This window comes from Vigna unguiculata, chromosome 5, assembly GCF_004118075.2.
Source record: "Vigna unguiculata cultivar IT97K-499-35 chromosome 5, ASM411807v1, whole genome shotgun sequence".
NCBI lineage: Eukaryota > Viridiplantae > Streptophyta > Magnoliopsida > Fabales > Fabaceae > Vigna > Vigna unguiculata.
Window position 1 is genome coordinate 39,127,187 of NC_040283.1, and position 143,063 is coordinate 39,270,249.

A 143,063-nucleotide genomic window follows, 5' to 3' on the forward strand; every position below is an offset into this window, starting at 1 on the left:
TCATAATTCTATTTCAAATTGGCAACCACAAAAGATACTGCACTTGAGAAGAAAAAAAAAAAGATTTCTGGACCCATTTCTTTGAAAAGGTACATGCGAAAGAGTGAAGATAAAAAAGTGAGTGACAAAGACGATTGCATGAAAAATATTAGTATGAAAAATTGTCTCTTTCAGCATAACATAAGGAAATTGTCCAACTTTTTGCCTCTTATAAAATTCAATTTCCTTTATTACAATATTTTTTTCAGATGAACTTATATTTTTTTGGCTTATATTTTTAATCTTTTAAATTAAACTTGATCACGTGATTAAAAACTAATTGTTTAAATTATTAAATCAAGCTTTGTTTCCAAATTTATAAACTTTGTTTAAATTTTTCCAAAAATAATAATATTCCCGGACACGCTCAACTGCACTAATTAATCTCTTTCCTACCCTTTTTATCACTTTTAAAGTAATCTCTCGTAGAAAAATATATATTTTAAAAATGAAATATGGTAACTTAGGTTTCGTAAAAAAAATGCAATTATTCCAAAAGTATTCAAATTCTTTCTACTCGTGAATACAAAAATATCGACTTATTTTATTTGATTTCAATTATATATTTAACATGTTCAGTACTAAAAGTATCTAGATTGGAACGATTTATATGTTTGAAAAATTATTACTAATATTACTCTTAAATAATATTTTGTTACGATAAAATAGGATAAATTATGAAAATACAAATTACAACAATTTGATTCTCTCTCTTTTATCTGCGAAAATAAATAAGATATTCATGCAATGAAACCATTCACAAAATGTACAAACTTGCTATGCATAGGCGATAAATGCTATTAAAATACATAATAAAAACTATTGTTTATTAAAGATATTTAAGAGAACAAAAAAAAAAAATTAAAAATTAACGATATATAAACAGATTTTTTCTTTTGTGTCCACATTTTATTTTTCCAGTTTTATCCATAACTATTATATTAAAAATTAATTATTTTATAAACAGTTTATCCTTAACTGTTATTTTAAAAATTATTTTATTTGACAATTATTTTAAAAATTAATTATATATGTCAAAAGTAAATATTATTGATCTTAACTCAAATCTATGTGAAAATTAAAAACTGTGAACACGCAAGTGCTATCCCCAATTTTTCTTCTTGTACCTCCAAGTTTGAGTGTGAAGACCATTTTGTCCTTCAAAAAACTATAAATTATAAAACTGAATATGTTTGTAGCCGACACCCCAAGAATGAAAGTCGGTAACACCGGATTCTGAAAGTCCGTAACACCAGATTTTGAAAGCCGGTAATACCAGATTCTGAAAATCGGTAATACCGGATTCTGAAAACCGGTAACACCAGTTTCTGAAAGTCGGTGACACCAGATTCTGAAAGCGAGTAACATTGAAGTTTAATAAAACAAACTTTCATGACATACTACAACCACGACGAAATATTATAATTTAAAAATATAAAGATTGGAGATGGGTATGACATAGTGAAACTCGTCTTGCCCCGCTCATTGTCATCCCTAATAAAGATCAACATCGACCACAAACATTTTGATCTCCTCAACTGCTCTCCGCACGTTCTTCACAACCATCATCTGTACAATGCTCGCAATGCGTCTTAGTGCATCTTGCAAGGGTAACAAGTAAAAACATATGAATGTTATCTAATGAAAATGTTATAATGATTCTGTAAATAAAGTTACTCACTCGTAAGTTGTCTGATGACTTTTTTCTTCTCGGTACATGTACATTATTTGGGATGTCATGGCAACGTTGGGTACATGTGAACCAATGCAACGACTCAGCATGCATATCCACCACATGTCATAAGATCACTTAACAACAATAGGTATGAGACACTAACGTATATTCCACTCTTGTCCGAAAAAATTTAAATTATACACTCAATAAGATCCAACACGTAAGCTCGTGTGGAATACCCCTAACAACCAAATTAGTGGTGCCATAGATAGGACAAAATTTTCCCATTATAGGTAGATGAGGAAGCATGAACATATGATCTTAATAACTACTAAGTAAGGAGGTATCATATGGACCTCGAGGATATTCAAGTCATTCTTGGTACTCCTATTTCACTTTTCTAACAACTTATGGATTGTCAACAAGGGCTTGAGGGTCGCCAACTAATAACACAACAAAGTACAAAAAAAATTAAAATTGTCCAAATAGAATTTCGCAAACCGATACATCCGCATCCTAAAAATCAATCGGGTTCCAAAAATCGGTAGCATCGGCTTCTGAAAGTTTGTAACACCAGATTCTGAAAGTCGAAAACACTGATTTATGAATGCCAGTAACACCGGTTTCTGAAAACGGGTAACTATTAAAAAGTTGGAGGTGTAGGAAGTAAAATTAAGGGTGCAGGAATAAAAACCCCTTCGTAGACCCATTATTTTTGTGAAAAAATTGGGTTTCCGTTTGCTTTTCTGATGGGCTTCTTCATCCACCCCAAGAATTTTTTCAATACTTCCAAATTCTTTAAAAACTTTTAAATAATTTTTTGATTTTTATTATTTTTATAATACTTGCCAACCGCATCCCTCAAACAATTTTAAAAAAAGAAATCATAGTTGGAACGTTACAGTATTTCGACGTTTAAAAACATTATCAGATTTTTAAATAGTTAAAAAATTTATTGAATTTCAAAATTCAGTTAAAAATATTATCGAATTTTAAAATTCAATACAAACAGTTACCAAATTTCGAAATATATATATATATATATATATATATATATATATATATATATATATATATATATCGAACTCTTATTTTTATATAACGTATTACGAAAAACAATTAAAATTAAAAATAGAACTTTAAATAAAATAAAAAAAAAAACAAAACTAAGAATAAAAAACACAATTTAAAAATATATATTATTTTATTTTATTTTTAAAATTTAATTTATATATAATGTATTGAAAAAATAAATAAAATTAAAAAGTAATAAAACTGAAATTAACATTAATAAAAAAAATAAAGAAGAATATATATATATATATATATATATATATATATATTATTTTTCTTTTCTTTTTGTGTTTTGTTTTTTGTTCTTTGTTTTTTAAATTTTTTTACAAAGAATATGTTATTTAAAAAAAATTAAAATAATATATATATATATATATATATATATATATAATAAAATCTAACCTAATATAAAGTGAAATGATTTTACATAATTTTTTCTGAAAAATAAAAGTTACAAAATTATTGATTCAAAAAGTTTTTCTTTTTAATTACATATTTAGGTAAGATGCAAACTTAAATGAGTGTGAGTTATTTGTTTATTAGTACTGTTATTATTTAATGTATTATAAACATAAATAAAATTAAAAATGAATAAATTTAAAAAATATTAACCTTTAAACAAAAAAAAACTAAATTAATATATATATATATATATATATATATATATATATATATTGCTTTATTTTTTTAATTTAATTTATATATAATGTATTAAGAAAAATAAATAATATATATGTATAAATTTTAAATTATTTTTTTATTTTTCTTAATTTTAATTTTTTAAACTTTAAACTCAAAGCCTTAAATATTAATGTAAAATTATATATATTAAAATTTGTTAAGTTTTTTGATCTAATTTCAAAATTCGATAGTTTTTTTAATGGATAAAATTTTGAAATTCAATACTATATTTAACCTGAATTTCAAAATTCGATACGTATTTGAGAGGTGTTAGTCAAAAAATAAAAGATCATTTAAGAGATTTTGGGGTGCAAAAGAAAAGTTTACGGTGTAGAGAGAAACCCCTTTTATGTTGAAGTAGTTTTTTTAGCCCAGCAGCTGAAAAATAATAAGCAATTATAACCCATTGTAGTTTTGTGAAACCCAGTCAAAATAAAATCTTGCAACAGCTCGAAGATTTTGTAAAAACTTTTAGTTTATATGTTATGATTTTACTAATAAACTACTTGTCCTTTTTTTTTTTCAGAAAACAAAAATCAAAGAAGATTATTGTGTATGGTTGAATAACAAACCTAAATATTATGAAATATTTGACTTTTATGTATATTTTGAATGTTAAAATATTATAGTATTGGATTGTAATATTGCATTTCATTTCGTGTATTAGCATGAATTAAAAAAGGTGGTAATTATTAATGAAAAAGACAAATAAAAACTTTAAATAAGCACAAGTGATGAAAATACAAGTACGTGTATTTAAGAGATAACTAGGTTTTGTTATTATATAACCTACAAAAGAAGACTATATATTTTGGTGTTCCTCTTAAACATATGATTCATGCAGATGGAAATAGAACAATAGCACATGTGTAAGCATGTGCAGATCACATGCCTTATAGATCCAAACCAAGCATCAAACATGAAAAAAAAAAAAAAAAAAAACTACACTCATGTTTGCTTTAAGTTCAACCAAATGTGTTGGAATCTTTGCCTTCAATTCATGGGTGCCTACGAATACAACCATGAAACATGATCCTTAATAAACAAAGAAATGGGGTATGATTGTCTGCATGCTTCATCTTGTTTGAGCATTTTCTGACAGGTAGCTTAGGTAACCAAAAAGTTCTGATCACAATCATCTCAAACCATAACATAACATGGCATCATCATTAATTGATTAATTAAAGTAATAAGAGATTAAAGTACTCATTCCTGTCTTTGATGAACTACTTGAAGATGAATCTAATGCATGAAATAAACTTAAAAAAACCTTCAAGGCTTTTGCTTTTTTAATTATTATGAGACCCCACAACCACTCTTGTTTACTGTTCTAACAAAGTATATCTTCTAATCCTTTGTGTCATTTCTCTTGACCAATCTTGCAATAATTGATTGATTCAACTCTTCATTTTCTTCATTCTATGTATGGAAGAGTAGGTGAAGTGAAAAAGCATAAGCTAATATATATATATATATATATATATATATATATATATATATATATATATATATATAACGATCTTATATTATGAGTTATATATTCTCGATAATAAATAAAAGGTTAAATATCAATACAAGAAAATTTTTAATTAAAAATTAATTTTAAAAATCAAAATAGTTACTCAACCGATTTACAAAATTAAAAATTATTTGTTACTAAAATAGTTACAATTATAAATAAAAGGTTATAATTAGTCATTAATTAATTAAAAATTAATTTAGAAACTAAGTCATTTTAATAATCAAAACTTAGATAGCTAATTTTTAGTAACTAATTTTCTTTGGTAATCAAAACCATGGTATCTAATTTTAAAGATCAATTTGCTGACCAACTATCATTTTTTACTAATAATAGTGAGTATTTTAGTAACCAATAAGTTAGTTTTGTAAATTAATATCTAAATTTATTATTATCGTTACTAATCATTATTGGTCACTATTTAAAAGTTTTCTTGTGGTGTATGTTTTAATCCTTAAACTTTGATGTGAAATTGACATTTAAGTCTCAAACTTTGATACAGTTTGTTTTCAAACTTTGATATAGTTTGGTCTCAAAATTTAAAAATAAATAAATATAATTTTCTTAAATCAACTTAGTTAAAATTTTATGAGCTACTTACATTATTTGATACGTTTCAACTTTAACACGTTTCAACTTGAATGTAAGCTTGAAACACAGTTTAATACATAAAAAAATGTTGTTAAATTAAAAAGATTATATTTATTCAATTTTAAATTTACAATAAAAATATATAAAAGTTTAGGACATGAAAAATTCAATTTTACGTCCAAATTGAAGAACTACAAATATATTTAACAGAAAAATAAATTTTATTTACATAAAAATTAAATATTAAAATTATGTTTAATTTTAATTATCTAAAAGGTATAAATACACATTTGGTACCCAAACTTTTTCGGAAAGTTCAATGTGGTACCCGAACTTTAGGAATGTTCAATTTGGTACCCCAATTTTCTAAAGAGGTTCAATTTGGTCCTCTCCGTTAAGTTGAACTTTAGTAAATAAGTTTAATTACAACTTATATATAAACTCCAACTTAACGGAGATGACCAAATTGAACCTCTTTAGAAAATTGGGGTACCAAATTGAACATTCCTAAAGTTCGGGTACCACATTGAACTTTCCGAAAAAATTTGAGTACCAAATGTGTATTTATACCTATCTAAAATTATTAATGAAGATTACGACTTAGGCACTCTCATACTTTTAAAAATAATCACTATCGTATCTTCCTTTAACCCTTAGTCTAGTCCACACAAATCTAATTATAATATGTTGTTTGTTCTTTTATAAAAAAGCACTTGGAGATTCTCGTCCTAATTGTATAATTAAATATACTATTTAACATTGACGGTCCCATTTCATTAGTGTTTTGTAAAAAGGTAGAAGACAAATTATGAGGGAAAAGTAGATTGCTTCTGCTTTTACAAGCAAAAGGAGGAATTTGGTTTCAGAAAATTGGCTACTTTAGTCTCATTAATTAACAATGTAATATTAATTGTTATATCTATTTCATTTTTATATAATATTGTCCAATGAAACGTGCGCAGCACCAAATGATTTTGCAACATTCCATCTACTAGTTGTTGGTGTGTGACTAAAATATATACATGTTTTGGGGCCCAAAGATGAAAATTTTTTTCTTCCTCTATAGCGAAAGATACTAATTACTCTTTGGTTCAATGGTGCTCTTTCACGGTTGTGAAATGGCCAACCAAACACTATTTATTATTTACGATCAAAATTTCAGCACTTGGACCAACCAAAATTTAAAATGAAAGTTCAGTCGGCGTTAGTTCCGGGATATATATATATATATATATATATATATATATATATATATATATATATATATATATATATATATATATATATATATATATATATATAATTACACTTGAAAAATTTGCCTATGACTATGATATATTTTGGAAAAGATAAAAGTTAATCTGAAGTTTTAATAAGTTAATTTTCTAAATTTAATATAATCAAGTATAATTATGCTTAAACATTGTTATTACACAAATTGAGAAAAGAACGTCCAATTTTAAATAGTTCAGTTCTTGTATTTTTATTTTTTTTTGTTTTTAGTGATTTTAAATGGAAGAATGATATTTTGACCAACTTTTTTTGATCCATTTTTAACTCATCACTCTCATCACCCTTTATTTATCTATTTTGATTTTATTTTTAGTGGTGTGACATGATAATCTAAGGGTGATTAGAATGGTAGGTTAAAAATGAGTCAAAATATCATTATCCTTTTAAATGATTGTCATTTTTTACCAGATTAAGATTGTGTTTGGATTAAGGGATAGATGGTGTGATTTGAACAGATTTAAGATGAAAGTTTATGTATGATGTGATGGGTATGATAAATTAAAAAAATGTTTTAATAGATAAATTTAGATGATTACCATTTTACCCTTAAAGATAAAGATAATATCAATTTAAATATAAATAATAAAAATGAAATTAAAATTTTTATTTAAAACTATAACAATATAATTTATAATAATAATAATTATTATTATTATTATTATTACAACTTTTTGTTTTTATGAGAATTAAAGAAACATATTAGTTTTTGAAATGTACAATATTGAAAATATTTCATGTCTATGATTTATTCCAAAAAGTTCTTTCCTCGCTGCCGCATGCAACTATTAGAGGGTATGTTAGTCAAATATTAAAAATGAACAATACATTCACTCATTTCTCTTTAAAACTTCAAGATGAATCCTTACCTCCATCCCTTTATGCCCACTCTCATGTATATTGTTCTAAATCACCAGAAACAAACATTCTTAATGAATGGATATCCATCCTCATCAATAGTTTAAGCCCCTAAAACAAACACTACCTAGAAGGTGGATATCACACAATTGAGTAAATATATGTTATATAAAAAAGATTTTTGTTTTTATGTATATATTTTGTTTTCATTTTTGTGGGTCACATTTTTTAAATTAAATTAATTATTTTATCAATTTTATTTTTTAAATAGCATTTTTAAATTTAAATAATAATTTATAATAAAATATTTATCTACATATAAACATATACAATTATTTATAGTTATTTTTATAATTATAATAGTAATTTTGTTAACTTTTGTTACCATAATAAGAAAAGTTGAACACTTATATATGTGTGGTCATGTGTTTTCCATGCTGAGTAATAAATGTTAATAAAATGTATTTGTAAAACTTTCTAATATGTCAACCGATTTATAGTACTGTATTAAATCTTCTGTGTATAAAAGCATTAGCGTGGTTGTCTAATAAATAATTATTGCTTAATTTATTTAGTTAAATATGTAGAATTAGTACGTAATCTAAGTTATTCAAATCTCAGTTCAATTATGTAAATCCGAGTTCATCTAAACTTTAAATTATTACAAACATAATTATGTTTTTTTGAAAGTTGGATTTGATAAAAAATATTTTAAGAAAATCTTTGAAAGATATTAGATTTGTACAATGCAACAAATCATGGAGACTCCTTCCAACTGCAAACTTTTAAAAACCTAACAATTGCGTCTCAAAAGAAATAGATTGACTCGTTTGTTTCATTATCTTATTCCATAAAAAGAATACATAGAAGCTTGTGTAGATTTTCTAATTGTAGAAGCAAAGTATGCACAATAAAGAAAAGGAGACAAGTTTCATGGCATATGGGTTTGATTTAAACACCAAGTAGCTTAATTAAAAAGATAATCACAAGATAATGAGAGTGAAGTGAAGAAATGAAGTGATCATTTTCATAAAATGTCAGAAGTGGGTTTCACTTTGTTTTCATCCCAAAAGTGAAGTATTGCTTGGATTCATCACTTTCCTTTTGTTTGATGCCACTTAGGTCATTTAGGTGTGTTAGGTTCAAAGTCCATCACTTCCATTCTCATTTTTTCACACCTATTATCACCCAAACAACCAACTTCTCTTTCTCCATCAATTTTTTTTTTTCTTTTTAAAAGAAATAGACAAATTATCAGAATGTTTAATGATAATGCAATTTTCTTACAAACTTTATGACATATATTAGTCTAAATATTTTTAATTAATGGACCACTTTCTCATCAGAATAATTTAATTCAAACGAATATGACAGATCAAAATAAAAACTTCAGACTTTGTCTGCTGCAAGTAACCGTACAATGTTACTTCTCTGTATTATATATGATTATAATATAAAGTGTGAATATTATTAATTTTATTATTGTTTATTTGATTCACATTATAAATATGTGCATGTGTTTAGGTTGAACCTATTTACTCTTCTTTCCAACCAGGGAGGAGGGCAATCAAGTGGTTATTAAATAATCATAAGTCTGACTGTACGGTCAATGATGGACCACGTGTCCAGCTTAATATGGGGCCTGCCACATTTGACCCTTCCAACCAAACTTCCTAATTCCAAACACTTTCTTCAATGATCATAAATACATGTTTTTTAAACCTCCGTAATTAGATACATCTGTGTTCAAACTAGATAATATAATAAATGTTGCATTTTTTAAATATTTTTTTTTATATAACTGAATGTTCAGAATTTAAATTCAAAACAGCTTATTAAAATTAAAATATATGCACAAAAGCAGGTAAGGAAAGTAAAGAGAAGAAAAGAAAAGAAAAGCTTTTTTTTTTTCAGGTCAAAGGAAGAAAAATTGCAAACAATTAGTAATTTATTTAATGTGCTGTTCATCATTTGGCGCTTTTTTTAGTGCAAATTCTATTGATATTAAAATTATTTTTAGTGCAAATTCTATTGATATTAAAATTATTTTTAGCGGCGACTTCGCCGTTTTTCTCTTTCTCCCTCTGTCTGTTTGTTTCTGCACTTTTTATTTTTGCTGTTCAGAAACCGTGTTTGCGACTCTTTTACACATAACACATTCTTTTCTCTTGTTTTTGTTTTTGGAATCTGGTTCAGGATCTTGTACCCTCTTTGATTCCTTCTCACTTCTGGGTTTCTCTTTTTGTCTTCAGCAACGCTCCCACCCAAAACGTAACTAAGTGTCATCGCTTCAGTTCAGTTTTTTTTTTTTTTTCTAGTGTGTGAATTGGTGAGTGGAGGCGTCATATTTTCCCAGAACATGTTCCCGTTTTCTTTTCTGGCTACTTTTTGCTGTCAGTGTTTTGATCTGTCATCTTATGTTTCTTCAAAGTGTGTTTTTGTGTCTGATAGTGGCTGCTTAACTGGGTATATGTATGCATGTTTTTTCATTTTTTTTAATTTGCGTTATTCTGTTGCTGCTAAAGAGAGGAAAAAAAAAGAGGCTTTGTGGGGTGAATGAAAGAAGAGTAAAAATGAAAAGGGTGCCATGCTTATGTGAATCTGGGTTGAGATTTCAATGGTGGTTTGGAACTTGTTGCGTGATTTTGATTTTGTTCTCATTTTCCTGATTTCTGTTCCTTGTTAGATTTGATTGATAGAAAAAAGTGGATAAAGTTTCAGGATTTATGCATTTCAGATTGGTATAGAGGAGAAGATTAGGATTAGAATTAGGATTAGGATTGTCGCTGATTTCTTTCTATTTGGGACTTTGATGCATTTCTTGTTCCGTGTGCTAGTGGTTTTGGTAAATTCTAGTTTTGAACAGACGTGATGGGTGGTAACTGGTGAAGTTGTTGATGATAAGTTATGCTTGATCGATTGTTTCAACATTATGGTGATGTCATTGTCCAACTTCCAGCATTGATTATTCATCCCGAGATTTTTATTTTCTTCTTCTGAGTGTTATACACTTCCGAAGACTTTTTGACAATGACTTTGAAAATTAAGAGTAAAAGCCTTCAATTGACTGGTTCAAGTTCAATGTTGTAAACCAGACACCAAGAAAATCTGTATATTAGTCTATTACTGGTGGCATATAATTGACCATGTTTTGTTGCTTGCTATGGCAGGTATATCAATGGATTGGATGATCAATAATAGGAAAGTGTAGAGCAGAAAAGGGGAGAGATGAAAGAGGAGTCAACTGGGCTTATCATAGGGATTTCCATAGGTGTGGTGATTGGAATTGCTTTGGCAATTTCTGCGTTGTTCTGTTTCAGATATCATCGGAAACGATCACAGATAGGTAATAGCAGTTCCCGGAGAGCAGCTGCCATACCCATCCGCCAAAATGGTTTTGATTCTTGCACTATTCTATCAGACTCAACCTTGGGTCCAGATTCACCTGTGAGGTCTGCACGAAATGGCACATCTTTCTGGCTTGAGGGCTTCAAGAAGAGTAGCAACATGGTGTCAGCATCTGGAATACCAGAATATTCATACAAGTATGTTTATGTTTCTTGTCTTGTCTTATAGTGAGTTAACTGCATGTGTCATTCTTCCTGTTCTAAGATGATCCTTGGATGACTTTAAACTACAATAAGTGCTTCATTGTTGTCTCTTATTCCATTCTCATGTCTGAAAGTTTGCAAGTTTAGTGACTAGTGAAATCAAGTTACCAATGGTTTGAACAAAGAACAATTTCTTTCATGTCATATATTATCTTTCTGTTGAAGTCTTTTTTTCATCTATGCTTCAGGGATTTGCAAAAGGCTACATATAATTTTACAACACTAATAGGACAAGGTGCCTTTGGTCCTGTTTATAAAGCTCAGATGTCTACTGGGGAGACTGTTGCGGTTAAAGTTCTCGCAACTAATTCTAAGCAAGGGGAGAAAGAATTTCATACAGAGGTGATTTTTTGTTATATGTAATACTTTTGTACATTTTTCTTTTCTAAACTTGATATGAATAATTGTCAACTTGGCATGTTTTCATTTTAGATAACTTAATTCCAATTGGGAGTAACAGTTGTGTTGTAACAAGTGTGATTAATTTTTCTGCTTCAGTACGGACCAGCGTAATTTACCAATGTTTATCTTCTATGTTCTTTCAATTTTTCTCAGGTTATGCTGTTGGGAAGGTTACATCATAGGAATCTGGTCAATTTGGTCGGTTATTGTGCGGAAAAGGGTCAACATATGCTTATTTATGTGTACATGAGTAAAGGCTGCTTGGCTTCCCACTTGTACAGTAAGTTAGCTATCTATGTTTTTTTTTTGTTAACAAACTTTTATGCCACTCATGGCACTTGCTCAATGGATTAGATCAATTAATTTTGATTAGCAACTGTTAAAGTAACTGAATTGGGATTGGTTTTTGGTTTGAATTCAGTGATTAAAGTAGTGAGGCTTAGGCTTTGGCTTAACATTATCCAATTCAATAGGACTGACTCCATCAATTTGAGGAATGATGCTATTCTTTTCATGTTCAACTTCCATCTGCAATAATAACTGAAGCATATATACTTGTCTCTATATTAAGGTGAAGAGAATGGTGCTCTGGGTTGGGAATTGAGAGTTCATATAGCTTTAGACGTAGCAAGAGGAATAGAGTATCTTCATGATGGAGTAAGTTCTGCACTAAGAGAATTCTGCATTTTTTATATAGTATTGTATTGTAATCATATTATTTGTAATGATTTCAGGCAGTTCCTCCTGTAATCCATCGAGATATAAAATCTTCCAATATTCTCTTGGACCAGTCCATGCGAGCCAGGGTATGCGATTGCTATTTCTTTCACACTAAGTGTTTGTTGAAATGCTTCTTATGCTGTTGATGTTGAATCAAACAGGTTGCTGATTTTGGACTCTCTCGAGAAGAGGTGGTGGATAAACAAGCTGCAATTCGGGGTACCTTTGGGTATCTTGATCCTGAGTATATATCTTCAGGAACATTCACCAAAAAAAGTGATGTATACAGTTTTGGGGTTTTGCTTTTTGAACTTATAGCAGGCAGAAATCCTCAGCAAGGTCTAATGGAATATGTTGAGCTAGTAAGATCTCTCTCTATGCCTCCTTCTGTACCTGACATGAAACTGTTCCATCATTCCATCAACATCACTATGCATTTTTTTGTTGTTGTTGAACTCTGATCAGGCAGCAATGAACAGTGAGGGGAAAGTTGGTTGGGAGGAGATAGTTGATTCTAGGCTTGAAGGAAAATGTGAGTTTGAAGAGGTGAATGAAGTGGCAGCCCTTGCCTACAAATGCATCAACCGTGTCCCAAAGAAACGCCCTTCAATGAGGGACATTGTGCAAGTTTTGACACGAATTCTCAAGTCCAGGCACCAAAGGAATCATCATCACGAGAAGTCACTCTCAGCCACAGGTGATGAAGTTTCCATTGATGTTGATCAGCTAGAAACCAAGACTTCTCTCACTCACCACCACACAAGAGAAGAATCTATAGATAGCAGCACAGCTGACATGTATGATTTGTAGAAGATGCTTTTGCATTTAGCTCAGTTTTTTCATTACATTGAATTTTTTGTATTTGCCTTTGGGTGTGATTTGGCCATAACTTTATACCAGGCACCAGTGATTTGATGATGCCAGACATCATCTTCTGTAATTGTCATAACATTTTCTTTTTTGATTCTGTTTCTCATTTTTTTCTCCTACCCTAGTTCTGTTGTCTCACAGAAATGACACTCAAAATTTGTATATTAACTAACACTTCGAAGAATGAATTTGAAGAACAAAAAAAAGAAGGTTACCTGTCTTGCCCTAAATCTATTTTTATACTCTTTGATGTTAACATCCATGTTATAATTACTTCATGTTGCAACAAACAGATTAATTTTCAATAGTATTAATGTAATAAAAATATATTGTATTATTTGATGAATAAATATGTGTCCACTTTCACATAGGGGTGATAAATAAATATATTTATGCTAATGTTATTGGAATTTATCCAAATTTTGTTGTGAAATCTTTACATTGTCGGGAACATGGATGATGAGTAATGTATGATGTTTTTTAAAAAAAAAATAGTATATATACATATTTATTCCGTATTATCTACTCTTATATTAGTATCCGTACTTTTCATATTTTATCAGATAACTTAAGAAAATTATTTTCAATGATCTCTTTTGTCCTTAATCTCATTTAGTTTAACAAACTATTACTTATTTCTTGTCATATTATTTTTTCATTATCTCTTAGTTGTTCTTTGATTTGTTCAATAATTCTAAAGTCCACTCAAACATATTTAATTATTATTTTTTTAAAATATGTGTTTTATTTTAGTTTTGAAAATTTGATGATGTAAATTTTATTGTCCGGATAACTCCGCGATTTTATTTTTTTATTTTAAAAAAATAAATAAGAGAGTGAAAAGAGAAAAAATATTTAAACTACCTTAAATTTTGATTCCGGGACTATTGAACACAATAAGAACAATATTATATTTTATTTGGTGTAACTTTTTCTTTTGTAAAATATTTATTTCATTCTCATTTATTGAATAAGAGGATGATGATAGAATTTTACTTATGAAATACTCATACTGCTCCTCTTCACCGTTTCTACTTTCGTTTACTTTTTAGATAATTACTTCTGTTCAACGACAACAGATTAAAATCTAATTTGAAGATAGAAAAATGAAAGGAGAAGTAACTCCAAATGGGCCAAAATTTGGGCTCAGGAAGGCCGATATGAAACCCACCGTCCATCTTGAAACCAATCGATACGTCACCGTTTCGTTTGCCCATTTTAGCCTCTCACCACTGCTCTATTCTTCTCACTCTGGCATCCTTTTATCCAAAACCATTATTATCAGAAGCAGAAATAACAAGAGGTTGCAGCAACAATGGCAGCCATGGCTGCTCTTCAGAGCTCAATGACCGGTCTTTCCCTCTCCTCCAACTCTTTCTTAGGCCAGCGCTTTTCCCCCATCACGTTCCCCTCTCTTCTTCCGGTATGCACTTTTCTCTCCACTCATTACTCTTTTCCCAATTTCTTTTTTCAATTCAAGTTTCAATTTTGCCCACTTCGCGTGCTTTCTTTCCCCCAATAACCAAATGGGTCTTCCTCTTTTTAACAATTCATGAAAATTCCTTTTTAGTTTTGCATTGTAAATATGACGATATCATTATTTGTAAGAGCCTGTTCATTCACTGAAATGACTACGTATTTTGACTTTAAGCTGCCTTTGGAACATAGTTGGTAGGTACCACTGGGAACAAATGCAAACTAAGCCCTTGTGGGTGTACATTTTCTTATTGAAGCTATTTAATTGGACTTCCTGTGTTATGTTGTATTCAAAAGTTTTGCTTCGTAGGCTTCAAAGTATCGGTGCTTGAAAATTTGAGATGGGAATTCAAAACTGGTTTTCTCTATTCACTAATCACCTATCTCATACCATATTCCGACCCCTTATAGTGGAAACCCAATAATTCCAACTCTACTTGGTTCATTTGCTCGGTTCTTGTCTATGTGGCACTTTCGAAATTAGGAATTGGCTCAGCAAACTTTTCAGTTGAAGTTGTTTCCCTGTTAGGCTGAAGAAACATATCCTTCAGATGTGGATAATGTAACAAAACTTTAAATTTGTTGTAGCTATTTTTAACTTTGGATTAGTTGTTTTACAATGAGGATCGTTATGAACACACTTTACTACTGATTTAAATTTATTGAAACTACACCATCAGTGGAATGAAAAGTGAGACCTGTCAAAATTTGTGTTTTCGAAAAATTGTAGTCTATAATAGATTGTTCAAAAAAGTATGTTAGAGAATATGTTGTTAGCATTTCTCTTTAGTCTTTACAACTTTGTTAACTTTACTTCTCCACTATACTAGCTTTCACACTTTGGCCCTAATGAAAAAAATTGCTTATCATCTTTTAATGAATTTTTTGTCAGACAAATGAATTGATGGTTATTAACGATAAAATATATCAAGTTTGTAACTGAATTTCATGATTCCATCAAGAGTTTTGTAAACTTGATAATTGTTTATCTTTGTGATATGTAGGGTAAGTCAACAGAGAAGCAATGTCCCATTGTAATGAAGGTTAGTATCAGATTCTTGGTTTATGCATGGCCAATGCGTATTCTTTGCAAAGTTGTTAAGCTCAATCAAAATAGACTAAGAACAGTGCATGTGCAGTCATTTGCAGTTCATTATTTGTTGATACAAGGTGGTAATCAGTTTGATTAAAAATAGTGTGCTTTTATCAAAGCACAATGTAACATGATCCAGGCTCCAGTCAATTCTTGTCAAACAATTTTGGTCTACACTTAATACAAAGATTCTACACAAAAATTTAGCCATATTTTGCTCTGTTAAAAAACAATGTTAAAAACAAATTTAGTACGTAGCTAGCTTCATCACAGATATGCAATTTTGTCACATATATTCATAGTAGGTAGAACTTACAACTAACACTGCATCTTACATTAAGGAAATTGAAGCTAAGCAAATCATAAAGTTTTATTGGTATTATATAGTGTAGCTAGCCTCAATAATCATACTCTTGTGTTGTATTTTTTTCTGCTTCTGCTCTGGCAGCTTAAACGATGGGAACGAAAGAAGTGTAAACCAAACAGTCTTCCTATCTTGCACAAAATGCATGTTAAACTTGGAGATACGGTGCAAATCATAACTGGAAGTGAAAGGGGTAAAGTTGGGGAGATCACTAGAATCTTCAAGCATAACAGCACAATAATAGTGAAAGATTTAAATTTGAAGACAAAGCATGTCAAGAGTAGAGAAGAGGGGGAACCGGGCCAAATTATTAAGGTTGTCCTCATTTCCCATGCTTCACTTTACAAATTCTTTTCCATTTCTGAAACTTCTTCAAGAAATGGAAGTAACTTTTGTTTTTCACATATAAAGTATGCATAATTGGACATACTATTGGTTTTACATCTCAAAATTGCTTATGACAGTTTCTCTACTATAAATGTAGAGATTTTTTCAACTGAAAAGCTATCAAAAGCATATAAAAAATGTTCAAGGATGTGTACATTCAAGGACTAATACTTTTGAGAAACTTGTTTTTCTTTTTTGTTATTCTAATTCCAGATTGAAGGTCCTATCCACAGTTCAAATGTGATGTTGTACTCCAAAGATCAGAAGGTGGCAAGCCGTGTGGGGCACAAAGTCCTTGATAATGGTAAAAAAGTTCGGTACCTTATAAAGACTGGAGAAATAATTGACAGTGCAGAGAATTGGAAGAAACTGAAGGAGGACACTACTAAGAAACCTGAAGAAGCTGCTGCTGCTGCTGCATAATTTTTCTTGTGTGCTTCATTCATTCTCTGGTAATGTAACTCTAGCTGTACTTGTTGTGCTCACTTTTTTTTTTTCATTTTATCATCTGATGTATATTTTGGTCTCTCTGTTGATCTCCATATACAAAAACCAGGGTGATTAAACTTGTCTATTGGTTCTTCACTTTGAGCAAAGTGAATCTTTTTGGAAAGAAATTGTTCATGAAAGTGAGAATGGTTGTTTTTTCTGAGTAACTCTGCTTAATTCAACCAGGTATTTTGGTAATCCAATGGATGCTGATATGAATGAAAGGACAAACTTTTCTTAAAATTAAGTTTTATCAAGAAAAAAAAAACAATTTTTGTCATTATCTACCTTATGGGGTGATTTGTATTAAAAAGAATCTGCGCATGCTCTTGTTAGTGTGTAGTGTTCATCTTTATAATACAATATGGTTTGATTCTAAGTTAGCTTTGACAGAAATGGATTTTTCTATTCTGTTTTTATTCGATAGATCTTAATCACTCCTTGACTCGTGTCGCTTATATATTATTTTTGTTAACGACATCTGCTCCTTTGGTCATTGCTCTTATAGTATAAGTATTTGTTGTGTTCTAATTAATTAAAATCTTGGAATTCTTCTTGATTAAACTTTGTTATGAACTAAAATCTTAATAATTATAAAGGACTAATTATAGATTGGGTTAATATCTAATAATTAAAAATGACTAAAATAGATTACATTAAGATATAAATTTTAGTTAATAAAATGACTAAAAATGTCTTCTCCATTATAAATTTTACAGAACTTTTTCTTTTTTCAACTCCATTAAAGTTTGTTAATAAAATACAACAAAATTTGATTATGCTCTGTACTACAAAATAAATTGGGAACTTTCGCCATACACAGAATATAAACTAGCGATGATGAGTAGTACTTACCACTACTTGTCTCGTTAAAAAAATCTGTTCATTTGATCCTCATATATATATGTAAGAAAATATTTGCAACTTTTTTTGTACCTTTAGATATTTAATATTTTTTAAAATTTTAAATTAAATTGTTTAAAAATAAATCTTTATAATATAAATTCAGGTTAAAAAATTAATTTAAAAATACAATTCAAACAAAATTAAATATATTAATGCAAATATATGTAATTTTTCTAAGAAATTGTACTTACTAAAATATAAACTTTAAAAAAACTATTTTTTAAAATAATATCTATTTCAAGTATAGATTAAAAATAAAAGTATATAAAATTAAATTTTAAATTATTTTTCAATCATTAAAATTTTTCACAAGAATAATTTTATTTTTATCAATTGATTTTTTAGATAAATACACAAATAAATTTCACTGAAAATTACTAGATATCAAATATCAATTGGTTGGATATCATAATAAGTGAACTTCTCTCGTCAACAAACAAATCATTAAAATAACTAAATTCATTATCAATATAATATTGTTATGGATTCAAGTATGCAAATTTTTTTTACCATCCCTATTATAAAATTCATAAATTTTTTAAACAATTACATAACATAATAGAAGCTTGAATGTTTGGATCAAATTAAGATTCGTACTTCATGATACTTAAAAAAAATTGAGGTACCCTTACGCTTTTAAAAAAAATTAAAGATGGAAATACATATTTAAAAGTAAAGTAAGATTAAATATGTTTTTAGTCCCTTAACATTAAGTAAAAATTGGAATTAGTCCATTTTTAAATTTTAGATCAATTTAGTCTTTCATTCTTATAAATACATGAATTTAGTCCTTTTAATCTAATATATATTAGAGATTTACTATTCACAATTGTCTTTTAAAATTTCTCAACCGTTTTATTTCTATAATTATAATAATTTTTTAAACATTTATTCATTGTTATCGACTAATACATGTAATTTGTTAACAATTTTATCTTGGCAAATGCATATAATTTATTTGATAATCTTATGGTCAAAAAAATTATTGTTGGATACATATTTGAAAGATAGATAAATTTGACTATTGCATATTTACAATAACTCAACTTATATATATTGACTTATTGAGTTAAAAATAAGTTAGTTTAACTTTTTTTTTATATAAGTTAAAAATTTTGTTATCTTTTTATAAATTGATGAATAAGACGGGTTGATTCATTTAAAAATATTTTGCTATTGTAATTTATTTTATATTACATTACCATCGTTAGAGTGGGTTAACTTAATTTTTTTTATAGTAGTACAATAAAAGTACTTACATATTTCATCCAATATTATTATAAAAATAATAATTAAAATTACATTGTCAATCTATATAATTTTACAAACAAATAATTAAACATTTAAATTATTTAAATATTATTAATCAAACACTTTAAATAAATATTATTAAATTAAATAATTAAAAATAATAAAAAAATAAAAAAATAAAAAAATAATTTTATTTAAATATTATTAATCAAACACTTTAAAAAAATATTATTAAATTAAATAATTATAAATAATAAAAATTATAATAAAAAATGATAAAAAAATAAAAAAATAATCGATGGATCTCGTATCAACTCACTTTCATTTCAACATGCACGTTAAATGAGATGAGTTCAGTTTCATCCAAATATGAAAAAAAAAAAAAAATCCTTTTTCAACCTAAGTTAAGACTCATGGATTTAAAATCATTTTAATATTTCTATGTGTAGAGTGTGGTGATTCTTTACTCTAGATAAAGGGTAACCAATCTTCATTATTTGTTCATCACCAAATACTTTCATTTATATGATTTGAATTACAAATAAAACACATTTATTGAATGTGGTTTCGAGGTTTATTTTTTCAATCAAATATCAATTCAATTTGGGGAAAGTGTCTTACTAACACAATTTCCTCTTCAATCCTACAACAAAGAATACCTTATAGAATTTTGTATGAATCCAAACTTGATTATCAGTTATTAAAAATTTGTGCATATTTAATTTATACAATAAATTTACCCTTATTCAAAATTTAAATACATGCTTATGATATCTAATTATATTGTATTTTAATAGTACAAAGTTAACTTTCAATTTTTCCATTCTTCATATCCTAAATTAACTAATACAAACTTATGAATGATTTTTTTCTTATTTCTAAAAAATTCCTATCGGGGATATAAAATATACTAATTAAGCCTTCATAAATTGTCAAAACGAATTAAACAATATATTTAAAGTTTTCAAAAAATAATCCATCCCTATGGTACTCTCGAGATTAGAATTGGATGATGACACGAATTTCGTACATGCATGTAATTATGTTATGGGGCGTGGACACATGTACCATATACATGACATTTGGCAACCATGCACGCCAACTCATAAAGTGATAATACTATTCAATATTTAATATTTATATAGTACCATAGTGTGTTTATTACTTTTGTAATAACTTTCTAACTGATGGTGTGAAAAATATATTAAAGTTATACTCTGCTTTAATAATAAAAATTCATACACAATTTTTTTTAGGTTCTCTATATTTACAAAATTGACCCTATATTTTATCTTTTTTTAGTAGTTAGAGATGAAGGGGAGATTTTTTAAATATAAGTTAAATACAAAGATCGGTAAAACTTAAGTGAAAGATTGAGGTCAGTGCTGTATTTGAAATCGATAGAGAAAATATTAATTGTAAATAATTTTATTAAATAAACTATTCCAGGTGAAAATATGTTTTGACAAAATAATATACTTTAAAAAAGTCCTAATTGGATTTTATTACAAAAGTTTCAACAATATATGTCACAGAATTAACAATAAATAATTTCATAAGAAAAAGAAAGGCACTATTAAAAGTATACATACATCTAAAGTTCAAGTGAGTGTTATCCTTAATCTATAAAATAAATTATATTCTTCATTTGCTGAGTAGAAACGTTTCAGAATCTGTCACGGCATCACAGAACCCTAGAACAATTTATTGCATGCCAACTACTATAATAATATAATACATATATCGTACACATATATTCACAATGTCAATAAATAGTAACATAATTAATTAAAAAAAATGAAAGAACGTTAATTAATATAATGCTAACAGAGATCTTGTTATCTGTTTTATTATTACTTTATTAACAAAGCAATAATTTGTTGTAGGTGTATATGATGCAGCAATATTAGTTTAAAAGGGCATAGCCAGATGTAATTGGGAAGTGATAAAGAAAAGGTGGAAATGGAGGTGAAGAAGAAGAAGCAGAAGAAAAGTGGAGAAGAAGCAAGAAGATTCTGTGTTACTGGAGCAACTGGGTATATTGGTTCATGGCTTGTGGAGACTCTTCTTCAAAGAGGTTACACTGTTCATGCCACTGTTAGAGATCCTGGTTAGTATATATATTATAATCCACACACTGCTTTTTCACTTTCTGTTCTATCAACAAACATGAAAATGAAGATAGAATAGAGATGTTTGAGATGAAGGAAAAGATTATAACATTGTATAAATATAAATGTCTGAATTAATATCAAAATATTCGATAGATCAAAATTTGAAAAATTTAATATGTTTAAAGAGTCATTAAAAAAATTTAGATAAAATCTTAGAGGGCGTTGATATCTCTCTAGTCTTTAAGTAAAACATGTGTGTGAGATCTTAATTAGTTTAAAATATAAATTACTAAAGCAATAATGCTTTCGATTTATTAAGAGATACTTAGGTTTATTGAATATTTTTGTTTTATTTTTTATTTTGGAAAATAATAATAATTGACCTATTAATAATGGTATTTTATAAATCTCATGGAACTCGTGGAAAAATAGATAATGAGTATATCGGATGCGTTCTATGCAAGAGTCATTCTTAAAAAAAAAATTCTCTCAAAAAGCATCTTTAATTACTGTCAAATATTTGTTTTACTCAAATTTTTATTTTCTTTAGTTGCTGTTAATTAAAATATATTCATATTTAATTTGTTACATTAATAGTACACAAGGGTTATAATGACGCTGATTAAACATCAGTAAAAACATATATATATATATATATATATATATATATAATTTATTTTTATTTGACAAAAATATAACTCTCATTAATGGATAAGTTTTAAGCTACATAATTAGCTGATTATAAAAAGTAAAAAATTTCTTTAATTTTTTCTGTCTCCGGAATTAAAAATAATTACTTATAATCCTTAATATCATATACATATAACATTAACTAATTATATATTTCTCGACCAAATGATCAAGTAATGATTTAAACCACGTTGTATCATAATATCAACATATGATATTTGAAAAAAAAAATTAAAAGAAAATTTATTTATTTATTTTATAATGAATATATGGGACTAAACATAATGATTTAAAATTTTAGTGAGAATTTTCTTTTACAGGAATTAAAACTAAAACTCAAATTTTGAATTAAAAAATAATAATTTAAAACTTAATAAAATAAGAAAGAAAGATTGTTTTTTTTTTTTATGTTTTGTTCTGTTAAAATGTGAATACATTGAATGAATTGATATTTGATACCTCATTTTTGTCGTTTTACTAATTTAATGAACCAGAAAAGTCACTTCACCTGTTATCGTTATGGACAAGAGGTGACCGATTGAGGATTTTCAAGGCGGATTTGAATGAAGAAGGGAGTTTCGATGAGGCTGTAAGAGGCTGTGATGGGGTTTTTCATGTTGCAGCTTCAATGGAGTTCAATGTGGATCACAAAGAAAACATTGGTAATGTCATCATCAATCAATGCTTTCAACGAAACTTAAAGTGAAATACACAAAAAAAAAGATTACATTTTGAATGAATTGAACATGCAGAGGCCTATGTTCAAGCAAACATAATCGATCCTTCAATCAAAGGGACCTTAAACCTTCTGAAGTCCTGCATGAATTCCAGTTCTGTGAAAAGGGTTGTTCTCACTTCTTCAATAAGTACAATTACTGCCAAAGACAGCAATGGGAAGTGGAAACCTGTTGTTGATGAATCTTGCCAGATCCAAACAGAACATGTGTTAAAAATACAAGCAAGTGGATGGGTAATTAATGCTTTTCCTGGTAGCTTTCACTTTTTTGTGTACAATGTTAGAACTTAGAATAGAATCATATGCAAACTATTCTGTTTGCATATTATTATATGTTGCTTTCTTTTGAGTGTTTCTTCACTGTGGCAGGTTTATGCACTTTCAAAGCTTCTAACAGAAGAGGCAGCATTTAAGTTTGCAAAAGAGAATGGCATTGATCTTGTGTCAGTCATAACAACCACTGTTGCAGGTCCATTCTTCACTGCTACTGTACCATCAAGTGTTAAAGTGCTACTGTCACCAATTACAGGTTATCTTTTCACCAACAATTCTCTTGCCTACCAAAGTCTCCAAAAGCATTTGTTGTCGGAAGTTTCACCGAGATAAACCCAATTCACAACATATAATATATAAGTGAACTGCAAATTTCATTTTACAAGTTGGTTTTATGGGGTTGAGTTATGCTTAAAATCTACTTCTAACATGATATTATAGTCAACTTAGAGCCTATCCTAACGAGCTTTCTTAAACATTTTGTTCCACCCGATATCGAGTCCCTAACGGATCACTCACTAATTTCTAGTCTCACGTACGAAATGAATATATCTCGGCATGAGAAGTGTGTTGGAAGTTTCACGTTGACTAAAGTTAAGGTCAATTCATAATATAAGAGAGATGCAAACCTCACTTTACACGCCGGCCGATTTTGTGGGGTTGGATTAATCTTAAAGTCCACTTCTACCGGCATTGACTATGAGATAATTGTGATGTGATGTTATTTTGTGTGACCATACTGATCTTTTATGAACAGGTGAAGGTGAGTTCTTGAAGATATTATCTGCTGTGAATGCAAGAATGGGGTCAATTGGTTTAGTTCACATTGAGGATATATGCAGTGCGCATATTTTCCTAATGGAACATCGTAAAGCAGAAGGTCGATACATATGCAGCAGCCAAAGCTGTCGATTGTCTATGTTGGCTAATCTTCTTACAACAGAGTATTCTTACTCAAATAAGAAAAGGTAATGAATGTTCTTCCCTTTGAACTGCTTTTTTTTGAAGTGCTTATGTTACTCTTATTATATACACATGCAGGATAGGTGAGAAAAATTATGATAAAGTTCCTTCTGAGATTTGCTCAAAGAAATTAAGAGATCTGGGTTTTAGTTACAAGCATGGAGTTGAAGATATAATCCACCACACAATTATTTGTTGCCTAGATTATGGCTATTTACCTCCCATTAGACAATAGTCTTTCAATACTGGTGCATGCACGTGATTTTAAAACTTGTGTACAGTGACTTTCATCTTACACCTTGAGTTGCTCAAGATCACTTCCAGAGTTATTGGGTTGAGGAACTCAGTGTTACCCATGGATCTTCAGCTGTAACTTGGTCTATATGTCTCTGATGTGCAGTGCAGAGTCAGAGTGTGTTTTCATATGTAATTCTTGAACTAGTTTCTAAATTAATTTCAAGGAAGTTTAAATCTTAATGGTTGTATGAAATTGAAAATAAAAAATACTTTTGTTGCAAAACTAAATGACAGCATTGTTGGAAGTCCAGATCAATGACGATCAGTGCCACAGATAAGATATTCATAGGAAAATAATTTTTTAACTACTCAGAAAATTTTCTCTTATAATCTTAGGTGTCATATTATAATCTTAAGTGTCATATTTTAAGTAATTTCTCATATTTTTATTTTTTTATTTTTAATATTCTATAACCATTTAGAAGATATTATCTCATACTATAAGATAAATTTATCAAAATTTAATAGTTAAAATATTATTGTCTAATTTTATAATATATAAATGGGTTAAACCTTAAAAGTTAGTTTTGTAGGAATTAGTTAGACTTAAAAATTCATCTCCTAACGGTATCGTAGGGATTTTTTTTTTAAAGCACAGTCCTTTTCTACATATTTAAAATATTATTCAAGTTTTATAATTATTGAAAAAATTAAATCATGTGAATAAAAATCAAAATAATCTTATTTTATTGAAATTTAAAAGTGAAATTGGAATTAAAGTACTGAACAAATAAAATCAATAAATGTGAGAAAGTATTAAAAAAACGTATTTGCCATTGATATACTTCTGATATTTAGTCTCATAGTATAATTTTGAATGCAAGGGAGAAAGAAAACTTTGTAATGGGTTTGAATTGGGACTTATTTTTATACTAAATTCGAAATGTGCTAAGCTAAATATGTTACTTTATATTAAATTTTGAAGATATATATATATATATATATATATATATATATATATATATATATATATATATATATATATATATATGAGATTAATTAATCAGATCATCTTAAATTTTATTTACAAAACATAAGAATTTAAAAAATATATATATATTTTCTTTCTCAAAGTTTTATTTTTTCGCATTCTCTCTTTGAATTAGTTTCTTTTAAGATATTGTTAAGTTAATTTTGATTAGGATGTGAACTCAGTCTAGGTTGTATGTAATTAGTTTAACACCATTTGTTCAACTAATATGATAAGGATTATTGATTTTTTATTACTTTTAGTCTATTTTGTTAAAACTGGTTTTTGTGAAGATTAAGTGAGGTTTTTTAATTAACATTATTGATGTTCTGTTGACTAATGTTAGATATGACATTTACGTTTGACATTAGATTATTTTGTTTATGTATTTTGACATTGTTTTTCGACCAAAATTGATCAAGATATTATTTAAAATTATTTTTTTACTAATATTAATTAAAATTTTGTTGACCAACATTAATAAGACTGTTTTTCAGTTAATGTCAACAAATGTTTTATGAACGCACTAAAACTATTTTGTAATGGACGTTGGTGAAAAAATTAAAAAATATTGATAGAAGTTATTTTGTGGTTGAAGTTATTAAAGTCACTTTTATTCATGTAATTAAATCTATTTTTTATTGATTTTGTAAAAGTTGTCTTGATCTATTATGATAAATAATAAATGTAAGTCAGAATTTAAACTGAAGTCAAAATTTTTTTGTCAATATATCTTAATGATGATTTCTGTATTTAACATTTTTATAATTATTTAAATACTTTATAGAAAATAAAAACTAAAATTAAATAAAATATTTCAAAGTTTTATAAATTTAAAATATGAAAAATTAAATTATTTGTAAACATACAAGGTTATTATTTTTTCACTCTTATAATTAAGTTTTTTGAAGATATTTTGTTCTTATTTTCCTTCGATTCGTGTTTCACATATTACTTCCTAAATTAGTTAGGAAATTGTGCCTCATTCATCTCAAATTATTATTTTTCATCATTATTTGTGTCCTTAAAATTTCAACCATTTATATTTTGACCTATTAACTATATTTAATTTTGTAAGGTTCTATCACGCATTTTATATAACAAAAATCAGCATCCCAATCAAACACTTTATAAATCAATCTATCATTAAACATCAGACACAAAAATAACCTACAAGACTCTAGGTCTGGAGATATATACATAAGGTGTAATGTCATGAAATTTCTCTACAATCGAGAAAAATAAAGAATTATGATTCCTCTTGACACATATCTGCCACAGGGTCAGGTCATTATAACATCACCAAAATGATGCTATTTTGTAGCCATTCCCGCTGTAGAATCTTCATTCAACTTTCATCACAAAAATCATATTCTCTATATGACTTTGTAAGTTTAGTAGGTTTAGGATAATTTCACTCAAAAAATCATACACCAGTGTACACATTACACTATATAGTATGACACTTCTTCTAATAAATGACCATATTCATACAAGTCACACAATTTTATCATTAAATCACATTTCCCAAATAGACTTTTTGACATAAAATTTCAATCTTTATTCAACCTAACAATATGTCGGATAGTATTATGAAGCTTGATTTAATTCCACATCGTTGAGTATTGTGAGATGTGGTTTTATATTTTGTTATGCAAGCAACTTATGTAAAGTTTGATATCATCACAAAAATCAAATACTTCTTACTGTAGTTGTGGACGTAGGCTTATACATTACATTGTATGTTGAACTATATTAAATTCTTGTGTCATTTATTTTTCTCTCATTTATTATTTTCTTTGTTGTCTTGTTCCTAACAATTGATATCGAATTAGATAGGTTTTTATTTGTAAAAAATATATGAAGTATATATTATATAGAAGGAAATTAAATTAGATAGGTTTTTATTTGTAAAAAAAAATATATGGAGTATATATTATATAGAAAGAAATTAAATTAGATGGGTTTTTATTTGTAAAATATAATATTTCATGTTAATAAATAATAAAATATAAAATTAAATATAATAAAGAATAACAAAAATTATTGAGATATATATATTTTTATCTTTTATTATCTTTTAAGTTTCTTATAATATATTCATTTTCCACTCTTGCATGTCTTCATTTATTCGTGGAAAAAAAAAGTTAGACATAAATTCATTCTTACTACTCTTATTTCTGATCAATTCTCTTCTTAAGATAAAAAAATACAACTCTCTCTTGTCTCTTAATAGTAAAATATTAGTTTAATATTTAATATTTTTTTCATCTCATGAGTTTGTTGTATATTTATTTTTTGTATCAATATAGAAGGAAAATTTATGTACATGTTTCTTCATAACTATTTTTTAATTGATTTTCTCTTAGTAATTATGTCTCTCAATTTTATATTAGATTTTGATAAATTATTTTTTAGTCTTAAATCTTCTTTTAAAAATAGGTATATTGAGGAAGAATAAAATAATATATTTATTTTTTGTTAAAGTGATATAAGGAAAGATAGTCATAAATGTTAAAAACAGTTCTGTCTAATACTCTTAATCACAAAGGGATCTGAATTGATTAATGAGTTTTTCACTTACTTAATGTGAATCTTGAAGGAGTCTTTAAGGTTTAAAACTCAATTAATCAATTTCGCAGTTCTGGGTTAATGGACTGTTTAAATCAATCAAGAAAGATTATGAGAGGGAAGAAAGAAACAAGACACACAATTTATACTGGTTCGATTCAAAAAGAATCTACATCCAATCTTCTCCTAAGTAACACACTTAGGAGGATTCCACTAAACAGAAAGGTTCCAAGAATTACAAGCACACCTATGTAATTCTAACCCCCAAAACCCAAGAACTTGATTCAACAATCAAGAACTCCCCCTAGGAGCAATGCATCCACACAATTGCACCTAGGTCCACACTTCAAACACTGAAGCTACTGTAATCAGAAATACAGAAAACAAAACAAGAAACGAAAACACCTAAGTTGTGCAGATTTGACTTGATGCTCCTTGAATCAAGCAAGATCCATCATGGTAGAATCAACCATCAACTCTTCTTGGATCTGTACTTGAGTTATTGCAGAATCTTCTGAAGCTTTTGTGTCTCTCAGATGGCTCTATCTCAGATGAAGACTGCGTGATCTTTCTAAAATTCTCCCAGCCAAAACAGATTCCAAAACAGCTTTTATACAAAGGTTTTTGTTGTCACTAATTTGATTAGCAAATTACCTAATCGATTATCGTGAGTACATTTTTACTCACTTTGTGCCAAACTTCACAGCTAATCCATTAGTTCAGAAACTAATCATGTGCAGGATTACACAGCAGGCCTGAAATACATTTGATAAAGAGAAACTATTTGCCTAATGCATATCCTAACTGGACCAAGCTATGTTTTATCCCAGATCAGACATCATCAAAATTGTTCTTCATTTATGGATGAAAGGCTCCCCCTTCCAACAATAAAGATGAAAACAATACTTATTTATTTTTTCACATATTTTCAAGCATGATATTAAGTATCTAATTGTTGAATTAGATGAACCCTTTCTTAAGAGTCAAAAAGTTACATGTGGAAAATTTCATATTAATTATTTAGAACTTATTTCAGGAAAACGTTTTCAAATATGAGAATATTCAATGAATGAAGAGATAAAATTAGAGAAGTTCATTTAAAGTGAGTTTCATATTAAATACAAATTTAAAACTATCATTTTCCTAAGGAGAAACATATAAAATTATAAAATATTTAAGTACATTATTTTGGCCCCTTCAATTTTTTTTGTCAAAGATTCGTCACTACAATTATATCACTACAAAAAAAAAAAGAAAAAGAAATAGCAATCAATTTTAAAAGATAATATGTCACTAATTAATTTAGACACTAATTCATCTGCTAACCAAAATTTGGTAGCTAATGTTAGTGAATGATTTAAAGATTAATTGGTCACTAGTTATAATTTTTTAGTCATAATAGTGATTATTTTAGAGACTAATAATTTTTAGTTTATAAATTAGTCACTATAGTGACCAATTATTTGTTGTGTTTAAAATTTGTTGTTATTTAATGATTTTTTATGGTATATAGAGAGATTCCTCATACACCTTTTTCAAATTAGTTCTTTTTTAAATAATCAATTACTAATTTACTCTTTAAACGACTGTTATTATAAATTTAACTGTTTTTTAGTTTATTCTTATCTGTAAAAATGTAATATTTTTTAAACTAAAATAATTATTTACAATAAGATATAAGATATTATGTACAAAATAAATAAAAATTATATATGATAAATTTATAAAAAATATTTATATTTAATTTTATAATTATAATTTTTTATTTTTTGATATTATATTAAAAAAACATACTTGCCCTAAGCATATATTTTTACTATTAATACATAATAAAGATGTTTTTTAAGGATAAAGTGACTCTGGGCTCTAAGAATATCTAAGATTAACTTTACTCTCTTCATTTATATAAAAGTGCAACTCGAATAAAGTAATTAGAAAGTCACAATTAAAAATCTAAGATTTGCTATCAAGCTATGATACACATATATCATAAGATTATTGGATAGGACACCTATCTGATACGTCAATAACGTTAATAGGACACAACACGTAATATAAACATATTAAACAATATAATGTTTTTTAAAATATGAAAAATATATGATTATTTTTGTGTGAATTCAAATTAAAATTAAATGTATTACAAATTTTGAATATAAAAATTTATAAATTATCGTCATCATAAAAGTATTATTGATTTATATACATTAGATATTTCACTAATAAGTATCAGTAAAGTCTTCTAAGATATCATATATGAATTTGTGTCAGACATGGATACGTGACACAAATAAAAATATTGATACATCATAGCTATCAAGATTCTAAGAGATTGTTCGAAATCATTTACAAATCCATCTTTATGCAATTTGTATGTGATGAACGTTGTTGAGAACTTTTTTAACAAAATTTTAGAAAAACATAAAAAAAAATACTATTATAAAAATTGCACTCAATCCATCATAAAAATTACATTCAGAATATATATATATATATATATATATATATATATATATATATATATATATATATATATATATTATGTATTATAAAAAAATATAAATAAATACATGGAATTAAAACATTACATCATTTATATTATTCTTTATCAATCAAAATTAAACTAATTCACTTATTTGTAAAATGATTGTTTTCAAGTACTAAATAAATAATTATACATTTTCAGTTATTATAGTTTAATTATTAGGAGTAAAGTCAATAAATAATTAATGTTTACTGATTTTGCATCAAATAATAATTGTAGGTGAATTATTCACTTTATCTTCTTAAATAACTTTATAATCAATCATATGATATTTAAGTAAAAGCTGCATAAGATTTTTCAATATTTTAAGGGTTAAGGGTGTGTCTCTTTGCGGTATAGATTTGGAGGAGAATGTGAAGATAGATTTATGTGAATTTGAGTAGATAAATTTGTATGTTTTTTTGAGTGGATTTAGAGGGTAGAGTGAGTGGATTTGGAGATAAGTTTTATGAAAAATAGTGAAAGATTTGATTGATGTAATAGATAAAATAAATTGTAAAAATATATAGAATTAAAAAATTACCAAAATACCCTTGATGAAAAAAGAGAAAGATTTTGTAATGTGATGTTATAAAAATAATTATAAATAATTAATATGAATTAAAAAAATATTAAAATTATATGAAATTATAAAATAAATAAATTATAATTTTTATGAATGTAAAAAAAAAATTGTACAATTAAATTTAAACAAAAATTATACAAAAAAAGTTAAAAAAAAAGACCAACACACACTCACTATTTTTTTAAACCAATATCACTTCTAAAATTACCTTTTTTAAGATTTATTTTTTGATTTTATGTAAATATTATTACGATGTTAATATATCGTTGTATATATCGCAAACACAGGTAAATATATAAACTAAGACCAGATTGTAATATTCTTTTTTTTAATTTATGAAAATTTAACTTTTTAACTTTTTATATTATTATAAATTTTATGGGAAAAAACCGCAATTAGTTGAGTTAACATGGTGCATTGTGGCATTTCGTTGGTTAAATGGATTTATGGATCCTACGTTGGTCAACCTTCGTGCATTCTGATAAAATCTTAGTGTTAAGATTACTTACGGTTACGTTCAGACATACGAGATACACATACGAAATTAATGTGGTCCAGTAAATAATAGAATTGGATAGAACAATATAAATCTTGTGTTCACCGACTATATAATAATAATAATTTGCCTATTTATAAAAATGTGTCTACTACATCTCAATTTTTTAAAAAGTATCTCGAATAGATTTTTTCAGACAAAAAATATTAACATCTTTAATTATGTGTCACGTGTTAGTCTTTTTTTTTTGCCATATGTTTTGTCTTATGTGTAACATGTGACACTATCAGTGTCACTTGGTGAGGTTCTACCTTGTTATTACTATCCCGTGTTATTATCTTGATTTCAATTTAGTTTTTACATATGTCTATTTATTTCAATTTAATCCCCACATATATCTATTTATTTCAATTTAGTCTCAATTTTTTTAAAATAAAGAAATATTGTCTCTTCTTTAAAATCAAATTTATTATTTATATAAATGTTATACTGATATTTGTCATTAAAAATAACTTACAAAATTAATTAATAATATTTATATTAAAATTTAATAATAAAAGTCATTAATAACAAAACATAGATTAAAAATTAAAAAAAAATGTAATATATTACAAAATCATTTTAATAAAAAAATATGAGTATTATTATTTCATTTATTTGCAGTATAACTTTAAATGATTGTATCTTAATTTAATTTTTAGTTTTATTATTTTAGTATACATTTACGAGCTATTATATTTTTTTCTTTATGTTATTATAACTTTTTCTTCATATTAATTACATTAAAGATATAATTAAAGATATAATTAAAGATGTTATTTTAAAATTGCTAAATTAAAAACCACTTCTTCAACTCGAAAATAACTGAAAAAAGCTGTTAACCAATGACATTGACTCAATATCTTATAAATGTTTTTCTTTTTTCTCCTTCAGAAGAGTTGTAGTAGACACTAAAATTTAATTTAATTAATAATGTTATTCATCTTTCAATAAAAAATTTAATTAATAATTTTAAGAAACTGAAAGTTAACTTCGTAAAATTAGTCATACTTTTTTGTTGATTTACATTTTCTACAAACGAAAATAGGTTAGATGTAAAGGGTTTTGTAACGTTCCAAATAAGTGATCTTATGTATTATTGTGTGAATTTTGACATTTTGACTAAATTGATACTCTTAAGTCTTTTTGATTATATTTTATTGTATAAAAATTTATTAAAAAAATGAAATAAAAGAATAAAAATATGGGATCACACCAATTTTTTTTATGAAAATTAAACTTCACATAAATAAACTATACATAGTATGAAACTTTTTTTATTTTTAAATAAATATATAAAAGTAAAACACTAAATAACTTATATTATTATCTGTGGAATAAAATGTCACCAGTGCAGTAAGGACTTTCTGTCCCGGTTATTTTTCACATTTTGCCTCGGGTCTGGAACCAAGACATATTGGGGCGAGGCCAAAAAGTACACCTTTTGGCCTCGGTTACCACCCGAAGCCATAGACCCAGTTTTATGCCTCGGTTGTTTTGAAACTGGTGCCATATACACAACTTTCTGCCTCGGGTCAGTTAGGACCGAGGCCATAGGTGATCAATATTTTTCTTTTAATTCAAATTTTTGCAGGCTTTTTGGCCTCGGTTATGGTTAGAACCGAGACCATATGTGACTTTTTTGCCTCGGTCTTGGTAAGAACCGAGGCATATTCCCCTACTTTTTTTTAAAATAAATTTTCTGTTTTATATATATATATATATATATATATATATATATATATATATATTCCCACATTCATATATTTTTCAGACCTACATATATTTTTCAGACAGCAGCACAACCATAACAGAATATTTTCTCAAACATCCATAATCCAAAAACATTTAAAGGATAATTGAAATGTACACAATCGAAATACATATATCCTAATCAATACTATTGTACATTTGAATTATGAATTTTGCACATGCTATCCTACAAAATTTTATGGACTTCACGAGAATTGGCAAAGGACTCTTGAATGTCTACAAAATAAGACATTAAGTTAGTATATAGAAAGACAACTTTAGTATACCAAACTTTACAATATTGCAAAGTAATTGTTTTAATTCAAAAATATATTACCGTGTCCCAATTAGTTGTAATACGAGCACGCACAAATAATCCAAACAATTTCAATTCCAATGAAAATCAATACTTGCAATAATCGAAATTCAAAAATAATATATACAAAATGGAAAATGGAACAAAAACGAGTTAGAAACTTACCTTGGAGGAATGACGGTACTACAATTGCCGGAAAACAAATTGAGAAGTGGTCGCAGGTGGTCGGAGGGTGTGGTGGCAGTGGGTGCAGCGGAGAGAGCGCGCGCGCGAGAGAGAGAGAGACGCGAAATGGAGGGGGCTCGCTCGCGTGGTGGTTGCACTGGCCGGAGATGGTCGACGGTGGCCGAAGGGTGTGGTGACAGTGGGTGCAGCGGAGAGAGAGAGAGAGAGAGAGAGAGAGAGAGAGAGAGAGAGAGAGAGAGAGAGAGACGCGAAATGGAGGGCGCTCGCTCGCGTGGTGGTTGCGCTGGCCGGAGGAGGTCGACGATGGCCGGAGGGTGTGGTGGCAGTGGGTGCAGCAGAGAGAGAGAGAGAGTGGAATTGCAGAGGCGCTGACGCGAGGAGGAAGAAGGGTTCACGAATTTCAAACCCTAAATAAACCCAATGGCTTCGGTTGTTAGAGGAACCGAAGCCATTGACCCCCTTTTGGCATCGGGTCTCCTTGGACCGAGGCCTATACCCTGACTTCCAACCACTTTTTGGCTTCAGGTCCTACTGGACCGTGGCCTATACCCCTCTTTGGCACCGGTTTTGAGCGAACCGCGGCCTATACCCCTCTTTGGCTTCGGGTATTTGGAGAACCGAGGCCTAAAACTTGGCTCTAATTGCAAAAATGCCACCGCGCTATTATATGTTTCGGTTCCTGGCCAACCGAGGCATGTAAGGCGAGGTAAAATGAGAATTCTGCACTAGTGTGTTAAACCACATTATTTTATGCTTTAAAACTTAAATAGGTATTTAACACCATCCAATTAAGTGTAAACCATGAAAAAAAGATAAAAATAAAAAAATTTGTGACCTAATATTAATATATATATATATATATATATATATATATATATATATATATATATATATATATATATATATATATATATATATATTAAAATGTGGGTCTAACGCACTTGTCTCTCAGCTTGAATTAATATTTTATATTATTTATTGAATATGATTAAATACTTTTAGTCATCATTTATTTGTTACCATATATTTATAAATATAAATGTATAATTTATTTAATTGATTACTGTAATATGTTTTTTATAGTATGTACTGCTTGCAGTGAATAATTAATTAATAAAATATTCTTTTTAAATTGTATAGTATGTTATATGTGAGCAAAGGGTGGTACAATTGAGAATGACAAGTAGGAATAGTAAGAAGATGAAATGGAGATGAATTTCACTATTTGATACTCGTAAGAAAATCATCTTTATTCTTATGCCTAAAGTCAACGAATATGAAATTTTTGTCTAATCCTAATTTTTACCAGATAATGGATATATATTTATATTTATGTCTATACTTATATATGTTTTCTTTTTACTATTTTAATAGCAATTAATTAATTTATATAAAATAATAAAAGTCATAAAGAAAATATAATATTATCAAATATTTAATATAAAAAAGACGTATTCTCGTTTTTCAATATCAAATATTAAGAAATAAATTATAATTGTACACATATTAACTTAAAGTACCATGCCTATACTCATATATGTTTTCTTTTTACTATTTTAACAGCAATTAATAAATTTATATAAAATAATAAAAATTGTAAAGAAAATATAATATTATCAAATATTTAATATAAAAAAGACGTATTCTCGTTCTTCAATATCAATATTAAGAAATAAATTATAATTGTACACATATCAACTTAGAGTACCAAATAAAATTTCATAAGAACAAAAAATCTATTAAAATTACAAATGTTAATGAAACAAAATTGATAAAATTTAAAAATATTTTAAAAAATGCAAAAGAAAGACATAAATTCAAATTTAAAAATATTTTAAATGTCTCTTTACTCCCATTTTTTAATTTTTAATGAAATCTCCTTTTTTGCACACTAATAAAATTATAATGTATCACTTGAATAAAATCACACAAAAAGACAAAGATTAATCTAATAATATTTGAAATTAACTAAAAATTCTTTATTTTTTTAACTACAATATATGTAGGATGGTGATAACCAAGATCCATCGTGATGACATTAAAGTAGTATATTATAGTAAATGAAATTTGTGTTTACAAATGTAGTAATAGAATTTCACTTATGATATTGAGTTAGAAAATAAAAATAAGTATATAAAAAATATCAACAGTATTCTCTATGATAAAAATACAGAACAAATAAAAATGTTAAAAAAAGAAAAAATAATCAAATATTTGTCTTAAAAATAATTTTATACACTTTTGAATGAAATCGTACAAAGAAAAACAAATATATAATTAATGTACCATAAGATGAAAAATACCTTATTGGTATGAGAAAACTTTTCAAATATTAAATGATAATGATAATGAGAATTGTTTAAGCAAAACAAAAAAAGTTATTCAAATAAAACAAAAATTAAGTATAAGATAATAAATAAGATAAATTTTGTACGTTGCCTATTAAATGAAGGGTTTACACTAATTAACACTTAAATTAAGAATTAAATATTCTCATATTAAAAAAATAAACAATAAATAAAAGTATTAAAAAATGTAGAAATATTCAAATATAAAATATATAACTATGAATATTTTAGTAATTTAAAACGGGACGGAGATGAAGGCAGTGATAGGTATTTAGGCAATTATGGGGATGTGAATGAGGTGGATATGTACATACTCATACAAATATTATCCATACACAGTCAATGCGAGACTTCTCCGTCAAAAAAGGACGAGTTTGGATAATATCCATGAAGACGAGTTCACTTGTCATCTTTAATGACGAGCAGTGGTGAGGTTGTTGATATTATGTTTAAAAAATAGTGATCGTATATATGTATATATTTATTTTGTATTATATAAATCCTCTTAATTGATAAAGTTGTATATATTTTGAAACTTTAACTATGATTTTATTCTTGGACCATTTTATATAATTGTATGTTTGTTTATGGTTATTGTAAAATATATATAATTGTATAATATGAGTCCAACCGGAGCAATAATAATAATAATAATAATAATATAATTAGTAGTATGATTATGCTAATTAGGATCATTATAATAAAACAAAAAATTGTATTAATACTTTTAGATAAATTAAGTATTTATCCACTAAATTATTAATGGATAGATCGATAGATCATAAAAGGATTAAATTTTTTAAATATGTTTTTATCAATGACAATGAATTAATAAATAGTTTTTATTTCATTTTGTTATAATCAAGATTTAATTTTATCAATCCATTCATTTTGTCTTCTTGGATATATTGATTTGTATCAATCTTACTAGTTTCCTTTTAATTTATCATCATCTACCTTTTATGAATCAAATGTATTCAATTTAACATCATATATAAGTGTTGTACAAGTTCACAAATAAGAATTCTGTCTTGTTAAGTTATATACCATTCAAATCTCATTGTTTTTATTACCATCAAATTTATTCTTGTTAGATTTATGGCCTTTTAAAAAAAATATTATTAATGAAAACTACACATATTTAAGGTTAAATAAATATTTACTTATGATCAATTAGTTTTGAAGTTTAACATTATAAATACACATCTCTTTTATATTTATTCAATTTTGGTAATAAAATTAAAAAAAAAACTCATTTTAATTTCTTAATTATAAAAAATAGTTCACATTTATCATTTAGTTGACGTGATTGACTATTATAGATAAAGATTGTGATATATTAATATTTCTTTACTTGCATCAATCAGATCATTACAGCTAGATCCAACGACGCGCATAGCCGATCCGTGTCGTTCAATTTTATTGGCCAAGTTAAAGGACAACTCCATTATATATATGTAACACATCTTAGACACATTTCACATCTCCTCTTTTGTTTCTCTCTTCGTCATTGAAACTAGTTCATCTTCTTCACAATTAATGGCAAGCCGAGCCAAAACCCAAGGACCAACCATGAACAAAAAAGGCATGTCAAAGAGTACCAAAGCTGGTCTCCAATTCCCTGTTGGTCGTGTTGCTCGATACCTCAAGACGGGCAAGTATGCTGAGCGCATCGGTACCGGTGCTCCTGTGTATCTCGCATCCGTTCTTGAATATCTGGCTGCCGAAGTAATTTACCTTATTCTCTCTCAATTTTGATTTTTCGTGTTTGTGGTTGGACCTAGGTTTTCAAAATTAAGGTTTATTTTGCCAATTTAATAACAATGTAAAAAATTGAATTTTGATATGATAAATTGGACTTATTAGAAATCATATAAGAATGTTTTTGTTAAAATAAAAAAAATACCTTTTGATCAAATGTACAAATTAATACTATTTTTTTAAAGTATGTGTTTATGTCTTAAATGTTTAGAGATGAATTTTCATTAACCAATTCCCTATGAATAATTTTGTGGAAGTTGTATTTTGCATGTGGTGTTTTCAGGTATTGGAGTTGGCAGGAAATGCTGCCATAGACAACAAGAAGACTAGAATCATGCCTCGCCATATCCAATTGGCAGTTAGGAATGATGAAGAGTTGAGTATACTTCTTGGGGATGTTACCATAGCCAATGGTGGTGTCATCCCTAACATTCACAACCTCTTACTTCCAAAGAAGAGTGGCACCTCTAAGGGTTTTGATGTTGACGAGGACTAGATTTTATGTCCTTTTTTTCTCTTCATCTCAAATGTAATCCCTTTATTCTCCCTTTCTCAAAGGGTCTCTATATTACTCAATAATACATAAATTGGGATTGCTATATTATCATAATAATTATTTGCCTTCATGCATTATCAACTCTTTCGTTCACTTAATTTTATATTCATATAATCTTTATACAAATTTATACAAACTTATTTTGTTTGAATTTAAGTTGGGTAAAAAAGAAAAATCTAAAAATCAAACACCAAATTAATAATACTTTGATACAAAATCCAAAATGGAAAAAAATACCACCACACTCTTTCTACTCCTCTAATTCGCTTAATTCATATCCAGCCATCAATCCAACCACATACATCATCGGGACCGTCCGTGATCAACGAAATCCAACGGCAGTCACTGTCGATCCGCGTCGTTCATTCTCATTGGCCCAATTTCTACGCCTTGCACTATATATACCTCGCAACCGCTCAAACTATACAAATACAATTCCTTCTCGTGTTTTCACAGTCACCGGAACTCCTCGCTGTTCATTTTCCTCTTCTCTATTTTTCTCGTGTTTAGGTCACAGTTCATCAATGGCAGGGCGAGGTAAAACCCTAGGATCCAGCGCCGCCAAGAAGGCTACCTCTCGGAGCAGCAAGGCTGGGCTCCAATTTCCTGTTGGTCGTATCGCTCGTTTCCTCAAGGCTGGAAAGTACGCAGAGCGTGTCGGTGCCGGTGCCCCTGTCTATCTGGCTGCCGTTCTTGAGTATCTCGCTGCTGAGGTAATTCCTTGTCTATGTCTAATTATGTTCTTTCGATCTAATTTTCCCATCTGGATAGATCTAGGGTTTTGAATTTTGAAATTCTATTGGGTTGATTTTCCCTATTTTGTCGTGCATGTTTAATTTCCTGTTAATTGAACAGAGAAGTTGTGATTTTTCCGATTCTCTTTTTGATTGGTTGAAGGTTATTGGTTTCTGAATTTTCAGGTTCTTGAGTTGGCTGGGAACGCTGCTAGAGATAACAAGAAGACTCGAATTGTGCCTCGTCACATTCAATTGGCCGTGAGAAACGATGAAGAGTTGAGCAAGCTTCTCGGGGATGTTACCATTGCTAACGGAGGTGTTATGCCCAACATTCACAATCTTTTGCTTCCAAAGAAGGCTGGTGGCTCATCCAAGGGTGCTGGTGCTGATGATGACTCTTAAATATTGGGATCTAATTTTTGTGAACGGAGACTGGATTTAGATTTTCTATCGTTTTACTGTTTTTGTAGTTCTTTGATCTTTGTGCTCTGTAGCTGTAGTTAGTTTCTCAGTTAGTGATGATTATGTGAATAGGGGAGACTCTTACTCTTCAAGAAAGATTGTTGAAAATTTAAATCAATTTACCTTCATCTTTTAATCTCTTTAATCTCTTTCTGGTTATAAATTCCTTTTATCTTTCGATCCGAAATTTATTATTCTTGTTTTATATTGAACGAATGTCTTTGTACATTTTTGCTTTTGCATTTCTGTTCTATTCTCTTGGTGAATCATCTGAATGTATGTTTTGGTCGGATGTTCAGATGTATTTGTCTGGACAATGTTCTGGTTTTTCAATGTTATATGTATCAACATCCAGTACAACCAATTTCACTGATTTTATGAATTGTAATATCTATGGGGTTGTGGTGGCGTGAAATTCTTCTTGTTTATTCATGAGTAATCACAATTTTAGACTGGACTTAATTTTTTCAAGTCTTTAGATGTTACAGATATTGACTGTTTTATTCTCTTGATAGCATCTCTGAGGGGAGGCAAATTGAGACAATTTGTTTATGTAGAATTGTATTGTCTGAGATGATCTATTAAACATAATCAGGGAAATTATATTTACATTAATTGAAAATTTAATAAGTATAAAGAATAATTGAAAACATTTTATTTATTTAATAATATTATGTTTAGAAACATTCAATAGAGCGTTATAAAAATGAAACAGGTTATATTATCTGAACTTGAGCTTGTGGAGTCTTATTTAATATGGCATGTCATTTGGTGGGTGAGAGCTTCTAGTTTTACTAAGTTGTACTTATCTTGTGACTGTAATTTATATGATTTTCAAATTTAATCGGTTGATTAGTATAGATGTAGACGTTGTTTTATTATTTTAAATGTTAGTTTGTTTTATAAGAAATAGAAATCATAAAAACCATACTATATTATCAAATATTTAGTATGAAAAGGACACTAAAATTTAGAAAATTAAATATTTTGATGTGTAAAAAATGAGAGTATTAAATAATATATAAATAATAATGGTTAAGAAATCTTATGTTTATACTCTAAAATACAATATATTATTTGAAGGAAACTCCATACTAATTTTTTTAATTAAGGTTGTAATAAACGAAAATATATTTTCAAGATTTAGATAAATTTTATAAATATTGAATAAGTTAATATACTTTCAGGATTCAGATAAATTTGACAAATATTGAATAAGTTAATTATTAATTGATAGAGATTATAAAGTTTGTGTAATAATAGACAAAAAAAAATTGAGTTAATTTAATAAATTATTGGATGAGCGCAGAATATATATATATATATATATATATAGGATAATTTAAATTTAAAATAAAATATTAACAAAACATTTTTGTTACTTTTTTTGTATACTGTAAATAATATATATTTATATGTAAATTGATTGAGTATTTGGTTAGGGATAAAAATATAATAGATGGAAAGATATTTAATGTTGTTTTAAATTACAAGTCATCCAAATAAAAAGTTTTGAAAGGAGAGAGAGAGTGAGTGTAATAATTTAAATACAATCAACCTCAAGTCAATATTTTCAGATTAATAATAAATGTTTTAAATGGCTTTAAAATTATTCATTAATTGTAATTCATTAATTATTACAATAACTTTTATTGGTTAAATGTAATTCATTAATTATTACAATAAATGTAATTCATTAATTATTACAATAACTTTTCAGTTACTTATTGAATAATAACATATACCTTATATGAAATTACCTTTCGGAGCATATGTGGAAATCAAAAATAAATTTGTTACTGTCTGAATCTGTTTTTTTATTTATAGAAAATTTCTGTATTGATTATGTACAGAAAATCTCTAACTTTTTTAACTGGGTATGAGATGTAGATATCCGTCTTCGTTTTCATCTGTTCTATTCTCATTTTCGTTTAAATTATTAAAATATTTATAATCAAAAATATATATATATATATATATATATATATTAATATATACTTTCTATTTTGTATTTCTTCTCTTTGTTTAATTTGTTATAAAATTCATTTGCATCTCTAATATACTTTTCATCTTATCATAATTTTTGTGCAATTTCAAATGATGTATGTCAATTATGTCTCACATTTAAATGTTTCTATTTATTTGAATATTTTTATTTATTGTATATTTTCTTTTCACATAAAAATGTTTATTACTTTCAATTTAATTGTTCAATAGTATAAATATTTAATTTACTATGTAATATAACAAATTTATCTTTATTACTCTATTATTAATATTTTTTTCATTTGAAAAACTGTTTTGTTTCTAAAATAATTTTTGTTATTTCTCAACCATTGACTATGTTGATATTTGAAAATTTTTCTTAGATCTTTAAAGTATTTTTTATTTTATCATATCCTTAATTATATATTTGGTTTTCCTTTTATGATTTCATTCCAATGATCTATCAAATTGTTTCTAAGACACACATTTAATAATTTTTTAATATTTTTTTTATTTTTATAATATAAAATACTATTATGATATATTTTATTATATAATTATCTTTTATTTTTTTAACTCATTATCATACTTTGGTTTTGTTACTGTAATTGTATAAACAAATTTTACTTACTATAATATAAACTTTTAATGTAATTTTCATAAATTTCTTTTTATCACCAAAAAATTAGAATTTAAAAAGTTGAAGTAAACATGCATTTAACATATATTTTAATCTTAATATTTTTTTTCCTTTTATATATATTTTTAAAAAAAATGAAATTTTATCAACTACAATTCATTAATGTTTGCAAATTTAATAGATATTTTGGTTCTCATGAAAATTTATTTGGTATTTTAATTTTAAATGTATACAATTATAATATAATTTCTTTATAAATATTTGATAATATTATGTTTTCTTTGCCGTAATTTTTTATTATTTTATAAAAAATAATTAATTAATTAATATTGAAACAATAAGAAAACATGTATGAGTATGAGTATGTACCTATTACCCAATGAGGATAAGGATGAGGATGAGATAAAAGTTTGATAACTGTAAAATTTGGATATGAGAAGGGAATGAATTTTTTCGATAAGAATGAATAAGAACTAGCGAAACTTGTCCCGTCGTGTTGCCATCCCTATTTGTGCCTAAGAACGAAGAAAATATATTATTTACAACTACAGAAATACACAAACTCGTAAAAGTGAAAAATATTTTATTAAAACCATGAGATTGTCTCATTTTATTTAAAAATATCAATCGAATTATCACATTTTAAGTTTTAATTGATTTTTTAAATGTTTTTTAATTTAATCCTTTTTTAGTATATTACTAAAGACATTAATTGTGTGTTATGTGTTAATTTATAATTTCTTAATTTTTTTAATTTCCTTTTAAAATGAAAAAAAACCCTATAGTTAAATTAAAATTGGTTAGTGTCAACTCGTGAATTTTTAAATTTTTAAATTCTTTTAAAATGGTCACGTATCAATTTATAATTCTATCATTTGTCAATATTGATGAAAAAAAATCTTGGATTAATATCTATACTTTTTATTTTATTTCAATTTATTCTAAATTTCATTTTTTAAATTAAAACAATTTTTATCATTGATATTAGATTTAATTTTCATATAAATATTACAATGATATTTTTATTATAATAGATTTTTTAACCACTTTAAATATATTTAAATATATATTTTTTAATTTTATTTAAAATTTATTTTAAGTATTTATACATTAATAATTTATAAAAAAATGTTAAAATTGGTGTAAAAATAATAACTTTTTAAATGTGAAATTTTAAAACAATTTTATACCGATTAATGTTTGTTATAACAATTAAATATTTCCTATAGAATCTTGCAAACGAGCTCTATCCATCTTCCAGCCTCGTGCATAAACTCAAGATAGTCTTTTTCTCTGAAATCCTATTTTTAAGTCTTATTGTCTTCCAAATGAAGAAGAAAAATAACTATTAAGATAATTCTACACACATTTACAAATAATTTGTATCCAATATAGAGAAAACAAATTTTCTTTACTAAAACATTTGAATTCTACAGATAAGTGTAGGGTTTGGAAGTAAGAAAGGAGGGAAAGACTAAAAATATGAAACGGAGGATAAAAATGAAATAGAATTTTATTTTTTATAATTTTTTTCTCATAAAAAGTATTTAAAAAATTATTTAATTATAATCCGTATATAATATCTGTAAATAATATTCAACTTATTCTCGGATTATGATTAGTAGATAATATTCATGTTCATATTACCTTCATATTATAATTAATAAATAATATAATGTTTAATTTACCTACAAATAATAATAATAATTATTGAAAGATAAATTATTATTTTCTTATAGATTGATTATATCATAATCTTCTATTACAAGCAAAATTATGAAATATTACGTTTCTTTGTTACTTCTTTAAGATGTGTTAAAGAAATACTCACAAATATCTATCATATTTTTATATCATTATGTACTAATACCATTTTTTTTACGCTTTCTTCCCTGTCCCTATAATACTCATATTTTAATATTAACATAATGGATACTTTTGTAATTGACACTAAGTTGTTGATTTTTTATTTTTCAATTCTATTGCCTTTAAACTCAATTTATTTAAATTAGTGAAAACACATATTCACTTTTTAAAATTTATTATAAATATTTATTTATTTATTTTATGGATAATTTTTGTTAATAAAAGTATTAATTTGAAAGAAAATTTAATTGAATAAGACAGTTAAATCTAACAAAATTAACAAAAGGATTACTTAAAAGATAAAAATGGTAAACAATGATTTTAATTTAAAAAATAATTATTTATTAAAAGATAAAATTGAAAATAGAGATGTGAACACAAATGAAGAATTCCATTTATATATAAATTATATATAAATATAAATACTCCCAATTGTAACATTAGATAACTATAATACATATTTCTATTTTAAATAGAGGAGAACAAATACATGGTGGATACTTTTACTGTTTTAACTGGAAAATAAACATTTTAAACTTACTTAATTACAAAATAATTGTGAGTCACTTTAGACTATCCATTCAAAGATTTTTCAATTTAAATGAAAGAAAGTGAAATCAACAATAAAGTAATCTTAAGCAAAATAATAAAATTCAATTAAATAATACATTTAGAAGAAAAATATTTTATGATTATTTTTAACAAGAATCTAACTTTTGTAGATACATAAAAATATAGTTTACATATTTTAAAGAGTTTTTAAGTTTAGAACATTGATTAAGCTGATAAATGGCATTACGAAAAAGTATTTCAGAAACAAAATTTTAAACATAAATAGTGTAACTAATTGAAAATGAAATACTTTAAACTCTAACGAAAAAATAAACTGAGTACAACAGGAAAAACTCATACTTTTAAGGTTAAAATATTCCGTTAATCCTTGTTTTTTTGCAAAATCTCAATTTGATCATCGTATTTTTATTAGTCTAAATTAGGTTCTCAGTTTTGTAAATTAGTATTAATTAGGTCCTTTCTGTTAATAGAAAACTAACACCGTTAAGTTAGTGTCACGTGTCAGCTCCTCATTTTTTTGAATTTTATTTTAAATTTTTTAAATTTTATTTTAAAAATATTTATGCCACGTGTTTGTAGTGTGCCACGTGTCAATCTAATATGGTGACACGTGTCAAATTATTATATGAATCTCAATTTGGTCATCATTTTTGTTAATTTGATTTAATTTCAGTCCCAAATTTTTTTAAAATTTTTTAATTTCATGTGCTCCAAATTTAGAACAAATTTAATTTTTTTATAGATGTAATGATGATACTTTTATTACAAGTGATATTTCTATTACATATTTTTAACAATATTTAATTTATTTAAATTTATATTTTACATTAAACTTTATTTAAATTTTATTTTAAAATTATAAATATATAGATAAATAAATTTATATTTGAAATATTTGTATAAAATTCAATATCAAGAATATTTTAGAGTTGGCTTAAAAATAACAATTTGGGACTCAAATCAAATCAAATTAACAAAGAGGACCAAATTGAGATTCATACAATAATTTGACACGTGGCACACTACAAACCTGACACGTGGCATAAATATATTTTTTTTTAAAATCTAAAAAATTTAAAAAATAAAAAAAAACAAAAAAATTAAAAAAAAATTTAAAAATTAAAAAAAATGAGGAGCTGACACGTGACACCTACTTAACGGCGTTAGTTCCCTACTAATGGAAAGGACCTAAATGATACCAATTTACAAAAATGAGGACCTAATTGAGACTAATAAAAATACGAGTTTCAAATTGAGATTTTGCAACAAAAACGAAGACCAACGGAATATTTTAACCTACTTTTAATCTTAACATTTTAAGTAACCAAAGAGACAAAAAAAAAATGTAAATGTAAGAAGGGAGGTGCAAGAAAAATAATAATTCAATAAACTAATGAGAAAAAAATTCAATTAATTGAAGCATAAATATAAAGATGAGAAATCTGAATTATGAATATTTGATATAAATTAATGAATAAAGATGAGTATATATATATATATATATATATATATATATATATATATATATATATATATATATATATATATTTTTTTTTTTTCCATTTTTGAAGTTTTAAATTTATCAATGTTTTATGCTTCACCTTTTATCTAAAAATCCTTCTATTTAATTGCTATTTATAAACTAAATTCGAAGGTTATATTTTTAAATAAAGAATCACTATGTTGACATATTATATTTTTTATTTGCTAAATATACTCTTATTATTTTATACTATGCCAATATATTTTTCTATATTTCCTATCATTTATTAATAAATATAACTTTTCTTCTCAAGAGCTAACTCATTCCTCTATTTCTTATAATTCCATTTAACTCTAAGACTCATTATACTCTTACATAATTCAATATCTCATGAGCAGTGGTGAATTTAAACAATAAAAAATTATATTTAGAGGTGCTAAGTTAAATGTTACACTTGGTGCAAAAATATGACTAGCATTCATGAATAACAGAAACAAACACTAAAATTTGTTCTAGCTATGATTGATTTTTATCAAGATCAAGTAAGACACAAGCATATAAAATCATCTAATGAAAAAGAAACTTCGCTCCTCTTGCAATAGACAACAACATTCTTAGTCTCTAATACTCTTGAAGAAGACAAAAAATTATGATTTAAAGTTACAAAGAATTCAATCTCAATGATGTAACAATTGTGATACTAATATCAAATTAAGTTAATGTTAGATACTTCAAAATTTGTATATGAATGACATTTTAGTTTGAACGAGAAGCATCGATAACATGCCAGTGATGGATCTAAGTCAGTAAAAATAAATTAAGTGATGTATTTGTACACCTTTAATTATATATAGGTTTACCACAGAGTAGCATTAAACGGATTCAATTCAAATATATAATAAATTTTGTTCAGATACTTAGTAATAATTGTAACAAAATCAAGAGATGCACCTCTACACTCTTGTATATTTACATGTTCGCCACCGACTTCGATGATTATAGAAAAGATGGTGAAACTCTAATCATGCATCTCTACAAAAGGAATATTGAAAAAAAACATGAATCTACATTTAAATGATTAACAAGACAATATCTTCCCTTCAAAATTAGACAAGTATAAGCAAGTGGTGACTCTATTACAACATTAAAGCTATACAACAAGGACATGGGCAAAGAAAGGAGTTTTACAAGTACCACTTCAAACTTAAACCTAAGGACTGTCATCATCATCTGAACTAAAGTCATCTGGCCTCCTACTTGCAATTACTGGAGAAATTCTTTGACGAATTAAATCATGAGCAGGAGGAAGAGGAGGATTAGGCGTTTCTTGCTTTGCACTAGAATTAGGTGTTTCTTGCTTTGCACCAGAATTAGGTGTTTCTTGCTTTGCACTAGAATTAGGCGTTTCTTGCTTTGCAGTAGAATTATTAGGTGTTTCTTGCTTTGCACCTTTTGGTGCTGCTGGTGCTGCTGGCTTCTTTGGTGGTGCAAGTTGTATCTCCTTGCACACCTTATCCAACATTACTAAGAACTCTCGTACTATGTTAAATAATCTCAACCCTTCATCCTTCCCTGTGTCCCCATGAAAGTAATCACCAGTGCTCTTCACCAGACCCATGATTTTCTTCTCCTCTTCTAGCAAACTTTTGACATCAGCCTCAGCTCTGTCTATGAAGCTCTTCACTGTCTCAATAAACCCTTTATCACCCTTCACATTGCTCATCTCTTTGTTCACAAAGTCTCTTGTTTTTATGAGACCATGCCCTACTCTTGAAGTTGTTCCTACCAACCCATCAGCATCTAAAGCTGCTGCTTTTTTCACACTCTCAAGTTCGGTGCTTAAATATGAAATCACTTGAAGACCAAGTTCACGATAGTGCTCATCTGAATCATTTGAGACTTCGTCTAGAAGGTCTTCTGTTTTTATGCTCGAGAAACTGTGATTCTCTTTTGCCATGCGTGCTGCTCTTATGCCCTCGGTGCGCACTATCTCTTGAACAACGAAGTGCAAGAGTGTGGTCTTGCCATCTACTCCTTTTACATCAGATAGTTTCAACAGTGTGTCAAGTTTGAATGCTTGTGCACCACCACGGAATGTCCCATCATTCATACGATTCCCAGTTTTCAGAACAGCTTCAAGAAGTTTCAGGAATAATCGACTACTTCTTAGCTTTTTACAAGCAACCTAACATCATATGGAAAGTGGAAGCAAAATTAGTTGGGGGTTTGGTTTTGGTAGAGGAAAAACTGGAATTTGGAAATCATATATACCTCTAAAATTGCAAAGGAGTCTCGAGTACTAGTGACATCCTCTTGAAGAGTACCCATGTAAATTAATGCTTCCATTCGTTTAAAAGAACAAGGAATGTCAACTATGGCTTTAAGGAACCTATCTGCAGGGGTGAGTTGGGCTGGATTACCACTGAAAACTCTAAGCTTAAGTTCTTCGTCCTGCGTTGGTGCCATCTTCAACAAGGTTTGAAGGAACTCTACGGGAAGCTCATTTCCTGATCAACCAAAGAAGAATTTAGAGATATTAAACTGTTTTTGTTTTACATTTCTCTGTATTGTTGTTATCTTTGATGAATCTAACATTAATATGATAACCGGTGGAAGTAAGAAAAGAATGACCTTCAAGAAGTGCATCACAAACTTCATCTGCGGTGACATTTAATGCTTTTAATAGAATAGATAAATTCTGTGCTTTCTTTGCGTTGACGATTTGTATAAGTTGGGGAGTAGCTTGGGCAGGCTCTTTTTTCGGTGCCTTTCCTTTATCCGTACTCACAGCATTAAAGCCAAAGAGTGTCTCGATCATTTCTTCATTAAACCTACGAAACATTGAGCATTAAGAATATGAATAATAAAAATGAAATTGCAGTTTAGGAGGAAGAGATGTTGGGGATGTATGTATGTTACTCACTGGAAGGATCCTGCTTTGAGTTGATTCCATACCATTGCTTGATCGTTAGCTTGAACCTTATCCCAGAAGAAAGGCTTTAACTTAGTTTTAGGAACATACGGTTCCCCATCAAAACTGGCTTCCTCAACAACCTTTGGATTGGAAGCAGCTCTTGCATGACCTCCACCAGCACCGGGGGGTGGAGGAGGTCTAGGACCAGCACCAGGGGGACCAGGAGGACCCTTGCCTCTCATTGGAGGTGGTGGTGGAGCTCTAGGGCCATTGCCAGGAGGAGGGGGAGGTCCTCTGGGGCCACCAGGAAGTGGAGGAGGTGGAGGTCCGGCACCGCCAGGCTTCGGCGGTGCACGAGGAGGAGGAGGAGGGGGAGGACCAGAATTAGAAGTAGAAGAAGAAGGTGGAAGAGGTGGAGGCGGTGGAGGAGGTGGTGCTGGTGCTGCTGGTGCTGCTGGAGGAGGAGCAAGATCAGGTCTTCCAGGAGGAGGTTTTAGAGGAAGAATATCAGAAGGTTTATCTGGTTCAGGAGGAGGAGGAGCAAGATCAGGCCTTCCCGGAGGAGGAGGAAGAAGATCAGTTCTTCCAGGAGGAGGAGGAAGAAGATCGGTTCTTCCAGGAGGAGGAGGAAGAAGATCAGTTCTTCCAGGAGGAGGAGGAAGAAGATCAGGCCTTCCAGGAGGGGGTTTCAAAGGAGGCAATCCATTACTTGAAACTACTCTCCCAGGAGGAGGTTTCAGTTCAAATGATGGTCTCACAGAAGAACTACCAACTTCCCCTGATTCATCTTCATTATTCACCGAGATTGAGTTTCTCTTCTCATCACCTAATTCAATACTTGACGAGTCAATCCCAATTTCTCCTTCTTTCATTGAATTCTTGAATTGAATATGGTTCGAAGAAGAACCTGCAACATTCAAGTACATTTTTGTCAAGATTATAGTGCAGATACCCAACAATATATGTGAGTTTAAGAATGAAACTTTTGTATTACCAAGAGAGTCATTCATGCTCATGCTGAGAAGGGGTCTCTCATCATTCTGGCTAACTTGTCCACTCCCACAAAATAGATAACAACACAAAATGACCAATACCACAGCTACAACTGCTCCCACCAGAGGTATTGCCATGCCACCTCCAGATCCTTTTGCATCTGCTTGATCTTTAATGCTTATATGTATTTCATGTTCCTTGTTTGCTGTTTCTGATAGGTGCTGGGGAGAAACTTGACCCAGATATCTTCTAGATGAAGGTGATACCATGTATGTTGCATGCCAGATCTTAGAGGAATCCTCTTCCCCCAGAGCATGGATTGGAAAATTGTTTTTTCTAAAACACTTAAGAACATTTTCCTTTAATTGAGGATAACATGCATGAATCATTTGTTGGATGTTTTCTCTGGCTACTGACCCAATTTCTACATTAACTTCATTGCTGTTTCTGCAAGATTCCTTTGGGAGGCACAAGCTGAAATCGTCGACTTCTTTCTTTAATCGAATCAAATCTTCCCAACATATGATCCATAACACCTTTGCCTGTGGTCATGAAACTATAACCAATTTCAGAGTCCATGTACATATATATATATATATATATATATCTGTAATAATTTAGTAATGAAATGAGTCTTACCGTATCCTCAGTTAATAATCCAGATGTTGGATCAAACAATTGGCTGATCAATTCTTCTTGAGTTTTTTTCTCTTCACTGCTCACTACGACCAAAATATGAAAAACCAAAATGCTGCAAAAGATAACCTTTATGGTACCCATATATTGTTGAATAGCCATCTTCATCTTCTTCTTCGTATTACGTCAAGCTCTGAACCAACAAGTATGCAGGTTTCCATTCTTTTCCCAATCAAAATTATTTCTCATCATACACCGTTAACCCGTTATGATGATGATCACTGCCTTGTCAACACAAATTCCAACACAATTCTGATTCATACATAATGAACCAACGCAAATCCACCTCTTTCTATCTTCTCCAAAATTCCCAATTTCTTATTAAATTGGATAACCTTCAACAACTTGTTATAATAATTATAATAATAAGAAATGCAAAACATCCTACAATGGATCTTGGCACATGGCTTATTGATCAAATTCAACGCAATTACAAACGAAAAACAAAATTTAAGAAACGATCGTTTGTATTTTCTGCATGTGATAATTAAAAGAAAAAAAAAAAAAACGCGTGCTACCAGATCAATGCAAATAGACCCTGTTATTGTTGATATTAAAACATCGGAGAATATAACGATAACATTTTGTTGGTGTAATAAGAAGGAGTTATAGCATGAAATTGATGAATGAGTTTTTGTGCTTTCTGGGTTACGATGCGATGATGGAAAATTTGTTGGCGCCAGAAACCCTAGCACAAAGGGCCGTCCTATCAATTTTTCTGGATTAGGACGTTGGCGCCTACTGTCCAACACAAATTCTCCTTTTTATGTTTCTTTCTCTTTCTCTTTCTCTCTTTTTCTTTCTTAATTTCTTTTCCAATTTTTGTTCTTACCATTTTCTAATTTTGTGGAAATTACATCAAAATTTTAGAGCCATTGTAAAATCACACATTTATTCTTGATTTTACAATAATCTACATAATACATAAAACCAATAAATAGTGATTTTTAACATTATATTTCTTTAATTGGTGTACGTGCAATTCACAATACATTGAGAAATATATCTCAAAATTAAAAGGTGATGAGACAAAAATGTAAAAAACAAGAACTGAATATATACTATGAAGTGGTAGTATGTATTTAATATTTAACCACCTTACCTTAGGGTTGAAATATTTTATTTTTATTTTTAATATATGATATTGTCATCGTTAATTTTAATTTTGAACTTCTAAATTATATGAATTCTTCATTTATTTTTGTATATCAGCTATATGAATTCTTATACATATAGTCTTTTATATTATATTAATTCTTACTAATCATATAAAGGATAAATTATGTTTTGGGTTACCAGAAATATATATTTTTTATTTGCTTAATTCCTATGAAACGTAAACATATTTTTGTGTTACTTAAAAATGACCGCACTAACTAATTTTGGCGGGGGTAATAAGGAGGATGTAAAAAATAAGAGTTATTTGAACGATAAATTTTTTGTCTTATTTGTGATTTCTTAAATTACATATTTAGGTGTTTGTTTGTTGCGTACGGAATATAGCAACTGTTACAGTACCACAAATTATATTCTCAAGTAAGTGTAAATGTGTGTTTGGTTAATACAAATCACATTAAAATATTAATTAATGTAATTTCAAATAAATGATCAGATATCTAATTCCATAACGAAAAATTGATTTTTAAGTTCAGGGTTAAAACAACCTTCAATGACATTTAAGCTGAATAAATTTTTGGAAAATATTAGTTAACTATTTTTTCTTACCATTTCTCTTACCACTTAACATGGATTCAACTTTTGCATTTCAATTTTAACTTTTAATATACTTTTAAGTTGTAGAAGTGTCAGTGAAAATAAAAAAGTACATTCTGCGCGTGGGTGATCTTTTGGACAGAAAATCTCCATTCTATTAGGCTTTTTAGAAGTTGCCATTTTTGGACCCCATTTCTTCGCACCCACCAAGTTTCTTAGAAGCTTCACACAGAACCCATTTTTCCCTTCTTCTTTGAATATTGTCACCCATAAGGTAAGAAAACAAAGCCCCTTCCTTTCTAATAAGCACATTGCAACCCATAAAGCTAGCGAGCAAAGCCCCTTTTGTTGTACTCGTTACATTACAAACCATAACCCTTCTAGCCCCTTCTACCCTTCTTTTCTTTGGACTGAATTTTGCAAGCCCTAAACGAAAGGTTTTGGTCGTAATATTTGTTCGATCAATGCACAGGACATTGGGGGTTTTGCGGAGATGAATATTGTTATTGATTTACTTTGTCACCTAAGATTAGGTTGTAAAGGGGAGAATTGTGTGTTCTTATGTAATTCCAAAATCTGTCAATTTTAATTTGTGCAAAAGCTCTTTCGTGGGTTACACCTTAATTACTCTTGGGTTGCAAGATAAATTTAAAAATGTTGCAGGCTAGTTTTTCCCCAAATGAACTTACACCCAATTTTGAAGAAATGGGATGGGGTCTAGTATTTGTGTGCACAGCTCGGGTCCACCCTTTTAGTAAGAGAGAGAATTGTGTGTTCTCATGCACTTCCAGAATTTTTCAATTTTATTTTGTGCAAAAACTCCTTTGTAGGTTACACCTTAATTGCTCTTGGGTTGCAACATAAGTTTAAAAATGTTGTAGGCTAATTTTTTCCCTAAATGAACTTACACCTGGTTTAGAAGAAGTGGGATGGAGTCTGATATTGGTGTGCACAGGAGAAAATTGTGTGTTCTTATGCACTTCCAAAATATGTCAATTTTACTTTGTGCAAAAACTCCTTTGTGGGTTACACCTTAATTGCTCTTGGGTTGCAAGATAAGTTTAAAAATGTTACAAATTGATTTTTCCTTAAATGAACTTACACTTGGTTTAGAAGAAGTGGAATGGAGTCTAGTATTGGTATACACAATTGGGGTCCACCCTTTTAGTAAGGGAAAAAAATTGTGTGTTCTCATGCACTTTCAAAATCTGACAATTTTATTTTGTGCGAAAACGCATTCGGAGGTTACACCTTAATTATTCTTGGGTTGCAACATAAGTCTAAAAATATTGCAGGCTATTTTTTCTCTAAATGAACTTACACATGGTTTAGAAGAAGTGGGATGGAGTCAGGTATTGATGTGCACAACTGGTGTCCGCCCTTTTAGTAAGGGAGAAAATTATGTGTTCTCATGCACTTCCAAAATCTGTCAATTTTATTTTGTGCAAAAAATCCTTCGTGGGTTACACCTTAATTGCTTTTGGGTTATAGATAAATTTAAGAATAATGCAGACTAGTTTTTCCCGAAAGGAACTTACACTTGGTTTATAATAAATGGGATGGGGTCTGGTATTTGTGTGCATAGTTGAAGTCCACCCTTTTAGTAGGGGAGAGATTTGTGTGTTCTTATGCACTTCCAATATCTGTCAACTTTTTTTATGCAAAAACTCCTTCATGGGTTACATCATAATTGCGCTTGGATTGCAAGATAAGTTTAAAAAAGTTGCAGGTTAGTTTTTTTCCAAATGAACTTACACTTTAGAAGAAGTGAAATTAGGTTTGGTATTGGTGTGCACAACTAGGGTTCACCCTTTTTGTAAGGGAGACAATTGTGTGTTCTCATGACTTCCAAAATTTGTCAACTTTATTATGTGCAAAATCTCCTTCGTTCAAAAATAGGAGGGGCTTCATTCACTAGCTTTATGGGTTGCAGTGTGCATAATAGGAAAGGGGCTTCATTTTCTTACCTTATGGTTTGCAATGTTCATCGAAGAATGGAAAAATGAGTTCTATGAAACTTGGTGGGTGCAAAAAAATGAGGTCCCAAAAATGGCAACTTTCAGAATACTTAAGAGAATGGGGACTTTCTGCCCAAAAGATTACTCATGCGCGGAATGGACTTTTTTTATTTCCTCTGACACTTCTACAACTTAACTTAAAACTAAATTAAAAGTTAAAATTAAAATGCAAAAATTAAATTCACGTTAGGTGGTAAGAGAAGTGGTAAGAAAAAGTAGTCGACTATTATTTTCCTAAACTTTTATACCACTAACAACTTATTTTTTAGATATAGATTAATTTATGTAAAAATAAACTCTGACAAGAATGCAATTTATAAAATTCAATACACAAAGACTTCTCCAAATACACAGTAATAGAAGAAGAAAAAGTGTTTCACAAAGAGACAAATAAACCAAACCCTTTTATCCCTCACATGATCTTTTTAAAGAACAATCTTATTTGAACATATACATACATATTAAATGTCAACACCACTCCTTAAAAATGGTAATGCACCACTCTACCAAAACAATTCCCTTCTCTTATGCTGCAATTGAACATCTTTTTGGTTGATTCCCAAATGCTGAATTTTTGAGGTAGCTGGTTGAAGTTGGTTTATCCTAACTCAAAAGGTAATGAATGATAACTGATAATGTTATCAACACCGCCCTAAGGACCCCACCATCCAAAGTGCCTTCACTCTCTCATATGCTTCAAATTCTAACATCCATCAAGTAGATTCCAACACTGCCTTTGCCAAAAAAGCTACTCCCTCAGATGCCCCATGAATGATTACCGATGCCCTAAGTCAAAACTTCATAGAAATGCATCATATTTATATGTATCTATATAATTTCTGATATACACCCTCTTTTTTTTAAACTATGAATGACAGATATAGTTAGAAATTATCTTAAAATGTATATATGAGTTGTTGGTTTAAGCACTTCAACAAAGAAAAGTAGAAGAAAGGGTATGTCACCAACTGTTTGAGGAATTTGCTCTGATACACTTTTTTTTTTTTTTTTGTATAGATGCTCATATGGATTGAGGATGTGCATCAAGACAACACACATCCACTCCTAACAAGGCATGAAAAATCAAGATTCCTTCCACACAACTTTTATGTGTGGATGAAGAATCTGGAGGTAATGCCATGGATTTGGTTGATAACACAACTGAAAGGTTGGAAAGGACTTGTTTTCTTTTGAGAAGATTAAACAAGTGAATAGGAGCAGTAGAAAGTTTTATAATGACACTTGTAACAGTTTATCACTCTTGAGAAAAATTTAACTGTGATGATGAGCTACAAAAATTGCAACTGCTTCTTTATCTGCTCTTGTTAAAACATGTCACCATGGCAAAGTCCTTTGTCTTGAATTTATCATATGCATGCAATCTGCAACAAGATAGCATCAATTCTTCATGCCTGGCACGTGACAAACAGGTAATAAGCCAGTTGCAAAGTATCTTGGCTGAGAAAAAGAGCAAGAAAGTTGATGCTTGTCGGTGATCAATCTGTGAATTCGGTAATCTTCAGTTGGAGTTTACACAGGACACAAAATGTACATATACATTCATGATTCATTGAATAGAACAAAGCATGTCCCACTCTAGCTTAGTGATTGGAAAACTCTTGCCAGAGTAATAATATGGTTTTTGTAGCATAAGATAGAACATGAAAGTTGAATCCCTTACATTCATGTAACAAGCAGAAAGAGGTTGAAGATATTGCATGTTTGGGAACTACTTTTTCTTAAAAAGTTGAAAAAGATAAAAAAATGAGTGAGGTTGCATAAACATTATTTATTATAATGAACTTAATTAAGCCAAAAATCATTCCTACAGATTCTGCTAGAGCATCTATCAGTTGTCAGAGGACTTTGACTTGATTGGTATCCCTTTCCATTTTTCACATCTTGTGTTAGACAACCAAAATGCATAGGGATACCACATATCCTTTAGCTATACGCAATATGCCTGACATGGTTTCTCTTTTGATGGAAGAAAAATTTAGAAAAGAAAATATTCCTTCCTTGCTTTACAGCCCCCAAATATGCCAAAGGAATTTGTTCTGTGTTTCATTAGATGGCTTCTCTCACACTATAAGAGAAAGGCAACAAAACTCTCTCTTCACCATAGCCTCACAATTATTCAGTTTTCCCAGCATAGATGACTAGTTCTAACAAGAGGCTTGAGGTTCAAACAGAAGATCAAACTCCACATAAATGGTGTGTTTCACTGGGAGAAGAGCCTTTCAAAAGATTCTTCAGCCAGACTAATCCAACACTGCACAAGGTTTTTGGTGATGGATCACTTTTCAGTCCACTGTTGTTTGGCAAGTTCTTTGATCCTTCTGATGCCTTCCCTCTATGGGAGTTTGAGTCAGATGTATTGTTATCTCATTTAAGGAGCTCCAGCCAAAGCACTGTGGATTGGTGTCAGACAGGTGAAGGCTACATATTAAAAGCAGAAATACCAGGTAAGAAAAAGAGCTTTTCAATTACCCTTATTTGGTAAACTGAATATATGTCAAACAAATTATGCTGCAATGAAACTGCCCCATCATTTTATAGATCTGAAACACAAAATAGGATCTCAGAACTGGAGGAACCATACAAAATTTGCATGAACCTAAGGAGAGAGAGCCTTTACCCTGCATCAAGAATTTTCTTAACTTGTACAAATGGGTAGTAAGTAACCTATGAATGAATAATATAGGCTCTAATAGTGTAACACTGCCACCTAACTATATCTAATCACAAACTATCATGTATGATAATCACTTTGTAAATCATACTAGGAATAATTTCTGATTAATAATGGATTCCTATTAGTTGATAGTGCAAACTGATGTATCTTCATAAGGTTTTAAGTTGAAGCATAAGGTTATAAGGTTTTAAGTTGAAGACAGTGTCAATTTCTTATATAGGTTGAGCTCAGGTTTCATTAGTATTTTCTTCCCGTAAATATCCCTTCAAAAGATCCATCACAAACTTACATCAACTTATATATGTAAGTTTATTAAACTCAACAAATAACCAAATAAATGAACTTGAGCCGATTGGAGTTGTGGGGCCAAGTTTCCATAGATTGAATTAAGAAAAGTGGTTAACTAGACAAAATTTCTGTGACACCAGTGGTTTGTCAAAACAGGAACTGGGAAAAATAACATTCAAGTCGTTGTTGATAAGGGGAAGGTTGTGGAAATTAGTGGAGCGTGGAAGCAGCAAAGAGACTCAAAGGCACATGACTGGAGGTGTGGCCATTGGTGGGAACATGGATATGTGAGAAGGCTTGAGATGCCAGAGGATGCAGATTGGAAGAATATAGAAGCATACATACATAATGACATATACTTAGAAATACGTATTCCAAAGAGCCAACAGGGTCGTGATCTTCCTCAGGGAAAAGATGTGGCTTGAACATGCAGAAGCACTGTAAATTTAACAAATAACAGGTGGAGAACAACCAGAGTTTCTCACAATCTTGTAGCCAGCTTCTATGCAAATTAATACCGCAAAATTTAACAAAGTTATAAAACTCTCAAATCTCAAACTAATGTCAGCCAGCATGAGAAGGCCTTCTGATTATGTATAACACACATATATATATGCCAGGAGAAGGGAATAAAAAGAAATTGTGGTGTATAAAACGCAATGATTGTTTTTTGTTTAATTTATTAATGATTATTTGATTGACAGTGATAATTGAAAGACGAACAGAGGAATTTATTATTGCAGTAAAGTTGTGAGGAATATGAGGAATAGCCAATGCAATATCATGATCCCCGTCAGCATAAAGAGTTTCAAGTTTTCTGATAAAAAATACATAGAAAATAGCAGAAAATGTTCATTCTACATGAAAGAATGCTGTTTCATTTGGTTGGTCTAAAAATTCATGAATTTGTAAGAAATTAGTCTGTCTAGAAACACAAACTGGTAAGAATCATCTAAAAACAAAGTTACAAATTCATAACTATAATTTTCACTTGCTGATGTAAAAATTGGTCACAAGTTGTGGCTAGTATCAGATGAGTGTAGAAGATGTACTAAAAGAAGCAATTCTCATTCTTAAGTCCATGAACATATATATTAATCATTACAACTCCATTGTTCATGCATACTTCAAAAGACATTCACGTTTGAGTAAAGGGGTTGGTTGTAAAAATTTATTGTTGGTTGAAGACATTTAAAGGCATTAGAATCCGACAGCTGTTTCACTGGGAAAATTCAACAAGATTTGGCACCAAAAGTTACGTATGTTTTCTACTCCTAACAATCTCTTGCATTTCTTCAGGGGCACCTAGTTTTATACTTATCCACTTGCAACTCAAAGGAAACATTATTTTGTTAGTAAAAACTGACATGATATGACAGACAAAGAAATGTTGTTGTTCAATGTTGTATGAATAATACAATTCTAAGTATCTTGAACAGTGTCATGCAATTTTTTCAATGCCATTCTCCATCTCATTTAACAGGGGTCAATAATTCATTATGATGGTCAATTAAGCATTGAAAATTGTGCCCTCAAAGCATGATGCAAAAACGGAAACCAGATACAAAAACACCATGACAAGCACTACTCGTCCAAACTTACCTCATTCACAAATTGCATGATAATGACGACTTTGATTAAGGATTGGAGTAAATCGACATGAAAATTGAAAGAATAATCAGACTTAATGAAAGCCAGAAAACATCACGACAAAATATAACATTCCCAACTTCAAATATTTATATGAAAAGCACATTGCATATGTGAAAATTTACTTAAAACCTTGTTAAAAGAGAAACTTGTTAAGGTTTGTAGAATCTGTGATGTTATAAATTGTTTGATAGTTCAAGATCTTGAGTAGTTCGTCTGTCTTTTCATTAACATTTTTGTTTAAGTGAGAATAATGAGTGGTGTTTTTTCTTTCTTTCGATAGAGTTTATTAGAAAGAGATTATACACATATGACTTCAGTCCAATTTATTTAAGGATTGAATCACTTTTAATTCAAAATATCAAGACATAGTACATTTAAGTGAGAATAATGAGTGGTGTTTAACTTTATTATTTCTATCGAATACAATACTTAGACTTGAATTATTCTCTACAATACCCTCTTCAAAGTAAACTCCTCAAAAAGAAACTTATCAATGACTTATTAACCCGGGTTAGAGAGTTGACATAAAAGAATCTGCATAATCTTAACACTACAATTAAATAACTAATGATAATCTTTTGTGTGTGTTTTCCTTAATTCTTCCTTATTAATTATCCATCTATTTTTGTGGTTTTTTTTTCTATCATTGTTCTATTTGTTTTTGCTATAGCCGGTATGAGTAAATTTGTTTAAAGTATTTATATAAGAACATTGATGAAGCATACATAATCTTAATTGTGGTGAGTAACGAAAAGGGGTAGTTACTTACTTGGACATATGGACCCTAAAAAGAGGAGGTTAATTAAAACCTCACACTAACACACCCCACAAAAATGTTAAAATTGCATCTCTTACTTACATGGGCACTTGTTAAAAGAAATAGAAGGCAAAAATAGCAATAACATAGCATAATGAGGTGAAAACTTTTGATGAGACGTGTCCCATGCTTCCAACCTCATGAATGAAGAAGAGGGTTGCGTATGATTTGTGAAATATAACTGTCCCAGAACCAATCTTTTCCCGAACATGTAAATGCCATTAATTGGACACAGTTTCGTGTAAGCCTTAAAACTTTGTAACACACAATTAACGGATTTTCAAATGACTCTGACACAGACAACTCAACGGTTTCGTGTAAAATAATCAAAAGCTAGAATTTTCATTGCAAAAGCAACGTTACTGTTCTCATTTTCAGCAAAATAAACCAAATATTCAAAAAACATCAAAAAAGTTGGTAAATGGAGATGCGGGGTATCGATCCCCGTACCTCTCGCATGCTAAGCGAGCGCTCTACCATCTGAGCTACATCCCCATATTATTTACGTTTAAAATTATTATCATATTGTTTTAAAAGATATATAATATGTTACTTCTGTTATATGCTCGTGGATAATGGAATAAGAATATGTAAGATTAATTAGCGAATGATAACATAAATTTCCGTGCAAATGTCATCGATTTTGAATTTAATATTTGAAGTTTGAAATGTTAAATCAGCGATGAAGACAAATTTGGAGTTTCTTTCTACATTTATTTTCATGGTTTTCAGTGTTTTTGAATGCTGAATGAACTTGTTTGTTTATGATTATGTTTGCAAACTTGTTTTATTTGACTCTTTTAACACATTTCTCTTTCTGTCTAAATTTAGTTTATTATGAATAGTGAAAACGAGTGTTTGTGTATTTTAAAATTTTAAAAATATAATTCAAATCATTATTAAACATTGCAACTAATAATTTATAAGAAAAAACTTTAATGTGTCTTTTCTATTTATATGACATACAAAATATTGGAAAAGGAAAGTTAAATGGGGTAATTATAGGAAATTTAATATATAGCAATAATGTATGAAATGATAAGATTTTGTTTTTAACTTTTAGAAAATGAAATGAATTTATGAACTGAGGCAACTAGAGTCATAAATGATTGAGCAAGACAATCATGACACTAAGTCTCTCTGTTTAATGCTCTTCATTTCCTTATGGTTAGTCTTTTACAATTTTCTTAACATACTAAATTACAAATTAAGAGAAAACTTAAGATTAAGCCGAAAATTAAAGAGGTGAAATATCTTTTCTGTGATAAGCTTTAATCTTGAAGAAGGTAGAATTAAGGTATAAAGAGTTACAAAGAAGATATTTCAAATTTTATTTTTATGTTGTGTTATTGAAGTGAGTCCAAAATTTTATTGATTTTTGGTACTATCATCTTTTAAAATATTTTGAGATTGATATATTACAAAAGTTTTAATATTTTAAAATATTAAATTTATAATCATTAATATATTTTAAAGATATGATGCAATAAAAAGACTATCAAAATAATCGATAGAGAATTTAAATTCGATCATCTTTCATATTTCTAAAACATAACAAATTTTGATTTTTTGTTGGATTTTTAATTGCTGTTCGTCTCTTTTATCTTTAGAAAGACATTAATGTACTTGATTTTGATGTTTTAAAATAAATTAAAAGAAATTTTAATATATCAAGATAAATATATTTTTAATGTTTAACATAGTACAATACCAAAGAATCGAACGAAAAATTTGGCCTTGAACCAAATGAAACAGACCAAAATATTCATTGTAAATTGCTAGCTATGTTTCAGGATAATCTTCAATTCATGACACTTAGAAAAGCCACTGTGCAGATTACTGCAGGCCAAGAAGTGCAACTAAAAACCTCTACTTGAGTTGATGTAAGTTTTAATTAGTCCACTAATTTGTCCCTCACTACCTTGGAATTGTTAAACTAACATTAACCCCAAAAGCTAATACTAAATAATCAAACTCAGTTTACTCAATCATGTGAGAGTCAAAGGGCCACACATAAAAAAAAATGATGCCATGTCCTTTATAAACCAAAACATTTCAACGTAAATATACACTTTGTAATATGTAGTAACTTGTTTGTGACCAAGAGCTTTGTATAATACACCCAAATGATAATTACAATGTCAATAATTATTGGTAGATCAATGAGTCCATGGAGCAATAAATATTCAATACTTACTAAACAATCATGCAGTTATTACTCATCACACCTAACTCATATTCCATGCTGCTTTCAAACAAAGACTTGGTAATCAGCTTTCAGAAATTAACCTTTCCACAGACTTAAGAATCAAGCACGAAATTGCTTAACAATCTAGCAAAGGAAAATTGCTCATTCTTATTCTCATATTTAGCTAAAAGTAAGATTTTTAAATTGTGGTTGAAATAGTCTTTTGTGAATTCATTACAACACACACACACACTGTGATTAGTGGTAACACAGAGCAATACTTTATAAGAATTTATGCAAAGCAAGAGCAAGCAAAATGGTGTGTGATTTATCTATTATTCCCTTGTAATTTTGCCGACAATGTGAAAGGGCAAGATCCGAACATCTAGAGTGAGATTGTGACACAAAGAATTTTGAGCTTTATTCTACTTAACATGGACAATGATGTCCACTATATTATTATTGTAGCAATGCAATGCAATCAACACGCTTAGGACAAAACTTTTTTTTGGTGCATAGAGAGAGGAGGATAAGTCAATTCAAGAGGCATAGTTGAAGAAGAAGCCTCAAAGAAAAGAGGGGTCATAGGAAAAGGACAAAGAATGCAGCTTAGTACCAAGAACTGAATGGAAACACCAACAAACAACTACTTGTGTTGAATCATCTTCACTGTTTTCCTTTTTCATAACTTGGCACTTGGCAGATTTTGCAGGCTAATCAACCCCTTTTGGCAAATCAAAGTGAAAATTCTTAACTCTCTTCTGACGCAACTCAAATGTTTGTTTAGTGGTCTGAGAAGAAGGTTGCAAAAATTAGACTTAATTAATTGGGATTTGGATGAAGTTCTGTTGGATCCTGCTACAGCAGTGGAATGAACTAATAATGGTAATTAATCTATTCATTTTTTTTATTTGTTTAAAGACTGTTGAAATGGATTTTATTCATTTATTGGTGTCACTAGTCTACTAGGTCTGTTGCTCCTGCAGTTTGGGAATAAAATTAGTTCTGGGGTCTCTTTGATTTTACTGTCAAGAAAATGTTTCTCTCTCCCAAATCATTTTATGGTTGGTAACTGTGCTGGAAAAAAACAACTTACAAGTAACTGTTTATGCTTTTTAAGTTTAGTTAAAATGCTGAGAAAAAAAATTATAGGTACAGAAATTAAAATAACAAGAGGGTTTAGATGGTTTAGCTATTTGTTTTGTAAAAGACTGTATATGAATTTAAGGTAAATGGAGGCATTTCGTATTCCTAAAGGTAACTAAAGTGCTACCAAACCATCACTTTCATGCAAATATTACACATCCTTTTCAATTTGTTGAAGTCTTCATCAACAGGTATTTAATAATTTTCAGTCTAACCCTCATTATAACAATACAAATACGTGTGGTTTGTATAAGATTCTTACAATTTAACAGATAATATGCAGTTGTGTTAAACATTAAACTTAAAACGGTTGGAGTGGTATGGTACAAAGAAATAACTTACTTAAAACTATGTAAAACTTTAGTAAATATTTAAATTTAAATTTCTTGGAGTAATTAATGAGTTGCATGGAGAAACGAATCTTACACGTGATGGGCAGGAGGTGATTTAAAAAGTTGAAAATGGGAGGCAGTAAAAATCTAAACTAAGTCCTGGCTGACAAACAGTACCAAACACAACACAACACAGATCTACAATCTATTGGAAGTTCACTTACCAACACAACAAGAACAATAATCCATTAACACTTTTTCACCTCTTTTCTTCTTTTTAAGGATCCACCCCCATTTCTCTGTCTCCTCTCTCTTTATGCTCTTTTCTGTTTGTGTGTGTGTGGATTATCACCTATCTCTTCTTGCAAAAGCAACTTCCTTTCATCTCTTGTTAGCTTTCAACACAATCCATGACATGACCCCACAACACTAGTTATCTCTCTCTGTCTTTTTACTGCAGTTTGTGGAGTGGTGAGCTTCAAAATGGAGACAATGAACTAGAACTGGTGTAAACCATCATTCACAGTCACTCCTTCAACCTCTTCAAGGTTCAAAGGTACCTTCTTTTCTCATGCCCATGATTTGTTTTTCCCTTTTTCACCACCGTTTCAGTCACGGGTTTGTTTGTTTGTTTCGCTTAACATTTCCTCAGTGCAAGTGAAATGTCACGGTTAAAAAAGTTATCTTTTTGTTGTGTTTTTTCCAGTGTGTGGGTGATGAGCTCCTCCTAGACAAGAGCTGGGGACAGAGAAAAGAGATGGTGGGAACTCCTATTAACGGAAGAACAAGGCCAGCTTTTGGTGTTGTAAATGGTGGCCATGATCTTGGCCCCAGTAGTGCTCCACCAAGCAATGCTGGTTCAGATTATGGCGTTATAGAGTTCACCAGGGAGGATGTGGAGGCCCTGCTGAATGAAAAGGCCAAAAGGAAAGACAGATTTAATTATAAGGTTAGTTGAAGTCTGTGGCTTCATGGTCATTGATTTTGTGGGATATCTGTTTTATTTCTTGGTTGCTTGTTTTGGCTATTTATGTTTGAGATCCAAGGGGTGTCAAGGTTCTGGTCCTTCATTAGTGTATACTTCTTTGTAGTAGTGCTACTTGAATTACTGCTTGGTTAGCTATCATTATCTTATGTTAACATCAGGTTTTGTGCTCTTAGGAAAGATGTGAAAATATGATGGATTACATAAAAAGGCTGAAGGTTTGCATCAGGTGGTTCCAAGACCTTGAGATTAGCTACTCACTGGAGCAAGAAAAATTGAAGAGTTCATTGGAATTAGCCCAGCAGAAATGCATGGAGATAGGTTAAGATTGTTTCTCCTTTCTTTGTTTGGAAAACCATTATCAAGTTCCTGAACTAATGCAGTTAGATTCATTTAATTGCAGAGTTGTTACTCAAAATCAAGGAAGATGAACTAAATTCAATTATTGTTGAAATGAGACGAAATTGCACTTCTTTACAGGAGAAATTAGTGAAGGAAGAAACAGAGAAAACAGTAAGTCAGATTTTCAAGTCAAGTCAGTGGAATTTCATGGGTGAATCTTTGGAGCAAAATGGTAGGGAAAGGTTATATTTGATAATAATTTATACTTATTATCTTTGAAAACACTAGGCAGCAGCAGAATCTCTTGTTAAGGAGAGAGAGGCCAGGCTTAACTTTGAGAGGTCACAGAATACACTACAGGAAGATCTTGGAAGAGCACAACGGGATCTCCAAAGTGCAAATCAGAAGGTAAAACCATATCAGTCTCAATTCAATATTTTTTATGCTTCTTATCTGATGCTGTTAGTTTTGTCAGGAATTATTCATATATCTAAATGTCTACAACAATGATTTCTACAGATATCATCACTCAATGACATGTATAAGCGGTTGCAAGATTACATAACGAGCTTGCAGCAGTATAATGGAAAACTTCATTCAGAGCTTTCTACAGTTGAAACTGAACTTAAGCGTGTGGAGAAAGAGAAAGCTGCTGTAGTGGAGAACCTTACTCTGCTAAAGGGCCAGCTTACTTTGTCTATGGTGAGTCTGCTGCTCTGAAGTGTGAACTGTTTCAATTCAAATTCAAGTAGCCATGCATGGGTAAGAGTGCAATAGAGTTGATACCTACAAGTCTGCAACTCTCTTAATGATCATTGGAATGTGTTAAGTGCATTTTTTGTTGGTAGATGGTTGGGAAGAATCCTATAACTAATTTATTCTTGATCTTTTGCTAATGGGCATGCTTAGATGAAAATGACACTTCTAGGATGCATTGAATGCCATAGATTTTTAAGAAAACTTGTTTTTAATGACTTGACTACATGTCTTCCAGACCCTACTTTTTCTTTCCTTTTTGATGTGACTATTTCACAAGTGTTGATCTTATTTAATTTAGTTACTGGGTTTACTTCGAATGATGCTTGTAGAGTTCTTGAGCTCTTCACATCAGAATAGGATGTATTTTGATTTGTTTTAGAATGAATGTTTGTAGTTTAACTAAACTCTCTAGTAAAATGTTTACTGTCAAACAAATACCATAGCTCTTTCAATGATAATATGGCTTCAGTGGTAGATGTGTCGTGGGGAATTTCTTCCCACTAAAACATTAACACGTTACTACATTGCTAGAGTCTTTTCAAGTAAAAGAACATTAACACATGTTCTTATTTATAACCATAAGTAAATGCCGATATGTTATTACCATCCTTCCTTGGAATTCCAGAAACTTTTTTTGCTTAACATGCAACTAGTATCTTAAATAGTTTCATTGGTTGGTTTACTAGTCTTCTCAAGAAGAGGCCACAAAACAGAAGGATGCCTTGGCCAGTGAAGTTGGATCACTTCGTGTTGAGCTGCAACAAGTGAGGGATGAACGGGACCGCCAACTATCTCAAGTGCAAACTTTGACTACTGAATTAGAGAGGTCGAAAGATTCTACGGAGAAGTCCTGCTCTGAACTGAACAACTTGACCATAAGAACAAATGAATTGGAGGTTGGTTTAATCTTGTTCTTTTTGGTAAATGTCACATCCTATTGTGTTTATTGTAGAAATGTGATGATTTTTCTGCACAGGCAAAATGTGCTTTGCAAGATGAGCGGATAAAGATGCTGCAAGAGAAGCTCACCACTGCAGAGGAGAAACTGCAGGTAATGAAGGAGGCATAAAGTTAAAAGAAAAGGAAGTTCATTTGGACATGTTATATGATACATTGGATTTTGTTCCTTGTTAGGTTTCTGACATATCTGCAAGTGAGACAAGAACAGAATTTGAAGGGCAACAAAAGCTTGTACATGAGTTGCAAAGACGTTTGGAAGATGCAGAGTATAAAGTTATAGTAGGGGAGAAACTGAGGAAAGAATTGCACAATACGATTTTGGTAATTCCCTGAGCCAAATTTCATTGGTGATGGAAAAAAAATTAAACAATATGCACACCATACTAATCTCTGTTTTTACAGGAACTGAAAGGGAACATCCGTGTGTTCTGTAGAGTGCGGCCTTTGTTACCTGATGAGGCTTGTAGTACAGAAGGAAAGCTTATATCTTATCCCTCATCGATGGAAGCTTCTGGACGGGGCATCGAATTGACACAAAGTGGTAAGTCTCATCTCATGATACTGAACTTGAAGTTGGTCTTTTTTCTAATTGATGTATGTTCATTTTATTATTTAAGAATGTTGTAACTTATACTACTATTTCTGTTTTAGGCCAAAAACATTCATTCACATTTGATAAAGTTTTTGCACCTGATGCGTTACAAGAAGAAGTTTTTATTGAAATTTCACAGCTTGTGCAAAGTGCTCTTGATGGTTATAAGGTAATATATTAAAGTTTTCTCTTATTCCTACTATATTATTTCAAACAATATTATATGCATTGCATAACTGCTAACAATTGAGTAATTGCTAGTCAGATTAACTGCTAAAAATGCATAACTTCCTTTTTGATTATTTTTGTTCTATAATGAAAAAGGCTTTTTGGTTTTGATTGATGTATAATGGACATTTTCTTTTCCAGGTTTGTATTTTTGCCTATGGTCAGACAGGATCAGGGAAAACTTACACAATGATGGGCAGGCCTGGACATCCAGAAGAGAAGGGCTTGATCCCTCGTTCTCTAGAACAGATATTTCAAGCAAAACAGTCTCAGAAACCCCAAGGCTGGAAATATGAAATGCAGGTGATATAGAGTAAAGTTTTTAGTTATTCATGTTATGGATCATAAATTGCAATGCTAAGGTCTAAGAGGGTTTTTTCTTCTTAAAAATTAACAGGTGTCTATGTTGGAAATATACAATGAAACCGTTCGTGATTTGTTATCTACAAATAAGTCATCATCTGATGGAACACCAACACGTGTGGAAAATGGTACTCCTGGGAAGCAATACTCCATCAAACATGATGCCAATGGAAATACACATGTTTCTGATCTAACGGTAGTGGATGTTCAGAGTGTAAAAGAGGTTGCATTTCTTTTAAGTCAAGCTGCTAATAGCAGGTGATTACTTCATAAGCTTCCTTTATAGGTTTCTAGTGCTCTTTTTCAATGTAGCTATTGTGGCCATGTTATATTGCATATCCCAGTTATTCATAGTATAAGATCAAGAGAAATGAGCTACTAATTTTGGAAAAAATAACATGACATAGTTCTAGTGTAACCGAATACTTCGATACATTTACTTCTGGAAGTTAAATTCCTTTGCCTTTGGATGCTGAATTTAACTGTATTGGTTTTTCTTTTAGATCTGTGGGCAAAACTCAGATGAATGAACAATCTTCTAGAAGTCATTTTGTATTCACTCTTCGAATCTATGGTGTGAATGAGGTATGGTTGTTTCTCCTCTGATAAAAATTGAACCATTTCATAAACTCCGTAACGTCTTACACGTTTTCAAATTTCAACCTGTGGTTCTGCTAGAGCACTGATCAACAAGTACAAGGCATTCTAAATCTCATTGATCTTGCTGGAAGTGAGCGTCTTTCAAGGAGTGGGTCAACCGGGGACCGATTGAAAGAAACTCAAGTAAGTAAACTCATAATGTTTTCTATTTCAAATAGCTCTACTTATTTTCTTTCTATTAATCTAAATTTTCTGTCTTGCAATAGGCAATAAATAAAAGTCTGTCATCATTAAGTGATGTCATATTTGCCTTGGCCAAGAAGGAGGATCATATCCCATTCAGGAACTCAAAGCTTACATACCTACTTCAGGTGATTATTCTTTGCTCATACTTCAAAATAATCTGTAGTACATAGTTGTTTACTGTACATTAAATTCAACATAATCTCATGATTTTCTCACCTGTTGAAACATATATATGAATGCACGAGGGACTTCCATGATATACATTGTTAGCATCCCTTTATTGTAATTTCTATGTAAGAAACTATTTCATAACTAAAATATATTTCAACTATAGGAAACCAAAGAAATCATGTCATGTAGCTGGATTGTTAAACAAAATTTGCATGCAGCAGTTTTGACAATTTTACTGCATTGATTGCTTCTTTATTGTTGTCTTGTAATCATTTGAGGTGATCTGATTTGTTGTGTGGGATACAAATGTTGAACAGCCTTGTCTAGGTGGAGACTCAAAAACATTGATGTTTGTCAACATCTCTCCAGACCAAGCTTCAGCAGGAGAGTCACTATGCTCACTCCGGTTTGCATCAAGAGTTAATGCATGTGAAATTGGAACACCACGCCGTCACACCAATGGACAACGCCCTATAGAATCTCGCTTGACCTATTTCTAATCTTTACATACATCAATGAATGAATGAATATATTGTTTAACATATTTGTGTAATCGCTACTACAGCCAAAATAACTCCAATTCTAACATCAGACTCTATAGATTGTAATGTATAGTAAAGAAGTAACTGAGTATTCATTTAGCTAAAAAGAGATTTCTCATTACTATAGTTCTTTTTGCAGTTCAGCTTGATCTTATATTCACCATTTCATGTTACGCTTCTTTCTTATCATGAAACATGTCAGTCATGGACATTTTTGGTGTATTTAATTCTGTCAAATGTGTAAAAATCAATGGTATCTCGAGAATGTTTCATACATAAGACATACTAAATTCAATCTCCATATTGTTTAACATTCTCTACTGTGGAGATAGTCACGTGCTTCTGTACTTTTTCTGTTTTTAAAAGAATTGTTGGATTGGTTTTCACTCAAACATTTGGCTGTAAGGTAGCATTAGCATGTTTCTAACGTGGAATACATACATCATATAATCGATAGGGTGTTGATACATATCCATCAATGATTGAAATCACTATAATAGTTGACACCATCATACATTTGTAATTCTTCTGACATAACATCTTCCCATGTTCTTGATAAGCACCCCTTTTCTTGGAATCAGTATTGTACATCAAACACGTATAATTGATTTTTGACAAGAGAAATAGTAACAGATTGATTAAATTGTTTCGTACAATACATCCATCCGGTCCATGACATCTTTAAGCAAAACTTCAGTTTCCTGATAGCATGATTGTGTTTCAGGTAGACTTTTCTTCCTCGAAGCTTCTTCAAGCTGTCATTGAATCACAAATTCAATTTCACAATTAGTCCAACCACTGTAATAGCATAATAACTGACAAAACACGTAATTTTTAAGGAGGAGAAAGAGAAAGAGAAAGGGTATTACCCTTTCAAAATTATCAAACAGTTTGTTAGCCATATCAGTTAGTTGCTGCTTTTCATCATCCACTGGAGTGGCAGAGATAAGCTTGTCAAAATCATAGTATATGATGGTAGACTTGAGTCTAAGGTACTTCCTCACATAGTTGAGTGTGTCTGCATGAACCAAATCTGCCATCGCTAGAAGATCAAAGGAATACCTCTTAATCCTTTGCACACTCCCTTTCAGTCCAATATCTGGCATGAACAATCCCCTTTTAAGAAAAGAACGTGTCCCCGTTTTCTCATTTGCAATATCTAACCAAGTAACAAACATTCACATCAGAAGATATCAAATACCCTATTAGGCTCGTCAAAACTTGCAGTACAACAATTTTTACACTGTTAACTATAAAAAAAAACTGTATTAGAAATCATTTTTAAGACACTCATTGTAAAATGAACAAAATGAGCCAAATTTGAACTCATTTTATTTGGCATGTATGTGAACTATGTGTGTAAACTAGTTACAAAGAGAGCTTACTGTTAGTGACAGTTAATCGAGGAAGAGGGTGATCTTCAACCCAGAAACCATTATCTTTGGCTGATGAAATCTTGTCATTGAATGGCCATGTGAGGACTAGAGTGGTAAGCCCTATAGCTGCTGCTCTTCTTGTGGTCTGAACTGAGCATTCTGATGCTTCTTCTTCTTCTTCTTCTTCTTGAGTTTTGCTTCCAAGAAATCCAACTACTTGTGCTCTTTTTATGGTGTTGTGTGCATTTGGAAGACATGTGAGGGGAATTAAGGTTTTGGAGACTCCATGCAAGTTTGTGAGAGGAGGCATGATGATTAAGGAACTCAAATGAGTGAAGTGTGAAACAGAGAGATTGTTCATCAAAGCTTGGAAAAACAAAGTTTATGTTACATCACTCATATCCGTTGCCAAGTGATATATATCCAATGTGTGCCAATAAAATTGTTATCCTCGTGAAGGATTGTATAGTAATTTCTTCTTATCTTATGTACGTATGGGCTTTCTTGGCCTGTGGTATTACTCTTTTCCAGGGTATTGTTTTTCAACCTTTTCTTGCTGCACCCCAAAATTACTAACTGCACTCCATGATAATAATGAGGGTGCAGTTAGTAATAATAGAGAAAAAAAATCTTTTTATATCAATTTAAATATTAATACATTTTAATTACTCGGAATTTATTATGACTTAAGAGGACCTGTTATTGTGCTTCTAGTACCAATCTCATGAAAATGTAAAATGATTTTTGTGTGTGTGCTAAACTACTAATATTAAAAAAGATGTTGAGGAATTTTAGTTCTAATTGTTAAATTTTTGTGCAAAACAATAAAATTTGTTGACATTCTTTTAATTTAATAGTATTATTTTAACAAAGTCTTCACATGTGTCCATCCATTTTTGGTAAAGTTTGGATTAAAAAATAATATTTTGTAAGAAAATCATTTATAAAGGTTATATAAAGAACTTTTTTCAAAATAAATTAACTAAAACACATACTAAATTGTATATTTGTTAAGTGTTTTTAATTTTTATTTTATAGTTTTTCTTCAAATTGGTATATGTAATTAATAATTATAAATTAAAAAAATAAGTAGATACTATAGTATAGTGATCAATTTTTTTACAAGGTAATAGTAATTTCCTGATTATATTTTATATTATTCTATACATATCAAGGAAAAGAAAGAAAAATGTTAGAGATTCGTTAACATTAAATTGATTCAACTTTTGAATTTAAAAGTTTGAAGTAAAATCCTATATTTGATTTTACTAAATAAAAGTATGGTAGAAAAAATATTTCAGTAAAAATAATTAAAAAATATTTCACTATACATCAATTATAAAGAAAATTAGTAATGTAGTCATTCAGACACCTAAATTGGAAATAACAAACTATAATAACATCTCACCAATATTCTTCCTTCTTAATTATTTCATTCTTAACTTATTTGGATTTTGGACTATAACCTTTTTTTAATGTACTAAAACATTATATTTCAAGGAAAAGTAAAGCGTAGTAAATAAAATTGTCTCTATTTCCAAACTATTTTAATCTTTTATCTTAAATTTTAATTATTTGAAATTATAATTAATTAAATTAATTTATTTGAGTGAATAAATTTTTCTCAGTCTCCATTTTTTAATTCATACAAAACTTTATTATAAGCTTACCGATAGAGATGACAATGGGACATGACAGAGATATGTTTCGCTATCTCATACCCATTTCCTTAGAAAAAATTCATCTTCATTCCCATATCCAAATTCAACACGTATCAAACTTTTGTCTCATCTCCATCTCCACCAGGTAACGGGTATAATCTCGTATCCATACACGTACCCATTTTCTTACTACTTCAATTAATTTTAATTATTTTTTATAAAATAAGAAAAATTATGGTAAATGAAACATAATATTATCAAATATTCAATATTAGGAGGATGATTGTTTCTTCGATATCAAATACTTTGAAATAAAATATAATTGTTTACATTTTAGATTAGAATACCAAATAAAATTTCATGAGAACCAAAATATTTATTAAATTTGCAAACATTAATGAAACCTAGTTGATAAAATTTAAAAATATTTTTTAAAAAAATTAAAGGAAAACAAATATCCAAATTAAAATATATTTTAAATGTTTGTTTACTTTAATTTTTAAAATTGTAATGAATATCTTTTTTATACACTAATGAAAGTTATAATACATCACTTTATTAAAATGACGCAAAAAAAAACAAATAATAAACATAATAATAAAATTTTAACATAGATATTGTATCTTTTGAACTCCAAAATATGTTAGATGGTGATTAAAAATTTAATGACAATTACATTAATTTTTTATATTGTAGTAAATAAAAATTATTTATACAATTATGATGAAAAAATTACAGTATAATTGATAATGAGTTAGAAAATAATAAATAATTAGATAAAATATATCAAAATAATATTCTACATCATAAAAATAAACAAAAAACAAAAATATTAAAAAATTAATAAATGTGTGTCTTATAAACAATTAGAGATACTATTAAAATAATTTATACAAAAAAATATATATAATTAAGAGTATGATAAAATGAAAAATATCTTAAAAATTTAAAAAAAAAATTCAAATATATAGTCAATAAAAAATAATAAAAGTTATTTTAACGAAACTAAAAACTTTCGATAAAAGACACAATATGATAATAACTTCCCTCTCGCATGTAACTTCTCATCCCAAACAGTGTTTCCGTTCAAGCATAAACTTACCCAAACTATAAAGGCATAGAGTAAAGTATTTTTGTATACGATAAATTTCAGTATATGATAAAATAAAATTGAGATGATCATTTTTTTGAGTGACTCCACCTATTGATGACAAAATAATAAAGAAATTGAAAGAAAAGTAATAATGTATAACATAAATAAAAATTGATCAGTTTAAAAGAGATGAAGTTCAGTGGAAGAAATTTAGAAATAAGAAAGAGGAGAGATTGTAGAGAGATTTAGGGTTAGAAAACAAAAGAAAAAAAAAATAGGACGACACACTTTGGATAAAAAATTTAAAATACCCAACTTTTCATTTTAATATGTAAATGGCGTAGTCATGCATTTATGTTGTGGTAATCATGTTTAGTGCACGTGTAAACACATCGTGGAATTAAAAAACGTAATCCAACAATTGGCTCTAATTAAATAGGTTAAGTTACCTAATCACCTTCTAATGTTTAATAAGGTTGATACCCAGTAATTTTCACGAGCAAAGAGCCACAAAAAAGCTTCAAACTTTCCCTACGTAGCACAAACCCAAGTTTTTTGTTGACATATTTGGTGCCTATACAAAATGCACAACTTTTTTTCACCGAATAAGGTTAACAATAACAAATATTAAGATTCTTTACATATGTGTGTCTGCGTTCAAATGATGTAAAATTGATTAAAATTAATTAATTTTTTAACACAAAAACAGTTTGTATTTGTTTTTAAAATCAATTAAAAAATAAAAAATTCACAATAAATAAAAAATAATTTATTCTTGTTTCTAGATGTCAAATGTCCGAGGCTAAACCAAACAAACAAATTCACAGTCAATACTAAAGGGATACGATAAGAACCATTTCAAATTGCAAATAGTTCCTCGTATGAATGAAAACCACAAGATTTTAAACTTTTGTTTTCTATTTTCTACCCTTAAATCTCCAAATGAAGCATAAAGAGTTAGTAACATTTTCAGAGTCTCAGGACACCTGATAGATTTGACTTTTTGTTATTGAATGTGGTGTATTAATTATTTGAGCGATGTGGGCCATTAATATTTACATGCTACCAAACACTTCATTCATTACTCATACTGTATATATGGACCATTCTTCTCTGCTCTGATGCTGAGCCATAACAACATTGATTTGGAAAATTTCTCAATATTATTCGGTGTTACAATTTTTTCTCAGAAATTCAAAGTGAGACTCGTGTTATATTTTAATTGAATGCATGAACCACATGCACATGATCATGACCACAGAATTGGCTCATCCATAGGCCCCAGCTAGACCATGTTTGTTGTATCCATATACATCAATCAGAAAAATGTCTTATTCAACAGAACAAAAACGTTTAATAAGATAAGGATAAATCAACATTTTTTTGTGCAGTGTTGTTCTTATATTTCCTCCAACAACATTTTTGTTTGTATAAATAAACCATTCTGCAGAAGCAGCAGAAGCAGAGAGAAATGGAGGACACAGAAAAGCTCAAAAAGTCCAAGGTTATCAGAATAGACTCTCAAAAATCATGGGAACACTACATCTCTCATGTCACCGATCAAAAATACCCTGTGAGTCTCCTTTGTTTATTTGAATTCATTTAGCATAAATCAGTTTGCTTTTTTACTTATTATCATGGTAATGAAAACCAGATTCAATCATTCTAAGATCATTGAGGGTTTAATTTAAACTATGTTTTTTTCTTTGTGCGTGAAATTTTGCAGGTTGTGGTTCATTTCTCTGCTTTCTGGTGTGTGCCTTCTATAGTAATGAATCCTGTTTTTGAAGAACTGGCCTCCAATTACCAAGATGTTCTGTTTCTGACATTGGATGTGGATGAAGTTAAGGTAATTTGATTCCCACACAACACTTAATTTGTTGTCATACATGTTTGGTTTGGTCTTGTTTGAACACATATCTCAAATTTGAATCCATTAGTTTTTGTGTTGTTCCTGCAATTGCATTGTTATCCAAAGGGAATAAAGGGAGTCCACAAAAATTCTTCCAAATTGTTTATTCCAGGATTCAAACCCACTTTCAGTTCACATGAACCTCATTTTATTTAATCAATCATAGAATAATCACTAAATCTTATCTCTAACCTAATCTTCAATAAAAATATTCATAAGGGGCTTTAACTTGCACCAATGAAACTGTTGATTATAGTATATTAAATGCATCCTTTTGCAGAGAATCTTTAATTTTTTTTTTCTAATGCACAATGAACGAATCTGGATTTTCCGGTAGATTTTTTTTTCTTACCTTTAAATATACTAATAAATACTGATTTTGATGTTTTAAAATATATTAAAAAGATTTTTAAAGTACTCATATCAATTTTATTTGAAAGACACACCATAACACAACATAAAAAAAGCAGTTGAGAATCTGGACTCATAACGAACAAAGTTGCATGTAGAGTATGTATCTATTCCTTCATCCCATTCTTTCTTTTCTTTCAAATTGAAGGAAAGGATCCAAACATAAGATCGGAAGTCCCATATTGACTAGAGATAAGATTAATTCACAATATATAAATGAATAATCCTCACTTTACAAGCCGATTTTGTGAGGTTGAGTTAGGTTTAAAATTAACTTCTAACAACCTAAGCATGAACTTATGCAGAAAGTGGAATTTTTGTTCATATTTTCTTAACCCCTTTTGAGATCTACTTTATGTGCATTGATCATGTACCCTCAATTCAGGAAATTGCCTCCAAGATGGAGATCAAAGCCATGCCCACTTTTGTGTTGCTGAATGGAGGAACTCCTGTGGGGAAAATTGTTGGTGCAAATCCCGATGAAATAAGGAAAAGGATTGATGATTTTGTTCAGTCAAGTCTCTCCTACAAATCTGAGTGAACAAGGCACATGGTGAACAATGTTCATTGTCCTATGAATCATTTTTATGTATGGTTTTATATTCTAAGTAAATGATAAAGGTTGTTCTTTGCATGTTTGTACATGTTTGGTGAGCCATGGAAAGTCAGTGGAGTGTGAATGTTATTTTAGTATGTATTGAAATTTCATCATGTTCACATCATTCTCTTATAATATTCTTTCTTGTCCTAACATTCCAAGTGAACCATATGATTGGATTCAAATTTGTACCATTCCTTTTCTATGTTTACTCATGAACTTAAAATATTCCTTATATAATGAGCATCACTAAAAACATCACATGCCCTCGCCTTAAATCTTTATATAAAGTGAAAAAGGAAATTTGTAAACATGATATATTTTCACCAAAAGAAAGAATGAGATAATATGAGAAAGGAAAAGGAAAAAAGTTACAAATTGTTAATTTATATATTATAAAAAAGAAAATGATATTTTGACTACTAAATTTTGATAACTTTTTCCTTATAACATGATGTGTTCTATTTTAAGTGGTTTTGTAATATTGAGAGTAAGAAAAAGAAAAAAATGGAAAACCACGTAAAAAATGAAATTTAAAATTGTAAGAAAAAATTGTTAAAATTTAGTTGTCAAAAAATAATATTTTTATAAAAATAATATTAATTATTTAAAAAATCTTAAGGTAGGTGAGGTTTTATATTTGAGATTTATTGTTTGTGAGTGTTTGTTATTTTCAACTTAATATTATATAACTAGATGACAACCATGTGATGGGCGTGGTTTTAGATTGAGATGTCAATTAATATTTGGCATTAAAATATACATAAAAAAAAAATCATGTTGGGAAGCCAATGTGGTTGGAATAGGGTGCCTAATTAATAAAGTTATAGTTAAGAGTAGGCAATGAACTCCAACTTCTCTCAATTAAAAAAAACAGTTAGGGAAAAAATGATGAGTAATTTTTTTATAATTACTAAAAAAAAAAACAAAGTGGCATACAACATAATATGATGCAACATGAATATTGGATACCACGATTTATTCTCTCTAAAAAGTATAAGAATATAATATGCTTATAATTCCTAAAAACAAAAAAGAAATAATATTATATATTTGAGAACAGACGAATTTAAGTCGCATAAGTTTCCAATAAAGAGACTTCTACTTTAAAACAATTTGTTTAGAAGTTCTTTTTAACAAAAATTACAAGATCATCTTGTATTTTTCTTTCTTTAGCCAATAAACAACACAAGTTTAGGGAGGAGTATAATAATTTTGTTGAATTTTTTTAAAAATGAATTAAATTTTTTGAGTTTCAATTGGAAAATTTGATATCATGGTTGAGAGTGAATAAAATATTGGCTTTGTTTAAAAATAGAAAAAAAAACAATAAGAAAAAAATAAAAGTCAATAATAGTCTATAATTAAATAAAAAACAAAATACCAGAGAGAAGAAGATAAAAAAAAAACATTGTAATCAAACGCTCCCCTGCCAAGAAGTGAAAAATTGAACACAAACACTGCTTCAAATAGTTTTCCCTACTCACTTCTTGAAATAATTATTGAAATAATTATTTGAAATAAGAAAATGAGCACATACACTGCTTCAAATAGTTTTCATGGTTCCACTGCTTCAAATAAAATTCATTGATGCACAATTTAGAAGAAAAATAGAAGTGGCATTTGAAAAATATTTATGAGATATGAAAAGAAAGTGAGAGTGTATCAGAATTGAAATCAGAGATTGGAAAACGTATTAAAAAACCTCTCTATTGTATGTTCTACAATTTTCTTAATCCCAAAAAATAAAAAACATTTATATATTTAGAAAAATAATATAAATAATTGTGATTACATATTAAAAGGATATATATATATATATATATATATATATATATATATATATATATATATCAATTAAAGATAAAATAGAAATATAAAATATCCTTACCAAGAAGTAGAATCCTTCTAGATGAATATTTTTTGGATTTGAATAATGTGTGCATATCTTTGGATTAGATCAACCCTATGCTATCGTAACACCTTTGCCTAGTGGCCATCTTTTATATATATATATATATATATATATATATATATATATATATATATATATATATATATATATATATATATATATATATATATATATATATATATATATATATATATATATATTTATAATCATGGTGATGGCCCCTCCCTTTTTTTTCTTTGTTTCCTTATTTAACACCATTTTCTTTTTCATATATTAATATTCTTTCCCTTTCAACCATTATGTATACTATCATTAATGCCTCCAATTTGTATTAATGTCAAGCTTTAATTATGGACAACTTTTTAGGTGAGGACATGCATTTAATTTTGATTTAAATGAGTTTAACTTGTAATAGTCATGAACTACCACAACACAACCTAATATCATTTTAAGTTTTACACATTTTAAATTGGTTGTTTGAATGAGATAGAAGATACCAAAATTTGTCTCTAACATTTAGATGAAAGCACTTAATGTATTTTGAAACTTTTATTTATTATTTATACCATTTATATTATAAGTGGAGGGGGAAAATTCTTTATAAAGTAGAAAAGAAAAATAGAACCAACTAGATAAAGATAATTAATAAAAACAAATGGTTGCTATTCATATCATGTAATTACTTATATTTTATCAAAATAAATTTAAACTTTTTTATTTATATTTACACTTTATTAATAAAATTGAAAGGTGGTTATTAATTATATTTTAATTGATACACTTTTTGATAACTTTTGTTTCAAAAAAGAAAAAAAAAAGACAAAATCCGACATTTGACAGCGTGACAACATTGCAGAGACACGTGTATGTGATATTTACTACTTATTGTAATTATGACCCAAGCTTTGTCGACCTATTTTTGCCATGTGCAACTTATGCTTAAAATAATAGTCCAAATAAGAAAATGTACCAGTATTTTTAAAATAACTATTTATGCAGTAAGCATCACAAATAAAAAAGAAATTATAATAAGCATTTTAGAAGCAATAATGTAAAAAAAACTATGATATTGAAATATAAATATGAAAAACTTGTAATAAAAAATTGAAGTTGAAAAAAGATTAAAATCTTTAATTTTTCAGTTATTTTCGGCTTCGATATTTTTGAATTTATATGATTCAATCTTCTTCCTAAATGATTTAACATTTATTTTAAATTTGACTTCTTTACTTACTATTTTTTTTCAACTTTATAAAAAAAATTCATTTGATACACAACGTAAGCTAAAGCAAATTTAGAAATACTTTTTTCATTGTAGCTTTTTTATTGGAAATAGAAATAAATCAGTAAGAAAATAAATATTTAGTTTTGATTTGAAACATCATGAAAGTTCAAATGACACAAACTCTTTTTGCTATTATGAAATATTTTTACAATGTCAAACACGATATAAAAACAAAAGAAACAAAAGGTTTTTAATACAAAATTGTGATTGAGTTCCAAAAAAAATCACAATAATAAATGATAATGCAAATTTTAGTAAATAAACCTTAATGGAGAAATAAATCGGATAAAAGGTTACCCTATAAGAAGTCAAAACCAAAGAACAAAGACTTGGTCAAAAATAAATTTCTAATTTGTCAATGGAGAACAAATCCTAATTTGTAAGACCATTTTTGAGGTGTTTTTGCAAAATAACAAATGAGGAGGAAGACCTAGATCTAATATTTGAAAAGAAATTTACATCGTACTCTATTGTATTCGATGTAAAACAAATAATTTATATTGAACACTAAAAGATTTAACATAAATTATTTATTTTACGTTAATCATAAAGAATCCAACATAAATAATTTTAACTTATAAAATTATCACCGCATCTTTTATGTGTTTTATTTTGTTGATATATATAAATTAAGTGATGTAATTGACTATTTGTGTTAATGAGGATTTTATTTTCTAAAATATTTTAAATTTGTTAAAATCGATAATATTTATATTGTTTATTTGTCCATTTTCTTGAAGCCTTTATTTATCCAATTTTAAAATAATTTTTTGAGTTTTTTCTTTCAATTCTCAAACACAAATCACTTTACTTCAAATTTTATTTCATTTTAAATCCTTTTTATAAACACCAGCGTATACTTTAACTCTTAGTGGATTTAAAAAATATATATATATAGAATAACCAAAATGGTGAAAGTTTTGTAATAAATACGACTAAGTTGACCATGTATCTTGAGCACGTACAAGTTAATATCTGAATTTAACTTTTGCATAACATATTTTTAGAAACACTTAGAAACTTCAAGGTGTGAAATTCACCACTGAAAATTATTATGTTATAATAAAGCAAATATGATAAAAGTTTTTAAAGCACGTGAAAGGGTTCGGAGAAGAAAAAAAAAGGAAGTAGGTGTGAACCTTGAAAAGTTAGAGTGCATTAAACGTTTTGGGTTTTTATGTTGACCTATGCAAAGATCATATGATTCAATTTTTATGGCCAAACAAAGAGATTGAGAGTGGAGAAGAAGATCGTGACATTGTTGCTGCCTGGAAATTGACGTCCAATTTCAATCCCCCATTACAAAATGCAAATGCAACTAACAAAACAACCACTTTTTATTGGGGTTGAATTTAAATATTCAATCTTAGAAAAAAAAATATTATTAGACATATTAGATTTGGATATGACAGTGTTAAAATCTTGTATTTATAAGGGTTTAAAATTCCGATTCAAGCACAAATTGTTTAATTTGTTACAACTTCTAAAATGTTGATTTAACGGGTTGACCCAATTTCACATCTATATATATTTATATATTAATTTAGAAAATTTATAGAATAAAAAAATGTACACAGAAGATAGAGGTTTTCATAAATAAAAAAAATCCAAATCAAGTGTAGATTTAATTATTTCCTACTTCAGAGTCATGACAATATTTAGAAAAATTTGCCTTTTATAAGAGTGGGAAGTGTTTAAGTTAGGATTTTGATGGTGTAATTGGTTCATTGATGTGTCATTATGGTCACATCATGGGTCACTGTAGAGGCATAGCCATAGATTCCCCTTTTGGTAGAACCCTCTCTTTTTCTCTCTACCCTCCAACGTGCTCTCTCCCACACTGCACAGCACCCATTCCAATTCCTTCTCTCTTTCACCATATCTCCTCAAACCACACTCTCCCTTACAATCAAACTAATCACTTCAAAGGAACAAACACAAATAAACACTCCAAATTCACAATTTTCCGGGAAAATCCCAACGCACCATGGTTTCCCCGGAAAACAGCAATTGGCTCTTCGACTACCCCTTGATCGACGATGACATTACCGTCGGAGACGGCTCCTTCACCGTCTCTGCTTCCGCCTTCTCCTGGCCCCCCCACCTGCCTCCAATGTCAGGTACTATTTCATTCCCCTAATTAGGGTTTCTGATTCAATCTCAGTTCCCTAATTCGTGTTTTGGTCATGCTGTCTGCTTCTAGTGTTGAAATTGATGCTTCACTCGTTGATTCTGATGGCCTCAAAGACCATGCTTTGAAGAAGAGGTGCACAATTCTCCTCCGCATTTTCTTTCGAATTATTTAAAATTAAGGAAAGAAATACACTTCATAACACCATGCAATTGGATCAATACTGTGTGGTATTAATTTCTAGTCTGATTCCTGAATATATTTATTAGGCTTAAGTTGGTTTGTTTTTGGTAGAAGCTAGCTATGTTGTCAATCCAAAGAGAGGAATATTTAATCCCCAGTTAGGACTTTATTTGTTTGTTTTCTCAATTTCTGCTGTTTGGCGTGTGGTAGAGTCCAGCTTATTTACTTTGCCAACTTTTTTCGTTTAGCTTTTGAAGTAACAATTGAAGACTGAAATGGAAAGGTTGCATGAATTTTATTAATGGTTTAGAAAGACAAGCTATGCTATTCATAGGTTGGTCATCGATTAACTCACACTTGTGAAGTAATATAATTAAGTGAAATGGCGATTCAACGATGTTTCTGATATGAAGATGATAAGTTCGCCAGCATTAGTTCAGCAGCATCAATGAAGAAATTGCTACGACTATCCTATTTCATACAGCATAGATGCTATGTTGCTTAAGTATGATATTGCAATGTTTTCTCCTGTTTTCTCCAGCCACTCTCACTGGCTAGAGTTTAAAGATTATTGGATCCAATTCAGATACTTATTCTTGGATCAAGTTATGCTATATCTCTTGTTTATTCCTGTTGCAGGGGTAGATCTGATTCATGCACTGGTTCTAGCTCTAAGGCGTGTCGGGAGAAGTTGCGAAGGGATAGGCTTAATGACAAGTAACCTTTTGAATCCTTGCCATCTTCCTTCTGTTCGTAACTGTTTTGGGGGACTTGTATTTAATACGATTGACATGCATAGGTTTGTTGAATTGGGCGCCATCTTGGAGCCTGGAAGGCCTCCCAAAACAGACAAGGCTGCCATTCTTATGGATGCTGTCCGAATGGTAACACAGCTCCGGGAAGAATCCCAGAAGTTGAAAGAGTCAACTACGAGTCTTCAAGAGAAGATTAAAGAGTTAAAGGTGAGACCTCAATTTATATTCAATACATTTCTTTTTAAGATTGGAAGACTTGTTTGGGGGGTCCTTATTCTAGGTCATTTCATTTGGTTAATTTTTTTGCCATAACAGTAGTACATTGCTCAGTGGGTAAGGCTATGTTGAATTTAGTAGCCGGATTCATCTAGCAAGTGGTATAAGACTTTGTTGTTATAGTAGTAAGTAGTAGCTGTGATGGAAACATCTTGCAAACCAAACCGTACAAAATACTAACTGTTGAATTCATCTACTATACAGGCTGAGAAGAATGAACTTCGTGATGAGAAACAGAGGCTCAAGGTAGAGAAAGAGAAGCTGGAGCTACAGGTAAAATCAATAAGTGCCCAACCTGCTTTCTTGCCACCCCCTCCTGCAATCCCCGCCGCGTTAGCTCCACAGGGTCAAGCCCCGGGCAACAAGTTGGTGCCTTTCATCAGTTATCCGGGTGTTGCCATGTGGCAATTTATGCCTCCTGCTGCAGTGGATACATCACAGGATCATGTACTCCGTCCACCAGTTGCCTAAGTGGGCATTTGTACAATTATTTGGGTTTCCATTTTTTGCCCAAAAGTTGTATTCATTTTACCGTAGCTTCTAAGTGTTCCCTGTAACTGGATTCAGAGGTGACTTTGACTGTATTTGGCATCTGATACTATTATGAAGTAATCACTGGTATTTGCATGTAAATGTTCATAAGCTTCTCAGGCTGTCTTTGCGATTCTCGAATCTTTGTTACTGGTTTTGATATAAACCAAGGGCGGAACCAAAATAATATGACAATAAATAATAAAAGGTCAAGCACAGGTTGTTTTCGTACTCTATTTATGCTGCAAAAACAGTAAAAGCATCAATGCTGCTTTAGTTTTAAACTTGTAGCAGCCACAAGCCACAATTTTAGCAGAAAAAAAAAAGGGGGAATAAGTTCCGACTAGTGGGAGCTATCCATCATAACAATGGATATCAATCGAGATGCTTGCGAATAAAGCAAGATTTTATTTTCAGGTGTCTTGTAATTTTAACTCAACAAGATTTAAGGTAAAAATTGTGTTTATTTACTTAACTTCCCATGGCAGTAGTTTTGTAAGTTATATCTGTTATCCTCCACCCATGTTGTATTATTGTGTGGTTGGGAACAACCGGTGCATGCTATTATCTTATCCGGATAGAGTTTTGTAGATTGAAACAACCCTTTCATATCAGAACTCTTAACATCTTACCATTCTGTAAGACCTTAAATGGCATCCTCGTATCTCCACACAACTCATTTCCAATCTATCCAAATTTCCAAACCATCATCATGGCCGCCTCCACACTCCAATACTCAAATCACATCAATTTCATTTCCTGCTCAATTTCTGTACAACCACTGCCACAACTCCTGCATCAACCCAAGATCCTTTGTTTCCTTCAAAGCTACATCCACTTCCATCCATTCCTCTCTTTCCTCCCCTAAACCTCCTATCTCAAAGGAAGAGGCCATACTTCAGGCCAAAACATCCCTTTCAACAACCTTAGAGAAACCCCTCAACAATCCCAAACTGATAGGCAAATTCAAGAAACTAAGGCAACCCAAGCTCCGGGTTGAAATTCCAGTCATTGATGACTCACCGGATTCACTGTCCCAACTTGCCCTTGATTTTTTTGGTGACTTACCTATCAAAAGAAAAGGTTCTCCCACCAAGATCTTAATCCTATGGCCTGAGGCTAGCTTGAAGGAATCTGCCACTGTTGCCTTTCAGTCTCATTCAACTATTGAACACATTGACATTCCTTCAGTGGCCAAAACAGACCCCAGAATCTTGAATTCTGCAGAAGTCGCAATATTTTTGGCGCCTGATAGCTCCCAATTGGCTTTGATAAAAAGAATTAGTGAAGCCTTTTATCCAAAGCCAGTGGTTTTGTTTAACCCAAAATGGGCATTTGAGGAAGAGAGCAACTTTGGTGATCTGAGTGGCTTTGTTGGTTCTTTCGAAGTGGTTTATTCTTTTATGGGGTTGGAAGTGAGAGGGATCTTGAGCAAAAGAAAAGGGGTGGTTTTGAAGTGTGCCAGAGATGGGGTTCTGAGTGGAGAGAGATGGAATGTTTTTGTAGAAGAAGGAGAAGAATTGAAAGTGGTTTCCTCATTCAAGTCCAGACCAAATATTGGTGAAGTTGAAAATGTATTGTACAATCTCATGGCTATCAATTCGCCCATAACCAAGTCTGCAAAGTTCATCAAGGGATTGGTGTCAAATGTCACAGGGAGAAAGTAACTGAAGCAGAAGCATTGGTCTTCAACATCTCTACTCACATGAATCTGAAGAACACATCAGCAAACATGGTTCGGTGATTGGAAGTGCACTAGTATGACCATTGTATGAAGTAAACATCTTGTAACACAAACCAATTTTGAAGGAGAATTCATATTATTTACGAGGACTATGCCTGAAGTTATTGATAATGTGCGTGCAAGATACCAGTGCCTGAACATGAATTTCATGACAAGAAGCTCTGTGTTAGCTCGTTGTATTATATGTGGATTTAAATGAAATAGGATAAAATGGTCCTTTGATCTACGTTTGCCCTGAACTTTATAAATCTCATCTTACAAAAGCGTACTCTTGAAAACCTCGAAGGTTTGTTTTCTCATATAAAGAAAAAAATAACAGTGTTGTTTTAATATATGTAAATGATCTACAAATACTCATACTTACAATATGGATTGAAGGGAAAAGAATCCGAGAATTTCAATTGAAGACAGAGTTAAAAAATAAATTTTCAAAGCAAGAAAGGAGCATCATGGTCATCATTTTTTGTCTCATTGATGTCGTGGAAGGCCTGATGCTTGAAAGAACTCTCTCGTTTTCCTTTTCCCCCGCATGCAAATTCCATTTCTTTTACTCATCACCGAGTTCACGTTTTCTTAAGATATTAGCTATGATGCCCTAATGTGACAACTCTTGATGAACTTATCTGAGAAGTCAACATACTTTGTCCACAATTTCCTTAGTTGTGGAAAAGCTATTTCTAGCCATGGCTTTGCCCTGCCATTGTAATGAACTACACCAGCACTCTCAGCATCAACAAAACTTGTATTTTCCTGATACCCCAATCCCAGCATATGCCAGAAAGGATCAATAACATGGACATGGCCATGAAATGCTATCAATCCAGGAGGTAATGTTCCTAGCTGCCACAAACTCAGGTCTGACTTGATATTCTACATGAAGCAAAACACAAATATCAGAATCACTCTTATGGAAAGTCAATTTTCATGACACATTTGAAATTACTAATTTGAGTTTTTTCTGTTCCATTATATATATACCTGCTCAACCCAGTAATGGTAAATATTGCTTATATTAGTCTTCCGCCAAGCCTCCAAATCGAAAATGTTCATGCCATAAGCCCAGGCACATTCATTGGGATTAAAACTTTTGAATATTAGAGGGTGGGAGAAGTTCAAATAGCTTTTCAACTTCTTTGACATCACAAACTTATCTTCTCCTGTACATGTTTCTACAGCTCCATTCACTTTTCCATTCATTTCAATGTCCCACAGAGGTGAAAGATCAGTTTGTACAACGATGTCATCATCGAGGAAGACCACCTTGTTAAGACTTGGAAACAACTGATGAGAAAAAAAAAAACAAAAATACATTGTTGTAGTAAGCATCACAGTCACTATGATCTATTGTATAAAATCTTTACTTGGTATATGCTATTCTTTTTCCTTTTTACCTCTGGGAGATGTATTCTGATGTGGTTCATCACTGAATTATACTTGGGACTAAGTGCTTGCAGTTTTGCTGCAATAACTTTTGGCTTCTCAGTTGTATTTGCAACTATAGCTGATGAACCCCCTCTAAAATGTGACCTCACCTTTTGATCCTTCTCCATAGCCTCCAGAACAGGCACCTTACCCTTTGTAAACCAATCAAAATGGTGCAATGCCTTCACCTCAACTATAGCAGGTGACAAAGAATGCAATGAGAACCAAGCCTGCATGGGGTAATAAGTCTTCCTATCTGTAATTATGTGCAGAACAACCTTCTGAGGTCTCAAAAAGTTGCGAACAAGCGATGTTGCAACCACTGATGCAGCCAGCACATTGTCTGAGGCAAGGACAAAATGGAAGTAGGAATTGTCAACCAGGGCAGGGACTAGTTCTGCAGAGGGGAGTTGAAGGCGTGCTGCGGCATTGTTGGTGTGTTCATTGGCCAAACTCAAGGAAAGGCAATGAAGTTGTTTTGGTATACTGCTTGATGCTACATGTCGATACAGATATTCTTGAATCTTAGCCATTCTGGTCCTTTCTTCCATAAGGGTCACCTAGAAAAATGTTCAGATTTGTGGTTAATGGAGAGTTCAACTTGGAAAACTCTAACAAATGCATGTAATGAATGAAGTTTGTTCCTTTTTAAGAGAATTGGAGAATGGTACCATTTCTCGAAGTTTAACTGCAAATGTCTTTGCATCATATCCACCTTTCTTCATCTCAGTCATGAACTCTTCCAAGGTTTGTGGAATATCAAACCTACCCTGAAGTTCATGTTTGCCAAGAGGTTCATTTAATGTCTGGTATATCACTTCTGGAACCTATTCTCAGTCACCAATGGAAATTAACGTCAATTAAAAGTAAAATGCATTAAGAAGGTGATAAATATAACTAGAAGAGTTCAAGAGATTACTGATGATTCAGACCGTCTCCCCAAAATCCTTGGTCCTAGTTTTTTTCCTAGGCAACCTACGAATATGATTTGAAAGTACATCAAAATGTCAAATATAATGATATGATAAACATATTTCCTGAACTTGCAATTTCTAGCAGTAAAATTCATGTACATGGATGAAAAAGTCAGGTTTTCTTTTCTTTTAATAAAAGAACAAAGTCACGAATCTATATGGTTTCCTAATTCTGAAGTTCATCCTTTTTTCATTATATCAGGAAGCTATTAAGTGTGCACGTGAACTGGTACTGTAATCTACCTTATCTACACTTTAAAATGGAAATCTCAAATGGATGGTCAGATTTACCCCGACAACAACTGTTAACAAATTCTATCCGCCAATACAGTACAAGATAGATAAGAACCAATTCTCACAAAAAGGATGATATAAAGAAACTCAAATAGTAGACTTACTTAATAGTCTAATGCATCTTATTATCAGAGATTCACAGTTTCCACATGGATCTGTAGTAGGCTGAGTAAGATAATACATAGACAGATAAATATTTCTGATGTGGACACCAACAAAGATATAAAAAAGCAAACATACAAATGTATATGCATCCTTTCCATAACGTGGCAGGTTCCCTTAATTTATCAGAAATCTCGTTAGTCACAAACTTTTTAAATCAAAGGTCGGTGAAGATTGACGATTTGTTCGAGGAGTGCCAAGTAGTTATTTAAACTTATTATATTTCAAAAGAACAATAACATGCTTTGATATATGTGAAATTCATGCTCTATCCACCACTGTTTGTGTCTTTCTGTGATGCCTTCATGTGTTTGTGATGTTATATGTGTGAGTGCATGTGACAGAGAGAAGGACGAGGTGATAGTGTACCTATGGTAGAGCATTTGTTTTCTCCATCAATGCCATCCACTGCTGTTAAGACAAACACAAAGCGAAGAAGAAAAGTGAAGAACAAGAGAAAATAGAAGAGCATCCGATAAGAGACACGTCTTGATGCAACCTTCACTTTGATAAACTCCTTGAACCCTTTGCTTGGAAACACAGTGACATGTCTCAAACTTGGAGATATGTGAAGCTGCATATTGTCCTAATACAGAAGAAGAAAACACAATGAGGCAAGGCAACAACACTTGAGTTCTTCCTCCTCCTATTCAGCTGCTATAGTCCTTATTTCATTTGACAATTCAACAGCAGAGGAAAACTGCAAGAACCCTTCTCAAGTTATGGTGTAAAAGGAAAGGCTTTGGTAGTGCTTAAGGTTGCTATCCTCCACCTAACCTTGCTTAGCATTTGGGCCAGGCATGTCAATGGTGTTTGAGGGTAAAATATTTTAGCTTTATGAGGTGAGAACTGAGGTGGTTGTTAAGGAGAAAGAGACATGGGACTAATAAGGAGGGTGTTGTTTGGTTCAAGTTTTGGGTACTGGCTTGGTTTTGAAGGAGGGAAGTTTGAGGAAGAAAAGAAAATTCAATTTCATTTCAACAATGTGTTTGTTTGTTTTTTGTTTGTTTGGTGTATAGTTTATGTTTTGGCTTTGCCTCCACATCAAGCTTTTTAATTAGTGTGTAGAGTTTGGAGTGTGACAGAAAAAAAAAAAAAAAGGAATTGTGTATAGAAAATGACTAATGCTCTCTCTCTCTCTGAGGTGGTTGTTGGAGTGAAAATTCAGTAAACCTTATTTATATTTCTCTTGAAAGCGTGTGGAAATTCATGGTAGTTCAAACCCTTGTTATGCTTTTATTAGCAAAGGGGTTATTGGCAATTAGGAAAACCTGGTTTTGACCAGATTCAATGTTGTTGATTTGTCTGTAATAAATGGTGTACGGAGAATAATTTGGTATTTGTATTTGGTGCAAGAAATTGTGTTGTGTCTCATCGTTTTCAAGTTCATTATCACCAATTCTATCTGCAGGACACGACAGAAATGATCCATGGCCCTAAGTAATGCACACAAAATCTTTCATTTCTTTTCACAAAAGAACAAAAACCTCAGTGAGTCTTAATTTGCTTGCAAACATGATATAGAACAACTACAACAACAAAACGATAAGAGGAAGGTATTGTGTGATTTTAATACTTCATTTTGAGTAATGTTTTTAGTAGGATAATTTTGTGCAATTTAGGGTGAATTTGGTTATAGTTTCCAATTTTTTAAAAAAATGTATTTTTTTTTAATTATAAAAAACACCATTGCAATCTCTCCGAATTATAACTTATAGATTAAAATGTTTACAAATTAAATGTTTTTTTTTAAATTAAAAAATAATTTTAAAAAAACATTCATTACAAAGTTATAAAAGTCTCTAAACTTTATTTTATGTATTTACTTTTTCTTTATCACTTCAATCACATTACATATTTACTAATTATCTTCTTTATATATATACACTTTTTTACAAAAAAAAAAGAAAAAAAAACTTATAAATTAACTTAATTAGATATTATATTAATTATTTGAATAAATGTCATGGAGTAAATTATAATGATATCCTTTGATATTTTTGCAAATTATGCTTATCTTTCTGATTCGTGTTATCGTGATTTTCTTCTCTATAACTTACAAAGGATGTAATTGTAATAATTTGAAATTTTAAAAGTTAATATCAACATAAAAAATAGCAATGTAATGGTTTTGAAAATAAAAAGCAAGGAGTGTTGGTTTATAATTAAAAAAAAATGAGAACTCGGTATAATGTAAGAAAATGTGAGGGATATTAATAAAATTCACTCAATAATATATTTTGATTAATTAACTCCTAAGGTTAAATTAATGAAAACAATTCACTCAATAATTTATTATTTTCTTATTTATTTTTTAACTTTTTCGTTTATTCTAAGTGATTTTTAATTCTTACTTGAATTTCTAATATCATATATAGAAATTTATTATTATTATTATTATTTATATATATATATATATATATATATATATATATATATATATATATAATTTGGTTAGACGGATTTAGGTAGTGAAACTAAGGCAATATTCTGACATATTTCTTCCAATACTTTGTCACTTTCTGAATTTATTTTCGGAACTATTATAAACAATTTCAGAAAAAAAAAATCAGTCTTATTACATAAAACATTTTTCAGAAACTTTTTGATGGGGGTGGAGGAAGAAATTAGATGGGGGTGTATCGCGTGAGACTATTAGAATTGGCTTATATTAAGGAAAGTGTTGTTAATGGTTTCGAAGTGAAGAAAGGGAAGCCCATTAAGCTAGGCTTTCAGATCAAAACTCCTTTCTTTTCTAATCCCATTAATCACCAAAATACGAGTGTCAAATAATTAAAAATAAAAAATAAGAGAGACAAACATTTAATATTTTAAAACTAGAGAAGATACATGTCATTTTTATACAAAAGTTCATAATAAATAAATAGAATTTTAACGTACATAATATACTTAGAATTATAGTAAATAAACATTTTTAATATATAATAAATTATAGTTTTAAAAATCACTTGAATAATAAAAACGAATTTGCTTAAAAAAATGAGAAATAGTAGAAAAGGTACTCCAATATATATTATAGTTAGGAGATGTGAAAGATAAACAACATGTGTAACAACTAACCTTATGTTATTGTACATGAAATTAAAGGCTGATTTTCCCATCAAAGTTGACGTGCTAACTCACAAACGAAAATAACTCATATTATATTATGTAAGTATTGTCTCTGATAATAAAAAAAATACATGAAAAAAAACTCTATACTCCAGTAAATTAGCTTAACTAACATTATAATAATATGATAAATATTTATGACAACATTAAAAAAATGTAGCATTGAACAATTGTTTTATATGGGAGGAACTTTGATGTCACACGGAAGTTTAGACTCCTTCAAATTTTCAAATTTTTTTATATGTAAAAAAAATTTGTATACAAATAAAACCATTATTTTTAATATTAGTATATTTAATTTTTAAGAAATAAATTTTATGTCTAATTCAATCTTATAAGATTTGTGACATCCCATTTAAATAGAATAATTCTACTAAATTAAAACATCACATAATTATAATAATAATCAGAGCAATCAAATTAACAATATACATAAGATGATCCACTACTACAGTCCACCATGAATGTATTTTGAAATGAACTTAGGCATACTACAATACCATAAACAAATATAATTCAGGTAGGTTTAACAGTTTTGCAAAAGAGTTGCTCCTAGAGTAAAGAATTACAAAAAGACACTAAGGCCATGAAACTGCTCCTAAGAGCCTCAAATGACAAGTCCAACTAAACAGCACCGCTACCGCCATCAGATCTACCTTCAGCATTTCTCTCATCTGCTCCCACCAATAAGGTAATCATCGCAAAAGAGAAAACAAGACAAGAAATAGGCACAAAATGAAAGGGTAAACTAGTGTAAAATAATTTAAACATATTATAGCAGACAAGTACTTAAAACAGTTACAAGCATACAACACAGTAGGCACAGAGAATTATGTTATAGCAACCAAGCAGGACATTATGACTCAATTATCTGGATAAATATAATAAGATCGGATTCACTGGACATTAGCGCTTGTGGTAGCCTCTACTCTGCAGAGTCATTGCCAATGGGTTTCACCCTACCACACACAAGGTTAGCCTTTAAGCATCTAAGGCCATTATCCTGCCAAAGACTAGGACCTCCCGCTACTCTCACCATTGACTGATCCTTTAGAGTTTCGGGATGCGATCCTTACTTGAATCCTTATCTTAATTATATACACTACACACCACCATGAAATCCCACCAAGAGATTCATGGAATTACGCCTACCACACTCATAATTTATGTTCCGCATACCAAAATCACCACTTTTATCTCAAACTCCCAATTAGCATGTTATCACACCACCAACCAACAATTCCATGCCATAACTCATACCAAACGTACCAATTCCAGTACATATAGATCAAGTAACCATGCATATTCAAGACATATAGCCAAACCATGGATAAATTAAAGAAAACAAAATCAAACATGCCCCATGCTCGCTTAGGCTAAAAGCCTTCGCTTAAGCTACAACAACTGTCTCGCTTAAGCTAGGCGTTGTTGCCTGAGCGAGGCCTGCAACAGGGGCACTCTGTGAGCTCTCGCTTGGGCGAGACCCTATCGCCGGAGCGAGATCACTCTTCGCCCAAATCAAAAATCCCTCGCCTGAACGAGGACTCGAACAGAGGGCACCACTAGTTTCCTCGAGGGCTCGCTTAGGTGAGTCGTTCTCGCCTGAGCGAGATGATGCGTCGCTAAAAAAAGAACTCTTCGCCTGAGCGAGATGCTTGAGCAGAATCAGGGCGAGCTTATGCTACTCTCGCCTAGGCGAGACGAGCTCGCTTGGGCGAGAATGACAATTTTCGCCACTGTTAACGCACATGCAGCAGAACACAGCTCAAGGCAACATCTAATAATGCAAACAAACTAGTTCCACACAATCAAATATATCATTCAAGCATCAAAACATAGAACAAACCAAAAGCATGCAGAAATAACTTTAAACTATTAAAACCTAGCTTCCCTTACCTTAAGTAAAGCTGAGCTTTAAAGAAGACGAACTACGAAGTGGAAGGACAAGAGCAACTTTAAGAAGCTGGAAATATTACAGTTAGAAACAGAAGATGTAGTTAGGATTGGAACCCTCATGAGATTAAGCTTAAGAAAGGCAAAGGAACCAAACGTGAGCTTGAGTTTTGATTTCCACTTACTAGGAATTGGTTTTTGATTCACTTTGAGGGGAACCTGGAAGTGCCCTTCTGCTTCAGTAGAGAGAGTAAGGGGGAGGAACAGTTTCTGAAAAGGAGACAGGTGAGAATGAGTGGAGCTGGACAGGGTATTGGGGGTCCCCTAGTGGGTTAGTCCTGGGCCTACGAAAAGGTCAGATCCAAACATTTATAAGCTGAAAATTGGGGCTTATAAGATTAATTTGTAAAGAGAAGTTTACACTTACTATTGTAAATTTGTCTTGTCTATAGTTGATATGATAACTCCTACAAATCCTTTCATATCAAAACATATACATATTGAGTGTGAGATTATATATTAATAGATGATCCAATAAGAGGTGGTACAATAGACTCGATAAATAACATATTTCTCTAATTAACTTCATAACTTTAATATTTGTTGAAAATCTTATCAAGAAAATAATCACCAAGCATATAAAACAGAATTAAATTTTTTTTGTTGTCGTTGTTTTGTACGAGAAATAGAGTAACGTAAGAAGATCATGATCTTGGATTCTAAGATTCAATACCTATCTATGTATCTATGCATTCTCTTAAACCTTTGAAGACACTCTTGTTGACACTTGTAGCACCCAAAACTGACCAATTTATGGTAATTTCACACTCCAAAACAAAGGACCTTCTAACTTTGTTCACCATGTAAACCACACTTTGGATACGGTTTCAAATACTTTGTTTTCACGTCTCCTTCGTACTAACGAATCCTTACATTAACTTTATTTTTCTCCTCCAACCTAAACATCTAACAACACTTTTTACGGATAACATAAATGAGCATCTTGTACAATTTTTTTTCTTTTTTAATGCATAATATATAACTAATTGGCAAAAGTACCCTTTTAAAATATTTTGACATGAAAAATATTTTCCCAAATGCATTAAAAAAACTTCATGATAACACATTTACGATAACAAGATTTCCAAATTTAGCATGTCTTACCAATTGGGTCACATATTTTACTATAATTAGTTTAATCAATTTTCACACTCGACAACTTAGAGAACCTAATGATCAAATTGAGTTTGAAAATTCTTGCTAAAGTTAATTTCAAGTACTAGATCATTTTATAAGTATTATTTATTTTACAACTTTATATTAAGCTCGAGATATCTTGTATTGTCAAGAGAAAGAAGATTCAAGAAGAACCAATGATGTGTTGTTGGAAAGATCTCTAGAGAATTACTTGTATAAGAAGAAATACCAATTCTAAGGTCTCAATCAACAAAATTTTGTGTTATTGTGATTCCAATAACTGATTTTAAGTTTAAATATTTTAACTGTTTTAATTTATTTTATTTTTAAAATATTATATATAATTATCAATTTTCTATAAGAGTTTTAGAAAGAAAGAAAAAAGGTCCTAAATACACTACAATAGTAGAAATTGTTATCAAGCATTACTTTATTTTAGAATTAAAAAAAGCATATACTTTATTTTGATGTTAAATATATTAACTTTAAAATAGTTGTAACCAGATTTTAATTATTTTATTTGACTTTTAACCGTGAATATTATTAGAATGTTAGGTAAATTAATATTGATTTTGCATTATAAATTAGAATATGAGATTGGTTTTAGATAATAAACAGGTTGGAACATAGTTCCCAACATTCTACGAAGACAACCACTAGTAACTATTGTATTCCACGTATCTGAAAAGACAACATTTCCATTCCGACAAGTAATTCATAATATTTGAGGTTCTAAATTTTCCATGACAAAATAATGAAGAATTTTTATTCTCAATAATTTAGCACCACAACCTATTGAAAAACTTTTTTACTATTTTTCAAAGCACTTTACATATCTGTCCCATTTTCTGATTGATAAATACTATTAAAGATCTTGATTTTATTAAATTTGAGGGTTTAATTAGTCATCTTAACAAAATTGGTATCTTTAATTAAAAAAATTCTAGTTGAGACCCTTCTACAACTCTCTTAATTTCTTGTTTCGAAAAGTTTCTTTTTATTTTTCACTTATAAAAAAATATAATGACACGTGATGGAAGATGATGTAATCAAGCACTTCCGTGGAATTTTATTCTCTTAAACTTCAATTTGTTTCTTTAGTTAAACAAATGGGTACTTTATATGATAATATTTTTTATGAAAAACTATAGTATATTATTGATAACATAATACTCTTTCATTTTTTATTCTGCTAACTTTTTAATAGTATTATTATTGAGACCCTCCTTTAAAATTTTGAATTTGAAAAAAAAAATGACATTTACAAAAAAAAAAAAATACAGAAACAAAACTCTTTGAAATTTACATACATAAATAAATTTGTTAAACAAAAGCCGATTTCTAGGAAGGAATTCTACACTTATTTTTTTCATTTTTTTTTTGAAAAAAAAAATCAATAAATATTTACATAATAAATCGTATATTTACAACTATCACAAAAGCATAAATTATTTTGATATATTTAGGGACATAAATAGTATGATATAAACCGCAAGTGCAAGAAAATGGTACACTTTATATTACAACAAACGAGTTCAAATAGATTGTTGTATATAAAAAACAAAACTACTTAAAAAACCTATAAAAGTATAAATAATTAAAGTAATCACATAACATTATCATTCTATTTGATAATTAATATTATTTTGATTTTATAAATAAAAATAAATAAGCATCAATAAATTTAAAAACATAAATTAAACTTCAACTTATTAGTTCTTATTAGTTTACTACACTAAATCATAAATGATCATATTTCTAAAACTCATTACTTCATTAACTTTATTTATTAACTATTATTTTAAAAGACATAGTAAAAAGGGTTTGTAACAAAATAGTTTGGTAATACTTATGCTATTTTTATATACATATTCCTCTTCCTTCAACCTTTTTAACCATCAATAGTCACATCACATCTCATCTCATTTCTTGGTCCAATAAATCATTACCTTATCAAGTACGATCTTCTTATCCCAATTTTTAGATCAATTGATCTTATTGCTAATTTAGTGAAATGAAAATTAGGTCAAATTATTAAGAAAAATAGTGTTTTCAATATATAATAAATGTTAACTTTTTCCTTAATCCTTTTGTTATAGAACTAGTATAGTTAATTGGGTACTTTAGTTTTATCTTAACGTTTATCATACAGTATATAATAAATACACTATACAAATTACAAAGATTTATTTCCTGTACAATAAATAGATATTTTCACCTTATCTTGTTGTTACAGACTAAATTTTCTAATAATAATTATAATAATAATAGTAAAAAGAAACTAATTAGTAGAATGAAAAGAAAAGGTGGGAGGAAAGGGACACAGTGATTCTATTATTTACACATTAAAACTAATTATTGATATACATGAATCTGTTATTTACAATTTCAACAGAAACAAATCCTGCGTAGTATCCACAATTTTGCATCATAGTCAAGCTAGTGAAGCTACTCCTTATGCTTCTCTATCTCTCCAACCATTTTATATAAACATTGTTAATTAAGCCTCCGTTGCCAAATCAAAGAATATATCCACGCCTGAATTAAAAACCCAGAAAGAGAAAAGCCAATGAATAATGTATACATTAAAAGTACTAAAAATATATCCAGTATTTCCAAATATATGAATGATTAAACAACACTGGTATAAGAACAATGCTTACACACTAATAAAAAAACACTAGTGATAACATCAATAGGAACTTGTCTTTTATATCATAGTTTAATGTATTCTAGGTTTCTTTATGTTGTTGCCCTACAAGCATTATCCTGATACCAGAATTACAAGGATTGATTGCGTTGTAAACAATGCATACCAAGAAACTTTAAACAATGTATAAAGCAGATGCAATCAAATTACCTCAGATTCAAATTCATCTCCATTTTTCTTCAAAATGATTCTTCATTTTCATGCTTTCTGTCACTATTTACAATCATGAGTTGAGCCTCGGTGTCTAAGTGCTCCCTTCTATTATTTACAATCTCATGCTGAGTATTTGGTTTAAAGGTGTCATTGTTATTTACAAAGCTCTCAGTTTCAGAAGGCACCACATGATTATCCAAATCAGTTCCTTCAATCCCATTTCTTAACTCAGAAACAGCATCACCATCACCACTCCTAGATGAAATCCTGCCATTTCCAGATGCCTGCAAACTGTTATGTAACAGTTGGTCATCATTTTTGCTATCCATAGAAGTCCTGTAACACAATCATAACTTTTCAAATTCATGAATATGCAAGCTATCAACAAACAAAGTAACCAATATTTATAAGCACAATGTTCAATACTAAGTCAAAAGAATATGGAAGAAAATCATTCAATTAATTTGTCATCAAACCTTGCTTGCTGCAACTTTGGAGTCTGAAAATAGTCAAAAATCGGAACCAAGTCTTTCGATCTAGCTTCAATGACGCATGTTGGAATCCTTTCGATCTCAAATTCGCCTTTGGAAGCAGCTTCTTCACCCATTAAGTTAGGCTCTTGCAACATTGAATGAAAATATATCTGGTTGGAAAAGCATTGTGCATATAAACATCAAACAAAGGGCATTAGAATAAGAGACTAAAAGCACAGTTTGATTTAAAATAACAAACCTCTGGTTTTCCCCATAATGAAGTCTGAGCTTGATGCATTTGAAGTTCAGCTTCTGAAATATACAAATGATTCTTCTCCTCAAGAGAGGGATTTACTTTAATATCTCCATTACTGAGTTTCGGGCTAATGGTGTGCTCCTCAGCCACTTCCTCTGGATATATTTTATTGGCATCTGCAATTCCATTCTCACCATATATATCTATGTTATCTTCTCGCTCTCTTCGACTATGACTCTGACAAATATTCCATTTTTGGATAGGCTCAACTACTAATCTTGCATCATCCTGTTGAAGGGATTCATATGCAGGAACCAACCCAGAGGCAAAACCTGAATCTTGACTGGTTAACATCCGCAGAGCATATTGTATCATAGAACCAGTTGGTGAAAAGACCAACATGTGATACTTTGAATAGTTCCCTTCAGAACTTTTATACTTGCGAAAAGATGAAGCAATAGCCCCAGAAAGGTAAGTCTTTCTACCAGTTGCAGCAGCAGCAGCACCAGTTACACTGCCCCTCCACCCATTGGCTCCATTCCGGATCCGGCTTACCACGGAAAGAGTGATTGGAGGGCCAGCCACAACCAAACTCTTCTGTTTAGGCTTTTGCATGGCTGAACTATGAGACCATCCCTGGGAGTGATTAACTGTAGTGCCTAATCCACTATTTTTTGTGGTAAAACTATCATCGTAGGACAGAATATTTACATGTCCTCCTTGAGGATTTATGGCAAATAGATGGCTGGTGCCCCTCGAAGAACTAATCATAATCCACTTGCTGTCATCACTGAAACTGATATCTTGAATAACCTGAAAATCCCAGTACATATTATTATAGGTCCCTTTGCTTGTGTAGATGAATTATGATAAAGAAACTGATAGTGCATCAAACAAAAGAAACCATGCACTCACCGCATTTGTAAACCCACGTTGCAGCTTGTACAAATGAACATAAGAAGGGCCAGTATCAGAAGCAGACAAATTGTCCTGTACAGGCATGATCTTGAAAACATTTATGTTATGACCCTGAATGGAAGCTGTCACTAAAATGGTGCCACTAGGATCAAAGCTTAATGCTGAAATAGGACTCTTGTGGGCCCGGAACTGGGCAATGACGTTTCTGGAGAGAATATCTTTAACAATAACCTGAAAGAGAACAAGAACAAAGTTACCCTACATAAAAGACAGAATAAAATGCTTCAGCAGCAACCATGACGATACTCTCAACCTGATAAATAAAACACAAAGTAAGAATCCGATATTTGCAAAAACATATGTTCTAAGAAAGACATTAATATGTTCAAAACAAGATTTGTACGAACCATGCTGGAAGAAAATGAATATAATACTTTTTTGTCCATGTAACATGTGAACAAAATCATCTGTTTTGAACAAACAAACACACACACACATATATACAGTTCAAAATATAAATTTCAACTAAACACAAAATAAAGAACAGTATTTCACCATTCCAATGTTATCTGCATCTGTTGAATGGCCATTAATGGTTCCGGTACCCTTAGAGCCAGAATTTACAGTTTGAAATGAACCATTGTTATCAGAGCAGTATCTGGAAAGTTTCTTATACCCCATGTCTCCGAGGGATACAATACCAGTAGCTATATGCTTGCTGGACTCTTTGGCATAGTGAGCAAGTAAACTCCCATTAGAAGGAAAATTTGCAGAAGGCATCAAATGTTGTCCGCTGACATGTCCTGAATTGGAAACAGCAACTGGACTTCCACTATATGCCAACCATCTTGGTCCCACTGCCAGTGGTCCATAACCTATGCCTCCAGAACCAGGGACACTCATGACTATAGGATTGGTAAGTAAAATATACGCCCTTATTAATGTGGTAGCTTCAAAACAGTGAATCTGCAAAAGAACGATTTCATCAAACATTCCAAGGTAACACATTCTAAAGTTTATTAGTACAGAGTGTATGTTAGAAAGTATACCTGAGTGGACTGGGAGATAGCAACAACGCGAGAACTGCACCTCACAGAATAAACAACTGATCTAAACTTCAGCACATGAACGTACGATTGAGATTTCATAGAATAAAACCTAACGGTAGTTGGCAAATAGTTTCCATTCATTTGTTCATGTGAGTTTAAAATGCTGCCATTATTAGGGGTGGCCAACCCATCTTGAACATTGCTCCCTCCTACAAAGAATCCATCAGTACAAACAACCAAGAGCTGCCGACTGTTCGCATAATTGTCTTCAGATCTCTTTGATGCAATTGGATTAGGTACCATTTGCATAAAAGAAACAGGACCATCATGTCTGGATACAAGGTCACGGACATTATTTGATTCATCGACATGCCAAACCTGGAAGCCAGACCGATAGCCTAGAAGAAGTACTTGCTGAATAACTCCACCCTCACCCTCTAACTCGTCAAACCCAGCCCAGATAACCTATATAAATTTATGATTGAAATAAGTCATCAGGTCTACACAAAATATAGAAAATGTCAATAGAACAAAGAATAGATTATTCCTTAGAAAAAGGAAACTAAAAGGAATATAAAATACCAGCAAAAATCAGATTCAGCATGGCAAAGAAAAATGTATCTTAAGAACTTGATGTGGATTTGAGTATTTAAAAGCAATTCCCTGAACACCCATATAAAGACTTAATATATTTAAATGTAAGTCCCTTTACAACAAATCACAACTAGATAAGCACATCCATGAAACAACCAGGTTATCTCTAAAAGCACATAGCTAAAGATTTATATGTTAACACACTCAATAAAAATAGATTATATCTCTTTTTCATACAAAGAAGTCTATTAACTCCATTATCATGAAAGAGACTAATAAAAGAATTACATCTTTAAAAATGGTTAAACCTTTCAATTTTTAGCTTGATATCAATTGAAAATGTCCATAAAATCAAATGAAAAACTCTCAATCCCTTATACCTCACATGAATGCCTAACCATGCAATCCATAACACTATGCAAAGCGACTCACTCCTGCTTATATCTAATAAATGACCTACTTTCCTAATACACAGGATACTTAAATCCAAATAGTGTCCAAGTTTCTAGCCAAAATTAATAGTAAAACTTTATAAAAAATTCTCATATCAAACTATCAGAGAGAGCTAGACACTTGTGAAAGAGATTAGCAGAATAGTAAAATAGAAACAAAAGTAATCAAACCACCAAATTTTCTTATATTAAAGTGTCAAGCCAAGATACCTGCAAATTAAAATTGCAAGAATGCGTTCATTACTTTTTACCTGATAGTGGTTGATCGCAGTCAAAGTAGAGTATAAACCTAACCAAAAATATACAGTTTGCTAATTCAAAAATTTCCATTCAACAAAGCATCGTGTCGTAACAAACAATGCAAACAAAATAAGAAATTTACAAACAGAGGAAGCCACTAATTGCACACAGCAAGAGCTCTTGGTAGGTTAACATGACCAAGCAATGGCAAGCTTATTCCCAAATCACACAGTGATTGAATACATTAACCATGGCCCGAAATAAAAAGCACGGTATCCTTTTATTAAACCTTGCAAGCGACAAATTCAAGTATAGAATTTTGAACTATGTAATAATGACTGAGTATGAACAAGCAGCGGCAATTACACTAGATTCCCAACTTAAACCTATACTCTAAAATTAGAAGAAATATAAACCATTCGGATAAACAATCTATAGGTTTATCTCTAATATTAGAAGCCATTTAAACCATTCAGAAACATGATCAAGTAATTAAGCAATTATACATAAACCAAAAATAAACATCCTATAAATGCAAAATTTAAATCAATACAAGCCACAGGTTCACCGCGATGACAAATCAAGCAACAAGTCTCAAATCACTAATCAAAAAAGCTGACACATACCTGATCATGGTCGGGAACATCATCTCTGTCCACAACGGATGAAGCTACAACAGATGCAGCAGAACGTGCAACTGTGGAAGCACCAGAGGAAACAATCCTGAGATAGCTAGAAAGAGCACGAAATGAACTAGGAATGAAACCGTTGGTTTTTCCACCACCATTACCCTGATGAAGAAGCTGTTGCTTCTGTGCATCATTCCTCATCCCCATCTCCAAATACACCAAAATAGATCCTAAGCACAACAGAAAAAATCAACGATTCCTCAAATTCACCCACAATCATAACCCGCCAACTTCACTCCCCGTCCTTCACCCTCTCCCACCACCCACAATCACAGCAAATCTTCAATCACACCCACCACAGAGTACAACCACCCCAAATAATATAAAAATCTTTTTTTCTGGGTTCTGTTCCAAAACACCACAAACGACAAAGAAGACAAAAAAAGTTGGGATTTTTCTTTTTCTTCAAGCCACAATCAAGTATTATTTTCGTTATTATTATTCTCTATAAAAAATGAAAAAGAATAAACGATTCAACTAATTACACCAAATAAAAAAAAAATGAAACTCCACGGTCTAAAAAATGCTAGCTATGATTGATCAGAGAGGATTAAGGAAAAGGGTGTTCCAAAAACCAGCGGAGAACCACGGAAGAGATCCGATGAGAGAGAAAATCAAAAGCTAGAGAGAGAATAACTGTAGATAGGAAGAAGGAAGATAGAGATGGAGAGAGACAGAGAAAGCGAGAGAGAGAGAGAGAGAGAGAACGTGATTGGTGATTGGATAACAAAGCAAGGAAGAAGCAAAACCAAATGGTGGAAAAGAAAAATAAAAGAAAGAACTCTCGGCTCACGTCTCTTGTGTTTCTCTCTCCCAAAGGTTTTTATTAATTTTTTCAAAGGTGTTTCTTCTTTTCGTGTGTTTGTTGTTGGTTGTGTTGTGTTGGAATTCAAAGCTGTTCCTTCCAAGCAGTTCAACAAAAAAACTAACCTCTTCACCTTCATAGTTATAATCTCTCTCTCTCCCACGTCTTCTCAGTATCCAACGCTGTCAAACAGTTTTTTTCTTCTTCTTTTCACCTCTCTCTCTCTCTCCAATTTTCATCTACCTAGTTAATCATTAATTAACTAAGTTTTGGGATTAAAATCTATAATTATATATAAAGGGGATTCCTCTTTTGTGTCCACATTTCATAATTCCAATTTTACTCTTTACAATTTAATTATTTATTAAATTTTTAAAAATTAATGGTTAATTTTACAAGTTTTTATAAAACTATTTATTTATCTCCTTTTTCTTTTTTCTCATACTATTCATCAACAATTATTTTTTTCATATTTTCTCCATATATTTCACTTTAATTTTTATAAATATACTTTTATTTTGTTCATTAACTTAATAACATTACAATATCATCAATTATAAATATAATTCGAAAAATGCGTACATGCAGGCGCGATAGCGCCTGTGTTTACACTAGTGATTGAATAATTAAATTACGGGTGACTGTCCCAGTTCCCATTATCCCTTTTATCACTTTCCAACTAAGCATCTTCATTTATGGCAAGAACAATGAATAACACTGTTACTAGTTACAAGTGTGACCTAAATATAGGTAACTTTTCCAGTAATCTTATTATTTTCTGTTTTTTCCAAGGCTACATTTTTTTTCTCCATAAAAACCCTTCATTACATTATTTTCACTTTTTTCTATTTTTCTTACATATTACTATTATGGTTAAAAAAAATTACATTACAAATTACTGAATTTATTATAGAAAAACTACAGTTTTATTTTTATATCATAATTATATATTTTAAGTTCGACCATGCATTTGGTTATTTCATATTTTATACAAAATTTCAGTGTTATTTTAATGCACTGTTAATATAAAGATTGTCACATAGATTATCAATACAAATGAGTGTAGATATAATTTTTAAACTTTTATTATAAAAGTTAATAGCTTTATTATATTGTATTATGATTATGCGCTTATGTATGTATATATGTGTATGATAAGATGACACCGTAAGAAAACGTGTTTCCAAATCTAATTAAATTGATATTGTTAATAATAATTATTTGCATTAGGATTATTAATATATTTAAATTGATGAAACGTTGAAAAATGATTAAATTTTATACATGGTAAAGGAAATTTTAAAAACCTTGAGAACAATTTTTTAAAATTTAAGACGTCTAAATATATTTAATAATTTTCAATCCATTTCAAGTAGCTAAATACTATTTTCAGTTTTGTTTTAGATATACAAGGTGAAACATGTTTTATTCTGTGTATTTATTATCATAAGTTCTATTGAAATGATTTGAAAAATATATCCTTGATTAATCGAAATGATAATGATTAGATGGAATCGTGAATTTGATTTCTTACTAATTAATTATATAGAGAAATAGAAAGAGAATGTGAATTCAATTTTTTACTGACAAAAAATTAACAATTTGCTCATGGAAAATAGTTAAAAAAATATGTATTCAAGTAATGTGGTAACTATTTTATATTTTACAAAGGGTTTTTTTTTTTTCAGTTTACTAGATAAAAACTAATTATTTTTGTGTTATATCATATCATATATGCTACCTATATTCTTTTTTTTTTCTCTGTTTTAATAATTTCTTTGCGTACACTTTTCAGCTTCCCAATAAACTCTTCCAATAACCTGAAGCACTTTTGCTTTATCATGTGGTGTTATTTAGAAACAAAAAAACAATTAAAAAGTGAAAAAAGTAGTATTATTAACTTTTAACATTATGAGATGTTTCCTTGTAAAATAGATAATAATAAATGCAAGTTGAAATTAGTCAAACATGGGTAGTTTAATCATTGTATGAAACTCGTGAGTTAGGAAACTGACCAAATATTTTTCATTTCAATTAAAAAAAAAAAGAGTTCTATTACTCAATTATGCTACCAAAAATCAAAATTGCACTTTTCCAACAACCTTGCTCTCTTTTGATCCTTTTAAGGGTTGAAAAAGATGAAGCATGATGAAGGAAAATTAAGATACCCAAAATGGTGCACAAAGTTTACATATGTTACTATGGATTTTGTTTCCACTCATGTGTTGTTGTCTCCATTTGGTTATTTTCTTAGTAACTTTGTTATGGGAAAAAAATGGTGAAGAGTTTGGTTGAGAAGAAGTGTGGGGACCAAAAAATTTAGGCCACCCAAATGGGGGAATGGTCCATCTTCACCAACAAATCATTGGTCATTCTTTTAGTATCAAACAAATGTTGTGATCCTTTGTGTGTCATGCAAATTTTCAAACAAAAACACACCTCTCAAAATATCTAACTCCATTCTTTTCAAACCTTTTACTACTTCCTTCTATTGTCAAGACCATGGAGGAACAAACACACACGTAACATAACAAGGAAAATTATAAAATAGAACAGGAGAATATATTCTAACAACTAATTTTTGACAATTTTATCTTACAACTTAATGTGATATTTTTTTAAGTCGTTTTAGAATATAAAAAAATGAAAATCACTTAAAAGATGTCATGTCAGATCATAAGAGAAAATTGTTAAAATTTAGTTAATAAAATATTATCATATCATCTAAGTCACTCAAATCACACTTTTCATATTTGTTATTAGATTATTAAAGTCATTGTAATTCATTATGCAATTATGTTTATGTTGGAGTAGATTAATATGAGCAGTGAAATTTTGTCTTTTATGATTTTTAATATTGAACTTAATAGTTTGATAAATGATTATCTTGAAGGGTTATCAGGGTGGTCATAATTCTAAAGATTTAGATATTATATGACACTTTTAAAAATAATGTAATATCATAACATCCGAATAGAATCAAAAAAATGTCTCATAACAAGATGACTTGTGATAGACTTATAATAAGTGATTCGTTAAAATAGTTCATGATGGTTGATTTATTTCTTTGATAAATTTTAGTATCTTATTGTAGTTATTGATTTTTATACATGTTAAAAATAAATATAAATGTGATTTGTTGAAATAATTTAAGTAAATTGGTTTGCTCTTTGAAAAAATTAATAGTATTGCTTTTCTTTTGTACTTTACATTATGATTTATTTAAAGACAAACTAAAGAAATGCTAATTAGCATTTTCTTCGTAAAATAATATCAATAAAAAAATTTACTTTAACTTTTAAGCTTTTATAAATTTGGGTATTTTATTTGAGTTGTTATTATTAGTTTTTCTTTTTTGTGTCTATTATGTACAAGTAAATTTCATTTTTTTTTCAATTGAGTTATTGTTGTTTATTTTGTTCGTTAATTAGATAATATAATTGTTATGTTATCTCGTTATCTTGTCTCCATGTATTAAAAATGTGAAATTTTGGGATTAACAAAAAATGACATTAAAAGTGACAAAAAAATTATTAATTTCATTAAAAATGTATTGAATAATAAGAACCATTGTCATAAAATCTACATTAATGATATCACGGGAATAATTCCTTAATTATTTTAAATTAAAGTAATAAAAGTTATTTATTATTTTACATGCAAAATCATTACAAAATCTCATATTTTTTGAATGCATAAAAACAAATAAAAAGATGAAAAGACAAAATATAACCATGTTACTCAATTAATGAAAAGAAATAAACAAGAGAAATTCAATTGAAAAATATAAAAATATAAAATACTTGATAGATAAAAAAATATAAAAACTTAATTGAATAAAATTAAATCTTTTTCTTTAAAGACCGAAACTAATTAGTTTATAAATAAAAATAATAAATCGTAGTTTGAATATCTACAAATCTTACATGTTGTGTGGTCATGTTTTCCTATTCAAATTGAAATTTCATTTTCAGTGGAGTAATAAAATATTGCATAAGTAAAAAAAAATATTAATAATTAATTTTAATGATAAAAAATAATTATCTATTATAGCGACTAATGTAGATATTAATTTATAAATTAAAATATTTTTGTAACTAAAATAATTTTTAAATTGGATATGATAGTACATTAGTTTCTAAATCGGTAATTATAGTGGATTGGTATCTAAATTGTTTATTAACATTAATTATTAAGGTTTTAACTAGAAAATTTTTTAATATCAATATTAGTGACTAATTAAAAAATTAATTCACTATAAAAAATAATTAATTTATAAATTATTTTAGTTATCAAAGATTTTTAGTTTATAAATTGATATCTAAATTAGTTATTAATTATGACTAATTATTTTTTGTCTTTAAAGTTGATCATTAACAAAAGATTTTTTTTAGTGTATTAAATGTTATATAAATATAAAATCAATATAAATTTAATGAAAAGTGTGAATAATATATTATCTAAATTTTGTAATGTACACCATTATAATAAAACATGGAAAAAAAAATCTTGAGAAATGTTTTGGTTTGAATCTGTTCCAATATTTGAAATTCATGAAAATGAGATTTAAAATTAAAAGAATATATACCGATTGATAGCAAAAGTTGGAGAATGAGATGTTTGCAAGGGTCGCTAATGGTAACCTACTGCAACAAGAAAACTCAAAACCTAACCTCACTTTTCATCAAGTCAATGGGAATGTTTCATTTCAGAAGGAAAACTTTGAAACTTGCTTCTCAAGTTATTTTAGTTTAATTGCACTCAAATAATAATTTACTCTCATAAATTCTTTCAAAATATGATAAAAATATATTTGTGTGTACAAAATAAAATAAAATTATTTTAAAATATATATATATATATATATATATATATATATATATATATATATACACGTAAATATGTTCTATTACTATGCCATTTAATTTACTTTTATTAAATAGTTTGAATTTAATTAACTAATGTAACATTTTTAGTTAAAATTTGACTTTCATTTATCTTATCAACAACTTTTGTAAAACATAATTTTAACACAATTGACATTCATTTACCTTATTTAAGCATTTTATATTTACATATCCTTAAAAATTGAATTTGAGACAATTTGTCACTACCAAAAAATATAATTATAGTAGGGGTTAATTATTGGGGGTTATAATAACCTCCACTAAGAGATATACATAGGAGAGGTTTTATAAACCCTCTTTAAATAAAAGGGGTTTTTAAAGAATCCCAGTAAAATTTTGTAATTTTTTAAAGTTTTTATTTGGCTAAGCTTAAGAAACTCTTTCGCTCTTAGGTAGAAGGTGTCTTTGACTCAGTGGCTCAGTAGCTTATGAAAGTCTTTCGTTCAAGAAAAAAGGTATTGCTGGTAAGAATAAGAAGCAGGTGCCTTTCGTCGCTCAAGATAAACTGTGTACCTTTCACTCCATCATTTTCGTCTTTTTCTTTCATTTTCATTTTCAACTCGGTGGCTTTTGATTTCATTTTCATTTTTTGTCTCGGTGGCTTTTAATTTCATCTTTGTCTCTCTGATTTCATCTCTTTCAATTTCAATTTCAATTTCAACTTGGTGGCTCACTCCTATGAGCGTTGGGTTGTGCCTTTGGAGGAAAACATTCTCTCTTTTGATTTCATCGTTCTCCCTGAAATTAGGTAAAACCATGCTTTTAATTTCTTCGTTCTTACAATTTCGTCGTTCGTCTCCATGCTTTCATTTTTCATCTCGGTTCAATTTCGTCTCTTTAATTTCATGATTTCATAGTGCCTCTCACCATTCTCACCATGAACATGTTCGTTAGTTTTGTCCTAACTTCTCTTATTTTGTTTTGTGGTTATCCTGGTTGTTTTAGGTTCTACTGATTTTCCTGAGTTTGTTTCACCATTTTCTCGTTTGTATAAGGCTTGTTTTGTTGAAATAAAAATTAGAATCTTGTTTTATTGAAATAAAAACTAGAATCGAGGTTGGAATGTTTTATGCAGGCAAGGGTGACACCTCAGAACTACCACCAATATCGGCACGTGGAGAAACGAGGGTGGAAGCTAGGATAGAGATGGGCTAAGAGTGAAGTGATATGGTCAATAAGGTTATAGCAACTGACAGAGGGAATTGCTCATCTTATAGTGGCTCTCAAATGTAAACTGACACATGTTCTCAAGGTTGGTGTCTTCACTTTAAATTATAAATATTCTCTATATGATTTTATTTTACCCTCTTTTATGTAAACTGTCATCTATTATATTATGATAGATACTTGGGTTGGATATTTGTGCTAACATTATGGTTGGAGATGATAGGAGAAAAGGCATACATGATAGACAAAAGAAGTGAGTAACAACAGGTTAACCTTTTCTTAGTAGATGTACAACCAATAAAACAAAGTTTTAATCTCATACGCCCTATTGTTAAACATTTAAACTAATTCATCTCGTATGCTAGAGTTTAAAAATATTTAATCAGGAATATATTCTTTAATTAATAAAATGTTTCAAATAAAGTTCATTTATTCGTGATTATTGTTTTAAAATTTTTTAGTTATAAATTAATTTTAGTTTATTGAAGATTTTTATGATTTTAGAAAACTCTAAGGAGAATAGTATTTAAATAGGTTCTGATGTAATATGTATCTTAACCTGTGTTGCAGAGGTATTAGCCAATGACCATTTTACTTCTTAATATGTTTGAAGAATAAATAATGTGTTTCAAATGGAATGCCTTTAGTGTATTTATTTTTAGTAATCCTAACAAATAGCTTTATTAGGCTTTTTAAATTCCCTAAGCTTTGTAAATTTTATAAGTCTGTCTCGAAGATGCTTATAAATTTATTATGCTCATAGTAAATTCTTTTACACCACCATATTCATATTGCATTTTTTGAATCAACGGTCAATTCACCTTTTCATCACCATAACATACAAGGCCAAATAAAAGTTCAAACTAGAAGCTTTTAGAGAAAATACATGTGAAGGCTATGACTTCTAACCTAGCTCACTAGCATTTAACACAGAATAGGAGTTTCACTGTCTAATCTAGATGTTCACCAAGATAGAATGAAAGCTTAGAAACTCCTAGTCCACTGCTAGTACCATTTGAATGAATATTTGTATTGATTGCTTATTTTGAAGTTTGGAGTTTTTGCTTTTTAGTTAATGAGATGTGTTATGAAAATGAATGCTTTTACTGAAACCTAGACTCTAAGAGTATTCAATTTATTTATATTAGGGTAGGGTCATACAAAATGGTTAAGTTATTTTTCTTTTTGTTTTGGTTGTATTGTCAAATGTAATCATCCTCCAAAATAATAATGAAAACCAAAATGTTAAGCCATCAAATAGGAAATTTCATAGAATAAGGTTATTTTCGTACTCAAAGAATTAACTAAACAAATTAATTATTAGGAAAGTACAACTTTAGCATTATAGCAATGCCATAATAATATAAGTACTAACTTTTTGGTATTAACAAGGTTTTTTGAAGAATTATCGGGGGTTTTTAGAACCCCAAGCATTAACGAGGTTTTTTTGAACCCTAGGCATTAGCGGAAGTTTTCAAAAGCCCAGACATTAGCGGGAGTTTTCAAAACCCCAAGCATTAGCGAAGGTTTTCAAAACCCCAGACATTAGCAGGGGTTTTCGAAACCCCGAGTATTAGCGGAGGTTTTGGAAACCCCCGGTAAGTTGTGCTAGTTCCAGGGGTTGCTAAATCCCTTCGGTAATCCATTAGTCACACTTGCTCTTCCAGGAAAATTACAAATCCCTGATAAAACTATTAGTGGGGGTTAAAACCCCAGAAATACCAAATAAAACTCTCACTAAAAATAATTATTTTTGTAGTGCGTTTTCGTATGTTTATATTGTGAGTCAACAAAGGAAAGAAAAGTAGATGGGAAGAAAACCTCTACCAGATATGCAGATTTTATTGAAGAACTAAGAATAATATACACAATGACAACACTGATGTTACTTTAAGATCACAATGACATAACATAAACATTATAATATCACAGATATAATGATTATGTATCATGTAAGGATTTCAAAATCAACTTATGGATTAGTGAAAATTTGGCTAAAATTAATTTTGTATTTGACTAGTTTTTTTTTTTAAAAAGATTCATTTTCATAATTTATTCTTAAATTTAAGTTAATGTTATTTTTTAATAAAAGAAAAATGATAAGATGTGAGAAACTCAAAAGACATGGAAGAGAAAATAAAAAAATATTAATAATTTAATTTTCTTTATTATATTTAATTTTATGTTTAATTATTTATTTAAATTGTACTGTATAAAATAAATAAAAGTGTAATTTTCATTAATTTTTAATATACTATTACCTAATTTAAAAATATAAATATAAAATACATATAATCTAAAAGATCTCAAAATATATATAATTTAAAATATTCATGTGATTAATACATAAATGATCGTATCATGATTAATTGAATATATTTTGTTGGAAGCTTCATGTCGTCTTATAAGACAAATTCACATTATATAAGTAAGTGTAAATCTAACTTTATGAGCTGATATTTTGAGGTTGAGTATAATTTAAAGTCTACTTCTTAATTCGGTATTAGATTCATGAGTTAGTATGTTAGAAATACTATATCGACTAGAGATAAAACAATTTTATAATATATGAATGGGTGCAAACTGAACATTATTATCTGATTTTGTGAGGTTGACGACTTACTCATAAAATCCACCTCTTAACATATTTAAATAAAATAATTATAAAATAACTTAAAAAAAGTAAATTGTAAATTTATTTTGAAACAAGTTGTTGATTTGAAAACTCATTTTCATATTTTTTTTTCACTCTATTTTATTCCAATTAAACAATGTTATTTTACTCTAATTTCTCTCTTTCCATTTATTTATCTTTCTTCAACCAACCAACCAACTAACTAAGATTTAAGATTGGCTTTCCAGGGTGTAAAATCATCGACAATCTTTATTAAGAGCCATGTGGGTCGATGATTACGTGGTTAAGATCTCAGAACAATACACGTTGAACACAATTTCAGATTTACATTTTTTTTTTCACTTTTCTTGACTGGTAGGTATGGAATTTAAACTTTTTAAAAGTTCCACAGACAATATTCTTCATATAATAGCTCACGGGAAGAAGATCATTGCAGAAAAACGGTAATTTAAGAAGTTATAATACATGAAACTAGATCAATTATTTTCTTATTTAAAATATAATATTTATGAGCCACAATATATATAATATCACATTTTAACCAAACCTAAACCACAGACACCCTCTCAAACATCACAAAAAGCTCTCTTGTGGAAGGAAATGGAGTTAGCCTGAGAAATAGCCAAAGCAAATCGCATAGATGGTGCTCACAACCTTGTTCTCATCGTTCTAGTAATCCTTCTCTTTTTCCCTTGTTTAGATATTTGATCTTTAACAAGTTTTAATTTGAGGAACAAACCCTAATCCATGTATCGAAAAAATGAAACATGCGATCATTAATTATTGTTTAATTATATGATTCGTGTTATTTTTGTTTTTATTTCTTGTGTGTTAGTGCGATTCACTCTTATAGGGACTCTGTTTCTGAACCTCCATTTGGGTATGCGAGTGTTTCATTTGGGTATGAGTTAGTGTTTCATTCAATATCAAATAGTTCCCTTTAATCTGACATGCAGTCTTATTTGTTTTTTTTTTTTATTTAAGCTTAATGAGTCGGATGGTACTCATTTTCATTTACATGTCTCTGTTTGGTACCCACTTTTAAAAATGTATCAATTGAGTCCTAACTTTTGAAAAGATGTCTCAATTAGGTCATTTTTAACAAAAAATTATTAACACTGTTAACGGTATTGATATTTAAAATGACTTACAACATTAAATATTAATATTTATATTAAAATCTAGTAGTAAAAGTCATGAACTAAGTTAATGGCTTTAGTAATTTTTGTCTGAAAGGGATATGATTAAGACACTTTTTCAAAAGTTGGGACTAGATTGACACATTTTTAAAAGCGAGTACCAAACTGACACATCTGAACAAAAGTAGGTATCATCCGACTAATTAAACCTTTAGTTAAATTATTCTTTTGGTCCCTCTTTTTGTCAAGTAATATCAGTTTGATCCTCAAGTTTTTTGTTTGTCTCAATTTGATCTTCATTTTCTTACAAATGATCAATTTGGTATTTGCTATTAATTTTGACCAGACGATATTAAAATCAACACCACGTGTCAATTTCTGTTTTTTTTTTATTTTTGAATTTTTTTTGAATTTTATTTTATTTTTGAATTTTATTTTTATTTTTATTTTTAGTCGCTTCACAATTGTGTCACGTGTCAAAATGACTCAATTTGGTCCCTATATTTGTTTTTAGTTTTAATTTAGTTTCAATTTTTGTAAAAAATGAAGCAATATTGTTCATCCTTAAATTGACACTCAATTTAATCTTTGTATACAACATATGATGATATTCTTAATAAAATTTACATTTTTATTAAATATTTGTAGGAATATGTTTAAACAAGTTTTTTTTTAGTTTTATTATTAAACAAAGTTAAATCCCAAACTTAATTTCAAAAATTAACAATTTTGTCATCATATATAAAGGCATCAAGTTTATCATATTATACAAACTTAGTGAAGATTAAAAATCAAATAACTTGTCACACATAAGTTTAGAAACTAAATTTCAAGTTCAAAACAAAACAAAGTCTAATGTTTTGTATAGAATTTAAAGTTAATTTAAAATATTTATAGAAATATTTAATAAAAACGTTAATTTTAGTAATATCACCATAAGATTTATAAAAAAAAGTAAATTTAGTGTCAATTTAATAAGGGACAATATTACTTCATTTTTTACAAAAATTGGGACTAAATTAAAACTAAAAACAAATATAGGGACCAAATTGAGTCATTTTAACACGTGACACAACTGTAAAGTGACGTATAAAAAATTAAAAAAGTTAAAAAAAAATTAAAAAAAAAAACAGAAATTGACATGTGACGTTAACTTTAATATCATCGGGTCAAATTAACGGTACAAGCTAAATTGAATCATTTTTAAGAAAATGAAGACCAAATTGAGACAACAAAAAATTTGAAGAGCAAACTGATATTACTTGACAAATAGAGGGACCAAAAGAGTAATTTAACCTTGTTTTTTCTTATGGAATGTTGTTTCCTTCCTCCTATGGAATGTTGTGTCTCCTTTTGTTTTCAAATATATTATTTTCATGTGTATGTGAATATAGTTGTTGCAAATGTTTATTTAAATATAATCAATGTATTCGTAAGAGATTATTTTGGACATTATTGATTAAATTAAGTAATGTGATTAAGAGTTAATTTTACAAGTAAAAATAAAACTAATCGTATTGTAATATTTTTCTTTATAGATTGGTTGTGTTACAGTTGTTAGACCATTAGTTGTGTTTATATATAAAAGCTTTAATTTTAAGTGCAATCTCTCATTAATATCTACGAATAGTTTTTATTTTAAACGCAATTACTTATCAAAATATATATATATATATATATATATATATATATATATATATATATATATATATTTTGGGACGAGTCACAAAAAATAGTCCATATTTTTTATGCGAAAAGGACCAACTCACTTCTTTTTTTGGATGAAATGTAAGATGGGTCAAAACAGAATAGACTAATTTGTATTACTAATTTGCATCACCACATCCAAATGTATGTGTTTAAAGAAAAAACATATGAATTTTAACCAATTTTTTCATTTAATGAAATCATATAATTATTTTTTGCAAAGATTGTGAATCTTCTTCTTTCTATATTGGTTAAATTATGCATTTGATCTTCACTTTTGTTGGAAAATGTCAATTTGATCCCTTTTTTTATGCGTCTCAATTTAGTTTTTATTTTGATAAATTTGATGTAATCAAATCTTTTTTGTTAACATTATACTAACAACGTTAAAGAGGTGACACGTCTTAGTTAGTGTTTTTCTTTATTTTTAATTTTAAATTGTTTAAAAAATAAAAAATTTGTCACGCTGCGTGTATAAAAAATTTCTATACAAATCTTTGAGTTAAATTAAAAATAACAATATAAATTCAAATGTAAAATTTTAAAATGATTTTAAACAATTTTATAACAATTTAAAACAAAAAAATATATAATTTTAAAACAGTTTTAAATAAAATTCAATGTAAAATATAAATTTAAGTAAACTTAATCTTATTAAAAATATTTAATAAAAATATTTATATAATATTCATATAAAAATTCAATTTTGTCTTAATTTTGAAAGGGATGAAATTGCTTAATTTAAAAAAAAAAGACTAAATTAAGACAATAAAAAATACAGTGACCAAATTGAGACTAAAGCAATGATACTTGCGTGACAATGACACGTGACACTACTAATGTCACTACCATATGGCATGATGTCAGCTTAACATGTGACATGATGTAAGTTTGACACGTTACAAATCATTTTAAAAAAATTAAAAAAGAAAATTTAAAACAAAAAATAAACAAACACGAAATTGATAGGTGACATCTCTTTAACGTTAGTACTAACGAAAAACACTTGGTTGCATCAAATTTTTTAAAATAGAGACCAACTTGAGACGTATAAAAAGAGAGGAACCTAATTGAGATATTTAAGCAAAATTGGATATCAAAGACATAATTTAACATTGTAGCTTTTATCTTGACTACAAAACTAAAGTGATGAACCTTCATTCTTGGTTGATCTCTTTGTTAGTGACACTTTGTTAAATGACAAATCTTGAGTGCTTCAATCTTGAAGTTATTCTTTGTTCCATAGGTAATATCTTAACCCTAGTATGTTTTCCTTCTTCCTAACCTTTCTTAGTTTTAATCTTCTTGAATCCTTGCACTCAACACCCCCTCTTACCATCATCTTAACCTTCCAAGAACCCTTCCACCAAACCATATACCATTCAACTAACCTTATCAAAATGCCATACCAAGCCAAAAACCAAACCGAATCTTCTCCCACCAATACTATTTAAGAACTTACCAAGAATAATCCAAAAGTGAAAGGCTTTTCATAAATTTTATCCTTTTAGCACCTCAAAGCTTGATTGAGAGATCCTTGCATCAAAGCAAGATGGAACATGCTTCCATCAAGTACTAAATTTTGTAGTATAATATTTGTAGGTTTATATAAATCATATTCATAGGTGTCCTTCCTGTAAGATTGGATCCTATTTTTTTGTTATCTATTTAAATGATTTTCTTTTTATATTGAATTATTTAAATTTAATAAATTATTTTTGATAGAGTAACTTCTTATTATTTAATAATTTGATTTATAAATTGACCAAATTAATTGTTGATATCTTCTTAAAATTCACGGATAATGTTTTCCTTAAACATTCAAAATTTGTTTTATGTCATTTGCACCTTTATAACTCGAGATATCCTAAAAGTACGGGAGAAGCATGTTGACTAAATATATCAATGTAAACTCAAAGAGATATTTAGCCTAAACCTAATTAGCTCACAATCTCTTTTATCAAATTTATAGATAATTCTTTAAGTTTTCCAAAAGACATAAATTTTCTCTCAAACTCGTGTCTAAAGCTCAAAATATTGCATTGTATTAATGTTGTTGCTCATTACCGTGTTTCATCGCAATTGTTTATGAGTAAGTTGTATAAATTCTCAAATTATTTATAAAAAATGTAGATTCAAAATTTTGATAGTTACCAATATCTCTTCATTTTCATTTCTAAAGTTCAAGACACATTCTTTAGAAGTTATCCTTGATATCTTCTTATGGTTCTCCGTATTATTGAAAAGTTTCATCATTGAGTATAATTTGATTAGAAAAGAAATTTCATACTGTATAAAATGTTATCCACCTTTCATTGAAAGTTTTGATTACAGGTGACAAAACATGTTAGTCCGACCTGTTTTGGTTCGTTCTGTCTTTGACTCGCTAAAAAAACTGGATTAACCTGATTCACCACCGAAAAATGAGCCAAAAATTTCAACTTGTCCTGTCACTTTTTTAATTTTATTTTTAATTTTCCAGCTTTTTCTTGATTGCTCGATAAGCGAGATTCACCTTAACATCCTTAATTTTGATGAAGTTGTTTTTAATAACAAAGTTCTTATTCAACTAATTATATGTTTTTTGGTTGCTTAAAACTAATAAATTGTTGCTGGTAATTTCATTATAGTACGTACAACTTGTCATTTGTGGTGAAAACTATAATTATAGTTATTTTAAATGATTACACGTAATTTAATATATAAAGTGTAATTTCAAAATTAGGAAGAAGAATAATAAAAGTGGAGTGTTAAACGATGCAAAACTCAATTTAAATTATGTAATATTGATTTTGTGAATTCAACGTTAGAATTAATTTTTCATGGATGAAGAATGAAAAACACGAAAAAGAAGAAAATGGAAAGACAATTCAAAAACTAAGAAAAAAAAACAATTTCTAAAATTGAAAAACTAAACAAATGAATTCAATCTATTTTACTATAGCACAATTAAGTTATATATACAAGATTTGATTAGTTGAATGCATAAGTCTAAATATGAATTCTAATTAAGTTCATAAGTCCAATAAAGGTTTAAACAAAAGCAAAATAAATAAAACATGGATATACCTTTATATAAAATATAGGGGTGACAAAATGGGTTGGGCCCAACAGACCAGTCCGTCAGTCCATGTTAAAAGGGACTGGTTGGGTTGAAGATTTTAACCCGTCAGTCCGTTTTGACCCGTTCCGTCCCGTCTGTCAACTTGACGGGTCAAAATACGGGCCAGTTCGTTGGCCTATTTTAAAAAAATAAAATAAAATGAAAGTAATGAAAAAGATTAATTTTTTATATTATATTTTTTTAATGTGTAAATATATAATAGTATTGTAATTTAAATCATTAATACTTACAAATTAAGTTTCAATTATTAATTATAATTGAATAATTTAACATGTAAATTTAATAATTATTTTAATTTATCTAATTAAAAACATTAACTAATGAATTAAAAATTTAAAAAATATTTTATTTGATTAAATATGCCTTTAATAATAATTTATATGTAAATATAAACAAATTTTAAAAATAAAAAATTTAAAACAAACTAAAACAAATTAAAAAAGTCTTAAAAAAAAGAAAAAAAAAGTAGATGGGCCAGTCCGGCCCGGCTCGTTAGCCGGTCCTATACGGGACGGGTTGTGATTGTTGGCCCGTTTCTGTTTGATGGGCTAATCCGGCCCGATCTATTTTTTACAGGCCACAAACGGGTCGGACTTGCCCGTTTTGCCACCCCTAATAAAATATAACAAATTCACCTCGATGTCTAAAAATAAATAGCATAAGATATTCAAGTAGAAAAAGATAATATCTAGAGAGCATTTTTTGATTAAAAGAGTAAGCAATTATGAACATTGAGTCTAGTTTATTACTACTACAAAATGATTTTAAAACTAAAAATAAAATATATGGAAACAATGTGCAATAAAGGTATACAAGTGTCATCATTGGCCCTTGACTGCCCTCGACTTTCCAACCTTTATTTTGTAAATGATGTATTGTTTGAAAGGCTAGAGATTGAAGCCAAATTGTTAGCTAAAGCTTTGTGAAAATTGTGTGGCTTGTCAAGGTTGAAAGTAATTTTAGACAAATCCCACATTATGGCTTCCAAAAGTGTTTCCAAGACACTTGCAAGTGACCAATATTAGATTCACATACTTTGTAAGAAAGAATCTACAAAGGAACAAATTAGTTCAAGAGGGTATGTTGAACATAACTTAAAAAAAATTTGTGAGGTGATGGTCATTACATGGTTTGACGTGATCTAATAATAAAAAATAGATTTTCAGAATGGCTGGTAAGAGATACTCAAATGCTTGTACAAGTATACAAAGGGCATGACAAACCATGTATTTATTTTTTCATAAGCATGCAACAAAGGGAAACCTACCCAAGCCAAAAACCATGCAATAAACCACTTACACCAACTCAAACTAGGTGGTTTTTCTTTTTTCTTATGTATTGAGTTCTGAAACTCGCAAGTGATGAGATCTAATTTAGGATTTATTGGATGTAATCTTAATAAAAGCAAGTTCACTCCTAAATTTTATTATCTCAAAGTTTCAAAAATATTTAATTAAAGATAAACTGGAGAAATATTGTAGTACTTTTGTATTGCAGATGTTGTGTTTACATAAACGCAATACAGTACAATCATAATTGATATAATAAAGCCATCATTGAATACAATAAACTATATAGGTAATAATTGATAGTGATGGTTGCACACATGAGAAATAATACACAAGCATAATATCAGTGATATTGGGATAATATTATTAACATAATATCTCTGGTATTGATTCTAATAATTAGAATCAAAAGTTTCTATAACTCCCTCTCTCAAACTAAGGTAACTCAATCATCCCAAGTTTGTCTCTCAAGATGTTGAACATTGTGTGTGTGAGAGAGGTTTGGTTAAACAATCTACAGTTTGATTTGTTGTGGACACATAAGTTATTGTGACTTGATTCTGAAGCACTTGATCACGAATGTAGTGAATATCTATCTCAATATGTTTAGACTGAGCATGCATCACTAGATTGGATGCTAGTGTCTTAGCACTCAAGTTATCACACCACAAAACTGGTTTTCTGGGCATAGGAAGTTTCAGGTCATCCAGAAGTGATATGATCCAAGTTACTTCTGCTGCTAGGTCAGCTAAAGCTCTATATTCTGACTTAGTACTTGACCGTGACACCACTTTTTATTTTCTTGAGGCACACGAGATCAATGTCTCTCCAAGGAAAACACACTTCCCTGCTATGAATTTCCTATCATCTATGCTAGTGGCCCAATCTGCATAAGAGAATATAGCTATATCAAAGATCGATTGAGGGTTTGATATGAACATTAAAAGAATTTGTGCCATGGAGATATCTCAATATTCTTTTTATTCCTTGCAAATGATCTATAGTTGGGGAACTCATATATTAGCTGAGTTTGTTGACAGAAAATGTTATGTGAGGTCGAGTGTTGGTCAAATATTGTAATGCACCTATAGCTTGTCTATATAGTGTAGGGTTAACAATAAGTTCTCCTTTAGCAGTGAATTGTTTCCCTGTTACCATTGGTATAGGGCAAGATGAATTTTTTTCCATATTAAACTTCTTGAGTAGATCTCTAATGTACTTTGTTTGTTTAAGGTATATTGAGAATAAAGAAAATAGGGTTTGAGATTAATCTCCCTTGTGTATAAACCACACATAGGGTAATCTATTTATAATAGAGAGAGGTACAATTAAAAAGAGTAACTAAAAATAAATAGAGTAAATAGAAGATATTGTTTGATATTGTGATTAGCAATATCTACCAATATCTTAATAATATCAAACAATATCTAAACAATATCTAACAAGGTAATTCCACCGGCATCTCTGTGTACTTCAATTCCCAAGAAGTAGTGTAGAAGGCCAAGGTCTTTGAGAGAGAAAAAAATGCTTAATTGAGTAATGAAAGTCTCTAAAGACTTATTGTTGGCCCCTGTAATTATTATGTCATCAACATATAGGAAAAGGAGTATGATATGATCATTTTCTCTAAGAACAAACAATGACGAATCACTCTTGGTGTTTTGAAAGCCCCATCTCAATAAAGTGTCTTTCAACTTGTCATACCAAGCCCTTAGGGCTTGCTTTAGTCTGTAAATTGCCTTGTTTAATTTGCATATGTGGCCAGGCTTGGTTGAATCTATATATCCTTCAGGTTGATGCATAAACACATTTTCTTTGAGATTGCTATTCAAGAATGCATTATTTATGTCTAATTACCTAACCTCCCAATTTAAATGTACTGCAATGGATAGGACAATTCTTACCATGCTAGACTTGACCACTAGACAGAAGGTTTCATCATAGTCGAGACTCGCAGTTTGTTGAAAACCTTTGACAACCAATCTTGCTTCCTTCGTTCAATTGAGTCATTTGCCTTGTATTTAGTTTTAAAGACCCACTTGGAGTCTACGATGTTATTCTGTCCCTGAAATGGTACCAAAGTCCAAGTATGATTAGCTGCTAGAGCTTTAAATTCTACATCCATGGTTGGTTTCCATTTTGGATTGAATAGAGCTTCATTAACATTTTTTGGTTCCTTGTCTTTTGTGTTTGTTTATGACAGCCCTATATAGGGAAGTTTTGGCTTGTAGATTCCTTTGTCTTGCTTCTGGTTTGCATCTAATGTGTGTTGTCTTGTTGAGTCTATTGGTTATTTTCTTCTAGTTTGTCTTCTGGTGTGTTATTTACATGTGAGGTTGCCTCATCTGCATGAATAGAGATATCATTGAGCGTTGATTGATCATCATTGACAGCTAAGTCACTAAGAGTTGGTTGCTCTTCATTAGAAACTAAGTCACCTTCTTGATGATTCACCTCCCTATGAGTTGAGTCAACTATGTGGCTTGTAGTGGTACCTGCAGGATAAGAAGGAAGAACAATATGGATTGTTCCAATCAATGTTTTTAATAAATTTCTTATGTCAAGAAAGCCATCATGGAAAGGAAAGTGATTCTCATTAAAGACCACATGTCTTGAGATGAAAATTCTGCCATGAGAGTTTAGGCACTTATAACCCTTGTGAGATTTGTTATATCCCAAGAATACACATTGTGTAGTGTGGAATTGAAGTTTGTGTTGATTGTATGGTTTAAGGCAAGGATAGCAGGCACAACCAAACGACTTTAGAACATCATAATCAAGTTTCTTTCCAAATAACAATGAAAAAGGACTTTCATTTGGCTTAATTGATGAAGGCAATTTGTTGATGAGATAAACTAAGGTAGAGAAAGCTTCCCACCAGTAGTGTAAAGGAATTTTAGTCCGTGCCAAAAGTGTGAGCCCTAGTTCAGTCACATGTTTATGTTTCCTTTCAGCTCTACCATTTTGCTGAGAGGTATACGGGCAAGACATTCTAAATTGAATTTTCGATTCAATGACTATTTTCTGGACACGTTTAAACTTACCTCCACCGTCACAATGAAGAGCTTTTATCTTCTTGTTAAATTGTTTTTCAACCAGGCTTTTGAATTGAGTGAAAGCATGTATTGTTTCTTATTTTTGTTTCAAAGAAAAAATCCAAGTGAATCTGTTGTAATCATCAATGAAAAGAAGATAATGCTTAAAATTAGAGGGAGATAAAATTGGGGCAGGTCCCCATACATCATTGTGAATCAATTCTAAAGGTTCCTTAGCAAGAGAGAAATACGATTTAAATGGTAACAAGTGAAGTTTTCCAAATTGACAAGCCTCACAAAATGAAAATTGATCATGTGATGATGTCTTGACATTGCAAATCTTTAGCACCTTTTCTAAGACTTTATTGTTGGGGTGTCCAAGCTTTATATGCCAATTGTAGACACATGGATCTTTATTGACTTGAGAGTTGACACTTGAAAGTTGGTATAATCCATCTCTAAGTTTCCCTCTTAGTAGTATTTTCCTTATTAATTTGTCTTTCACATAACAATAATTTACATCAAATTCAACAAGGGCATTATTGTCGTCAGTTAGCTTAGATACACTCAACAACTTTTTTGTTATTTCTGGAACATATAGAACATTATGCAAGTTGAGGTTATTCAATTTAGTTGTGCCCGAAGCCAATATTTTCAATCTTTCACCATTTTCAACTAAGAGAGAAAAAGTTGTACCATTGTTTTCATTGAGATCTTGAAGTTTCTCATTTTAATGGGTCACATGATTGTTAGCTCCACTATCAAAGTACCATTCATAGTCCTGATTGTGGTAGGGGGTTATGAAAGCACTGTGATTTTCTCTCTTGTTATTTTCAGCATTATGATTTGAACCTGTGTATGACTTATCATAATGATAAAAGCAATTCACTGCTATGCGTTCGATCTTGTTACATACATGACATATTGGTTTAGGTATACCTCTTCCCCTACCTCTTCTAAAGTTAGAGCCCCTCCAATTACCTTGTGTCCTTGGGTTGTTGCTTTTGAAATCAGTTTTGGTTGCAAAGTTTGCTAAAGTATTCATTGAAAGATTATTGAAATTGTTCAACTGTTCTATTATGCTTTCAAAAGCCAATAGTTAGGCTTATAAATCAACCCAACTAAGGTTGATTTGATCAGATAATTTGACCACCACCGGATTGTAATCAACATCCAATCCATTCAACGCTTGAATAATCAAATCCGAGTTGGAGATTGGTGATTCTGCCAACTTTTATTTATTAGCAAGGTTCTTCATTTTGAGAAGATATTGATCCATCTTCATTTTTCTTTTGCGAGTGTTGTGAAATTCTGACTTGAGATAGATTGTCTATCATTTTGTGTGTGCACCTGCTAGGCTTTGGTCTTCATCCCAAAGTTCCTTGGAGGTTTCATAGTGCAGCAAGTGTGTTGCAATATCAATGACCATTGAATTTCTTAACCACCCTAGGAGAGCTTGATCTTGTGCAATCCACTCTTCATAGTCATGATTGATTTTTTGAGTTTTGTCACTTGTAGTGACAAACAGTTATGGGCATTCTTTTATTCCTAGTATGTAGCCATCAAGTTTGCAACTTCTTATCAATGAAAGAACTAGTGACTTCCATAAGAGATAGTTATCTCTGTCCAACCTGACAGAAACAATTGTGGGTAAGCCATTTTTATGATTTGTGTTGGCTGTGAAAGATATGATTGGATCGAAAGCCTTCAAGCTTAAGAGCTTTGAAACCATGAAAGATAAAAGGAGAAATATTACACTACTTTTGTATTGCAGATGTTGTGTTTATATAAACACAATACAATGCAATCATAATCTATATAATAAAGTCATCATTGAATACAATAAACAATATAGGTAATAATTGATAATAATGGTTACACATATGAAAAATAATACACGAGCATAATATCAAAGATATTGAGATAATATTATTGACATAATATATCTTATATTAATTATAATAATTAGAATCGTAATTTTCTCTGACTTTTAAGAACATCAAAATTATTTGATTCAATCGTTAATTGGGTTCTATCACTAAAATAGTCTCTAACTCATTTTCATCACAAGATTCTCAAATTTTCTTGATAAAAAATTTAATTCTTGTGTAATTCGGTCAACAATCTTTAGCTTAATTGATATTCTATTACATTAATCCTGAATTACTCTAAGCAAAAACTTTTGCTAGTTATTTATTTTTTAGTTTCTTTAATATTTTCATATGATTCATTTTAAGTATTTTAGTAAAGTTTTTTTTATCTTAAGTTTTTTTCCTAAAGTACTTTTTTCTTATCTTGAATTTGTATGACAATTAGTGTGCAAATAATTATAACTTCTAATCGAGTGCTTAAAGAAAGGGGTAAAACTACTATAATCTTTCTGGGATTAATGGGTCACATAGGTGTTTGACTAAATAAAATGAAATCGTAGTTATTTAAGTGTTAAATATATCTACACATTTAAGTTTTATAATAGATAAAATTCTATAAACATCACTTATACTCTATTTTTTACTAAATCTATTTTTTTAGCTTTTTTTTTTCACTTTTCTTATCTCTTGTAACTATATATAAGTCAGGAAAATTTGGCTGGAAAGTTGAAAATAGTTTGAAAAATAAAATAAAAAATTCATGGTATGCATCACAGTTTTTTCCTCCAACACACAGTAATGGACAAACCGCAGACACAGCGAGGTCCTCTTCTCCTGACTCATAAAAACAGCGCCATCTCTCTCGCACGTGCCGCACGTGCCTCGCCGCAATCTAAATTCCGTTTTATTCCTCTATAATAATACCATACCAGAGATCGCTGCCTCAGACGAAGAGAGAAAAGGCTTAAATCATCAACTCACGGCAAAGCCCGACCCGAACCTCAGGATCCGAACCCGGGTATTCTCAGCAAATGGAGTCAATACTGGGTCGGGCTCTCGAGTACACTCTCAAGTACTGGCTCAAATCCTTCTCCCGAGACCAGTTCAAGTTGCAGGGACGCACCGTTCACCTCTCCAATTTAGGTACCTTCAAATCCAAATTCAAATCCAAATTTCGAACTCCAATTTCATTTCACCGACTTTGATTTGATTCTCGCTCTCAGATATCGACGGCGACGCCTTGCATTCCAGTGTCGGATTGCCGCCGGCGCTCAACGTTGCCACTGCCAAAGTCGGCAAACTAGAGATAACAGTTGAGTTGCTTACGGTAACTGATTATGTTTCACTTCTTCGCTGTGTTTCCGATCGTGAATTGTGATTTGCTGTTTGTGGCCTTTTTTGCAGCTTCCGTCTGTGAGCAATGTACAGACGGAGCCAATCGTCGTGCATATTGATAGACTCGATCTGGTTCTCGAGGAGAATTCTGATTTTGATGCATCGCTTAGTTCGAACTGGTAAACAATGAAACGAGGCTGGTGATGCTTTATGCTTTTTGCTGCCGTTAGTTTCACATTTTTTGCTTTTGTCGATTACTGCAGTTCCACGCTGTCGGCTGCCTCTTCCAAGGGAAGTGGTTATGGTTTCGCTGATAAGGTTTGAGCTTGCTTCTGCTCTTTGTTTATCTAATTATGAGTTCATATATGCGCATGCTGATAACGGGTTGTTCGTAGTCAAATCATGCTTCGGTTGATTTTGTAGTCAGTTTTAACAAAGTTTGGGGGATTTGAATTTGAACATTTATATTGTGAGGCAAAATTCTTAATAACATAGTAAAGATGTAGGCAAAGATAATTTATTGATAATTTTAGTAAGGAGAGATTACTAATTTTAGTCTATTATCGAGCCTAATAGAGGACAAAGATGCGCTGAAAGATTGCAACATTGCAATGCTGTTCAGCCTAATAATTTTATCCTTTCTATTAGGTTTGAAATTCCTAGGCTGATCAATTGTCCATGAATGCAACTTGTTTGATTGTTACTAGTTCTTACTGACTGGGGACGATTGTCAGATTGCAGATGGCATGACTATACAAATTCAAACAGTTAATCTATTGCTTGAAACTTGTGGTGGTTCTCGTCGCCAAGGCCAAGGGGGAGCAACATGGTAAGTTCTTGATACCAGCCAGTGCTCTGAACCATTGCTCTCTATTCAATATCTTCTTTAGCATTCAATAATTTATGCTTTACCAACTCCTATGTAGCAATGACATTGACACGGACACGAACACTTCGACACGTGTAGTCTCTAAAATGTAGGACACACGGACACAAATCTATATATTAGATCATTATGTATTTACATCCTCCAAATCATCTATAAACAAGATTAGTCAAATATAATAATCTAAACACATTGTTAACACAAAAATGAATCTAATCTGTCTATCTAATATCCAAAAAGCAAAAAGTAGTGATAATATAAGATTTGTTTTGTATTTCTATAATCATAATAGAAACTTATGTAATAAGTTTACAAGTTTATGGATTTTTTAGAAAATCTTTGGATTTGTGGTTATTAACATAGTGTTGAAGCCATGTCAAAGACAAAAAGATGTCTTTTCAAATTGAACACTTCCCTGATACGTGTGTCGTACAAGACACCTCATTTATGAGGCGTGTCCGAGCTTCATAGACCAACCCTACTAAGTTTTGATACTAGTATCTTGTTCCCAGCTGGGATTGATGCAATATCTAAAGTGGGTTTCTTGCAATGGCGTTAGAATATAGTGGGTGATTCAGAAGGGGCAGTCTTAATTCTTTAGCATAGACCTGATGGGTGATAGATTTTGCTGTGTTTGTCTCAAAGACTGTTTATAAATGAAACTGTGTGTGACTCGCAGGGCACCACCTATGGCATCTATCACCATACGCAACCTTTTGTTGTATACTACAAATGAAAACTGGCAGGTAATTATTTAAAATCGCTGGCGTTCTGATTCTACTTGCATATAGCACTTCATTGAAGAACTTTTCCAACCAGGTTGTAAATCTTAAGGAAGCGCGGGAATTCTCCACTAACAAGAAGTACATATATGTCTTCAAAGTAATATATCTTCCCCTTCACTAGTTTTAATCTATCAGTATTTAATCTGTATCGTGTGATTTTATGTCCTTTCGCATCTCTCTTCTATATTATAGGTTTCATTTCATTACAAGATTAGCATTCTTTCACAAAAACTATTTTGTGCTATATCCTCAATGTTGATGGTACTGTGTTGCCTATATGTGTATTACCGTATAACTATTCTCACGTTTTTATGTTCTGCCCAGAAACTGGAATGGCAATCTTTGTCTATTGATCTTTTACCTCATCCCGACATGTTCACAGAAGCTACTCTAGACCTCTCTGAGGAGGGGTCAAACCTTAGGGATGATGATGGTGCAAAGCGTGTATTCTTTGGAGGAGAGCGTTTTATAGAAGGAATATCAGGAGAAGCATATGTAATTAATGCAGTTCCCCCTACACGTTTTAATCATCTGTTTTATTACAGTATTTTGTGAATCATGACATATAGCTTGACTTTCTCATTACCAGATCACAATTCAGAGAACTGAGTTGAATAGCCCACTTGGGCTTGAAGTTCAATTGCACATCAACGAAGCTGTTTGCCCTGCATTAAGCGAACCAGGTTAGTAAAAGGGTACATTTTGGGTTTCTTGAATATTGAATTCATATACAAATGGCGAGATATGACATGGGAATGGTACAAATATGAGCAGGACTACGTGCACTTCTCAGATTTATGACTGGGGTTTATGTTTGTCTAAACAGGGGTGATGTTGATTCCAAGGTCAGCATTTTTCACATTGTCTTAACTTTTCCCACCTTTGAGAACATCTCAGTAGTTTGTCTAGCACAATATTATATTTCATTTTTGGATTTCTCTAAATATGTATGTAACTGTATCATGACAGCGATCCACTGAAGCAGCTGGGCGTTCTCTTGTCTCGATTGTCGTAGATCATATATTTCTTTGTATTAAAGATACTGGTTTGTCGTTAACCACATAGTCTTTTTATGTTAATCTTTGTCTTCTTGAATTATTTTTAAAATCCTAACTTTGGATATATCATTGCTCGCACAATGATCTAACTATTATCATTGATTTGCAGAATTCCAGCTTGAGCTTTTGATGCAGTCTCTCTTTTTTTCTCGGGTATGTCTTTTGATGTTTTTTTTCTGAGACCATCTTATACTTTTTCTCACATTTTTTTTTCTTGGCTACTTGTCCATATTAATCTCGATACTGATGCTGGCTACCTTGGCCTTATCTAATAGGTAGAATGGAAACCTTGAGCCAAAAATAAAGTCATATAGAGACTTATATTTTCCTTTGAGACTCTCTTTGGGGGCTTAAGACACCTTATATAAGTTTAGTTTATTTGGGTCCTTTGGATGCTCGTAGAGTAATAAGATGTTGATGGTAACCCTCTGTAGTGGGTGTATACATGTCATTTTCACATCTGATATGAATAATTCAGAAATAAAAAAACTGTAAACAAAAAATATATGCAGGGTATGTGATTTTGGCATGATAAGTTATTTTTTATTTTTTTAATTAGTAACTAAGTATTTATAGTGCTATTTATGAGCCAATTATTTGGAAAGCTTAAGCTATTAGGTGAAGGCACATGATTAATATTATATCCAACAAATCTCCTTAAGCGGGAACCTTTGGGCTTGAAGCTTGGATAAGGCAAATGTCTATTTGTTGACTTTGAGGCAATAAGAACTGAAGTCTAGACTATATAGTCTCTGCAGTTTTTTCATGCTTCAACCCCAAAGAGCTCTTGCAAAATGGTTGTCTCAGAAAAATAATATAAAACCATATATGTGTCTTCATCCAGTAGCTTATCCTTTTGGGATTGTTGGTTCATGGGAATGCCATTTACAATAATCATATTTGGCTCACTCTTCAATGTCATATCTCCATGTTTGTCACCGACTATTGTGCAATGTTATCAGACCTTCAGTTGTAATAGAGTTATATCGTCGACTGACTATCCTTGCAGGCCAGTCTTTCTGAAGGAGATAATGATAATAACTTGACAAGAATTACAATTGGTGGCTTATTTTTAAGGTTTGTGTTTCTGTGCCCTCTCTGAATAATAATTATTAAAAGAATTCACCAAGTTTTGCCTGAGTGTATGGGCAGGTGTTAGTGTGTATTTCAATGATTTCATGCTCATAGGATTTGATTAAAAGCTGGGAGTGGGAGTGTACTTGTCTGAATATATTGGCAATGAGATACTTTGGTTGAATTGAGAGAAGTTATTGTGATTGAAAATGAGAAAATGAAAATGATAAGCAATATGCCCCACTTATTAATCAATTTGGTTGGACCTGATTAACAACTTTTTTTTTTGTGCTGACTGGACTAATTGTTACTAAGGAAATAATCTGTACTCAGTACATATTGGAATGCAGGGACACCTTTTGTAGTCCTCCATGTATCTTAGTGCAACCATCAATGCAAGCTGGCACTAGAGATGCTTTCCGTGTGCCAGAATTTGGTATTAATTATCAACGTATTCTTGAAAAGAAGTAACTACCCAGGCTATGCATTTATTATTTGCTCACTTCCCTTCTCTCCTTTCTTTTTCAGCCAGAAGCTTTTGCCCTCCAATATATCCTTTACAAGAACAGCAGTGGCAATTGAATGAGGGAACCCCTCTAATTTGCCTCCATGCTCTTAAGATCATGCCCTCTCCACTTCCACCATCCTTTGCTTCTGAAACTGTTATTGACTGCCAGCCACTTGTGGTATGTGCAGGATCCTTCGATAAATGGCTTGTTATAAACTTAAAAATTGAATCAATTCTGTACTTACTTTTGCCAATGATACAATTTGATAATCTTTCCATATTTTTAGATTCATCTCCAGGAAGAATCATGTCTGAGGATATCCTCTTTATTAGCTGACGGTATTGTTGTCAATCCTGGTGATATTTTACCCGATTTCTCGGTGAAGTCTTTTATTTTCAATCTCAAGGGACTGGATATTACAGTTCCTTTTGACGAGACCAAATTGGATATTTCCAAAAATGACATGGACAATACAGTTCAGACCTCCTTTTCTGGAGCAAAACTTCATATTGAAAGCCTTTTCTTTGTAAATTCACCCTCACTGAAATTGAAAATGCTGAACCTGGAGAAGGATCCTGCTTGCTTTAGTCTTTGGGAAGGTCAACCAATTGATGCTAGCCAGGAGAAATGGACTGCTAGAGCATCCCAGCTTACTTTGTCTCTGGAAGCATGCATTGATGGACCTGGATGTCAAAATTCTCTTGGACAGACGGCAGGATTGTGGAGATGTGTTGATCTGAAAGATGCTTGCATAGAAGTGGCTATGGCAACTGCTGATGGCAGTCCCTTGTTACAAGTTCCCCCGCCTGGAGGTATTGTCAGGGTTGGAGTTGCTTGTGAACAGTATCTGTCCAACACTTCTGTTGAACAATTGTTTTTTGTCCTGGATCTATATGGTTATTTTGGGAGAGTTAGTGAAAAGATAGCAATGGCTGGAAAAAGAAAACAATTGGAGGACATTAGGGACAAATCCTTTGGTGGAAAGCTGATGGACAAGGTTCCTAGTGATGCTGCTGTCAGTTTATCAGTGAAAAATCTTCAACTTCGATTTCTGGAGTCATCTTCTGTTAATATTGAGGGGATGCCTTTAGTGCAGTTTCTTGGAGATGATCTATTTACTAGTGCCACTCATAGAACCCTTGGAGGTGCTATTATTGTTTCAACTATTCTACGTTGGGAGACTGTTGAGATAAGTTGTGTAGATGCTGAGGGGCTCTTGCCGTGTGAAAAGGCCTCATTCTTGTGTTCTAAGGAAAATGCTCCCTCACTGAGCGATAATGGATATCCTCAGCTAAGAACTGTTTTTTGGGTGCATAAGAATGAGAAGCATCTATTGAATGGAAACGCTCATTCAGTCCCTTTTCTAGATATAACCATGGAGCATGTAATACCATTATATGAACAAGACTTGGAATCTCATAGTTTAAATGTCTCAGCCTCTGTATCTGGTGTTCGTCTTGGTGGTGGAATGAACTATGCTGAAGCCCTCCTGCATAGGTTTGGAATACTTGGGCCTGATGGAGCTCCCGGAATGGGTCTTTGTAAAGGATTGGAAAACTTACAAAAAGGACCGTTGTCAAAACTTTTTAAGGCAACTCCCCTCATTGTTGATGATTCAGAAGATGGTATGAAACAAACTATGTTGTCTAAATTTCTGTAGTTGGTTAATGTGCTTAATACATAAAAAGTTTGTTTCTTAATTCATCTTGGGCATGTTTGTTCGCTCTATTTAAATAACTTTCCTTCCTATTTTTTCACCAGTTGGAAGTATGATAGAAGGGAAAGAAGCCGCTTTTCCCCAATTGAAGAAGCCTGATGATGTGGATGTAACTATAGAATTGAGAGACTGGTTATTTGCCCTTGAAGATACACAAGAGACAGCTGAAAGATGGTGGTTCTCCAGCCATGAAGATGAAGACAGAGAAGAGAGGAGTTGGCATGCATCTTTCCATGGTTTACGAGTAAATGCAAAAAGTAGCCCACCAAATGTTCCAGATGGAAAAATACAAGTGCAAAGAATAAAACAACATCCAGTAGAATTGATTACGGTAAAGAAATATTTTTCTTTCTGTTTTTAAAGTTGTAATGTGTATGTTTATAAATTTCTTCTCCAACCTTCGGCAGAATCAAAGATTTGCTTTTTGCTTTCAAGAATAATATATTTTTGGTTGACTCTATAAAGGAGATAAAGCAAAATTAACACTTGCTAAACAAAATAGCTCAACATTTTGTCAGACATCACATCCAGTAGGAATTGTAAAACTTGAAAAACACTCTATTTTTGTGATTAGGACGGTGGGGGATAGCTTAGATGGATAATTATATCAGTTACATTTTTCTGTTGACTAGTTACTATTAGGGTTAAAATCGGAACATCTGTTGGAAGACATATTTATGTCCTTGGTTTTAATAAAATATCCTGTAAAAAACTTGTTGCTTCTCATGCCTTGAAGTGAATCATATTTCTGTATATATGTTATTTTTTGTTTTTTTCCAGATACCTTTTTTAATTTCTCCATGTTGTCAAAATCAGAATAACTTATTTCATTACTTCGGTTAAATGGACAGAACATATCTATGAGTAAAGACTTTGCTCTTAATGGTCAGAACACATTTAAAATTCACTTAACCAGTAGATTTTTAAATATCATGCAATGTGGTTTTTCTCTGATTTATATACTTAAATATCCCAAAACTCAGAATCCTTATTAGTTGGTTTATTTTTGTAGCTTCTCATTTCTGTTTCTTGTCTTTAAGATGTGATCTACTCCTATCACTCCTCTTACATAATGAGGCGACGTTTGCAGGTTGGAGTTCAAGGTCTGCAAATCTTGAAGCCTCATTTACAAAAGGGCATTCCTTCATCAATGCTAATTGCAAATGGGGGTAAAGAATCTACGGACGCAGTTGGAGGAATTGGTGTTGAAGTTCGCTTGATTTTAGGTGCGGAGAATGTTGATGATGAACTGGCTAATTGGGAAGTGGAAAACCTAAAGTTCTCTGTCAAACAACCGGTAATGAGAATGTCATATTATGGCACGTTGTCTCCTTTTTATATGAAGGTTGTGTCTGATATGCTTTCTTTATGCAGATTGAGGCAGTTGTAACCAAGGATGAGGTTCAGCACCTTACTTTTCTGTGCAAATCTGAAATTGACTCAATTGGCCGGATAACTGCTGGAATTATTCGGTTGCTGAAGTTAGAAGGTTCTATTGGCCAGTCAGTAATTGATCAACTTGGGCACCTAGGTAAGTTATTAAATTATGCATTGAATTCTTTCTCATCAGATACAAAATCTCATTATTATAAGCTGCATTAGTGGAACCTTAGCCTTTCCTAAAGTTGGGAAGTGATATGATTTTATCTCCCAAAACTGCATTTTCATACAGCGCGGAAGATAGATTTAAGACTTGAGGTATAATATTCTGAACTAACTGGTATGACATATAGATCAAACAGAGTAAATGTGCAGGACTAGAAGCCATCAAATTTATAGGAAATGGATAATTCTTTAAACCCAGTGTCTGCGTATCGAATCCAATGGACAGTTATATGGATGAAAACCGTAGCCGACTACCATATATAATAGTAATATACAATACAGACTCTGACTCTGTTAACCCTCAAAAAACCAATGTTTAAGGGAGCTAATACCAGAAGTCTAAGGTTAAAGATGGTGTGACTTGAACAAATTTCAATTCATAGATGTACAATAAATAATACATGTAATAGTAATAGTAATTGTCTGGAGTTTCTCATGAATTGGAGACTTAATTGTGGTTACTATTCGAGCAAATCACATGGCTTTCGCAGACTCCTATTGTTCCTAATTTCGAGGATTTTCCAAGCTGAATCACTTAATGCCTATTTGCGTTCAAATTTCAACGTCCAAAAACATTTTGCTTTGACAAAAATTGAGTAGGAAAATGTGATTTTACATAGGAACTCGTTCTCAGACAAAACAGAACCTTAGCTTATATCCTTTGGTAATTTTCTAATAACGATTTGATCATCTGCAGGAAGTGAAGGCATTGATAAGATTTTCTCTCCGGAAAAGGTTAGCAGAGACGGAAGTGTTGGCAGTAGAGGAATTTCTCCACTGCCAATTCTCATAAATGAGGAATCTCACAGAACTTCGGAACAAACATTAACTTTGCTCGAGGAAGCACTTGTGGACTCACAGGCTAAACTTAATGATTTAATCAGTGATATTAGTACTTCAGACTCTTCTTCTCAACACCTTACCATTCTCCAACTGGGTCAAAAGATAGAGACTATGCATGACTTATTGATGCAATTACGGCACCAACTTTAAGGTTCCTCTCTCTGCCATTTTTGCTGTATATTTTATAGTCAAAATGTTTTTATTCACATTATAGATTACAGTATTGTGTATATAGGATATAAATCATTGTTGAGTGTTGTACAAGCTAGGCAGCCGCCATGGCTCTTCATTGATGTAACAAATTTTGTTCCCTTCACCAAACAACGTAATCAATGGTTGAGATATCTTTTTTGGGAGTTTAATGTGTGTGGAAGGGGAAGATCCAGATTTTCTGAATATTTTGCTACCAACAAAAAATCTTCCCCTTTGTGATTAATTAATTCGGAAAGAAATCACAGTAACTCTGCCATAGAGAAATACTAAACACTAAAAGCATACAGAGTAGAAAAAAAAATAGCAACTTTAACTGCGCAAAACCAAAAATCATAATAAAATCTTAAACGGTGTTTTTACTAAACTTAATCAAATATATTCTATTAGGTTTTAACTTCTTTAAAAAAGCAGATAATTTTTTATACAATGTTTATAAAAAGTTCAAATAAACTTAAGACGATAAAACAGTAATAAATAAAATAATATTTAATATAACTTTAAATAATTAGATTACAATTGTTGAATTCTTAATTAGTAATTATAATAGTGTTTCTCATATTTTAAGAATCAAATCAATGATAATAGTGTTTTTAATTAAAAATGTCTTGCAGAGTAAAAAATATATGGCAATTCTTTATTACCAAATAATAGAACACTTTAAAATTTCAATTCTTACCAAATCAATAGAACACTCTAAAGATGTGCAAGAGCATATCCAGGTGTTCAGAAGGAGTTTGTTTTAAGGAACGTGTTACACTTTCTTGAAGCACATCAGAAATACTGTAATCAGAAATGTCATTCTTAAATAAAACAAATTGGGTAAGCTTTAAATGATTTTAGAAACATTCTATAAATCTTAAAATGAAAAAAGTTCAAATAATATCAAAATATGATTTTTCATGTCCCATGAAAATACAACCTTACCACCCTTTTACATGGAAAAAGAATATAACATCTTGAAACTATAAATCTTAAAATGGAAATAAAAAAGTTCAAATGAGAACAAAATATGATTTTTCACGTCCCATGAAAATACAACCTTATCACCATAGGAAAAAGAATATAACATGAAAAATGATACAATATAATGTTACTACTTATATGGAAAATCGGAAAATATCGCAACAAATATGACAATATATACTTCTCTGATTTCCATTCTAAAAGGTAACTTAATCTGAAAAAAAAGAGCAGGAAAACGATTGACCAACTACTCACTGCATATTTCGAATGTAGAAAAATACATTGACCACACATGACCAACGTTTAAGATCTACGCTACTAAACAATTTAACTCAAACCCCCTTCAAAAATATCATCTCGCATAATGGAAGATCATTAGGAACTTCACACGCAAAACCCTAATTCATTTCGAAAATATTTTGCATTAAATAATATATTAAAGGGGAAAGAACCATTCGAACTGATTTATGAAAATGCTCTAATAATTGAGTTATCTAAATTGTATAAACCGGCAACATGTGACACATGGCTCAAGGTTTAACTTTTCTTTATTTGAACAACTTCAAAGTTCTAACTGAGTTCTCAGCTGAACCTCATCGAACCAAAATAAACAAACAAACATGCAATAAACAAAGTTCCTGATAAACCATAAATGCCCTCATTTCTTGACATGCATGAATACAATTTAGGTTGAAGAGTTTGAAACATCATCCCAGCGCCATATTGTCCCATCCTCAGCGCAACTCAATATAGTACTACAACATAACACACAACAGAAGACTAAAGTTAAAAACTACAACAATATTGCATCAAAAATATGAGAATCATCATCAATATATCAAAATCATTACCTTCCATCAAAGGAAGTAGCAGTCTGCCTGATCGGAGCTTTTGATTGAGGATGTGACAACCTGAACAAGGTGACTAAGCATAAGAACTTCATACAGTAGAACACCATTGAAATTTTACAATAAGAATTGGAGTTGTTCATCTCAGAAAGTTGTATAATCTTTTTAATGTAAATATTTATTTGCATATTGCAGATTGTGGTGATAACACACTTAAATTCTGATTGATAACTACATAAACCACCAAAAGAACTGTCTCTAAGTTTTGTTCTTGAAATAATCAGTTGGTAGACAACATACTTTGTAGAAAGTACAGGAGGACATGACTGCAATTCCCAAACAAAAATCTTGCCTTCCCTGTTACCTGAAAGACCCAGAAAATAAAAAATGAACATAAAAAGAGTAAAATCTTGAAAATACAGACTTGCAAGCAAAAGCACTAGTGCAAATTGTCAGAAATATGTGTTCAACAAGTTGTGCAATAATCCATGGTTCCTATCACTATAGGACTGGAACTGATGTAGATACTAGAGAAAATAACAAATTTAAAAAAAAAAATAGCAATCACTCTTACCTACTGTAGCTATGTTTAAATGGAAATCACATGAAAACTTGATGAACCAGATATCACATGCGGGAACGGGGTACTTCTGAAGGACGTCAACCGCACCCTAAACATCCACACACACAGCACAAAAATAATCTGAAGCTGATTAAAACTTAAATGTTATAAAAACAAATGAAATCAGATAATAATAATTATTATTATAACTAACCGTTCCAGTAATTTCTTCCTTCACTTTAGGTTCCCACAAGAGAACTTCATCATCAACACTCTGGAAACATAAAATGATCTATTACTCAAGGAATTGGCAAATTAACTATATCAATAGGAGGAAAACTCAAACTGAAAAATCGATACTATGATTCCTTGTCAAGTGCCCAAAATGGAGGACTTGCTCAAAAACCTCCATAACTTCTCGTCTCCCAATTATTATTAAACTTTTTTAGACAAAGACACTTCACTGAATTATTTCCCATTTAAAATAAGCATCAAGGATAAGTGTAGAAACATCAAATTCAGTAAAGCTACCTCAGCTTGTCTACCAAAGAAAGTCATTAAAATTTATACCATACAAACTTACACCAAAGTTTTATCATAAAAAATTTCAAAATTTAATTTGCCTTTTTAATAAAATAGTATTAGAAAAGCAACTGTTTTACAAAGATACGTGAAGCTGATACTAGTTCCACAACAAACCTAACATTTAATTCCACCAGGAAGAGTAGTCTGATATTGAACAATCACTCACCTTTGAGAGAATAAAATCACCCAACCACCTAGTACAGTCAACATAATTTACATGAACAGAAGCACAGTATACCTGAAAACAGGTATCACTAGAATTAGAAATTATACAAAGATCAATGATATGTACCAAAAATAAATTGTTACTAACAGGATGTTGGACAAATTTTGTTGGGAACTTTGATGGAAGATCTGTCCATGTGAATGATTTTTCTACATATTTCCAGAACTCTGCATAAACGTAAGGAACATGATGGATTAAAATGAAACGGATAATAATAGAGCTTGTACATTACAATTGACTGAATGTGTAAACAGAAACAGGTATAATGTTCCGCACAAGAATTTTTTACAAATTACAAAATAATTGTTTCTTGCAGCATATGTTATTATGAAACAAAATATCAGAGATACAATAAAAAATGTATATCAAATCCATTAAGAATAATTGATTATATGTAACATAGGATAGATAGATAAACAGAGGAGATGGAATATCAAGGAACCCTCAATAGCATTCCTAAAAACATTGACACAATGGTGACATTCAATCCATGTAGGCAACTCCACCTAGTGGAAAAAGAATCACTTTTTTCTTATTTCTTCATTTTCGTTATAACTGATGAAACAGCTATGACTTTTTCACTCTACCCTCTTACCAATCTAATATCAATCAACCATTACTTCAGTTTATGTTTCACTCTGCCATCTTTAGAAAGGTAGCATCAATATCGCTACCACAAAACAAAATATCTTACCCTTCATAGACCATATTTTTACAGTATTATCCATGCCACAACTAGCAATACGATATATATCCGAAGGATGAAAGTCCTACAGTAAGAAACATAAAATTAGTTGGGCTAATCTCCAAAATCCAAATATTATATTATAGCTACGAATAGGTAGGTAAGTAAACAAGCAAAAGGAGTACACTTACAACACTGAGGATTTCATTGCGATGTCCTCCAGCTCCAGCAAATATCAGGATACATATTCCAGTACGAGTATTCCACAACCGGAGAGATTCATCCTGATCAACACTAAATGTCATTAATGAGAAACAAAGGATTCCTTTAAATAGTTAAAATGTGGAGAAGCCAATTACTTTGCTTGCAGATATCACAAGTGATGGTTTTAATGTTTGAGTTCTGACTTCATTTATAGAGTCCCCATGGCCAATAAAACTCTGCAGAGAGATGTCATGTTATGTAGCAGAAGGGATTAGAGCACAACCAATAGATTTTCCATATTATCGAGACAAAAAATACAGTCATAGGCATTTAGCTTGCAGTAATGCCCTCAAAACTCTAAATTAACAATCAACACTAAGGGCAGGCACATATGAGTAAATAACTTAATTAAGCTTTGATTCAGTAAGAACATAAGCACTGCTTCAACGATAAAAAGGTTATCCATGAAGTTGATTGTGAACCACTTTTCCCTTAAGTTTCTTAACATAAGCTAAGAACAATAGATAATGAAGACATTAACCATTTTCATAAGCTCAAGCTAAACTCCAGCAAGGAAACCAATATTTTTTTTCTACGAAAACAAAATTCAGAAAAATGCTAACTTGACCATAAAAATAAAAAGTAAACAGAGCTACCATTAATCAAAGACCACCTTGAATGCATACATATAAAATAAACCGACATAAACTCCATATAATCTCTGACAAAAGCCACCGAAATATAAAAGATCTATAATCACATGTTCATAAGCTTCAAGCAGATTATCACGAGTTCACTACTTTAACCAAAATACCCTGTATATGCTCTCACGGCCCGAATCAATGACTCTGATTATCCCCTTGCTGCCGCCAGCCACAATATATGGACTCCCATCATCACTGCATGCCCAACACACAGTGTAAAAAGACTCATCCTTCTGGTCCACATAAAAACACAAACAAGAAACAAACTTTAGAACACATGCATGTACAGAAAAACAAAAGTTAGAGAAAATAGAGACCGAAGAGTCACTGTTCACTTACATCCTCGTCCACATAAGACTGCAAAACAGCAATAACCCCTCCTTCAAGGCATTGATAAACAGTAATCTAAGGAGTAAGAAGAAGAAAAAAGAAACATTAAAAATTGAAACTTTCGGATTGAAAAGAAAAAAGGTGGCGGAGAAAAAAATAGAGGGCGTACTCGGTTGCCACTAGCAGTGGCGAAAACGTTGAAGTAACGAGAGTCGAGGAAGTTAAAAACGACAGCGTATATAGGGCGATTTCCCTCTTGGAGGCGATTGGTGATTTTGTAGTCTCTCTTTTTCGCCGGAGCCAAAGATCCCACCACAGGCTCACACCCTAAGCCAAATGTTTTTCCCTTTTTAGTCTCTGCTCCCTTTTTAGCCTCTCCTACCATATTTTATTTCTAGTATTCTTTCTTAGTCTTAGGGTTTCAACCAAGAAACATGAGAAAGAAAGAATACAATTTTTTAATTTCTCAGACAAAAAATTAAATAAATAGAGAATTTTATGGGTTATCCGATTAAGATTCGGTTCGACCCGACTTGACTCAGGTTGAAAGTTCCGCATTCTTACTTATATCACAAATAAGAAATTAGTTATTTTACATGTAATTTGTCTAATCTGGACATCAGACATAACATCAGACATGACATCAAACATGACATTAGACATAATATCAGACATGACATCAGATACTGATATACTGATATAAAATTTATATAATCAAAATATCTTTAGGATTAAAATGAAAATTATTTACTATGTCTGATCCTGATGTTAGACATCACTATGTTTGATTCACATAAGAGTTTATATTATGTTCATTAGTATACAATTTATAACGTCACAATGTATTTATGATTAAAATGAAAATTATTTATTATTTTATAATTACTAAGTAATGACTAATTAATGATGGTGATTTTTCATATTTTATATTAAATAGATAATTGTATAGGTTATCCGACCAAAACTCAATTGAAACTGACTTATATTAGAAGGTCCACATCTTAACTTAGAATCACAATTAAATAATTATGCTATTTATTTATATAATTTTTTTGGACTTTCATATTATTTTTTATAATGGGTTAAATATGTTTTCGCTCCCTTAACTTACAATAAATTTTGAAATTAGTCTATTTCAAAATTTTGGACTAATTTAATCCTCCATCTTTCAAAATATGTGGATTTAGTCATTTTAATCAAATTTGGTTAGGTTTATTTAATGTTTCTAGAGCTGTCAAAATGGGTTGGAACCCACGAGCCAACCCGACTCACCACAGGTTTGAGTTGGGTTAGGTTGAAAATTTTTACAATTTTCAGTACGGGTTAATTTTTAACTTAGCTCACCCGGGTTGAACCCGTGGTGAGCCGTGTTGGCTCACCAACCCGCAAATAAAGGATCACACAAGTGTTTTTTATTAAGTTGATTTAAAGAACTAAATCTACTTATTTTGAAAGATGAAGGACTAAATTGGTCCAAAGTTTTGAAATTGACTAATTCCAAAATTTAATGAAAGTTAAATAACCAAAATCATATTTAACCCTTTTATAATTAATGTAAAAAATATTTAGGTATAATTACTGATTTAGTACCCCAACTTTTTGGCTAAGTTCAATTTGGTACCCATACTTTTGGTTTGTTCAATTTAGTACCCAAATTATCTAAAAAGATTCAATTTGGTCCTCTCCCTTAAGTTGAGGTTGAGGTTAACACTGTGTTCGTACAAGACACGTGTCAAGCCATGGAATTTTTAATTTTTTTTAAAAAATTTTAAAACTGTCACGTGTCAGTTTATCATCGTGTCACGTGGCAGCTTACAATCATGACACGTGGTAGTGGTAATAGTTGTTTTCATTTTAGTATCCCAATTTAAATTTTTGGTTCAATTTAGTACCCAAATTTTTTAAAATGATCCAATTTCATCCTTTCCAATTTGAGACAAAATTAGTAACTAAGTTTAATTATAACTTATATATACATGTTAAAATAATTGTTTTGAATTTATACATCAAATCACTACACCTAAATATTCAAATTATTTTATTTTTTACAAGTGTAAAAAATTACAAAGGTTAAAATGTAAAAAGTAAAATAATTTAAGTATTTAGGTGAAATGATTTGATGTATATATTAGAAAAAGTTATTGTAACATGTATATATAAGTTGTAATTAAACTTATTTACTAATTTGGTCTCAAATTGGAGAGGACGAAATTGGATCATTCTAAAAAGTTGGGGTACTAAATTGAATCAAAAATTTAAATTGGGGTACTAAATTGAAAACAACTATTACCACTGTCACGTGTCATTATTGTAAGCTGCCATGTGGCACGATTATAAACTGACACGTGGCAGTTTTTAAATTTTTTGAAAACAATAATAATTTTTTTCTTAAAAACAAAAAATTTTAAAAAAATAAAAAATTTCATGGCTTGACACGTGTCATGTACGGACACGGTGTTAACTCCAACTTAACGGAGATGACCAAATTGAATCTCTTTAGATAATTGGGATACTAAATTGAACAAACCAAAAGTTTGGATACCAAATCAGTAATTATACTAAATATTTATTACACTTTTATAATTAATAAACAACTACTAGTTAATGATTAACTTTTTTTTATAATTAAGGTAAAATAGATAATTTTACGAGATATACAGATTCAAACTCACCTTATTAAAAAAAAAAACTTATTTTATGCTTTTATCAAAATTAAATAATTAAATAAGATTACATGAACAAATTCTACATCATCCCATCCAAATAATTAAATAAGATTCAGTTCAACCCGACTTGACTCAGGTTGAAAGTTCCGCATTCTTACTTAAATAAAAAATTAGTTATTTTACATGCAGTCTGTCTGATCTGGACAGACGTGATGTCAGACATGACGTTAGACGTTGACATCAGACGTGATGTCAGACATGACGTTAGACATTGACATCAGACGTGATATCAGACATGATGTCAGATGTGATGTCAGACATGACGTCAGATATGATATTATAACATTAATCTACTGATATAAAATTTATATTGTCATAATGTCTTTAGAATTAAAATGAAAAATTATTTACTATGTCTGATTCTGATGTCATTGGTATAAAATTTATATTGTCACAATGTCTTTATGATTAAAATGAAAATTATTTACTATTTTTATGATTAATAAGTAATGATTAATTAATAATTGCAATTTTTCATATATTACATTAAATAGATAATATTATAATTATTTGACCAAGTCACAATTGAATCGTATTCATGTCGAAGATGTTTGCATCTTAACTTGTATCATAATGATTTTTCATAATTTATGTTAAATAGGTAAATTTTACAAGTTATCTGATCAAGACTCAACTCAATCCAATTCATATAAAAAATTCAACTCAATCCTATTCATGTTAAAAATATTTGTATCTTGACTTGTATCATAATGATTTTTTGTAATTTACATTAAATAGATCACTCTACTCGTTATTCCAATATTCAAGTGAAGCTGACTCATGTCGAAAAGATATGTACTTTAGCTTGTATCATAATTAAACAATTAAGTTATTTACATGTATCAATTTGTTCGGACCTTATATAAAATTTTTATTTTTATACTGTGTTACGATCAAAATAAAAATTATTTATTACATTTTTATAATTAATAAGTAATGACTAATTAATAGTTAAGATTTTTTATAATTCATATTAAATAGATAATTTTAGAGATTATCTAGATTCAAATTCACCTTAATAATAAAAAATATATTTTAATTTTTTATCAAAATTAAATTATTAAATTAGATTACATGAATGAATTATGTAAGCCCCATTTTTTTTAGTTCTAAAGCATTTTGGATTTGGCCTTTTCGTGGGCCTAAGGCCAGCCCATTTGAGGACCCCCTATACCCATTTTCAGCCCCTAATCCTCATTTTATGTCTCATTTCTAAAAACAGTTTTCTCCTTTCCTCTACTTTCTTAAGCAGGAGCTCTACTAGGGTTTCACTCACGTTCCTCTACGAGCTAGCCAAACTCATTTCAACTTCCAAGTAAGTTGAATCTTTAAACTCCCTTTTTGTTTCTTCCCCCTTTTACCGTTTGGGGTACGTTGGTTTGGGTTAGGGTTCATCCTCATGTCCTGTATTTGTTTTTGTATCCACGTTTCAGCTTGTTGTTTGATTTCTGGAGCTGCGGTGTTTCTCTGATAAGTGTTTGCTATCGTTTTCGAGCATTATTCAGGTAAGAAAAGCTAGGGTTTCACGATATTTCTATTTTATGTTATTCGTGTTTTGTGAAGTATGAGACAAAATTGGGGAAAA

At 30.2% G+C, this 143,063-nt stretch overlaps 15 protein-coding genes, 1 long non-coding RNA gene, 1 other non-coding gene and 1 pseudogene across 22 annotated transcripts; 11 read left to right on the forward strand and 7 right to left on the reverse strand.

Moving 5' to 3' along the window:
• The first annotated feature begins 9,749 nt into the window (after positions 1-9,749).
• LOC114185262 (calcium/calmodulin-regulated receptor-like kinase 1) lies at positions 9,750-13,449 on the forward strand. Of its 2 annotated transcripts, none has more exons than XM_028072889.1 (8): positions 9,750-9,998; positions 10,898-11,272; positions 11,527-11,680; positions 11,894-12,020; positions 12,312-12,397; positions 12,475-12,546; positions 12,622-12,822; positions 12,926-13,270. In XM_028072889.1, exons 2-8 carry the CDS (start codon positions 10,956-10,958, stop codon positions 13,268-13,270), a joined length of 1,302 nt encoding a protein of 433 aa, XP_027928690.1. In that variant the 5' UTR covers positions 9,750-9,998; positions 10,898-10,955. The 2 variants fall into 2 exon arrangements, with proteins under 2 accessions (XP_027928690.1, XP_027928691.1); XM_028072890.1 differs by having other exon boundaries at positions 9,783-10,056; positions 12,926-13,449.
• Positions 13,450-14,541: 1,092 nt separating this feature from the next.
• On the forward strand, positions 14,542-17,306 carry LOC114183442 (50S ribosomal protein L24, chloroplastic). Its single transcript, XM_028070462.1, has 4 exons — positions 14,542-14,753; positions 15,811-15,849; positions 16,348-16,578; positions 16,864-17,306. The coding sequence occupies exons 1-4, from the start codon at positions 14,646-14,648 to the stop codon at positions 17,071-17,073; spliced, it is 588 nt and encodes a 195-aa protein (XP_027926263.1). The 5' UTR covers positions 14,542-14,645; the 3' UTR covers positions 17,074-17,306.
• Positions 17,307-21,163: 3,857 nt separating this feature from the next.
• LOC114183925 (putative anthocyanidin reductase) lies at positions 21,164-24,549 on the forward strand. Of its 2 annotated transcripts, none has more exons than XM_028071117.1 (6): positions 21,164-21,406; positions 22,595-22,762; positions 22,853-23,070; positions 23,206-23,305; positions 23,867-24,077; positions 24,151-24,549. In XM_028071117.1, the coding sequence occupies exons 1-6, from the start codon at positions 21,259-21,261 to the stop codon at positions 24,305-24,307; spliced, it is 1,002 nt and encodes a 333-aa protein (XP_027926918.1). In that variant the 5' UTR covers positions 21,164-21,258; the 3' UTR covers positions 24,308-24,549. The 2 variants fall into 2 exon arrangements, with proteins under 2 accessions (XP_027926918.1, XP_027926917.1); XM_028071116.1 differs by having other exon boundaries at positions 21,173-21,406; positions 23,206-23,365.
• A 13,107-nt stretch (positions 24,550-37,656) lies between these two features.
• Positions 37,657-38,528, forward strand: LOC114186016 (histone H2A.6-like). The gene is made up of 2 exons (XM_028074007.1): positions 37,657-37,885; positions 38,202-38,528. Exons 1-2 carry the CDS (start codon positions 37,697-37,699, stop codon positions 38,412-38,414), a joined length of 402 nt encoding a protein of 133 aa, XP_027929808.1. The 5' UTR covers positions 37,657-37,696; the 3' UTR covers positions 38,415-38,528.
• Positions 38,529-38,888: 360 nt separating this feature from the next.
• On the forward strand, positions 38,889-39,818 carry LOC114183321 (probable histone H2A.3). The gene is made up of 2 exons (XM_028070294.1): positions 38,889-39,187; positions 39,395-39,818. Exons 1-2 carry the CDS (start codon positions 38,999-39,001, stop codon positions 39,611-39,613), a joined length of 408 nt encoding a protein of 135 aa, XP_027926095.1. The 5' UTR covers positions 38,889-38,998; the 3' UTR covers positions 39,614-39,818.
• A 7,449-nt stretch (positions 39,819-47,267) lies between these two features.
• On the reverse strand, positions 47,268-51,566 carry LOC114183601 (formin-like protein 5). The gene is made up of 6 exons (XM_028070679.1): positions 50,768-51,566; positions 50,130-50,670; positions 49,145-50,042; positions 48,853-49,052; positions 48,493-48,728; positions 47,268-48,406 (listed from the first exon to the last, which is right to left on the reverse strand). The coding sequence occupies exons 1-6, from the start codon at positions 50,930-50,932 to the stop codon at positions 47,432-47,434; spliced, it is 3,015 nt and encodes a 1,004-aa protein (XP_027926480.1). The 5' UTR covers positions 50,933-51,566; the 3' UTR covers positions 47,268-47,431.
• Positions 51,567-56,647: 5,081 nt separating this feature from the next.
• On the forward strand, positions 56,648-58,256 carry LOC114183526 (21.7 kDa class VI heat shock protein). The gene is made up of 2 exons (XM_028070577.1): positions 56,648-57,020; positions 57,695-58,256. Exons 1-2 carry the CDS (start codon positions 56,711-56,713, stop codon positions 57,961-57,963), a joined length of 579 nt encoding a protein of 192 aa, XP_027926378.1. The 5' UTR covers positions 56,648-56,710; the 3' UTR covers positions 57,964-58,256.
• Positions 58,257-60,430: 2,174 nt separating this feature from the next.
• On the reverse strand, positions 60,431-60,503 carry TRNAA-AGC. Its single transcript has one exon. It is a non-coding gene; the product is annotated as a tRNA-Ala (tRNA).
• A 2,237-nt stretch (positions 60,504-62,740) lies between these two features.
• LOC114185590 (kinesin-like protein KIN-14N) lies at positions 62,741-69,761 on the forward strand. The gene is made up of 18 exons (XM_028073412.1): positions 62,741-63,081; positions 64,135-64,230; positions 64,381-64,623; positions 64,836-64,980; positions 65,063-65,172; positions 65,290-65,409; positions 65,521-65,703; positions 66,447-66,656; positions 66,737-66,811; positions 66,895-67,041; positions 67,123-67,261; positions 67,372-67,481; positions 67,682-67,843; positions 67,938-68,161; positions 68,407-68,488; positions 68,582-68,686; positions 68,770-68,874; positions 69,238-69,761. Exons 3-18 carry the CDS (start codon positions 64,432-64,434, stop codon positions 69,418-69,420), a joined length of 2,292 nt encoding a protein of 763 aa, XP_027929213.1. The 5' UTR covers positions 62,741-63,081; positions 64,135-64,230; positions 64,381-64,431; the 3' UTR covers positions 69,421-69,761.
• Positions 69,762-69,874: 113 nt separating this feature from the next.
• On the reverse strand, positions 69,875-71,245 carry LOC114185591 (photosynthetic NDH subunit of lumenal location 3, chloroplastic). The gene is made up of 3 exons (XM_028073413.1): positions 70,848-71,245; positions 70,332-70,621; positions 69,875-70,217 (listed from the first exon to the last, which is right to left on the reverse strand). The coding sequence occupies exons 1-3, from the start codon at positions 71,197-71,199 to the stop codon at positions 70,101-70,103; spliced, it is 759 nt and encodes a 252-aa protein (XP_027929214.1). The 5' UTR covers positions 71,200-71,245; the 3' UTR covers positions 69,875-70,100.
• A 3,509-nt stretch (positions 71,246-74,754) lies between these two features.
• Positions 74,755-76,668, forward strand: LOC114183717 (thioredoxin-like protein CXXS1). Its single transcript, XM_028070832.1, has 3 exons — positions 74,755-75,165; positions 75,319-75,441; positions 76,301-76,668. Exons 1-3 carry the CDS (start codon positions 75,064-75,066, stop codon positions 76,454-76,456), a joined length of 381 nt encoding a protein of 126 aa, XP_027926633.1. The 5' UTR covers positions 74,755-75,063; the 3' UTR covers positions 76,457-76,668.
• A 4,769-nt stretch (positions 76,669-81,437) lies between these two features.
• Positions 81,438-83,704, forward strand: LOC114184123 (annotated as a pseudogene). The gene is made up of 5 exons (XR_003604547.1): positions 81,438-81,833; positions 81,917-81,979; positions 82,667-82,744; positions 82,827-82,989; positions 83,263-83,704. The product of XR_003604547.1 is annotated as a transcription factor ILR3-like (transcript).
• A 432-nt stretch (positions 83,705-84,136) lies between these two features.
• Positions 84,137-85,559, forward strand: LOC114184122. The gene has a single exon (XM_028071373.1). The coding sequence runs from the start codon at positions 84,240-84,242 to the stop codon at positions 85,254-85,256; it is 1,017 nt and encodes a 338-aa protein (XP_027927174.1). The 5' UTR covers positions 84,137-84,239; the 3' UTR covers positions 85,257-85,559.
• Positions 85,560-85,624: 65 nt separating this feature from the next.
• Positions 85,625-89,241, reverse strand: LOC114184121 (probable galacturonosyltransferase 12). 2 transcript variants are annotated; one of them, XM_028071371.1, is made up of 6 exons: positions 88,555-89,241; positions 87,675-87,730; positions 87,427-87,582; positions 86,725-87,315; positions 86,312-86,614; positions 85,625-86,203 (listed from the first exon to the last, which is right to left on the reverse strand). In XM_028071371.1, the coding sequence occupies exons 1-6, from the start codon at positions 88,763-88,765 to the stop codon at positions 85,919-85,921; spliced, it is 1,602 nt and encodes a 533-aa protein (XP_027927172.1). In that variant the 5' UTR covers positions 88,766-89,241; the 3' UTR covers positions 85,625-85,918. The 2 variants fall into 2 exon arrangements, with proteins under 2 accessions (XP_027927172.1, XP_027927173.1); XM_028071372.1 differs by lacking the exon at positions 88,555-89,241 and adding an exon at positions 88,128-88,539.
• Positions 89,242-91,768: 2,527 nt separating this feature from the next.
• Positions 91,769-93,523, reverse strand: LOC114183432. Its single transcript, XR_003604362.1, has 3 exons — positions 93,396-93,523; positions 93,214-93,280; positions 91,769-91,991 (listed from the first exon to the last, which is right to left on the reverse strand). It is a non-coding gene; the product is annotated as an uncharacterized LOC114183432 (long non-coding RNA).
• A 3,221-nt stretch (positions 93,524-96,744) lies between these two features.
• Positions 96,745-102,850, reverse strand: LOC114184924 (autophagy-related protein 18f). Of its 2 annotated transcripts, XM_028072328.1 has the most exons (8): positions 101,879-102,842; positions 99,967-100,431; positions 99,473-99,883; positions 98,915-99,148; positions 98,003-98,812; positions 97,747-97,913; positions 97,268-97,606; positions 96,745-96,945 (listed from the first exon to the last, which is right to left on the reverse strand). In XM_028072328.1, exons 1-7 carry the CDS (start codon positions 102,086-102,088, stop codon positions 97,297-97,299), a joined length of 2,607 nt encoding a protein of 868 aa, XP_027928129.1. In that variant the 5' UTR covers positions 102,089-102,842; the 3' UTR covers positions 96,745-96,945; positions 97,268-97,296. The 2 variants fall into 2 exon arrangements, 1 of the variants encoding a protein (XP_027928129.1); XR_003604687.1 differs by lacking the exon at positions 96,745-96,945 and having other exon boundaries at positions 97,592-97,606; positions 97,747-97,888; positions 101,879-102,850.
• Positions 102,851-124,420: 21,570 nt separating this feature from the next.
• On the forward strand, positions 124,421-133,794 carry LOC114184972. Its single transcript, XM_028072415.1, has 20 exons — positions 124,421-124,763; positions 124,844-124,932; positions 125,025-125,134; positions 125,219-125,273; positions 125,690-125,784; positions 126,521-126,587; positions 126,661-126,723; positions 126,951-127,121; positions 127,216-127,309; positions 127,401-127,471; positions 127,596-127,671; positions 127,794-127,837; positions 128,694-128,761; positions 129,109-129,194; positions 129,287-129,444; positions 129,554-130,892; positions 131,029-131,315; positions 132,075-132,281; positions 132,359-132,515; positions 133,287-133,794. Exons 1-20 carry the CDS (start codon positions 124,652-124,654, stop codon positions 133,580-133,582), a joined length of 3,645 nt encoding a protein of 1,214 aa, XP_027928216.1. The 5' UTR covers positions 124,421-124,651; the 3' UTR covers positions 133,583-133,794.
• A 1,275-nt stretch (positions 133,795-135,069) lies between these two features.
• Positions 135,070-139,216, reverse strand: LOC114183613 (polycomb group protein FERTILIZATION-INDEPENDENT ENDOSPERM-like). Its single transcript, XM_028070693.1, has 13 exons — positions 138,922-139,216; positions 138,762-138,827; positions 138,533-138,655; positions 137,874-137,954; positions 137,706-137,798; positions 137,524-137,599; positions 136,917-136,996; positions 136,770-136,841; positions 136,233-136,292; positions 136,031-136,127; positions 135,757-135,820; positions 135,460-135,519; positions 135,070-135,363 (listed from the first exon to the last, which is right to left on the reverse strand). Exons 1-13 carry the CDS (start codon positions 139,135-139,137, stop codon positions 135,294-135,296), a joined length of 1,158 nt encoding a protein of 385 aa, XP_027926494.1. The 5' UTR covers positions 139,138-139,216; the 3' UTR covers positions 135,070-135,293.
• Between the last annotated feature and the right edge of the window lie 3,847 nt (positions 139,217-143,063).

Excerpts from the sequence above, each read along its gene's own strand:
- LOC114185262 (XM_028072889.1), top strand. The coding sequence starts at position 10,956 with ATGAAAGAGGAGTCAACTGGGCTTATCATAGGGATTTCCATAGGTGTG. Across the intron at positions 11,273-11,526 it reads ATACCAGAATATTCATACAA|GGATTTGCAAAAGGCTACAT; the intron begins GTATGTTTATGT and ends TCTATGCTTCAG. Across the intron at positions 12,021-12,311 it reads CTTGGCTTCCCACTTGTACA|GTGAAGAGAATGGTGCTCTG; the intron begins GTAAGTTAGCTA and ends CTCTATATTAAG.
- LOC114183442 (XM_028070462.1), top strand. The coding sequence starts at position 14,646 with ATGGCAGCCATGGCTGCTCTTCAGAGCTCAATGACCGGTCTTTCCCTC. Across the intron at positions 14,754-15,810 it reads CGTTCCCCTCTCTTCTTCCG|GGTAAGTCAACAGAGAAGCA; the intron begins GTATGCACTTTT and ends TGTGATATGTAG. Across the intron at positions 16,579-16,863 it reads AACCGGGCCAAATTATTAAG|ATTGAAGGTCCTATCCACAG; the intron begins GTTGTCCTCATT and ends TTCTAATTCCAG.
- LOC114183925 (XM_028071116.1), top strand. The coding sequence starts at position 21,259 with ATGGAGGTGAAGAAGAAGAAGCAGAAGAAAAGTGGAGAAGAAGCAAGA. Across the intron at positions 22,763-22,852 it reads GGATCACAAAGAAAACATTG|AGGCCTATGTTCAAGCAAAC; the intron begins GTAATGTCATCA and ends TTGAACATGCAG. Across the intron at positions 24,078-24,150 it reads TCTTACTCAAATAAGAAAAG|GATAGGTGAGAAAAATTATG; the intron begins GTAATGAATGTT and ends ATACACATGCAG.
- LOC114186016 (XM_028074007.1), top strand. The coding sequence starts at position 37,697 with ATGGCAAGCCGAGCCAAAACCCAAGGACCAACCATGAACAAAAAAGGC. Across the intron at positions 37,886-38,201 it reads TTGAATATCTGGCTGCCGAA|GTATTGGAGTTGGCAGGAAA; the intron begins GTAATTTACCTT and ends TGGTGTTTTCAG.
- LOC114183321 (XM_028070294.1), top strand. The coding sequence starts at position 38,999 with ATGGCAGGGCGAGGTAAAACCCTAGGATCCAGCGCCGCCAAGAAGGCT. Across the intron at positions 39,188-39,394 it reads TTGAGTATCTCGCTGCTGAG|GTTCTTGAGTTGGCTGGGAA; the intron begins GTAATTCCTTGT and ends CTGAATTTTCAG.
- LOC114183601 (XM_028070679.1), bottom strand. The coding sequence starts at position 50,932 with ATGAAGATGGCTATTCAACAATATATGGGTACCATAAAGGTTATCTTT. Across the intron at positions 50,671-50,767 it reads GATTATTAACTGAGGATACG|GCAAAGGTGTTATGGATCAT; the intron begins GTAAGACTCATT and ends TCATGACCACAG. Across the intron at positions 50,043-50,129 it reads GAGCATGAATGACTCTCTTG|GTTCTTCTTCGAACCATATT; the intron begins GTAATACAAAAG and ends TGAATGTTGCAG.
- LOC114183526 (XM_028070577.1), top strand. The coding sequence starts at position 56,711 with ATGACTAGTTCTAACAAGAGGCTTGAGGTTCAAACAGAAGATCAAACT. Across the intron at positions 57,021-57,694 it reads ATTAAAAGCAGAAATACCAG|GAACTGGGAAAAATAACATT; the intron begins GTAAGAAAAAGA and ends TTGTCAAAACAG.
- LOC114185590 (XM_028073412.1), top strand. The coding sequence starts at position 64,432 with ATGGTGGGAACTCCTATTAACGGAAGAACAAGGCCAGCTTTTGGTGTT. Across the intron at positions 64,981-65,062 it reads GCAGAAATGCATGGAGATAG|AGTTGTTACTCAAAATCAAG; the intron begins GTTAAGATTGTT and ends ATTTAATTGCAG. Across the intron at positions 67,482-67,681 it reads GTGCTCTTGATGGTTATAAG|GTTTGTATTTTTGCCTATGG; the intron begins GTAATATATTAA and ends TTTCTTTTCCAG.
- LOC114185591 (XM_028073413.1), bottom strand. The coding sequence starts at position 71,199 with ATGAACAATCTCTCTGTTTCACACTTCACTCATTTGAGTTCCTTAATC. Across the intron at positions 70,622-70,847 it reads TCGATTAACTGTCACTAACA|ATATTGCAAATGAGAAAACG; the intron begins GTAAGCTCTCTT and ends TTACTTGGTTAG. Across the intron at positions 70,218-70,331 it reads TGTTTGATAATTTTGAAAGG|CTTGAAGAAGCTTCGAGGAA; the intron begins GTAATACCCTTT and ends ATTCAATGACAG.
- LOC114183717 (XM_028070832.1), top strand. The coding sequence starts at position 75,064 with ATGGAGGACACAGAAAAGCTCAAAAAGTCCAAGGTTATCAGAATAGAC. Across the intron at positions 75,166-75,318 it reads TCACCGATCAAAAATACCCT|GTTGTGGTTCATTTCTCTGC; the intron begins GTGAGTCTCCTT and ends GAAATTTTGCAG. Across the intron at positions 75,442-76,300 it reads TGGATGTGGATGAAGTTAAG|GAAATTGCCTCCAAGATGGA; the intron begins GTAATTTGATTC and ends CCCTCAATTCAG.
- LOC114184122 (XM_028071373.1), top strand. The coding sequence starts at position 84,240 with ATGGCATCCTCGTATCTCCACACAACTCATTTCCAATCTATCCAAATT.
- LOC114184121 (XM_028071371.1), bottom strand. The coding sequence starts at position 88,765 with ATGCAGCTTCACATATCTCCAAGTTTGAGACATGTCACTGTGTTTCCA. Across the intron at positions 87,731-88,554 it reads AAACAAATGCTCTACCATAG|GTTGCCTAGGAAAAAAACTA; the intron begins GTACACTATCAC and ends TCATATTCGTAG. Across the intron at positions 87,316-87,426 it reads CAGTTAAACTTCGAGAAATG|GTGACCCTTATGGAAGAAAG; the intron begins GTACCATTCTCC and ends ACATTTTTCTAG.
- LOC114184924 (XM_028072328.1), bottom strand. The coding sequence starts at position 102,088 with ATGGGGATGAGGAATGATGCACAGAAGCAACAGCTTCTTCATCAGGGT. Across the intron at positions 99,884-99,966 it reads CTATCTCCCAGTCCACTCAG|ATTCACTGTTTTGAAGCTAC; the intron begins GTATACTTTCTA and ends GTTCTTTTGCAG. Across the intron at positions 97,914-98,002 it reads CATTATGGGGAAAACCAGAG|ATATATTTTCATTCAATGTT; the intron begins GTTTGTTATTTT and ends TTTTCCAACCAG.
- LOC114184972 (XM_028072415.1), top strand. The coding sequence starts at position 124,652 with ATGGAGTCAATACTGGGTCGGGCTCTCGAGTACACTCTCAAGTACTGG. Across the intron at positions 125,135-125,218 it reads GCATCGCTTAGTTCGAACTG|TTCCACGCTGTCGGCTGCCT; the intron begins GTAAACAATGAA and ends CGATTACTGCAG. Across the intron at positions 132,282-132,358 it reads AGTTCTCTGTCAAACAACCG|ATTGAGGCAGTTGTAACCAA; the intron begins GTAATGAGAATG and ends TTCTTTATGCAG.
- LOC114183613 (XM_028070693.1), bottom strand. The coding sequence starts at position 139,137 with ATGGTAGGAGAGGCTAAAAAGGGAGCAGAGACTAAAAAGGGAAAAACA. Across the intron at positions 136,842-136,916 it reads CAAAATTTGTCCAACATCCT|GTATACTGTGCTTCTGTTCA; the intron begins GTTAGTAACAAT and ends ACCTGTTTTCAG. Across the intron at positions 135,364-135,459 it reads GCTACTTCCTTTGATGGAAG|TACTATATTGAGTTGCGCTG; the intron begins GTAATGATTTTG and ends GTTATGTTGTAG.